Source organism: Gordionus sp. m RMFG-2023, chromosome 1, assembly GCF_954871325.1.
Source record: "Gordionus sp. m RMFG-2023 chromosome 1, tfGorSpeb1-WG-v2, whole genome shotgun sequence".
Lineage (NCBI taxonomy): Eukaryota > Metazoa > Nematomorpha > Gordioida > Chordodea > Parachordodidae > Gordionus > Gordionus sp. m RMFG-2023.
In genome coordinates this window covers 64,799,179-64,923,506 of record NC_088775.1, presented here as the reverse complement: position 1 = coordinate 64,923,506, position 124,328 = coordinate 64,799,179, and the positions used below count along the sequence as shown (strand labels likewise).

General features: G+C 27.0%; 2 protein-coding genes across 3 annotated transcripts; one reads left to right on the top strand and one right to left on the bottom strand.

The window, feature by feature from the left end:
* Positions 1-18,636: 18,636 nt before the first annotated feature.
* Positions 18,637-43,988, top strand: LOC135922645 (protein fem-1 homolog B-like). Its single transcript, XM_065457070.1, has 7 exons — positions 18,637-18,656; positions 18,698-18,895; positions 18,948-19,108; positions 38,402-38,664; positions 38,710-39,003; positions 39,470-39,931; positions 43,573-43,988. The coding sequence occupies exons 2-7, from the start codon at positions 18,707-18,709 to the stop codon at positions 43,611-43,613; spliced, it is 1,410 nt and encodes a 469-aa protein (XP_065313142.1). The 5' UTR covers positions 18,637-18,656; positions 18,698-18,706; the 3' UTR covers positions 43,614-43,988.
* Positions 43,989-65,024: 21,036 nt separating this feature from the next.
* LOC135922962 (minor histocompatibility antigen H13-like) lies at positions 65,025-94,609 on the bottom strand. 2 transcript variants are annotated; one of them, XM_065457518.1, is made up of 10 exons: positions 94,394-94,609; positions 94,255-94,353; positions 94,133-94,215; positions 93,895-94,085; positions 65,954-66,168; positions 65,852-65,909; positions 65,689-65,809; positions 65,536-65,644; positions 65,404-65,489; positions 65,025-65,191 (listed from the first exon to the last, which is right to left on the bottom strand). In XM_065457518.1, exons 1-10 carry the CDS (start codon positions 94,571-94,573, stop codon positions 65,083-65,085), a joined length of 1,251 nt encoding a protein of 416 aa, XP_065313590.1. In that variant the 5' UTR covers positions 94,574-94,609; the 3' UTR covers positions 65,025-65,082. The 2 variants fall into 2 exon arrangements, with proteins under 2 accessions (XP_065313590.1, XP_065313591.1); XM_065457519.1 differs by lacking the exon at positions 94,133-94,215 and having other exon boundaries at positions 93,895-94,021.
* Positions 94,610-124,328: the final 29,719 nt, after the last annotated feature.

Here is a 124,328-nt window from a genome sequence, read left to right as displayed (position 1 = left end):
AGCCAATTTAACTTGAAACTAATAGCAGCTATTACATTATCATCATCATACAGATCTGGAAATCTAATTTATATAAAGCGATTGTATTAATTATAAAATAAGAAAAATACCTATTTAATTTTCAAAATTTAAATTTATCTGAGATTTAGATTTATTTATAAAAAAATATTAAAATAGCATTAAATTATGAAATAAAGATTTAAAAAATATAATTATTATACACAAGGTAATTAATAATATATTAATTTTGTATTAATATTATAGATTGAGTTGTAAATTAAGCCAATTTAAATTATGGCTAATCAAGCAATAAATCATTCATTTTATATAACTGTATAATAGAAAATAAAAATAAAGTTTTGACCTTTTCTTAATGCCTTTTAGCATAGAGTCTACCAGTGGTTGGCAAAATTTTGCATCGAAACCGATATCCAGTAGTAATTTTTTCTTCAAGATTAAAGTATTTTTTGAATTTTAAGAAAGGATAATCTATATTTTTCTCATTTTCTAAAGAAATTTCACTATCTTCAACAATCTCACACATTTTTAATAACTAGATTTATAATGTATATTTTTAAATATCAATTTCAATTTCAAAATTAAATAAAATATAAAATAAAAGGATTATAATTTTTGATTTAATAAAAAATATATTTTAATAATTTTTAGATGTATTTATTATGAAAAATTGAAAATAGAGAAGTAGCGCGCTACTTCGCTACTTTCTAAATTAGTAGCGAGCTACCGCTATATTAAAAATACCGCTAGATATTAATATCTTGTTTGAGGACATTATTATGCACTCCCTATTTTTATGATTTTCGAGAATACTCCAAAATAAATGGTCTAAGTGCATTGGAAAGGTGGGTATAATTTTTTCTTAACAAAGATAAATCCCCAAGCTTGAAAAAAATATACGAGCATGCATTCTCTATTACTTATTTTGAAAAATAATACATAACTCTACTTGCTTTCTAAATAAAGTAATTATAAGAATTAATAAAGGTGGGGGGGGGGGGGGGGGTTGTAGAGCTATTTCACAAACTTCCGCAATTTTTTTATATATCTCCCCCAAAATAAATTTTTTTACCAAATTACTTTCGCAATTTGAAAACTGGTCAAGATTTGAGTCCTTGGGATGCGTCCAGCTTTCATAAAGGCGAAATAATTTTTTTGACAATTATTCGCTCTAACTAAACTATCTATGTTTTATCTCTTCCCTCGAATAATCTTCCATTCCTCCTTATGCTTTCTTTCTTTCCTTCTCCTTCCTTGTTTTTAATTTTCTTCTTTATACATCCTCTAATTAAATCCTTTATCCTAAATTCTTTTTTTATTTTCGCTTTATTAATTTTATCTTAGATAAAAATACTAATAATATATATAATATCAGCTACTATTCAAATAAATAAACGAATGGCAAGTTAAAAAAAATTATCTATTTCTGTCAAGTTAAAAAAAATTTAAAGTGAATTTCTCGAATTTTATAATAAAATTAATATAAGTTAAACTTCTCTAATTTGGGCTCTTAATAATTCAGGCAACTCCGATACCAAAACTTTAAGTCACAATCAAATTTATTAACCTTGATTGTATAACTGTCTAATTTAGACAAAAATATTGGCCCTAACCTGACTAAATTAGACAAGTATTACTGTATATATTTTAGTATATAAAATATCATAACTTATATCATAAAAAGAAATAATACATATATTTTATTTTTTCCTATTCGGCCTCTTTTTTCATTTTTTACTGATCGGCCACAAAAATCGACATTTTCTCGCTGATTCGTGGGTAAAATGCTTTTTCTTATGGCCGCCCATAATAAAAGTTAAAAATATTTCATATATTAAACTTACACTTCTAATAAATATGAATTTAAGAGAAGCAAAAAGTAGAGATTGGCTAATCTTTAAGGCTCAAGTTAATCTAAGTATAAAATTTTAACCCAGTTAATAAATACTACTAGTTTTATCGAATTACGGGTTCAGATTAAGCTTAACTAAGATCGTAAACTGCTTTAGGTTAGTTTAGGTTTAGGATTGAAAGATATGGGAGTAGGTTTATATATTTAAAAAAAGAATCAAATAAAATTTTAAACTTTTGTTGAGGTAAGCAGTAAGCCAACCTGAATAATGTAAAATAAATTTTAAAAAAATCCCCTTTTTAAAATTGAGGTACTTTTGCCCGGTGACTTTGTTCGATGGTCCTTTTATCCTAAGATATTTTTTCTAGTGTGTTTTTGACCAAGGACTTTTGTCCAGCGCATTTATATCAGGGATTTACAAGTGGGAATAAAATTTATGGAGAAAACACCCTAATAGTGGCTTTCTCCCAGCAAATCCTGGCATATGCCTATGATAGTATTCATTTATTTCATTTCTTATTAGCATAGGAACCGGAATTCTCAGAATCGTGTTAAATCTAAAAAATAGAATTATTTTTAAAAAATTTTATAAAGGAGAACCACTTTTTAAAAAATATCCAAAACACATTTTGCTACATATTTTAAACTTTGAATAAAACTTAAGTTAAATACATGGAATATCAATTCGATCCGCCGAATCATCAAATTGAATTATTTACTCCATTGAGTCAAGTAAGCATTGATAGGTTTTATTCCTCAATCAAATTTATACATGGGCCAACTATATAAATAAAAGATGATAGTACTATAATATATGTACATATTATTGAATATTATTATTATACTTAAAGTTAAATGTAATATAAAATTTAAAAAGAATTCAAGCATTATTTAGTCAGGGGATCATTTTAAACACTTCCTTCAAAATTGAAAGAGTGCAGTTTTAACCGGAAACACCCTTGTAAGATAAACAATAAAATTATTAGAGGTTTGGAAGGGGGTCTTGGTAACGTTTTAGTTTTAGGCTTTTTTATAAATTTATATAACTATATTATATATTATTTTTTATACGTTATTATGAAACATCAAAATTAAATTAATTATTATTTTATGGTTTGTGAGTTTCTCCCCATTATGTAGTGTTATTATTTATTCATTATTTAATTCCGAGCGAGACTGACCGATGCATTCCCCTTCTCTGAACTTTTAATAAATTATATTATGATATAATTTGAAATGGAAAAATAATTATTATAAGGATAAGTAAAAACACAATGAAATTTTTTAAAACTTAATAAATTATATTTTATGAATAATTTATAATTGTCACTTCTTATTATTATATTATCTAATAATATAATCTCCATAATCAAAACATGATAGTTTTCGTATCTTCCTAATGTATTTAAAATTTAAGGAGACTATATAGTGTAATGTTATTTTTTGCTCTCTATGAGAGTCGAACCACAAACCTCCCGTTTCAAAGTCGTATGTTTTAAGCATGCACCAACTTGAATAATTAAATTTAAAATATTATTATATATATATTAATTAATAGCTGATATTTTTAAAATTCTGCCGTTATTACCATTCTAGCTGACGGAGTTGAAGGGTAATTATTTAGTTCGTGTGTATGATAATAAATATTAAAATTTAGGAGAAAAAGAGGTAAAATTGTTGCAATGTATACCATGAGCACGTATTAGAAATATCAAAATTTAAATTTGTGATGGAAATCATATTGGATATAAAATAGAGATGCTTTAAGATTTTTGAATTTTAAATATGGGTTATACATTGGCCTGAAATTATTTTTTGCAGACATAGCCAGGCCTGATCAAAAAACCAAGTCCCATGCAACTTTCATCTGTAATTTAATAAAAATGTCTTAAATTTAATTTATATTTAGAATAAAATTTAGATTTGTGATAGAAATCATATTGTGTAAAATATAAAATAGAAATGCTTGAAAATTTTTTAATTTTATATATGGGCTAGACATTAGCCTAAAATTATTTTTTTGCAGAAATCGCCAGGCCTGATTAAAAAACCTAGCCCATGCAACTTTCATATTCTGATTTTATTTTTAAATGAATTATGACTTTTATATATTTTATTTCAGTTCTCAACTAACAAAATTATTATGGTCTTTGGCGGGCTTGAGAAAATTTTCCCAACAATATGGTTTTCAGAGATTTACTTATCTCCAGGCTAGGGAAAAAATTTCAAAATTATTATGGGTTGGCCAGGTTTGAGAAAAAAAATTTCAGGCCAATGTCTGGTCCATATTTAAAATTAAAACATTTTCAAGTATATCTATTTTAAATTTTACCCAATTTAAATTTTATTCTAAATATAAAATTAAATTTAAGACATTATTATTAAATTACAATAGAAATAAATGGCAAAATTTTGGGAAAGTTAGACGAGACGTGGTTTTGTGATCAGGCCTAGCTGTGTCTGCAAAACAAAATTTTGAGGCCAATATTTAAAATTCAAAAATTTTGAAGAATCTCTATTTTTAATTTTACCCAATATGATCCCTATCACAAATTTAAATTTTGTTATTTCTAATACCCTTAATTCTCACAGGTTACATTGCAAAAATTTTACCTCTTTTTCTCCTAAATTTTAATATAAAGCATATTTAGTACCATATACACAAACTAACTAATTACCCCTCAACCCCGTCATTCTTGACGGGTTATTAGCTAGTAATAATATAATCATAAATCATATCTATACATTAAAACCTCTATAAAGTGGCCGCTCAAGAACGGTTTAAGCAGTGGCGCCGTTGGGGAGATGTAAAAAACGTTGTCTTAAGCATGCGTACATATTTGACGTACCAAAATTATGGGAGCTAGTTAACTCCTTTAAGTCTGAGCCGGTTTTTAAAAACGGCTGTTTTTGGTCAATGAAAGCTAGTTGACTAATATAAGAATTACTATTAAACTATCTTAATTAAGTTTTTAGATTTGGAGGGATGCATAATAACAAAAATGGGAATCCCGGACAGAAAATCCTGGGAAAAATATACCCCAAAATTAGAGAAAAAAATTAAATGCTTAATGGCACAATTTTAAAGATATAACCTTTTTAAACGTTTATAAAAATTTTTTCTAAAAATGGGATATTTTTATTCAATTCAACAAAAATTGAGAATGGCAATGACATGAGATATTAGAGGTAGTAAGAAAATCATCTTAAATTACGGCTTTGGACTAGGTACTTATAAAGTGGCGAAGATAAATGTTGGTCAACATGAAAAATGGTCACCTATATGCAGGGGCATCAATAACCTTAGCCCAGTGTTGTTAAAATAGCGCGCTACTTTTTCAGTAGCGGTAGCTTTAGCTGGCTACTTTTTTTAGAAAATAACGATCTGTCAATAGAAGTTTTTGTTTCAAGGTCATAACATTTATACATTGTAAATAGAATTATTAAAATCAAATTTTGATTGCTAATACTCTAAAATGTTTTAGTAAAAATATCTGCTTCATTTAAAAATTAACTAGGGTTAGAACAACTAATAAATTGAAAATGACATTTAACAATGGAGTCGTAAAATTTAATATCAGTTTTTAGCTGTAAAGATTAACATATATGTAACATAATTTTGTGAATATGTATTAACAAGGATTTTTCAGATTGCAATTGCATTTTAACAGCATGAATTTCTAAATGTGAAACCATGCCTAAATATGCTACCACCAATTCATTTACTAAAAATTAATTCTTTCAAATTATTTGACAGCTTTTATAATTTCCATGATTTTTTATAGTGTTGTTAAACTAGATAACTTTAGTCTACTATAAAACAGAGTAGCCATGTTTTTAACCAAAATTATTACAATCAATCTTCAAGTTGATAACTTAGAAGCTTAATTCAATTTTTTAGGCTAAAAGCTTGACTAAGCCACAATTGAGTTTGAGATGGTTAAAGTAACAACACTAATTTTTTAAGTTAATAGCAAGAATTAGTTATAATCATCCGATAGGGACATGTCGTACAAACTCACACCATTCCATATCATACGTGGTGTCTGTGCTTGACATTTATTGAAATAAAAAATTAATGAATGTGTCTTTGTAATCTAAAATATTGAGGAATTATGCGATGCTATGTTTTAAATAATTGGTTATAATGATAATAAACTGCTCTTGCCCAAAGTGAACTATAATAAATGAAATAATTATCTTATTGAAATAAGTCCGATATAATTTATAATTATGCTATCTATTTAAATAATAAAATGATAATTTAATTAAGTTAAAAGAGACTCAACCTCAAGGAAATATCGTCCAGCCCTAATAAAATCCCTATCCTTCCTAAAATTAAATAGTACAAACACATGGTTATCATGATGTTTTGTTATTATTGGATAAAATATATTAGAAGGAAATTGACAAACTAGACGTTTTTTTGAAAGAAAATATAAAAATAATCAAATACTGTTTAACAAAATTATAATATGAGTTAAAAACGTCAAAATTCTAAAAGTGTTGCTGGAGAAATTTCAAAATTGCAGGTCTTCCGCTGATGGGGGAAACCTGGCAACCCTTGTCTCAGGGATATGGATTTTGGAGGGGATGCGTCTCAGGGGTGCAAATCTTGAATGGGATTACATTTCGTCCCAGGCAGACGTTTGATCATAAGCTTAAAAGACAAACTATTTTTGTGTAAGCCCAAAAAAGCAGGAATTATTCTTGACATACGCCTTCCCCTTTATAAAATATTAAAAAATCAAATTATTCTCAAAATTTAAAAAAATTATAATAATTTAGACAAAAACAGAGCTGACCAGAATTGGGAAGAGGTCTGAAGATATAGGCACTCAGACATTTTTGGACGAGTTCCGATTTTATGACGTTTTTTCTCTATACACATTCCTTCATGTAAAGCTGCAAAAAATATTTTTTTATTTACTAATATAATTAATTTTATATCTTAAATTTGTGTGTTGGGTTAGTGGAGCATCGTATTATGTGTATCTAGTAGAAAAAACTAACTTAAATAAAATCGTTATATGTATAGCAGAGATCTGCCCGGCATTTTAAACCTTGAATGCAAATCTATGATCCTAATAATTATGGGCCTTCAATACAGAAATATTTTACTAGCCCGGTCGAAAGCCTTCTTAAAATTCTTCATGGATCCGGTCCATTATATGCTGATCCCCAATATTATAGTGTACTGATTTCATTTATAATGGTTAAATAATAATATAAAAAGATTTTAAATGATATTCATTTAACTTTCATAGCTTTACAAATAATGTTGATATAATATTTTATACATCTTTATACTAATTAAATATAAATTATTTAAATTATTTTATGTCCAAGCTTTGAAGTGCAAAAATAAATAAATATTATATTTGTTGGGCAGCTATTAATTAATTAATAAAACAAACCACATAGTAAATATAACACCTGTTTATCAAATTAATTATCAATTATTACATGACTTTTTTAAGGTGAAATAATAAAATCATAATAATAATAATAATAATATAAAATTGCTACAAGCAAACGATGTATAAAATTTTATATTAGATATGTTGTTAAGTGTCATCTTGAGTATGAAGGATTGCCAAGTTAAAATTGTGATCCCAATACCCCTTTTCTCGATCTTTGGCTGGGATCTAAAGGGGTGCAATTGGAACTGCCAGACGTCCAGTTTTAAGCTAGCTTTCCTCGCCAAATGACTTCCTGCCCTGAAAAAAGAAGCGAAATGTCCAGCAAAATTGTTAAAGTCCTAGTATCCCATTAAAAACATCCTTCAAAATATGAATTGTCTTAAGTTTGCGAAAATAAAATTAGAAAAAGCCACTGTTAAATAAAATAGAATCGCCGGAATAAACGCTTAGAAATGTGTTTTTCTAATTATTTCTATCGCTTATTTCGCTTTTTAACAAATTAAATTTTGAAAATTTCTCAAACCAACTTTGAATATGAAAGTCAATTTACTTTCCAAGCATTTATAAAATATAGTAAAATTTCTATCCTTATTATTCATAATTTTTTCTTATTATAATTATTTTTTCATGTCTAGTTTGATATAAATTACCTAAAATGGCTGAGAAATTATATATATATACTTTTATATCTATTATTAAAAATAAATATGAATTGTTTAATTATATAATTAATTTTAAAATATATGACATAAACAATTTTTTATAATTACTCTTTTTTATTTCTTTTACAAATAATAATATATTAAAAGAATGATTACACGCAAGATAATCAAAAAAAATATTCATCACCAAATATAAATGAATGAATTTACAGTTTAACATAAAAAAACAACCCACATAACCCAAATATCGCACTTCAACCTCGCGACCGGCCTCTTCCTATAATTATTGTCTCTCATCTTACAAGGATTCGAACAGTAAAATTCTTATTTGTCCCCTCTTTGCTCGCCAGTTGTTAATTCCCTGTTGAGAACACGTCTTGGTTTGACTTGGCTCCATTTATCATTTGCACATCCCCCCATTAACCTCGATATTATTGATTCCCCTTTCCATTGTTATTCAATCCCCCTTTGTACCCTTATATTTTCCTCGCATATATTGAGCACTATATTAAGATAAATATATTTTTACCGCCTTTACCTTGAAAAAATTTTCGACACTATTTTCGACAATATCATTATATATTTATGTTTTATAAATTTTCAATCAATTACCCTCTCCTATTATTAGTCCCAATCGTTATCTCCCAGGTTCTACTCCACTGCTAAGTTGGTCTCAGTGTCGAACACCTACTCAACCATCTGAAAATTCTACCTTATCCAATTTGCGTTCCATATTTCCTACAATCATTTTGGACTCCCATTTTCTGTTACTTCTAAATATTCTCACCCATACTGTCTGTCCTACCATAAATTTAGGTTCACCCTTTGCCTCAGTCCGCCCCTCTCTGTACACTGTTGGTCTAAGCGAATACAATCAAATCCTAGTCCGCCTTCCTTAAAACTTATACGCCGGCGATTACTCCCCCCTTTTTACTGTTATTATAATACGCCAGTGCCACCCAAACCCTTCCACCTCCATCTTTTGATTTCCTCAACCAGTTCTTGACCAAGGCTACCATCCACTCCGCCTGAACATTTGAACTCGGGTGATACGGTGGCTCCAAAATGTGCTTTGCTTCCGTTTCCGCACAGAAGACCTTGAACTGTTTACTGATAAAGGCTAGACATCCGTTCGATATAATTGTTTGACTGGTTAAGTTTCTTACCTCTTCATAAAGTTGCTTTGGCCACACACTTTACTTGTCTCATCAGGGCATTGTAGCCCAGGAATTACATCTCGGCTGATATTTTCAAAATATTTAATCATTCCTAGCCACCATACATATTCCCGTCCCCATTGTTTGATTCTCTCCAATCCTCGATGTCCAGAATGAATCATTGCCATCACCGCTTCCCTTTACTTGAGAGGTATAACACTCAGACTTCCTCGTACTAGATATTCAACTGCCAACTCCTTTGTAGGTTTTATCTCCAGTTTTCCGTCCTTTTATTTAAATTTAAATTCGCCTCAATCCCGATCCTTTAAAGTTGCCTTTTTCATTTCTCCCCACGTCACCGGCCCACCTTGGATTATTTCATACTTGCTTGTAATCCTCGTCCCTTGTTTTTTCCCCCGAAATCTTCTCCAGCTCAAGATGAAAGGTCCGGTAAATAATTTTCTCTACCTGGCCGATATTTCACTTGTACATCAAAACTCCCCAATAGCAATAGTGATCTTTATCGTCGGGGCGATAGCATTAATTCATTGTTGTCCTTTTTGATAAGAAGTACGAGTGGTTTATGATCCGTATGAATAACAAACCACGCCCAATCAGATATTGTCGGCATTTTGTTTATCCAAAAATGGCGGCTGGCTTTTCTTGTTCAATCACGTAACATGGTCTCTGCTGCTCTAAATATCCTTGGGAAAATAAAACTAGTCTTTCTAATTCATCAGTACAATGCAACAAGGCTCCTCCTGCACCTTTATTGGACGCGCCCACAGCCAATAACACCTCCAAATCATTGTTAAAGCAACTAAAATAGGTTCTTTTATAATTCTGCATTTCAACTTTTTAAAAGTCGCCTCTTGTTCATCGGTTCATTCAAATTTCTTTATTTTCTTTAGCAATTGATCTAATGGCGCTGCTATTTGAGCAAATCCCTCCATGAAACGATTATAATAGTTGACCATTCCAAAAAAGGCTTCCACTTCTGCTTTATTATTAGGTCTCAACATGCTGGTAGTCTCTATCATATTTTCATTCAATGGCCTCACCTCTTTTCTCGTAATTTTGTGCCTAAGATATATCACTCACCCCCAGCATACTTTTCTCCGCACTCCCCCGCACTCCCCCGCACTCCCCCGCAATCCTTTTTCTTTGATCCTCAGAAATACTTCTTCCAATCTCTATTTATGCTATTCGGAGATTCTTTCCGTTACCAACACATCATCCATATAATAGAAAACCCCCTCCATTCCTTGAAAAACGGCCGCCATTGCTTGCTGAAAAATAGGAGCTGATAAATTAAGTTCAAATGGCAATTTAAAAAATGTAAATAATCCTTTAGGCATAGTAATTAATTTTACCTCCTGTTTTACATGTAGCTGCAGATATGCATTCGAGAAATCAACTATTTAAAAATTAATACCTTCCTTTAAATTGGCCAATATTTCTTCAATTTGCGGCAACGGATATTTGACCTCCACCACACACGGATTTAACCTGACCCGGAAATCGGTGCATAGACGGAGCTGGCAATTGACTATTCACAGGCACCAGTAGAGTCTTCACTATATTCCACGGGGCATACAATGCCCTTCTGTGCCCATTGATCCAATTCCATTTTTACTTCTTTTCTCCATTTAACCGATTGCAAGGCACCAAATTTTGGTATATCCATCCTTTAATTTAATATCCACTTCATAATCTTTGAGGCACCTCAAATCTTCGTTTAAAATTTCTTGATAATTTTGCAATAATCTCCGAACTATCTCTTGCACTTTGGTCATTACCAATTTCCCCCCATCTTCTTTATAAAGTGGCAACTCCCCATCACTGTTCTGCTTCTCAGCATTCATCACCTAGCGATTTACTTGATACTGTCTTACGTTCCCTTCCCCAGTCTTTCCTTTCTCCTCTCTTCTCTCAATATCACGATATTCTTTAACAAGGTTAACTTTCCCTTAGAAATTTTTGCATATTTTTCCCCTATAATTATTTCAGCTTATTACGCTCCCAAAATTTTCACTCCTATGATTTTCTTTCCTCCAAATTCGCTCTTAGAATTATTCCCTTTTATTTAGCTCCAAAAATTATGTTCCCTTATTTCGCTCCTATAATTCTTTCCTCCTATTTCGCTCTTAGAATAACTTTCTTTTATTTCGATCCTAGGATTATTCTCCCCTATTTCTCTCTTAGAAATTATTTTCTCCTATTCTCTTATAATTCTTTCCCCTATTTTGCTCTTAGAATTATTTTCCCATTTTTCATTCCTAGAATTATTTCTCCTTATTTCCCTCACAAAATTCGCCCCCTGGTGTCGCTCTGCTAATTATTTTTCCAATTTCGCTTTTAGAATTATTCCCCCGTTCTCCGCCATTTAGCATAGTCTTAATCCCCCGGCAAAATCTTCTCACCTTCGAACGCCATAACTGCATATTCTCAATAGTTATTGGTACAAATGCCCTACCATAAAAATTCCCAGAAAATATACCAAGGACCAATGATCCAGTCCCACCCCAACATAGCTTATATATTTCGATTGAGAATCGATAAATCTAATACCTCAACCTTCTCACCCAATTTTGCATCAATTTCTACCTTACCCATAGCAGCTAAATGGGTCCCCAAATTATTATATTCTTAATCCCTCATTTTCTATCATATCTCACGGCCAATTACTCTGATATCTATTGTATCCAATTACCGAAATAGCTGCTCCCGTATAAAACAACATGGGAACCATTCTCCCATTTAAATTTATTATTACTCTAGGACAAGAATCATGTGCCACCTCCCCCTGTAGCATATTTACACACCCCTCTCATTTATTTTCCTCTGAGAAAGAAACCCTTTTATCACTCTTAATCGTCCCGCCTCGACCCGTATTGCATATTCTTTGCCGCCATCATATACACATTCCACAGTTCCTTGTCACATGTCTTCCTTTTTGGTACCTAACCTTTTATGTTTTGTTCAACCGTTTCTTTTACATTAAGAATATTAACCTCGCCCATTTTCTCTCTTTCACAGCATTCTGATCCATCCCTTATTGTAGAAACTCCCCTTTGATGTTGTATTGCTCGTATAATATTCTACCTTGTTATGTCCAAATCTGCCACAACTCGCACATCTTAAATTCTATTGTTTCATTAAACAATAAGGGGCTATTTGTCCACATTTTCCACACAAAAACATTTTGTCTCACGCATATGACTTGGTTTATCGCAATTATAACAAATAATTCTCCCCCCCCCTTCCTATGGGACTCAAAATTATGCCTTATTTATATTCCTCTTCTCCACAAGTTCCCTCCTGGCTTTCTAAACGACCCTCACGTTCGATTATTCTCAAGGTTCTGCATATCAAAACATAGGGATATAGTTACATCACTATTCGTTCACCCCTTAATTAACTTCTGAACCGGCAACCATGTTAACTTACCCATCACATCTTCCTCCCAATTATGTCCATCAATGGTCAAAATCTGTCCTTTATTCTTAGGCCTCGACATCTCCTTATTCTCCTTCCCAAAATTAAATTACAAATCCATATTAATAATATTACTAGAGCTCAAAAAATATTATATCGTATTTTCAGTATTTATCAATTTTATGTATTCATTTTTACTTTTAAAAATTATATTTTTAAAATGAATATCTTAACTATCTGTAAGTTAATGATATGTTTTTATCAATATAGTAAATAATCCAACAATACACATATACATCCGTTCCACACGGTATTATAAATTTTAGTTTGGCAAGAAGTAGTTCCTTTTTTTTACTTACTAAATACAACGCTTAATTATTCTAAAACAAAATACCACCCTATAGCTTATTCATTTTCTAATAATTATCTGTCTCAATAATATTTAAATATAAATCTGCCCTTCGGCCTAAATAATATCCTAATATAATCCGCCTTTCGGTTTTATTATAAATCTACCTTTTAGCTTTAATATAAATCTATTCTTTGGTCTTAATATGAATCCATCCTTTAGCCATAATATAAATCCGCCTTTTGACTTTAAAATAAATCCGTCTTTTGAATATGAATCTGCTTCTTTGCCTTAATATGAATCCGCCTTTTAGTCTTAATACGAATCCGCTATTACAAAAAAAATCGTAGATCTGTCTTGGCCACCACTATTTTAAAAGTGTTCAATTTTTCCTCTTTGTTTTTTATATAATATTTCTCCATCAAATTAAAAATTTTTTCCTATTTTTATTTTCTTTTACAAAAATTTTTCTCGCAGAAAAAAAATATTATTTTTTGTAAGGAAAATAAAAGGAAAAAGAAGAAGAAGAAAAAGAAAAAGAAAAAGAAAAAGAAAAAGAAAAAGAAAAAGAAAAGAAAAAAAAAGAAAAAAGTTTAAAAAAAGTTATTTAATAAAGAAATTTTATATAAAAAACAAAGGATAAAAACTGAGCAAGTTTAAAATATATACAAATTTCTAAAATGTGGTAGAATTATGGTATTCAACTCTACCTCCAGATCAGGTGCATACACAGAAATTCGCAGTTGGGAGGGGGGATTTTTAAATTTATTGATAAAAATTATTCTAGGAATTACTTAAGAATAATAGTTTCCTAAATTTATTAAGACTTGTGACTAGTGTTGCCGAACTGCGCGATTTGAGCCGATTTTTAAAAACGGTGAACTCAATATTTTATTCAGAAAAATTTTATGCAATCCTGAAGAATTTGCTCATAAATGGTGCATAGGTTTGGAAATCTATCAGCTAAATTTCAAGACTTCGGAAAATTTTTATGTGGCTAAAATCTTGAGTTCGCCGTTTTTAAAATCGGCTCAAATCGGGCCATTTAACAACGCTGCTAATGACTATAAAATATTGGCAATTTCTAATATAAAAATTCAAATATAGACAATTATAAATATTAAATGTATATAATCAGGGTATGAGTCATTATAAAAATAAATTTCTCGAAAAAGAACTTTGTAAAAAAGGATAAATTTTCTAAGCGCATAAAATTTGATATATAAATTTAAATAATATATAAAAATAAATATTGGAAATATAGATTAATACACAAAAATTGGGAATCTAGCTTATGTCTTCTAGAAAATTTCAAAGTATTAGAAATTAATATTAATAGATTTTAGGGAAGTAAACACATATATTTAAGTTGAGTTTTATAAAAATTACTAAAAAATTAGAGTTTAACGTAAATCTTCAAATGAGCATTTTTGAGCAAAAAATCTTCACATTTTTGATCTTATAAAGAGCAACGATCTTTGAAGATTTTTGAATCTGTAGCAAATATTAATCCCTGCTAAAAATAGAGGAAATATACTTCCAATTTGTTTGGATGGATTTTTCCCTATTCTTTGCGACTTTAAAAAAAAAACTCTAAATACAAGTGTTTACTTCCCTAGCATCTATTAATATTAATTTCATATTTACAAAAGAGATATATGCGATATTCCCAATTTTTAGCGATTTTTGTTTTATCGATTTAGAATCTATACCCAAAAATATTCTTAAGAAATATTGCATATATAAATTTCAAAAATATAGATGATAAAATATGTGTGACTAGAAATAGTAAAAAAATATAATAAAGAAATTTATAAATTTATAATGCAAAATTTAATATTATTGAGATTGAGCTATTTTTTCAATGATTTCACCCGTGCTTCCTATGTAATAATACCTATTCAATCTATTTCATGAGGTAGTACTTCTTGATGTTGTTAAACGGCTCAATTTGAGCCAATTTTTAAAACGGCTAACTTAATTATATATTATTCAGATATAGTTGACAAAAAACTTTGATAGAGGTCTGTAATAAACGATGTTTTAACCCACTCGCCCATACTTCAGGAGGGAGTGGTCGGGTTTTCTAAAATATTTTAAACATAAGGTAAGTGGTAGGTGGGTTAAATTTTTTTAATGGGAGGGTGTGGGCGGGTAAAATTTTCATATTTTTAAGGCGAAATCAGCAGAATAGTCTTCAATTTATTAAAAAATAATAGTTTCATTTCAAAATATTGTATATTATACATGTGGAAATTAAAAATACATTAAAGTAAAGAAATAGAGTCGACCCAGCCTTTAAAATAATTTTTAAGCATTAGGGGCAAGTTAAACAAAATTAATAGATAAATGGGTAGTAGGGCAATAAATTTTTTAAAAAGAATTATAAATAAGCTGACGGGCTTGTTAAAAAATTTTAAACCACGAATGGGCGCGCTTTTTGGCTATAAAGACCTCTAGTTTGAACATGTATTAGCGATATCTCGAGACTTATACAATATTTTTCTGACTTTTAAAGATCAGCTTCAGCTCAAATCAAGACATTTAAAAACACAACTTTTCATGTATTTATTCTTTCTAAAAAGGGAAATTTTCTTTTATTGGTGTAAAAATATGTAATAATCTTTATACATTAGGAAAATTGTCTTTTCTCTAACAAGTTTTGAAATAGCTGCGATAATAATATTTGCAGATTTATAAGTGCTACCTGATTAATTAAGTACCTTTTATTCATTTTAGGTATAAAATTATCCAAGATGGGGATAAAGAGATTATTCTATGGCATTCCTCAAGTGATCCTAAATCCTATATTAATAATGGTAAATCTTGCATTGCTACAAGTCGAGGTAGATAAATATTAGATTCACAGAGCTCTGCTTTAACTCAAAAATGACATAATTTATGAAATTCGTCATCTACCATTGCCCTAATATACTTAAGTTCCAATATAATACTTTTAGCTATTCTCATAGTCTCAATCATATCGCATTTTTTGATAAACAATAACTATTATTATTATTATCAATATAAGGTATAATAATTTAAATTTTCATTATAATAAATTTTAATATGTTTAAAAATGTTTGAAAAATATATAATAATACTATTTAAAAAAAGAACGGAGATGGTGTGACGCAGGGAAAAAAAATGAAAAAGGGACGTAAGCGTTGTCTATGATAGCTCTTTGGCTAGAAGGCTACCATTGAAACTGATATAATTAGCTTTGTGAATCGCTATGGATAATCGTTGACGAAGAAAAAAACCCTCTCGTGGTTCTTCTGAGAGTTTGCTGATTTGTGATCCTAAGTTTTTGAAAAATGCTAAGGCGAGTTTGCCGAAGGTGCCAAGAGTGGTTGATATGATTGGGATGAAGCAATGATCGTTTATTATTTCTGTGTATTTAGAAATTTTAAGTTGTTCCTTCTGGTCAAGGATGTTGATGGCGTGGTTGGATGGGGCCAAGGGGTCAATACAGGAATAGTCCCATACCAAAAGTTGGCCTCTCCTCCATGGGATTTGAGAGATCCCATCAGGAAGTTTACCGTCAGATCTAAAAAGACCCTGTGGTTCTAACGTGGAAGGAATTTGGGCGGATTTCAGAGCATGTTGGATGATTGTATTACATTGCTTGTGTCTGATGAATCGTCCATTGCAGGAGCGACAATGTAAACTATGTCTACCCTTCGAGTCAACTGGCGAGTTGCACCCTGAGCAGATGTGGGGGTGAGTGATGGAACAATTTAGACGAATGCCGATGGCATGGGTAAATTCATTGTTGGATAGTTGAAGCTGAAGATTGGTAGATGGGATGGCCTCAAGAAAAACATGTCCCGTACCATTGAGCAAGGAAGAGAATAGGGTGCGGTCGGTAGATTGCATGCTAGATAAGAGAGTTTCAACGCAGCGAGCAACCACTGGTGCATCCCAGTCTTTCTGTTTATGGGTTGTGGGGGGATGAGAATCAGCATTGATCCTTGTTTTCCAAATATCCATAGCAACGATTAAGGAAAGGTCTTCTTTAGAATTATGGGCGGTGGTTATTGGCTTTGTCAAGAGACTACTCGATATGAAAGTAGTTGTTGCTAAGTCAAGTGGAGATCTGATGCCGAAACCACCAAATTTGGTTGGAAGAGTTGCTTGGGCCCAAGCGGTTTCGTTGAATCTGATATTTACTATTTTTTCGGTTAAGTCCTTTATTCCTTTTTCGTAAGTTTGGAGAGGAATAGGATATTTAAAAATTGGTGTTGACCGAAGTGCGTAAAGAATCCTTGGTATAAAAAAGAAATTTTTTAGCAAATATAAATATGGATTCATTCATATTTTCACTTGCCAGCTGATGGGATGACATATTACGCTCTCTATAGATATGCAAAAGAAGGAAAACTGGAAATGTTATATATGGGTATGAATAAACTTTCGGAAGAAGAACAACGAGAAGCCTTGGCATGGTATTTTAATGAGAATTTTGATTTGAATTCTTTGAAATCTGGCACTACTTATCAAAGTAGTCTTAGAGATATGTTGGATTTCAGCAATATTATGTCTGATTATCAAGAATTAGATATAGATGAAGCAGATTGGGATAACTATCAATTATGCCAATATTTTAAACTATATTTTAATAAAATATCAAATAATAAACATGCATACATTTATAAATAAATACTTACATTATAGTCAACCAATATATAAAATGAATATGTTATCCATAGCTGCAAAAAATGGCCATCTTAAAATAGTATCTTTTCTGCTTAGTATAGATAATAAATCTGAAAGATTTAAATCAAATTTGCAGAATGATAAAATAATTGATTATAATTTAAAAAATGATAAATGTTTATATTTTAGTCCATTATGGTGGGCTGTCTATTCAGGACATTTTGGCACAATGAAGTTACTATTAAAGTTTGGTGCTGATATTAATATGGTGATACAATCAGTATATATTGGAGTTGAGAATCAATTAATTAGCTTTAATCCTTATACCTCCCCATTTATGATTGCTTGTTCTATTGGAAATATTGATATGGTAAAATATTTATTATACAAAGGTGCAAATATTTTTCTTAAATCATCATGTGGTTCAACATCTTTACATTTTGCTGCAGAGCAAGGACATATAAATATAATAAAATTATTATTAATTTGTGACAAACCAATATTATGCAATAATGAAGATAATTTAGAAAAAAAAAAACAAAGTTTTTGTCTAAATGAAATTCAAAACTTAAATTTTACTGATGGCAATAAATCAGATATTTTACCAATAATTAGAAATCTAAAATTTAATAAAAATAATTACACCAAATGTTTAAATCCAACTCTTAAAAAATTTAGATGTAGAATAGAAAATAAGACTGAAGAAGTTAAAATTTTAACAACCTTAAATCATTATTCCTTTAGCCCATTGAGAACAGCTTTAGAAAGTGGTAAAATTAAATGTGCTCATTATATTCTCTCCACACTTACTGATATATTTGATAATGATTCTTTAACAGATTCTGTATTTGGTGGTTCAATTAAACACTTTAAATATCTGTATTCTTCAAATATTTTATCTGATAGTTGAATCATTGGAGCTGATGGGTGTCTACTTTATTCACAATCAACAGAATCAGGATATTCAAACATGTCTTTATTTTTTAAAATTAGCTCTTGGAGTACGATTTATTAAACATAAAAATATGCATAAGCATAACTATTTACCTATCACTGATCATCCATTATTTAAACATGAAAAACAGTATCTAAATTTAAGTAAATTAAATTTGGTTTCAAATGATATAGGGGACTTATAGTATACATTGATGATTTGTGAAAGAATTCAAAGTCCTTTCCATCCCACATATTCTCTAAAGTTAAAAAATCTTGGATATTTTTTTGCCAAAATGGCAGATTTTCATAAAAGTATATCTTTATGGATATATTCATTGGAAATATATTTTATAAGGGGGTGCTCAATTAATGAAACCTTGATTAAACTTATACGGGTAAAGGTTATGTTTAGTTTGAAATTAAACTTATATATTATTAATAATTATATGCAAGCTTTTTTCACAAATGATATTCCTGAACATCAAGGTGACTTTTCAAGATTTTATTACAAAATTGAACTATACTCAACGATCAATTCAGCGAGATTTAAAGGTCATTAATAAAACACACAACTTACCATATATTTTGTATGTTGAAAAGTTGGAATCTATCAGGTAATATTTTTAAAAATTCTTTTTTCTTATTATGTGAGTTGCTAATTTTCTATCTCTAAATTTATTAACAACATTGTCATAACATATAACTAATAATAATCATCATATTAAAATTATTAATTTTATGATTTTTGTTAACAATGCATATTATTTAACAATCTTCTGCCATCCCACGTGATTTTCATAGGCAGAAACTTTAAAAACTATTTTAACATTATTTAAACTAAACTACCTATCATTGCTCATGTCCTTCATAAAAATCCTTTCTTTATGCCATAACATTGCATATATTTAAAAATAGTGTTCTCCTAGCAAGGTGTATTTATCTAATTAAAAAAAAATTAAAAATATTGAATTTTTTAGATTTAAGTCAGAATTTTTTTAAGAGATTGGATTTTATAAACTAAAATTTTAGATATGGGGATATATTAATAAAGTTCTTATACCATCTTTTTATATGATATTTAAACTTCTATGTGTATCAATTTTAATCTTCCAATACATTAAAAGTGCCTTCAACACGTTTTAAGGCTGGCTAGCTACCTGTCAATACTGCAATAATTTTAGTGCAAAATACGATCTACTGATGATGCTGAATATTGTTTTATGTCTTGTTGTGATAAGCTTTGGCCTTGTGTTTTTAAGTAAGATAAGAGAACTTTATACAAATTTATTATCAAAAAATATTTATTAAGTCAATACTAAATCCCTAACTAATTGCCTGTTTTGTCAAAGAATTAAGATTTTCGAGGACTAATTATCTGTTTGGTTCAATGTTTTAAATAAGACTTTTCTTAGCGCCTTGCAAATTTAATTTATTTCAGCCAAAGCTCCATCCAAAATCTTTATCTAGGCCCAAGCCTAGACATTATTTTTAATTTTAGGCCTGAATCTGTCCTGTCTAGTGTTGTTAAACAGCTAAGCCAAATCTACTTAGCTGTGAATCGAGCCTAGTTTCTAGTCGATAAAACGACTTTGACTCGAGTCGACTAAATGATCCGCATTGGTCGGCTCGTGTAAGTCAACTCTTTGGGCCTGTTCAATTTTTTTGTTTTTTTATAAAATCAGGTAAATTGCTAAATTTTGGGTAACTGATTAATGTGAACAAAATTATAATAAGAATATACATGTCGTAACTAAAAATAGTTCAGGACCCAAATTCGACTTCAGCGATTATATATTTAATTTTTATAACACAAAAATGTAAAAATATAATTTATATTGTAAAGATGTTAAAATAAAACTTCAGTGAAGATGTACCCTCGATAAGTGACAATTGTCATAATCGTTGTTTTTAAAGTTTTTTGAATTTTTTTGACGCAAGAAGGTAAAAATATAGATTGTAAATATTTTATATTAAAATTTTAGTGTGTACCATAGATAAGTGACAATTGTCATAAATGTTGTTTTTAAAGTTTTTTTAATTTTTTTGACGTAATTGGGCTAAATTAAATATTGCTAACATGTTAAAATAAAACTTCAGTGAAGATGTACCCTTGATACAGAGTTTCCCATTCAAAAAAGGAAAATTCCTAAAAAGAAAGGAAAAGTGTCAAACAAAAAAGAAAAAAAGTTTAATTAAAAAAGGAAAAGTGTCAAACAAAAAAGGAGAAGGTCCAAACAAAGGAAAAGTGTCAATCGAAAAAAGAAAATTCCCAAAAGGAAAGGAAAAGTGTCAACCAAAAAAAGAAAATTCCCATTCAAAAAAGGAAAATCGTAATTTTTTAAAAATTTTTGTCAATTTTTCTTTATTTTTGTTATTCTTTCTCAATTTATCTCTAAATTTTCGCGATTTCTTTACGTTTTATTTCTTACTGTATCTTTTCTCAATTTATTTCTAACTTTTTGCGATTTTCTTTACTTTTATTTTTCTTACTATATCTTCTCTCAATTTATTTTTCTTCTTTTTTGATAATTCTTTTGTATTTTTGAAAATAATTTATAATTTTTAACAATATTTTACGTTTTTTTTCATCATACATGCAATATTCTTTTCATAATTTTTTCATTGTAATCTTTTACATACATTTCTAACCTTTTCAATCTCTTTAAGTCATTTTTTTCCCTATTTTTTTGAACATTTCTCAATTTTTTTTCTTCTCATTTTTGATAATTTTAAAAATAAGAATTTAAAAATGATTATATTTTATTAATTTACATATCGTTTGGTATTACAGTTCAAACTTATTTATTTTAAAAAGGTATACTATAACTAGTGTTGTTAATTTGCTTGGTCGTAAAATTTACGACCAAATTTCGTGCTCAGGCCGACCCGGGGTTCAGACCCGGGGTCCAGACCCGGGGTTCAGACCAGGGGTTCAGACCCGGGGTCCAGACCCGGGGTTCAGACCCGGGGTCCAGACCCGGGGTTCAGACCCGGGGTTCAGACCCGGGGTCCAGACCCGGGGTTCAGACCAGGGGTTCAGACCCGGGGTCCAGACCAGGGGTCCAGACTTACACCTTGGGGTTGGGCTCGGATAAATGAAAAGTAAAAAAAAAATATTTCATTTTCTAATCTTAAATTAAATCTTATTCTTCTTATCTTATTCATTCTAAATTAATAAATAAAGCTTTTTTTATTATTATTTTCTTACCATTTTCTTTCTTTTGATAAAAAATTTATATGGTAAAATAAAAATATATGTAATAAATATTCAAAAAGAGTAGCCCATGCATGACGGAATAAAAATAAAAAAGTAAAATTTTATTTTAACACATATTGATATTGTAATTTAATGTGGAGAGGACCAATATAAAAATTCAACGTCATTCATGCATGTATAAATAATAAAAAGAAATGTAAATTTATAATTTGTGATAAAATAATGGCCAATAAAAAGTTTTTCTTTATTATATTAAAGTTTATATTCCCAATAATATATATGTCATAATTTTTAAAGGGATGTCAACTATCCAGGATCACCACGGGTTTTAAAGGTATAACTAATAAATTTGGGTTTTAAGTAGGTGTATACCGATATCACTTTTTGGAGGCCTATCCGATCCGATATTAAATTGATATCGACCGATTACCGATCCGATATCATATCTAATTTTTATGTCATTTATTTAAATATATTATAATGATCAGTTATAGTTTTTATTCAATTCTATTGCAATTCTAAAAGTATATAAAATATTTTTATTGTTAAATAACTTTTATATAAATAAGTAACATTAATCTATATATAATAAATAATAAACATATATAATATGAAATTTGAATAAAATTTTAAACAATATTTAACATTAATAAATCGAAGATTTATTATTGGAAATACCAAAATTTACTTATTTATCAGAAATCAATTTACGTTTACGGCGATGTTAACTGTCAAGTTAATTAATATCACCAAATTCACTAAAAAAAGATTCTGAAGAGATTATCGCAAACTTTTATAAACAGAATGGTGCATAAAAATAACAATATGGCAGAATGATTAATTAATTATTATTATTAAAAAAATATGGATTTCGATTTTATTTATTAAAATAAATGACTATTAAAAACTTAAGAAATTGTTGAGAAAATTTTTGTTATTTTTTAAAAACTTCCTGTAATTTAACTTAAATAATTATTTTTCAAATGGTTCTTCAAACCAAATAACAAAACAAGATCCATATAATTGAGGTAATATTACTAGTTTTTTATTTAATATATTTCACACACAGCCTCTTTAACTCACATACGATATGATATATCAAAAAGGAAATTCGATCTATATCATAGTGTTGTTAATTTGCTTGGTCGTAAAATTTACGACCAAATTTTGTGCTCAGGCCGACCCGGGGTTCAGACCCGAGGTTCATATTATTTTTATATGTTAAATTTTTTATTCCGGAATCTAGACACGGGGTTCAGAACAGATATATGTAAAGTAAGATAAAATAAATCTCATATCTAATCTTAAATTAAATTAATATTATTATACCTTCTAAATTAATAATTCAAAGCTTTATTTTATTCTCTTTTTTCTTTTTTGTTTGTAAAATTAATTATAATAAATAACACATTTATTTAAAAAGTTATTTAACTTTAATTAAATAAAATAAACAATATAAATTGATTTAATTTTTTTTATAAATTGCAAATGTTTTATTTTATTTATTTTTCATTTCTTAGTTATAAATATAATATCGTCAATAGTTTTTCTTTTTTATTAATTTTAATGTCAGCTTATTAAGCTTGGTTTTAAAAAAATATTTTATTTTGATTTCGCGGCTTTGTCCACGTGAAAGAAACATGCATATATTTATATATATATATACTAAATGGGGGTGAAGTGCTAGTAGAAATAAATTTATTTTTAAAATTTGATTTAAATTAAAATATATACAATAGAATATAAAATACAATATTAATTATATTTATATAATTTTTTCATAAACACGAATCGAATGCATCTCATCTTGCTCGTGGATATAGACTCCAGCCTAAAAAATATTTAAAATATAAAAAATCCAGTCAGAAAGTTCGTATCTAATTCTGAACTAAGATCAGGATGGTATAGAAATAATCTATAAGCAAACCTACATAATAATTCATTTTTATTATTTCCAAGCCCTAAAAGTCCCCGATTAAAAATTTTTTAGTCATAAGCTGAGTTGCTTGCAGGATTTTCCTATTTAAGTTCGATATTATTGATAAATAATTTTAATTAAAATATTTGAAACAACATTATTTATGGGGTTCGACTCGAGTTAATGCTGGCTTATTTCTTATATAAATATTGCTAATTTAGATCGCAGTAATTTTATTAGACCCACCTCGGGTTTGGGATTTACACAACCAAGACCAACCAATTAAACAACACCCATATCGATATTTTGTGTTAATAAAAATATACCTGACCCCCCTCCCCCAGGACCTATACCCGCCCTGTATGAGTGATCATTATCATTATTATTATCATTACAAAAAAATATTTTTATTTCCATATAAACGAAATCAAAATAAAATATTTTTTTAAAACCAAGCTTAATAAGCTGACATTAAAATTAATAAAAAAGAAAAACTATTGACGATATTATATTTATAACTAAGAAATGAAAAATAAATAAAATAAAACATTTGCAATTTATAAAAAAAATTAAATCAATTTATATTGTTTATTTTATTTAATTAAAGTTAAATAACTTTTTAAATAAATGTGTTATTTATTATAATTAATTTTACAAACAAAAAAGAAAAAAGAGAATAAAATAAAGCTTTGAATTATTAATTTAGAAGGTATAATAATATTAATTTAATTTAAGATTAGATATGAGATTTATTTTATCTTACTTTACATATATCTGTTCTGAACCCCGTGTCTAGATTCCGGAATAAAAAATTTAACATATAAAAATAATATGAACCTCGGGTCTGAACCCCGGGTCGGCCTGAGCACAAAATTTGGTCGTAAATTTTACGACCAAGCAAATTAACAACACTATGATATAGATCGAATTTCCTTTTTGATATATCATATCGTATGTGAGTTAAAGAGGCTATGTGTGAAATATATTAAATAAAAAACTAGTAATATTACCTCAATTATATGGATCTTGTTTTGTTATTTGGTTTGAAGAACCATTTGAAAAATAATTATTTAAGTTAAATTACAGGAAGTTTTTAAAAAATAACAAAAATTTTCTCAACAATTTCTTAAGTTTTTAATAGTCATTTATTTTAATAAATAAAATCGAAATCCATATTTTTTTAATAATAATAATTAATTAATCATTCTGCCATATTGTTATTTTTATGCACCATTCTGTTTATAAAAGTTTGCGATAATCTCTTCAGAATCTTTTTTTAGTGAATTTGGTGATATTAATTAACTTGACAGTTAACATCGCCGTAAACGTAAATTGATTTCTGATAAATAAGTAAATTTTGGTATTTCCAATAATAAATCTTCGATTTATTAATGTTAAATATTGTTTAAAATTTTATTCAAATTTCATATTATATATGTTTATTATTTATTATATATAGATTAATGTTACTTATTTATATAAAAGTTATTTAACAATAAAAATATTTTATATACTTTTAGAATTGCAATAGAATTGAATAAAAACTATAACTGATCATTATAATATATTTAAATAAATGACATAAAAATTAGATATGATATCGGATCGGTAATCGGTCGATATCAATTTAATATCGGATCGGATAGGCCTCCAAAAAGTGATATCGGTATACACCTACTTAAAACCCAAATTTATTAGTTATACCTTTAAAACCCGTGGTGATCCTGGATAGTTGACATCCCTTTAAAAATTATGACATATATATTATTGGGAATATAAACTTTAATATAATAAAGAAAAACTTTTTATTGGCCATTATTTTATCACAAATTATAAATTTACATTTCTTTTTATTATTTATACATGCATGAATGACGTTGAATTTTTATATTGGTCCTCTCCACATTAAATTACAATATCAATATGTGTTAAAATAAAATTTTACTTTTTTATTTTTATTCCGTCATGCATGGGCTACTCTTTTTGAATATTTATTACATATATTTTTATTTTACCATATAAATTTTTTATCAAAAGAAAGAAAATGGTAAGAAAATAATAATAAAAAAAGCTTTATTTATTAATTTAGAATGAATAAGATAAGAAGAATAAGATTTAATTTAAGATTAGAAAATGAAATATTTTTTTTTTACTTTTCATTTATCCGAGCCCAACCCCAAGGTGTAAGTCTGGACCCCTGGTCTGGACCCCGGGTCTGGACTCCGGGTCTGAACCCCGGGTCTGGACTCCGGGTCTGAACCCCGGGTCTGTGCTCAGAGCTGGTTTGGTCGATTTTTTAGACCCAAACCCCGGGTCTGGTTTTATACAACCAACCAATTAACAACACTAACTATAACCAAACGATTAATTTATAATTTAGCAATTGTAATTATATTGTCTGCAAAAACATTAAATATAATTTTAAAAAATAATTATCAAAAATGAGAAGAAAAAAATTGAGAAATGCTCAAAAAAATAAAGATTAAAAATGACTTAAAGAGATTGAAAAGGTTAGAAATGTATGTAAAAGATTACAATGAAATAATCATGAAAAGAATATTGTATCTATGATGAAAAAAAAGTAAAGAATTGTTAAAAAAATGGACCTAAATTTATAAATTATTTTTAAAAATACAAAAGAATTATCAAAAATGAGAAGAAAAATAAATTGAGAGAAGATATAGTAAGAAAAATAAAAGTTAAGAAAATCGCAAAAATTTAGAAATAAATTAAGAAGGAATAACAAAAATAAATAAAAATTGATAAAAATTTTTAAAAAATTACGATTTTCCTTTTTTAATTGACACTTTTCCTTTCCTTTTGGGAATTTTCCTTTTTCGATTGACACTTTTCCCTTTCTGATTGGACCTTTTCCTTTTTTGTTTGACACTTTTCCTTTCTTTTTGGGAATTTTCCTTTTTTGAATGGGAAACCCTATATCTAGGGTACATCTTCACTGAAATTTTATTTTAATATTTTAGCAATATTTATTTTAGCCCATTTACGTCAAAAAACTTTAAAAACAACGATTATGACAATTGTCACTTATCTATTGTACATCTTCACTAAAATTATAATATAACATATTTACAATCTATATTTTTACCCACTTGCGTCAAAAAACTTTAAAAACAACGATTATAACAATTGTCACTTATCTATGGTACATCTTCACTAAAATTTTAATATAACATATTTACAATCTATATTTTTACCCACTTGCGTTAAAAAATTTCAAAAATCTTTAAAAACAAAGATTATGACAATTGTCACTTCTCTAGGGCACATCTTCACTGAAATTTTATTTAAACATGTTGGCAATATTTATTTTAGCCCCGTCAAAAAACTTTAAAAATAACGTTGATGACAATTGTTTATCTAGGGTTAGTGAAGGTCAACTGTCCGGTCCTATCGGTCTTAGACCGGGACCGGACCGATTGTTGGACCTATCTTTTTGTTGAGGACAGTGGTTCGGACCGGTCTTTTATTAATATTTAAGTTTACTTTACTATTCAATTAATATAATTTTTTTGTATATTTTATTTTATGATATTTTTCTAGAGGAGTTATTTTAGATTTTGTTAATAGTTTGTCCAAGAAACATTTTACTTATAGTCCTAATAAAAAACATAGAATATGTGTTTTACTGTAATACCAAATTTAACATATCGTCAGCAACAAGTAACAAAATAATTGTTTATAATTTTTCAAGCAATAAATTAATCAAAATAAGCATATTATTATTAAAATATTTTGGTTATTATTTATATATCTATTTTTTTTTAAGAAACTGTCTGAATAATTCATTGTCAAAATAATTTAACCTTATTCTTAATAAAATAATTAGGTACATTAAGCAGACATCTGATAAAACATAAAATATATACTTCTAATGATGAAAATGGAAATATCTCAAAAACACAATCTACTCTTTAATATGCCCTCCACAAGCACAAAATCACTTTCTTCAATACCATTGGATAAATTTCAAACTTAACATATGAACCAATTAATAATAAAATGGGTAATAATGGACTCTCTGCCAATGAAGACTTTTGAAAGTTCAGGTCTTCATAATTTAATCAAATATTTAAACTCAACTGCTACAATTTTGTCAAAAAACAAAGTTAAAAATTTTTATACAGCTAATTTTGAGAAACTAAGAAATTCTCTAAAAGATATTTTAAATAAAAATAATTCTTTAATAAGCTTTACCACAGATATGTGGAACAATATAAATAAAATTTCATTTATAGCCATTACTGCACACTATATTGATTCTTCATTTACATTAAAAAATATTTTACTTGATATAAATCATATCCCATTTTCTCATACTTCTGAAGAAATATCCTTAGCTATAAAAGAAGTAATTGATGTATATCAATTGGAGGAGAATATATTGTCCTGTACTACAGATAATGCCAATAACATCCTAAAAAGCATGGATATTTTGCATAATATTTATAAGGAACAAAAATTTAAAGGCTTTAGATGCTGTGCCCATATTCTAAACCTAATATCTCAGGAAGGTTTATCATATATTACAACTATCCTAGAAAAGTGTAGAGACAGCCTTTTCTATAAATAAATCAAGCATATGTACAAATATGTGAAAATAAGGGTATTACAAAATTTAAAATCCCTTCTGATATCCCTATTAGATGGAATAGCTCCTATTTAATGATGAATACAATTTATGAGGTATTTACATTTTTATCCAATTATTTTTAAAAAATATTTAATTTTTAGAACATGGATGCTATAGAAGAAGTACTTTTTTTGATTTACAAACAATTTAAAGGGTTTTTCTTTACTGAGTGTGAAAAAGAAGACCTTAAAGTGGCTGTAGATTTTCTAAGGCCCTCCTATAAAACCACACTTGATTTATCAGGATCCAAATATCCTACAGTTGGGATTTCCATGTTATATATGGAGAATATAAATAATGAAATTTTAAATAATATAAAAAAGGATAATAATAATACAAGAAAAGAAATTCTTACTAACATGCTGGTTAAAATGCAGAAATATCTCAAAGAATTATTTTGCTATGAATCATATGTCTCAACATTATTGGATCCGAGATTAAAACAAGTTTACATGCCTAATACTCTTAATAGAATTGAGTATATGACCAAAATTTCAAAATATTTAAGGAAAATAGAAAATAAAAAAAATAGAGGAATAACGGATTCTCAGGTATATTTTTAATATTTATTTATTAAATCCTAATTTTCAAACATTTGTGCCAGGAGGAAATCAATGAATTTAGTTTTTTAGAAAGAATTTTATCCCAAAAAAGAAATTCAGAAGGGGTTATATATCGGCAGAAATCATTGAAGAAAATATATCAGAACTTCACACCTATTTGAATGAACCTCTTGTTTCATTAAAGGATGACATATTAGTATGGTGGAAAGCCAATAGTGAAAGGTCTTTTATATTTTTTAAATAGTCAATATAGTTTATTATATAGATTTCCAGTCCTCTCATTAGCAGCTAGAAATTTTTTTAGCAATTCAAGCAACATCTGTCCCCTGTGAACAAATATTTTCGAAAGCAGGAGATCTTGTCACTAAAAAAAGGAATAGGCTTTCAAACAATACAAGCTTTGATGTGTATGGGCTCTTGGTTAAAGAATGGAATAGATCTACCGCCTCCATTAAGTCCCCCTTCTAATTCCTTCCAAGGAAGTTCTACAAACAAAGACATTAGCATTTATTTTAATTAAATATTTGTATTAATTATTATATTATTCATAATTAATTTTATATTGTTTATATAATACTCTTATATTTAATAAAATGATAAAACAAATTAAATTAGGTTAAAAAAATATGTTTTTTAAACAAATAAAAAGACCGGTCCTGGACAGGTCTTTTTATTTAGAACCACGGTCTGGATCGATCTTTTTTTAAGGACCGTGGTCCGGTCCCCTAGGGTATCAGTCCAGTTCGGGCCAAAGACCGGACCGTGACCTTCACTATCTAGGGTACATCTTACTGAAATTTTATTTAAACATGTTAGCAATATTTATTTTAGCCCATTTACGTCAAAAAAACTTTAAAAGCAACGATTATGACAATTGTCACTTACTAGGATACATCTTCACTAAAATTTTATTTAAACATGTTAGCAATACTTATTTTACCCCATTTACGTCAAAATTAAAAAAACTTTAAAAACAACGATTATGACAATTATTACTCATCTATACATCTTCACTAAAATTATAATATAACATATTTACAATATAAATTATATTTTTACAATGTTATAAAAATTAGGTATATAATCCCTGAAGCCGAATTCGGGTCCTGAGCCATTTTTAGTTACGACATGAATATTCTTATTATAATTTTGTTCACATTAATCAGTAACCCAGAATTTAGCAATTTACCAGATTTTATAAAAAAAACAAAAAAATTGAGCACACCTAGCGAGTCGACTTACACGAGCCGACTAAGTGAGTCGGCTCATGCGGCTCCTTGATCCGCTTGAGTCGGAGCCGTTTTTTACTACTCGAGTCGCAAGTCGTAAGAACTCGACTTTTTAACAACACTAGTTTTATCCCAAATTTAATTGAAAAATATAGCTAGATGCATATTTTAACAATCAATATAAAAATTTAATTCCTTTACCCTAATCCTAGAGAAATCTGTCTTATTGCTTAGAATTTTTTTTTAATTTTGAGTCAAAAAAATCAAAGCCTTAGCCCTATTTTCAAAAAAAAAATGTTTTTAGACCCAAACACGACTTTAACTTAATTTCCAGGTTCAACTAAGCCTGTCTAAAGGCCGTTAAATATACAATTGTAAATTTTACAAACTCCATCCCCTATATTGCAACTAATGTAATTTATTCAAGATAATACATTCGCGCTAATACTTTAGCTATAAGGCATTCGCGATTAGAGGTGGGCGCGGGCATAATTTTTCATTCACGACCCGCCCGCTCACGACCAGCAATATTTTGATTCACGCCCGAAAATTCACGGTGTTCTTAAATTTTTCAAAACTATTGCTATAATTTTACACTTTTTTTAATTCATTCTATTTATTTCTCTAATTTTATAATCCATATTAATAACAAAAAATAAATATAATCTATAAATCGAAATTTATTTAGAAAAAGAAGAATGTCTATTTTTTTATTTCAATTGTTACGCCTTTCCTCTAGTAAGAAATTGGCTACAGAAAATAACCTTTCACTAGAAGCCGAACTTGTCGGGGCTGACAAAATTACTCGCTAATTTTCTCAAAAAAGGAAATGAATATTCCTGCTTCCAAAACTTCAAAATATTGTCTTGTTATTTATCTTATATGAATCTTTTAAGTTCATCCTCACAGCTTCCATCGGTGATGTTGATGCTTCATCAGAATCATCAAAAAATTCTTTAAATTTTTTATTTAGAATATACGGTCTTTTTTGAGTGTAGGATGAATTAGGAAAGTGATAGTTGGTATTGATCATTTAGAATATACGGTTTTTTATGAGTTTAGGATAAGTTAGGAAAGTTATAAATGATAGTTGGCATTGACTTATGCATATCATCTAATTTTATATCATTTAGCATTTTTAAGATTGTTTTATATATATCGTTTTCTTCTTTTATTAAAAACTTAAGTCTTTTGAAATTCGGATCTAGAATTAAGCCTACCTTATGTAGTGGCTGCATAATAATCTTTTAAAAGAAATCTTGTTCTGTATTTTAAGGTTTTGATTATTATTGCATCACGTTCAGAAGGTTAACAAAATTTTATTAATTTTTGTTTCCATAGACAAATTTCATTTATTGTGGGACGGGAATCTGCTCTCAGATTATCCGAGCATTCTTATAAATATTGATAAAAATTTATCTAACTCGCGTATGATGCTGATATCTATTGTGGCTAATCTATTTAATTCTTGCTTGCTAAAAAGTACACCTGTATTTCAGAATATGATTTTAAGAAACTCTGTATCATAGTTATTCTCGCTATTACATCTTATCTTGTTTAAGGGTGTGGCTTAGTTTGCTATTAGCTGTAGATTGTTCGAAATATTGTACTATTTTTTTACATTATTTATATTTAAGGCTATTTCAGTTAAACAATTGTCAAAAATATAATGCATAATATAACTTAGTATATGGCATATACATGCTAGCGTTTCGTCATCACTGAATGCACTTATAAGATTTGCTCCGTTATCACTCACAACCATACATTTATTTAAGTAATTTTCTACTTCTGTATATTCTCCTAAAATTGAATTGACTACACTTATAATTTTGACGTTTTTTTCATCCATTGCCTTTGTGGGCAAAACAAATATTTTTAATTAAAATTCTTAATGATAAAATGTCCTATAATGGTTAAAAAACTTAGATTTTTATGGTCATCCATCCAAATATCTGTGATTATCGAAGTAATTATTGATCATGCTTTTAATCTTAAATTTTATTTCATGGTATATTTTTGGACCTATAGTATTCATGAGAGTTTTCCGGTTCACAACTTTTATATTTTGTTATCCATATGTAACACCAACATTTATCTTTTGGTCTAGCTTGTAGAATTCTTCAATTTCTGTTGCATTTAAAGATTGAAGATCTTTATAAATAAAATATAACTGACTTTTCTGTAAAAAGTTTAATCAAAATTTAGCATAAAGTCTCGCGATAAAAAACACCTAAACATAAAAAGAAAATAGAACTATTTAAAATAAGTTAAATAGCCAATATAAGGTTAACCATCTTATTGAAAAAAATAAAAACTGAATATCTAAAATCGTTCCTTTAAAATTGCCAAAAATGGAGATGGAATGATCTAATTCTCAGGTGGCGAATTTTAAAATAGGTCGATCGAATCATGCTCGATTTGACATGGAATGGTCCAAGTTATTTTTTAAATAATTCTACGAATGGTACATCTGTTAATTATTTCTTTTGTATAATACGCTAAATTGGTACGCAAGCTGAATTTTTATTAAAAAATAAGACACTATTTTATCTGATATATCTGCAAATTTAATAATATTGGTAACCGATATGTATAAAAAGATAATTAATCGGACTGATCCGATAAAAATATAGGTCCCATCCTCAAAAAATTATCCAGAATTGTTTTTATTTTTATTTCCATTGTTTTTATTAAGAAAGAACTTTAGTAAATAAAACTCATGCCATTTAAATTATTAGCTTTGGTATAACTTTAGATTGTAATAATATATTATTTTTAAAACTATCGTGATTATTTAAATAATTAAAAACGTCTGCATGTTGCTAAATTAAATCGTATGTTTTTACGACTCATTTGCATATAGATGAGTTAAATAATTTTTATTTAGTCTGATATTATTATTTTAGTGTACCGATGTTAAATATCGGATAGGATCGAAACTGTATTTCGCGTTTTCAAATATAGATGAGTTAAATAATTTTTATTTAGTCTGATATTATTATTTTAGTGTACCGATATTAAATATCGGATAGGATCGAAACTGTATTTCGCGTTTTCAAAAAATATCGAATCGGGCCAATATTTTTAAAAAAGCGATCCGAATCCGATGCGATATTTTTTTATTGTTTGGTTATTTTATGATTTGTATTTATTTATATAATTATATATTTTTTTTTTATTTTATAAATATAACAATAAATTAATAAAAGGAACTAAAATATTGGTTGTAATGTTTAAAAAAATAGTTTAAAATTTTACAATATTAAATATTATCTGCAATAAGAAAAGAATTTTAAAATATCTAACTAGTCACAAGTGTTGTTAAACGGCTCGATTTTGCCAATTTTTTAAAAATGGTTAACTCAAGATTTTGGCCGGAGTAAATTACTCTAGCTTATTGATTTTAGCCAGGGGCTTGGACTTCTATTAGCGAAATTGATAAGTTTAGGTAATAATATTTTAGCAAAATCTTTATTTAGTTCTCTTTAAAAATCGGCGAAACGGGGCTGTTTAACAAAACTACATTCGCCCATAATCACTGCAAATATTTAATGATATTATTAAATTTTGGAGTATAAAAAAAACTAAAATACACTTAAATCATTCGTGAAAGTTAGTTGGTTTTTTAAAAATAGTATATAATGACATTTTTATGAATTGTTTAAAAATGGATGGGAAATAAAATAAATATCGGGATCGGATCGGGTTTTAATTCGGAAAATATCGGATCAGATCGGTGAAAAATTTGTGGATCGTTATAGCCATAATAATTATAACGATAAATTAAATAATGTATATTTAGTACGATATAATATGTAAATTTTGGGTTATTAATATTCAAATTATGTTATGTTCATGTTTAGTATATAATTGTGAAATATATAGTTTTCAAAGCTATCCATTAGACAGAACCATGAAGCTTTCTAGAGAAATAAATTGGTCTAAATTTAATTTTGCATGTTTTGAGTTTTTTAAAATTTTATATACTTAACTAAGTTAATTTCTGAATCGAGCTACATCTGTAAATATTACCTACATAATATTTAAATTTTATTGTCAAATATCCTAATTATTTTCTTTTTTTATCAGTCAATTAATAAAAAATGGTTCATTAACAAAGGTTTAAAACTCTCGAAGAAACGAAGGGATATTTTCAGGGTTGTGCATTTGACCGGTCAAATATGATCAAATGCGGTCAAATTCAAATAAATGTTTTTTAAGACAAATTAACTTTATTTTATTTATAATAGTAAAAAATGAATCTATTAAATTATATTTTTTTAAATTCTATAATTAATGTTTTGCTCTCCATGGCAGAGTTTGTTCCGATTTATATTTAATATTATCATTTTCTTTAATATTTTTAATCAGTCTTAGATTATGATAGGATATACTAGTGATATGCATCGGGCCTAATTTTACCCGGCCCGGCCCTAATTCTAAATTTTTTAAAAAGTTTTGCCGTCCGACCCGAACCCGAAATATTTGAAAAAATTTACCGGCCCGAATTTATTTAAATATATATAAATTAATTTTTATAATTACTTAAAATTATATGTTATATGGGGTCTAGTTTCTATAAATAAAATCAAATATTTTTATTTTATATAAAAAATTCAACATAAAATTGATAAATTTAGATATAATATATTTAAAAAAAATATTAAGCCCGGCCAGCCCGAACGCGATTTTTTTAAAAAAATGGGCTAGAAGACTGTTCAAGCTGAGTACGGGCTGGGCCTACTTTAGCAGATCTCTAGGATATACTCTAACCAAATTTCTGGTTCATATGAATATTACCTCAAACCTGCCAATTTCATTCTGAAAAAGAAGTTTAACTAGGAATTGTTAGTAAGATACTAGACACTTCTCCTAATGTTCAAGGTGGGCAAAGTTTATTCCAACAACTTGAGGCCAAATCTGATTGTTTTTATGAAAATTACTTTCAACATATTTTAGCTATTAAAAATACCGTCCCTTTTACGTCTGAAATTTATGATATCACTTAAAATATTTTTATTATCATCATCTTGTAAAATGACTAATTCTTATATTATATCAGATGCCTTATCAAACTCATTACTAGCATGGCTTATATGGGGATCCAATAAATAATCAGCTGGAGCATATGTATTTGGAATGTTGTTCCTTTTTCAAACGTATACTTAATTTTTTTTTCTTCAAGTAGAGAAATTATAAAATCATGGCACGATTGAATTATGTTTTTTCTGAATTAAGCAGCTCGTTTGTTTTTTACTTGAGATAAAGTGCATAACCCTTTGCACTTGCAACAATAAGATAGCTAAATATTAAAGAAGTTTAAAATTTTAGATATTTCGTCCAAATTATTTCTTCATTTAATATATTATTGGTAATTCCTTTCGGACAAATATCCAACTTCTTCAACAGCTGTTCAAAGTTTTCTTGAATATTTTTATTTACTCTTACATTTTATTGACTATGCCTATCTTGTTTGGATAAATATATATAATGCAATATAAATTGGCATAGTAATTTTATAAAACCATGCTTTAGCAAAATTATTATGCCTATTTATATATTGAGATCCAATAAAATCTCTAATGAGAAAAGTTCTTTTATTTTTATATTTAAAATGAAATTCTAATATTTTAATATGAAAATCTTATATTTTAAATGTAAATCTTATATTTTAAATGAAAATCTTATATTTTAATATAAAATTATAACTAAATCGATGCCTTATTTATAAATAAATTGTAACCTGATAAGATTGATAAAATGCTCTAAATGCATATTAGTTAATTAAATCAATATTTTTATTCACTAATAATATTTTAGAGTATTTTACCGGGTCAAATACTCCTGTCAATTGACCGACTTCCCAACCCTGGATTTTTATTCTAAATTTAGGAGTATCGGCGCTGATGGCGATATCCTTTAAATAATTTACTATGATATTCTTTTTAAAATAAATTCAAATATAAAAAGTTTACTAATGATAAAGTCATTCTTATAATTTCTTTTTAATGTAATAAAATAATCAATCCACGATTTTAAAATTAATACATCCTGTTAAAATAAATCACTTTATCAAAAATATATATTAAAAAATATAAACTACAACAAAAGGGACACCTAAGAACTTGATAAAAATTATCAGAATATAGATTGATTTATATTAACTACACCTATTTGAAAATTTCAAATTCCTATTTAAACATTTAAAAGATCTTGTTAAAATTGGACTATTACTTTCCTATAATGTTCTTAAATCGGCTCAATCAAAACAGTCAACTTTAGCCTTGGCTCCACACTCTACTGGATATATTATAATTGATTCGTGTACTAACTAAATTTAGCTTTTTTAGTCTCATATATGTACTTTTTCAAACACGTATAATTTTACTTTTTTGAAATACAAATTAACCTTTTGATTTGAATATAGACATTATGCTTGAAAGAGGGTATGATTTTGTGACTAAAATAATAAAAAAAATCTATGTAAAATAATTCTTAAAATTAAAATAATTTTTATTATTCATGCTTACTTATAAAGCCATTAATTTTTTTTTAAAAATTCTATATTTTTTATTTATTATTTGAGGCAATAGTATATTTTTTTTCAAAACCTAGCTATCGCTTATTAGACCGAAGATGATAGTTTTCGCATGAAAATTCGGTATAGACTTTTTAGAGTCGGCTCAAATCATGTTAAAAATGGAGGGAACCACGACTTGCTGTTGGCGAACCTCATTCTATACTTTAAATAAAGTAGAAGCAGCGGCAATATTTTTTTATGTTGGCTATAATTTTTTTTGAAGGAAATTTGATGTTTAAAATATTATAGGGTCAATAAGATCTATTTTATAGAATATTTTTATAGATCCCGCCACTTGGTGGAGTCGGTGCCACTAAAAAATGAAAAAACCTGTCATCACTGTCGATTATTGTTGCATTTTATTCTCCAACCAGTACCCTCTTTATTAATCTTCGTTTTAATATTTAGTATGGCGAATTTCTTCAAAAAAAACATTTTTTTTATCTTTTATTATCCTGAATTTTTTTAAATATCTATAAATGTGTTAAAATGAGAGAAATCAAAACGTTTATTTTAATTAATTATAAAAAATATAAAATAAAAATGATGTGGAAAAAATATCGAAAAATAAAACTTTATTCTCTTTCTACTACGTGGCTATAAAAAAGATATAAAAAAATAAAATATTTCTATGACTATATAAAAATTTTAATTTTATAACAATAAAAAAGAGAAAAGGGATTCAAATTTATCACTTTTTAAAAAATATTAAAATTTTAGAATTAAGGAGGTTAAAAATCAAAAAAATTAGCGAGAATGGCAGCCCCCTCCCCCGCAAGCTGATTAGCCTCGGCTAATAGCTAATAGCAGTAAATATCAATAATAAGTTGAACCAGGCGACCCGCCCTGAGACTTTATTTTAATTTTAGGAGCAGGGATAAGTGAATATTCTGATGAAATTTAAAAAAAATTACATACATATTTTCATTGTTTATTTTATATTATATATAAAATAAAATAATGACAAAAAAATCATTAAAATATCAGTATCAGGGCCGCTTGGGATAATATTGGTAAATATAGGGTTAGATCGATGAAAATATTTTAGATCGATAAAGCCCTATTTATTATGTTTAGTTGAAAGATTTAAATAATTGATATTTGAAGATCAAGATTTATCACACATTGTTTCTTAATATCTCATCAATAACGGATTAAAAATCTTAAGGTGTCCATAAAACTCACTTTTCTTTGAATTTATCTAAATCTCGTGATTTACATCTATTTACCTCTATTTTTATCGTCCTATTAATCTTAGTATTCCTGACGCCAAACTTCTATAATTATTACTATATACTTGATTCTATTTAAATTATATTTATAACAAGGAATATTTAAAAATTAAAAGCATATTTTTTTATTATAATTGGCAATCAGTTATAACAACTGTCATTTTGAAAAATTATTAAATGTGAAAATTATACTATATCCTGAATTTTTGCTAGCTAAGTGCTTTAAAATTCTTATATTAACCATCTAATTTATTATTTCACAACAAAATTTTAATTAATAATTAATTCAATCATTTCGGACGACAATTTAAAAAAATAGATTGTGATAATATAAATTGTAAATTTTTTTAATCCTAATTTTATAGCTCTGATCAACAAACTACTAAAGCTACTTTTATCATTGGATTATATATCCTTATACTCCGTTAAATTAGATAAGCTCTTTTGCTCTAATAAGTAGTTTTTCAAAACATTTTAATTTCATAATTCTCATCTATATTAAAAAAATCTTCAGAAAAAACTTTGATTCAACTCTATTGATAGTGCTCTATTTGTGTCAACTGTTCTTGCACGTGGAAGTCGATTTACAGGATCATGAATCATTTATATTCAAGCAAAAAATGTACCATATAATAAAACTAGATCCCAGGGGCAAAAAAGGTTATTCATTTCTACACTACGCTGTAGATTATAAGACTAAAGTTGACGAATATCTATTCAAGGATGACTTGTGTAGTTTTCCTCATTTCAAAACAGTTGAGCTGTTAATCGAATGCGGTATTATTTATATCAATATGTCAAAATATATAGCTCACATTTTAGGTATTGACCCAGATTTGCTCGATAATTTCAATAATACACCATTACAAATAACAGCGTATGATAATAGTTTCCCCCTAGGAATCCTAGTCTTACTCATTATAAATGGCGCGCATCGTGATTATGTTAATAAAGATGGGAATAGTTTATTGAAAGATTCCAGTTTCCTTAAGCAAACTATTAAGAATAGGGTCATTCGGACTTCTGAAATTATTATTGAACATCACCTATCAAATGATAACTTAAATTACGAAGATCCATCCAACGATAACACTATTAATAATAGTGACGAAAGAAGTGCTTAAATAAATAGATATATTTTAAATTTACTAAAAATATTTACTGAATTTCTCATCAAAAAAAAAGAAAAGTTTCGATCAAAAAGGATCAGAAAAATAAATGATGTTTTAAATAGAAGGAATAAAATTTTTTTAAAGTGCTATAAAACCTTGACTAAAGTAATAGCTTTGCATTTTTTTGAATATAAGATTTTTAAATAGCTAAAGCTGGTATTTCTATTCAATTGTAGTTGTATTTTAATTTTATTCAGTTATCCTACTATGGCCTTAATAAAATATTTTGAAAGAAAAAGATTGTAATATTCCAAATTGTAAGTTTTAAATTTTTTTTGCGAATTCTAGTCCTGTCCTGGCTTTTAAACAAATTAACAAGTTGTTCTGCCCGAAAATTTTTTGGGCTTCCGGCTCGCGTCGATCTCTATATCATATATAGAAAAATTAGAAAGTAAATTATATATTTTTAGGCTCAGATTTAAATGAAAACAATGATATGGATATCCATTCTGCTGACGAATTACCATCCCAATCTTACACCAATTTCATTCATCACGAATCATATAGATATAACAGTGACGAATCGAATGAAGATTTCGAAGATTATAATATTTTTCGCGATCAATTGGGCATGACTACGGATTATGGCTTATCCCAAAATGACGAAGGTCTTCGTTTTAACGGTTATTACCAAAACAACGTGATATATTATAGTTTGACAATAAATGGCGACTACGAAATTAATGATAGCGAAGAGGAGGACAATCTTGGAGAGTTATCACGATTTTCGGCTCTAAATATTGATGTGGCTGATCTGTACAGTCTGAATAAAAAGTTGCCCACATGTGCCACCCTGTTTTCTCAGGTCTACGTGAATTTGAGTTGTTTGGCCGCGAGATGTATCAGAAGGCATTATGTACCTTATAAAAAATGTATTCCATTTAATTTAGAAATTTTTGTCGACCGGCATGGCCCGTGAGGTGCAAATCTTTTATAATTCTAAGCGGAGCATAATTTAAAACATTTTATAATATTGTTTTCTTACAATATTAAAACAAGTTATTTATTTATTTATTGTCGAATTTCTATAACAAACTCACAAATGTTATGAATAAAAAAAAACCATATATTTCCTAATTGTATATATACAATAATCTCATCATATTTTGTATATTTCTTAAGATAACAAATCTAACTTCGTCTGCTTTATATTAAAATTTAGGTTAGAGCCAAGATTAATGATCATTCTATCTAATTTTGGCTATTTGACACACCTAGTATTGTTAAACGGCTCGACTTGAGCAGTTTTAGAACGGCGAACTCAATATTTTAGCCAGAAGAATAAACCCTCGAGATTTTGCTAATAGATGTCCAACACTTTGTCCATCTATTTGCTTAATCTTCAAGCTCGTGCAATATTTTTCTGGATAAAATACTCAGTTAGCTGTTTTTAAAACGGCGCAAATCGAGCCATTTAACAACACTAGACACACCGGTATTACAAATATATTTTTTATTTATTCAAATCATTAAATGGTCTATACTGTATTTGTTTATAAAAGTTTGAATATGAATATTTGTCATTGGCAATAAAACAGCTAAAATCGGAGTTAATTGGTAAATTTTGTAACGTACGCACTTTAACAGAAATTTGAGATTTTTTAAAATACACAAAAAACCAGTTTTTAGGACCAAAGCAGACCTAAAACTTTTGATTTGAAAATTCAAATAAAATAAATGTTATTCATATTCGTAAAAATTGATTATTCATTATTTGTATTACAAACAAAAAAATTATTCAATTTGATGCGTCAATATTTCGAAAATATAATTTTTCCATTTCAAATTCGAAAAAGGCATTTGCTGTAATATTTTTATCATACAAGTAAATCAGTGTAAGTATATTATAGTTAATATTAATTTCTTATTGAATTGATTCATATCTTCCCTGAAAACTCATAATGAAAAATAATAATATATCATTTGTTTTAACTAAATCTATTCACATTAGTTAAAATATCGAATCGACATAAGGCATCATTTTCATATAATCGTAAATTTTATCCAAAATCTTCATTAAGGACAAATATTTTAATAAGAATCTGAAATATAGTTTAAACCTTGGAATATTAAAAAAGCCAAATATATTGATCTCGAAGATTGTACCTATGCATTTTTAATAAAGGAAACACAACTTTTATAATGGCTTAAAACTTTTAAGTAATTGCGTGCACCTAGAAAGATCCTTTTATCGATGTGTACCATTTATAGATAGTTAAGGACAACTATAACGAATGAAGGCCCTACTGGGCTTGGAATATTTAGTCTGTACAGAGGAAAAAATATCAAATAATACAAAATATTTAGATCTAATTTCAGATTTATTTGTTATACCTAAAGGAATTTAGTTTCTAGTATGTTTAACTATAATTTCTAATATTAGATGAATATAAAGAAGAAGAAAAATATGACATGGGCGTTGTCGGACAAGAATGATAATTTTAGTAATACTGTATCCCCCCCCCCTAATTTTTATGTTACATGGCCTGCCCTATGAAATAGAAAATATTAGTGTTGTTAAAACGGCTCATTCTAGGATAACATAGAAAAGTGACAAATTCATAATCGTTTTTTTAAACTTTTTGAATTTATTTTTAACAAATGGGTAAAATAATAAATTGTAAACATGTTAAATTGAGATTTTAGAGAAGATGAACGATAGAAAAGTGAAAATTTTCATATTCGCTATATTGTAACTTTTATACCACGCAGATGTTATATCAATATTAAAAACTACCACTCTAGACTACAATATATCATTATCGACACTATATTTAATTGGCAATTTTTAGCTATTTATCCTATCTCCTTTTGTTTTTGGAAATTGTGTTATAATTTAAAAAACCATTGAAAATGATCAAAGTCGATTATTTGTCAATTACAACAAAAAAAAATCAGGATTATAAGTTATAATTAAAGTATGATCTTTATCTAATGATATTAATAAACGAATGCTAAAAAAATAGAAGAGAAACCGGCACTATTTTGAACTTTTTGATTCAAAGTACCAAAAAATTGTGAAAAATAACTGTTCACAAAAATAATTATATGAGTGGGATCCCCATCATTAAGCTATTATTCCATTATGCTAAATAATTGTTGGCTCAAGCATATTTTTCATTTCTCATCCGGAATATCCCATAACCTCCAAGTTAAACAATATTTTAAAAATATCAAATTAATGAAATTTGGTAGTGTTAAATATAAAATTAAAGATTATTTAAATATAAATTTTGTAAATAACCATAAAAACAAGATTTTATTAAATCTTCTTTTTTTTTATGTAAAAACTTTAAAATAAATTCTTTTTCTTTAACCTTAAAATAAATTCTTCTTGAATTTTGTAAAATTATTTTCTTAAATTTTGTATATGTAAATAATTATAAAAAAATAATATATATAGAATAGAAAATTGTAAAATAGAGATATAATTTTGATAATAAAAAATTTAATTTCTTGTTATCTGCCTTCCCTGTATATATCATGGTGGCAGCAAAGCTACTTCAGAGAGCTTTTTAGATATTTTTCAGAGACAAATTTTAGAAATGACTTTAGCTACTGGAGTATGGTCAAACTAGATGAAAGAGGATTCTGGAATGTTATATTTATTTAATTCTAAAACACGTAAGAGGTGATTAAAATGAAAAGATGAAAAATAATTAAAATTTTTAATAATAAAATCTCTAACATATGAATAAACCAATATGGGACCATAATAATAAAACAAAGTCCATAGACAAATTAGAAGATTATTTGATATATTACGATAATAAAAATACTTTAAGTTTAACACATAATTTATCAGATGATTTTTTTTTGGTTATGAAAGCAATGGTACCGAGAAATGAAAGTTTAACTTATGAGGAAGCTGTTTATATTAAAATGTTTATGTAATTATAAATCGGTAACGGAGATAAAAGTAACATCTAGATCAAATAATCTATCTAATTATCCTAATAAAAATTTTAAATGTAAAAATTATAAAAATAATCATAATATAAATTAATATAGTGACAGACAATTATTATAACAGAAATCAATATAATAAATTTAATAATAATTATTATTATGAAAATAGAAAATTAGATAATAAATATTATGGAAAAACATACAACAATCATTATAATTATTAATCTCATAATAATAAAAACTTGAATAAAATTGAATCATGCAAATTAGTACCAAATGTTAAAAACGAAGTAATTCTTTAAAATTAAAAGATAAATTATATGATAAAATTTAAAGTGATATAAACATGAAAGAAAATAATAAAATAAAAACTTTTATAAAGTTTAAAGATAATAATGAAATCACACATAAAAGATAGAAGTATGATAAAGGAAGCTATGGAAAAACTAAACGTCTTAAAGACAAATTTTTAGAGGGGGAAAAATTGAAGATAAAGTTCAAAAAGTCAAGTTCAAGATCGAAATTATAACTTACGACCTAGAAAAAATTTTAGTTAAAAATAAATGAATAAAATTTTTATATAAAATATAAAAAATTTGAAAAGCAAACTATCAACAAACGATGATTCAACAAACTCAAGCCTAGCAAATGAATATCAGAGCAATCTTAAAATTGATAATGATAACGACTGAGAACGACCACAAGCCAACATAAACAAACCTAAGCACAACTATAAAACGATGTTCACAAACCAACGTGATAGAATCAAGCCAAAGGCATAATGGTGCTATTACGAAAACAGCCAAAATTACAGAGCATTTGAACAAAAAGCTCTCACATCTCATAAGAGGGATGATTGTTAAATAATGGAAATTGCCTGTAACCTTATTTTTATTTAAATTATTTTTGTAATATAATATATCTGCACCTTAATAATTTTTTAGTTTGTTAATCCTTTTTTAGAAAAATATAATATAATCTTTAAATTCTTTTATGGTGCCCCGGTATGGTTATTCACGTACAATGATATATAAAAAAATCTCATATATATTGTGCCATGACGATAATTATAAAAATAAAAATATGGAATTATATAATAAATTATAAAAACTATTCGATATAAAAGGACACACACAAAGTTAAAAAAAAATTGAATATAATATCAATGTTTATCTTTATGCTAAATTAAATAAAATATGGACGAAAAAATTAGTGTATTATCTACAGGGAGGTTAGGTTCCCAAAACTGGAGGGGTGTTTGACTGACTTGGAGAGACTTGATGATTATTTTTCTCAAACAATTTTGTCCGATTTAGTAAAAATTGAAACATTGATGAGCAATTTATCTGACGAACTATACGATAACAAGTCATTATGTACTAAGGTAGATATTAAATATTATAGAGTTGTCGTTAAAAAATTAAAATACCTTATACCTAGTCAAGATATTTGGATATTAACTAACAAATTTAACCTTGCATCACAAGGCGTTAAGGAATCTTTCATAGATTGGTTTTTGGACTTTCTAAGTTGAGTTGACAATGTAATTTTATTAATGATGATCGCATAATAGAAAAATTGAGAAAATCTAGTTTAAACGACAATTTAAAAAATAAATTAAATAAAAATATTAACTATACAAGACGAAATGATTGAAATAGGAGAAAAATTAGATAGTATTAACATTAAATCAGAAAGTGACAATGTTAATTAAGTTTTTAGTATAAAAAATTTAATAAAAATATTGATAATAATAGAAATAATGATAAGAATTTAGATAACCAATACTTCTAATAGGAATGAGAATATTACTAAATAATTATAATAGACCTATGCGAGACAAAATTTTGACATTAGTAGGAATTATAGTAATAACAATTTTAGTAATGTTAATGACAACAGGAATAGGAATTTTAGTAATGTTAGAAACAATAATAATTATAATAGCAATAACTATAGAAATAATCAGTATAATGATGGCATCTATCAAAATTATAATTATCAGTATAACAATAGCAATTTTAGGAACTTTCATAATAATAATTATCAATCTTATAACAACAACTACGGTAGGAACAACGCCTAGTGTAATTATAATCAGTGGAGACAGATTCAATGTGATGATCAAAAACATTATAATAACCGATCTTATAATAACAATTCAAATAATTATGAAGAAAACAAAAGGTGGCATATTAATGATAACCAAAGAAAACAAATCGAATATGACGATCGTAATCGGTGGAAGGATTTTAATCAAAGAAAACAAATCCAGTATGATAATCAAAATTGCTATGATAACAATAATTATAATATGAACATTGAAGAAGTGGGAAAATAAAGTCGACACTGCCAATGACGATAAATGATTTCAATGTCATCAACCTGGCTGAAAATATAGACAAAGGTTATGACAGTGCTTTTATGACTACTTTGAAATTAAATGATGTTACTACAACTATGCAAGTCGACACTGGATCAAAGTATACCATTATACCTCATGATCAGGGTTGCCATGTCTCCTCCCATCAGCGGGAGACTCCCGCAATTTTTTAGTTTACACGCAATCTCTCTCCCGCAAAACTACCGCAATTGGAAATCTACCGCAATTTTTTAATTTCTCCCGCAATTTTTTTTTAAAAGTATTTTAACGTTTTTAATATATAAATAATGATTTTGAGAGCCATTAATTGATTATTCTTATATATTTAAAATAAATTTTAAATATTTATTCGAAAAACATGTCTAGTTTGTAAATTTCTTTCTATCCTGTTTTATTTTTATTCAATAATAAATCAACATCATTTCATTCATATAAGTCAGTACAGGGGAGTATATCATCAACGATTGCAATACAAAAATATTCTCAAAAATAATAAATAATACAGATGCAACTACGTTTGCGGAAATCGTATACATCTATCATGTAATTTAACATTCACAGAGTTATATCATCACAATGTTGGTCGAATCTTTCTCTCATGAGATTTAAAGACTTCAATATAAATGCAAACCTTACTTGTGGCAGAACAAAAATGAGCAAGGCTGTCACAAGTGTTTTAGTACCTGAACCCTAGAGGTCAATTCTAGATGATTTGAAAGATGGGCATCCATATGCAATTCTAACAGATACATCTAATATGGGAAATATTAAAACATTTCCCTCGATCCTTCGCTATTTCAACAAGAATATGAACATTTCAATAAAACTGTTAAAAAATTTTCCTCGGATAGTGAATAATCCAACGATGTAGCTAGCCACATAATGGTAAATATAGTTGATTCAGGGTTATCAATGATTTGCATGTCAGCTTTCTGCGCTGATAATGCCTCTGTAAATTTTGGCAAAAACCAAATTACTGAATTGAGGAAGCACAATAATGAATTAATACTAATTGGCTGTATATGCCATATACTACATATTTCTTGGAAGAAGGCAATGAATGTACTACCTGTAAATGTCGAAATAATTGTGATGAAATGTTTTAACGAATTTAGTTCATCAACTAAAATAGTTAATGAATTAAAAGAGTTTGTGAAGTGGTCTGACTTGGAATGGTGTGAGTTGTTGCGATATATACCTATCAGGTGGTTGTCATTAATACCTGCCATCATAGAATTTTAAAATTTTACAAACCCTTAAATACTTTTTAAATAAAGATTTTAAAAGCTGTTATAAAATTTTGAAAAATTTTTTCGAGTATGAAATAGCAGAAGCATATTTGGGATCATTTCACATGTAGGAAATCTTCATGCATTTAATATTCAGTTGCAATCAGAATATTCTTTATTAAAAAAGATTCACAAAATCATGCTACAGCTCTGTTCATCTCTACAGTTAAAAATTGATAATAAATTTTATGGCGCTATTGCTAAAAATATTATATTAAATGTTCAAATAATACTTTAAATATTACATTTTTAAATGAAGCAGATATTTTTATTAAGACAATTTTAGAATATTTACAATCAAAATTTGATTTTAATAATTCTATTTACTTATGTATAAATATTATTGACGTATATTTCACATATATTTAAAATAGTAGTTTTAAATAATTATTGATAAATGTCAATCAATTAAATAATTTGTATTTTAGAAAAAATATAGATATTAATTTTAAAAAAAACATATATTATATTATTTTTATTTTATGATTTTTCTTTTTGTTGATTGAATCGAAAAAATAGAATATATTGTAAAGAGAAAAAATTGGAAGAGATTTATATATATATATTATTGTACTCAAAAATTCGTATTTGATATTTTTGTTGGATTATTACAAAATTGATAAAAAAATATTGTCAAGAAACATATATTGTGATATATTATATGAAGAATGTATTTTAAATAAAGATATTGAAATTAAATTAATTTAGTAAAATGAGAAATATTTTAATGGTGCCGACCGACCAGGATCCGAACACTTATTAGGGGAATAAGAAAATTTAAAAAAAAAATAGTGAATATTTTGTGAAGAGAATTTTAGATATTATAAAGGAAGAACAATTTCTAGGACCGGGTTCCTCAAAATAATAGGAATTCCGGATATATATATAAAGGTAAGAAATTTTGTTTTTATTGAATTATAAATTAAACACAACGCAATTTAAAAAGTTTTTTTTTTTAAATTTAATTTTTTAGGATTTTAAAAAATTTATTTTTGATATAAATTTATGAAATCATGGTTTATCCTTTTATAACTGTGCATAGGAAGCCTGATTTTAATAAAATTTCGATTTATAAGAATAATTTTAATAAAATTTTTAATACAAAATTTAATGAATTGGATGTGACCAATAGTGTGGTTACAGCTTTCATTTTTTTTATATTGCATATATTATTAATTGGTTTCAGACAATTAATTAATAGAATTAAGTGAAGATCAGAGACAAATAAAATAATGAAATTAGGTGATCTAAATAGCAATAAATCTTTAGATATTTCTGAAGATATCAAAAATAGTTTACATTTAATTTTATTAAAATTAAAAAATTTAAATGGTAAAAAGATTGTTATACCAGAAAAACAATCAGAGAGAATATTATATACGGGTGAAGTATTTAATTTTCCTCAAAATATTGGCATATCGGAGGATATAAATAAAAAATTAAATTCAATTGTGATAGAATTTAAAAAGCAAATATCTGAGGTTTTAATCGAGAAACCAGTAGAAATTTTGAAAAATAATAATAAAAATAATACTTTGAGACAAAAGTACCGAGGAATCTCTAATTTTAAGTGAAATTAGAGAAATGAGAGAAAGTATGAAAAAATTGTCTAGTGAAGTTTCTAACTTAAAAATTAAAAATAATAATATGATTGAAAGTTGTGAACTTTGTGGAAGAAAAGGACATGTTGGTAAAAATTGCTATTGATCGAAAAACCAATGTGAATGTTACTGCAAAATCAAGTGAAAAAAATGACATAGTGCGTCATAGATGTGGTTTTGTGGGACATATAAAGCGAAATTGCATGGTGAAAGAAGCCAATTTCAAAAGTGGATTTCCTCAAGAAGCCAATTTTAAAAGTGGATTTCCTCAACGAACATCGGTAGTGATAGATCCAGTGGTTCGAAATATACAAAATCCTAATATTATAAATGTGGATAAAAAAGAAATATATAATACAGATAATGATCGAATGTGTTTCAGATGTGAGGAATTGGGACACATTGCAATACATTGTATTCAAAGTGTGAGTGGGCAGTGACTATATGATTTGAAAGAGAATCATATAAAAATAAATAAATTATATTTAAAGAATATTAAATTTTGTGATATATATAGTTTTATTAAAAATTTTGTGGATATATAGTAAAATAGATAATCATTATGGGAATGTTTATTATACATTGAAATTTAACTCGAATAAAAAGAGTTGTAATGTAGGAAATTTTTATTGTCATTTTGATGAAATAAAAAATTTTAAATTAACCAATAATTGAATAAAAAGGATTATTGTAATCAAACAAGTGAGAAATATACATGGGAGATTTTTAATAAAAACATAAATGAAATTCAGAGACTTTTAAATTCTGAGGTGAATTTAGATATGAATATTAATTATAGCGAAAATGAGATTAAAATTAATAATATTCAGCCGATTATAATGCATAAAAATTAAAAACTGAGGGAGTAAAGGAACAAAGTTCATGTCCTCATATTAATTTAAAAATTGGTGGACAAATGGTTGATATGTTATTTGATACCGGGGCAAGTATTTCAATCATGTCTTGTGAAAATTTTTATAAATATTGGCCTAAATATAGTATTAAAAAAATAAATATGTGTATAAAACAATTTGATGGATCTGAAATTAAAGTTTTGGGTAGAACGCAATGGGATGTTCTTTTCCAAGATATTCCTATAATTTTAGATTTATGGATAGTGAAAAAAAATGTTGAAACCAGTGGCGTAGCTACAGGGGTTGTTTTTGGGTTTGGACCCTTCCCAGAGCAAAAATTTTTTTTAGATTATACGTTCAAAAGACTTAAAAGTGATTTTATATGAATTATATTTTTCTGGTTTTGATGTTTGTGGAAGGATATTATATTACTTTTGAAATTATTCTGGATAGTATTATTATAAAGTCATTGAGAATAATCATTTAAAAAATATATTTATTATATATTATCGAAGATATGGTTATGATTTGTAAAAGGAGGTCTGGGGGCGAAGCTCCCCAGCTTTTATATGTATGGACCCCCTCTAAGGAAAATTCCTAGCTACGCCACTGGTTGAAACAATTATGGGTTGGGCTTGGATTAGCAAACTTGGACCTAGAAATAATATTGGGATATAATTGATAGCGAATTGGCTAGAGATAATGCCGAAAGAAAAATAATGGCTAATGAAGTCAGGGAAAAGCTTAAAGAAAGGGAAATGAATAAATTAATGAGTGAAGTGAAAGAATCTATAGTTAATAATATTTGTGAATATCCCGCAAAATTAATAATAGATTCAAATCAATATAAGATCAATAGTGAAGTTGATAATGATAAAAAAATTAATAATGAAATTAATGAATTAAATAGAGTTGAAAATGCTATACCTATTTTAGTTGAAAAATATGATATAATTTTTGAAGACACTTTGGATGTCTAAATGATTATCAAGTGGATTTAAAATTAAAAGAGGGATTTTCACCTATTTTCTTAGCATGTCGTAGAGTTCCTTTTGAGTGGAAAAAGAAATCAACGAAGAATTAGATAAATGGGTTAATGATGGTATTATTATTCCTGTGGAATATAGTGAATGGGCTACACCATTAGTACATGTTAAAAAATCTAATGGAAAACTTAGATTATGTGCAGATTTTCGAGTAACACTTAACAAATGGTCTGTGGAAGTGAAATATCCATTACCTCGAATTGAAGAAATTTTGGCAAATTTAAAGGGAGCCAAATATTTTTCAAAAGTTGATTTTTCATCAGCATATTTACAATTGCCTTTGAAAGAAGAAATTCGTAAATTGTTGAAAATAACAACGCCTAAAGGATTATTTGCGTTTTGTAGATTACCTTTTGGGTTAAGTGTATCTGCACCTATTTTTCAGAGAACAATGGCATCAATTTTTCAGGGTTTGAAAGGTGTATTTTATTATATGGACGATGTGTTGATAACTGGAGGGACGTCAGAGCAACATAGTCAACGTCTTGAAGAGGTTTCCAAGAGAATTCAAGATAAAGGGTTAAAAGCTTGTAAAGAGAAATGCATTCTTGGTGTCACCGAAATAGTATATTTGGGTCATCAAATTAATGGAGCTGAAGTGAAACCACTTGATAAAAATTTAAATAATATTTTAAACATAAATCAGCCTAGTAATAAAGCCGAAGTACAATCTTTTATGGGCATGATAAATTATTATCATAGATTTGTGGATAATTTTGCAAAAATAGCAGCTCCACTATATGACTTATTAAAAAAAGGTGTTAATTTTGAGTGGAAAATTGAACAAAGAAATGCTTTTGAAAATTTAAAGAGAAAAATTGGTGAGGAACCAATTTTAGTGTGTTTTAACCATGACTTGGAGATAATTCTTGTTGTTGATGCATCAAATAAAGGTGTCGGAGGCGTATTATTACATGTCATTGATGGTTTAGAGAGACCAATTATTATTTTTTTCATGAATATTTCATGAAGTGGAAACTAGATATTCTGTTATAGAACAGGAGGCTTTAGCGATTATTTTTGGGTTGACCAAATGTCGCGAATATTCAATCGGGAAAAGATTTGTGATTTATACAGATCACAAGCAATTAATTCATTTGTTCAAGAAAGATAACAAAGAATTAATGATGTCCCCGAGGTTACAACGGTGGTTGTTACTTGTGGGAAGTTTTAATGTGGAAATAAAATATAGGCGAGGAAGAGAAAATCATTTGCCAGATATATTGTCGAGATTAGGAGCAGGTTGGGCTACTCCTGAAATAACTGATAACATGATTATAAATAGAGAAAGATGCATTGGTGCGAACTCTATCATATATGTTAAAAGGAGGTCCTACAACTTGGGAAGATCTCAAATCATATACTTTAAAAGATAAAGTATTGAGACAAATAAAATTATTTTTAATGGGAAAGAAACCATGGAAAAATAATTATAAAATTTATCAAAAATTTGAAAAAGAATTATCTGTAGTGGATGATTGTTTAATGAGGGGAAATAGGGCAGTAATTCCGTTGAAATTACGTGCTAAAATAATTAATTTATTACATGCAGGACACCAAAGTCAAGTTAAAATGAAATCTTGGGCTCGTGAATATGTATGGTGGCCTGGGATGGGTAATGATATAGAAAAAATTACAAGGGAATGTGTTCCATGTAATATCTGTGCCGTTATGCCCTGTAAAGAGATGGGACAAGTATGGACAAAATCAAATAAATCATGGGAACGTTTCCACATTGATTTTTTGGAATTGGATAAAAAATCATATTTTTTGGTTGTGGATTCATATTCCAAGTGGATTGAATTTGAAGAAGTTCAAGGGTTAACAACTTAAGTTGTTATTAAATTATTACAAAAATTGTGGGCTAAATTTGGAATTCCTAAAATAATTGTATCGGATGGAGGTCCTTTATAAGTGAAAATTTTAAACAATTTTGTAATTCAATTAAGATTGAACATATTTTGACTCCACCCTATCATCCTAGCTCTAATGGCCAGGCTGAAAGAATGGTAGCCATAGTGAAAAATTGGTTAAAAAAATCTAAACAAGAAAAAAATGAAGTCTGGTTATCCCAGTTATATTATAATAATTCAAGGAATAAGGAGGGAATTACTCCTGTTGAATTATTTTTGGGTAGAAGAACCAGATTACCCTTGGATTTTCTTAAGTCAAAGGAGATTGATAATATATTATCTTATGAAAAAACTAATGTAAAATTTCCTGTGGGAAAAATTATTTGGGGAAGACTTTTTGATCATAAAAAGAAATGGGAGAAGGGTTGTGTCATAGATGATATTGGGAGTAAATAATGTAACATACGATTTGATGATGGTACTGTGGGAGTACGTCATAATGATTTTTTGAGGGTGTATAATAAAGAAGTGAATTAAGTTAGTCCATAAAAAACCGGAATTTTTGGTTCCTAGAATTTTTTTTAAGACGTAACTCTTTATGTACTTCAATAATTTTTGTAATATCAGATTATCTATAATTTGATTTTATGAGGGAATATTTTTAAATAACATGTTTTGTGTGTTTTTGTTTCAGAGAAAGAAAAATAAAAATAAAATAAAATCGAAATATTGTAAAAACACAAGTGATAAATATATATCTTTAATACACTTTTAGGGAAAGATAAGTGAAAATTAAAATATGTCAAAAACACAAGTGTATTTTAGTGAAAGTTTATTTATGCATATAAATGGCTTATATTTAATGCACTTTTAGGGAAAGAAAAATAAGGAGTAAAATATTTTTTTTAAAAGAAAATAACACGAGTGTTGTTTTAGAGAAAATTGTTTTTCTTTTATTTGAATTGCATAGAGGGTAATATGTAAATAATTTATGTGATAAAAAGAGAAAAATTATTAAAGAATGATAAGTAATAATTAGTAATTTTGTTTTAAAAAAAAACTTATTAATTAATTATATTTTTTATGTACGATAATTTAAAAGTTTAAATAATTTTTTTTTTTTAAATAAATTTGTGTATTTATTAAAATAAAAAAAAATAATAAAATATATATTTTGTGATGAGCTACAAAATTGAAACACAAGAACAAATCATCTATGTGAGGATAATTTTAAAAAAAATGGAAATTAAAAAACAAAAATTCGAGTAATTCAAGAGATGTTTCCGTTGCAGATCATACGGCCATCAAATCTAAGATTGCAATATTCCAACTCACGTTCTACAGAATCAAGAACCAGACGAACATCTTAGTGACATAGATAAAGTGCCAGGAACAAATTATTATTGTGGGAAAAATAATAGGGTACAGCCGGGGGTTGCATACCAGAATTATAATAAAATCAATGAGTTAGAATCTCGAAGTAAACAGGAGGCCGCATAATACATATAATAGAACAGTAAAAAGATCACATGGAATACAAGCTAAGTGAGGAGAGCCCAGAAAGGAAAGATATTGGTTAATTATTTTTTATCATATCAGATAATGCTTACTTAATAGACAAGAGGTAACAAAAGATTCATAAAACATTTCGTGTTTATGATTTAAGGAACTTTTGTGAGTAAATTAATATTCAATATGTTTTCCTATAAATAAATGCATTCACAATATATTTATTGTTTCGCGGTAAGGCGCTCGCTATAATAACTTGAAAACACATTCGCGGTAAAAAATCTGCTGTAAAGGGTTCGCGATAAAAGTTTCGTTAAAATGTATTCGCTCTAATGAATTCACGTTTAAAGCATTGCGGAAATAAATTCGCGATATGTTTTGCGTATTAAAATTTACGGAATTGGTTTCGGTATATTACCCTCGCTATAAAATTCCTTTGCAATAAGTTTCGCTGTATAGACCTGATGTCTGAATTACATTATTGAATTACTAAAAACTATTTAAAATATTCATTATTACCATTTTCATTAATAAAAACTGGCTATATTTTATATAGTATTTAATTTCCACTGAAACAGATTTAAAATATATACTTAATTTCATTAAAATACAATGAAGTTTTAAAAATGATGAATATGTATGACAATTGTTTCTGAATTACTTTATTATTAAATTTACACTAAAACAGAGCGTTAGCCAGTCAAAATCAACTTAACACAACCTTAGCCAATCAAAATAGGTTTTAACTTACCTTAGCCAATCAAAATAGGCTTAAGCTTAGCCTTAGCTATTCAAAAGCTTAGCCAATCAAAATAGGCTTAAGATTAGCCTAGCTTTGCCCAAAATAAATCGGCTGAGACTTAGCCTTAGACAAAATAAATCGACTAGGCTAAGCCTTAGTTGAAAAAATTCGTATCAGGTCAATTCAGCGAAACTTTTATCGCGAAACCAATTCTGCGAATTTATCTCCGCGAAACATATTTAGCGAAGACAATTTCGCGAAGTCATTGTCGCGAATTTATTTCCGCGAAACCTGAACCGCGAATTTATTAGAGCAATTACATTTTAGCGAAACATTTTACGTGAACACTTTACAGCGAATTTTTTATAGCGAATATGTTTGCGCGAAGTCATTATCGCGAGCGCATTAACCGAAACAATAAATATATTGAATGCATTTATTTAAAAGAAAACAACATATTATTTATTATTTGATGTTTTTTAATAAAAAATGATATGCTACTATTGTAATATTATTTTTGTTACAATTTATTAGTGATTTTCACGCCCAAGATTTTAAGTAAAAAATATTTCTTGAAGTTCAAAAGGTTTTTGAACATATTATATGATAAAAATTTTAAATCTTCTTTGTAAATATATCTTTTTTGAGGAATTCTTTTGTGAACTTTATTATAAATAAATATACAATTTTTAGGTGAAATCTTTTATAGTTTTTTTTATCATTTTTGTGAAATTATCTATTTCTTAAGTATATTAAAAGAGGTGGGTTTTCTAAATAATTTTTCTTAAAATATTTATATTTAACTTATTTATGTTATTTTATGATCTTTTTAAGGATAATATTTTAATGTGACAATTGTCATATTCGTTATTTTTAAGATTTTTCAAATTTTTTGACTCAATAGGGTAAAAATATCATTTGTATTGTAAAGATGTTAAATTATAAATTCAACGAAGATGTTCCTTGGAAATATGGCAATTATCATAATCGGTATTTTTAAACATATTAGATTTTTTTAACGCTAATGGGCAAAAATATGTATTTTTAACATGTTAAATTATAATTTCAATTAGGATGTACCATATAAAAGCGACAATAGTCATAATCATTATTTTTAAAGTTTTTTTACAATTTTTTGACGTAAATGGGCAAAAATATAAGTTGTTACATGTTAAAATAAAATTTCAGTGAAGATGTACCATAGATATAAGTTAAAATTGTCATAATCGTTGTTTAAAGTTTTTTTGAATTTTTTTGTTGTAAATGGGTAAAAATATAGATTGTAAACATGCTTAATTAAAATTTCATAAAGATCTACCATTGAAAAGTGACAACTGTCATAATCGTTGTTTATAAAGTTTTTTGAATTTTTTTGTTGCAAATGGGTAAAAATATAGATTGCAAACATGCTAAATTAAAATCTCATGAAGATCTACCATTGAAAAGTGACAATTGTCATAATCGTTATTTTTAAAGTTTTTTGACCAAAATGCGTTAAAATAAGTATTGCTCTAGTATGTTTAAATAAAACTTCAGTGAAGATGTACCCTAGATAAGTGACAATTATCATAATCATTATTTTTAAACTTTTTTAAGGTAAATGGGTAAAAATATAGATTGTAAACATGTATATTTAAAATTTCATGAAGATGTACCATAGAAAAGTGACAATTGTCATAATCGTTATTTTATAACTTTTTAAAATTTTTTTGACGTAAATGTGCTAAAATAAGTATTGCTAACATGTTAAAATAAAATTTCAGTGAAAATGTACCTTATATATGACAATTGTCATAATCGTTATTTTTAAAGTTTTATGAATGATTTTGACGCAAATGGGTAAAAATATAGATTGTAAACATGTTAAATTAAAATTTCATGAAGATGTACCATAGAAAAGTGACAATTGTCATAATCGCTATTTTTAAACTTTTTGAATTTTTTTGACGTAAATGGGATAAAATAAGTATTACAAACATGTTAAAATAAAATTTCAGTTAAGATGTACCCTAGATAAGTGACAATTGTCATAATCGTTATTTTAAACTTTTTTGACACAAATGGGTAAAAATATAGATTGAAAACATGTTAAATTAAAATTTCATGAGGATGCACCATAGAAAGGTGACAATTGTCATAATCGTTATTTTTAAAATTATTTGAATTTTTTAGACGCAAATCCATTCCTACCCCTCCTTTAACTGTCATAGAAGTTACTAAGGCAATAGCCTCTTTCAGAAAAGACTCCTCAGGAGGACTTGACGGTTTTAGAGCTATATACCTTCAGGACCTTACCAAATCAACAACCAGCATTGAACTTATAAACAACATAACAACTCTACTTAATCATATTTTAAACGACAACATACCTTCTACAGTACAACCTCTTATTCACGGTGCACGCTTAATAGCCTTAAACAAAAAAAATGGCGGCATTCGCCCAATCGCTGTTGGCTCTATTTTCCGCCGAATTATATCTAAAATTATTTGTAGCCGCATTAAAAGCAAGCTCACCGAGCGATTAATTCCCCATCAGCTTGGCTTCAACATACCTTCCGGTTGTGAGGCAGCCTCCCACGCCACACGTATCCAACTTCACTCCACTAAAAACTGCATACTAAAAGTGGATTTTAAAAACGCCTTTAACTCTTTAAAACGAGAACACTTTCTCCCTATTTTCCGTGACGCTTTTCCAGAATTTTCTCCATTTCATTTTGCCTCTTATAACAATTCATCCCACCTTAAATTCAACAATACTATAATTAAATCAAGACAAGGCATTTAACAGGGTGATCCCCTTCGCCCCGCCCTTTTTTGCTTAGGTATCCAGCCGATCATTGAATCGATAAATCGTGAGACAAATTTGACCCTCAATGTTTGGTATTTGGATGATGGAACCCTTGCTGGTCCATATGATGAACTCCTAAAAATAGCGCCTATAATAAATAATCTAACCAATATTACAGGGTTGTCTCTCAATAACAACAAATGTGAATTTTATTCACCAGATGAAACCTTCATCGTTCCTCACAACTTCACACCCATTAATTTATCCGGGTTCACACATCTTGGATCTCCAATAGGCGGCAATAAAGCAATCGAACATTTAAAAACAAAATTTCTCCGTAATTTCTACCTTTTACATAAAATCCTTCAAGTCCTTCCCTCCCATCAAGCTTTGTTCCTTCTCAAAAACTTTTTCTTTATCCCAAAAATCCAACACGCCTTCCGCTCTGTCCCACTTTTCTTATACCCGGAAATTCTCACCCAAATTGAATCAACAATCAAAGACTCTTTAGAAGGCATCCTTAATATAAAATTCAGCCCTAATTCTTGGATGCAGGCCTCCTTACCCTCGAAATTTGGGGGTCTTGGCTTAAGATCACCCGTGTCACTCAGTCTTGCTGCTTTTTTAGCCTCAGAATCAAGCTCCCGCTTAATTATGCTATCACTTAACAATAATCGCACAGACCCCCACTTTCTCCACGCCCTAGCAATATGGAAAGAGAATTCCTTCTCCGCTCCAATCCCCACATCACGAAAGCAACATGACTGGGATCTTCCCTTAATACGTTACTCCGTTGAATATCTAATATCGAGTGCTGCTTCTAAGGGATCCCCATCAATCCTTTCACATTTTATTATCTCCCATTACAGTTGATGAAACCTTAACAGTTGATCATCTCTCTCTCTCACAACTGCAAGTTCCACAACTTTTGCCTTCCCTAACGGGCTATGAATAGTTAGAAGCTTTGCCCAGCTCAAACTTAGGACTTCTCTTAACAAACGAATAATTACGCATAGCAATAGGTCTCCGTCTTGGTGGTAAAATACTGGCCAACTCCACATGTACATTATGTTCCCAACCCGTTGATTGTTTTGGACATCATCCTCTTCATTGTCGATTCTCTAAAGGTAGACATTCTCGACACAGTGCAGTTAATGGCACCATTCTCCGTGCTCTACGCTCAGCTCAAATTCCAGCAACCTTCGAACCCTGTGGCCTCTCAACCGAGAATAATATACGTCCAGATGGGCTGACATTAATACCATGGAGTAATGGAATTCCATTAGCATGGGACTATACCTGCATCGACCGATTTGCTCCGTCCTTTAATAAGAACTCATTCATGCGAGCTGAAAACTCGAAAATTAATAAATACACTTCCCTAACAAATTGCAATCTCATACCAATCGTATCCGACACAACCGGGTCTTTTGGCAATCATGCCCTAACCTTCTTCAAAACCCTCGGTAAAAAAATCCGCGCCATCACTGGTGATCCTCAGGAAGGCTTCTATCTCAGACAGCGCATATCTATTGATATATGCAGATCTAACTGCATTGCCATCCATGGCTCTCTTTCTTAACCTCCTCCCACCCAACATACAATTCACTATTCTAATTATTTTATTTTTTTTATTATACAGTTTTTTATATAGATTTTATAGTTTACATGACATTTTTAATATATATATTTTTTTAAATTACGTATATATGTTTTACTTTTAACGTTCAATGTATTAAATATTTTTATTAATAAAGTATAATTCGATAAAAAAAATAAATAAATATATATAAATTGCTTACATGTTAAAATAAAATTTCAGCGAAGATGTACCATAGATAAGTTACAATTGTCATAATCGTTGTTAATAAGGTTTTTTTGAATATTTTTGTTGCAAATGGGTTAAAATATAGATTGTAAACATGCTAAATTAAAATTTCATGAAAATATACCATTGAAAAGTGACAATTTTTAAAATCGTTATTTTTAAAGTTCTTTGATGTAAATGGGTTAAAATATAGATTGTAATCTATTTTGACCATAATAAAATCTTAACATTAAATTTATAGGATGTTGATTGTATCATATTACTAAATAATATTCATATGTTTTTAAGTTCTATCTATAAAAATCCTACCCTGAATTCAGACTCAGCACTATTTTGCCACGAGTATACAAAAATATTTGCTAACTGTGAATGCAAGGTTATACATTTTTATAATGTAGAATTAAAATTTATTAATTAAAGGAATAAGATTGTGAATCCATATCTTAAAAGTTTAAAATTTAACATAGGTTACAACTATCTTTAATAATCCCTTTGCATATTTTTATCAAATTTTAAGCAGGATAAAAGGAACAACGATTATGAGAATGAAAATTTCGATTTGTTTTTTTTGTTTGGACTGAAATTTTATTTTAACATGTTAACAATTTATATTTTTATTCAATTGCGTCAAACAATTCAAAAACTTTAAAAATAACGATTATGACTATTGTCACTTATCTAGGGTACATCTTCACTGAAATATTATTTTAACATGTTAGCAATTTATATTTTAGCCCATTTGCTTCAAAAAAATTTAAAAACTTTTATAAATAACGATTATGACAAATATCACTTTTTTATGGTACATCTTCATGAAATTTTAATTTGACATTTTTACAATCTATATTTTTACCCTTTTGTAACAAAAAATTTCAAAAAAACTTTAAAAACAACGATTATGACAATTGTCACTTTTCTATGGTACATCTTCACTAAATTTTTATTTAAACATGTTTTTACTACTTATTTTAACATATTTTCTTCAAAAAAATTCAAAAAACTTTAAAAATAACATGACAATTGTCACTTATCTAGGGTACATCTTCACTGAAGTTTTATTTAAACATATTAGCAATTTATTTTTTGCCCATTTGCATCAAAAAAATTTAAAAAACTTTAAAAATGATTATGACAATTGTCACTTATCTTGGGTACATCTTCACTGAAGTTTTTATTAAACATGTTATCAATACTTATTTTGGCCCATATACGTCAAAAAAAGTTTAAAAAACTTTAAAAATAACGATTATGATAATTGTCACTTTTATATGGTGCATCTTAATTAAAATTTTAATTTAACATGTTAAAAATACATATTTTACCGTAAAAAAATCTAATATGTTTAAAAATACCGATTATGATAATTGTCATTTTTCCAAGGAACATCTTCAATAAAGAATATAAAAATTGTCAGATTAAATTATTATCCTTAAAAAGATCAGATACATAAATAAGTTAAATAAAAATATTTTAAATATTATTTAGAAAACCCACCTCTTTTAATATACTTAAAAAATAGATAATTTTACAAAAATGATAAAAAAAACTATAAAAGATTTCACCTAAAAGATTGATTATTTATGATAAAATTCACAAAAGAATTCCTTAAAAAAGATTTAAAATTTTTATCAAAATATGTTTAAAAATCTATTTGAACTTCAAAAAATATTTTTTGCTTATAATTTTGGGCGTGTGAAAATCCTAATAAATTGTAACAAAAATAATATTACAATAGTAGCATATCATTTTTTTAATTAAAAAAATATCAAATAAAAGAAATTCATTTTTCATTTCATATAATATAAATAAAAAATATATATCATATAATATGTTTATTTGTTGATAAATAAAATATTAACATTAAATATAAATAAAAAGAATTACTTTAATAAAAATATAATAATAGGCCGTGTTATATTTCGCAAAATAGTTTCGCTATATTGTCTTCGCGATTTATGTTTCGCGATATTGACTTCGCTATAAAATTTTCGCGATAAAAATTTCGCTCTAATGTATTCGCTTTAAAGGTTTCGCGATAAGAGTTTGGCTATAAAAAATTCGCGATATTTGTTTCGCTATATTGTTTTCGCTGAAAAATATTCGCTAATGTGGATTCGCGATAAAAGTTTCGCTGCATGGAACCGAAAAAATTCGACTCAGGCTTAGCCAAAAAACTGCTTAGGCTTAGCTTTGACCAAAATTATTAGGCTATTACCTATATATATTCAGATAAGATTCATTTTAAAAAATATTTGTCCAATAAAAATCGTCATAGTTTATTCGATCTAATGATAATATCATACCAAATTCAAACATTCGTGCACTTAAGTTACCATTTCCTTCACTTCACATATCAAACATCTTCTTATATATCATAAAGAAATATACTAGAATTCTTACACAATCTTCTATTAATATTACACTTCATAATTAATATAAATATATTAAATAAGTTTTTTTAGGATACCTCATATGCAACAGAATTATAGGAAAAGAAAAAAAAAGGAATGATATCCAACAACCAAACCTTTTTAGAAATGAGAATAGTTGGAGGCAAATAAATAATAAAATTATTTTGTTTGGATATAATTATAGATGTAAATTTAATATTTTTTAATTTGATTTCTCTGTGAGATTTAATTGAAATTGACTTATCCTAAAATAAATGTATATTAAAAAAGAATATAGAAAATAATGTTATATCTTTTTTGAAAAGATTTCTAGGTGTATGAGAATTTATTCTTCATTGTCTTATCTATAAGTTAACTTAAAAAATATATAAATAACATAGTAAATTATTATGTCACACAAAATTAAGGTATAAATTTACTTATAAAATCTAAAGTCAGATAAAATGAAAATATATACTTGAGACTCATGAAAATAATTGTATTGGTTAAGGGTCAATGATAGGTTTGATAGTGCTTAATAGAACAAATTAATTATTACAGATCCTTTATTGGTGGGATATAATTGAAATAGACTTATACTAAAATAAATGAATATTAAATTAAAAAGAATATAGGAAATAAGGTTACCTCTTTTATTGAAAGGATAGGACATAGATTAATTTATTCTAAATGTTAATAAATTTCATTTTGCCACATATTTCTCTTTATTTGTTGATAGAAAATTTATAAATTTCCCCTTTATTTTTCTAATTTAGGTTGATTTATCCATCATCAAATATAGGATAAAATTTCTATTCAGTCATTTTTGACGAGAGCTTTGATTCAGATATTTATCTTTATTTTCTGATTTTTCTATCAACAAATAAAGTGGAAATTTCTAAACATATTTAAAAAGTTCTAATAGATAAAGGGAGGAGAGGGATGCTTGATTTTTTGGATATGCTAAACAATTGCCACTAATAATCTACATCATTTTTAACTAACTGATAGCCCGTCAAGAATAACGAGCTTTCAGAATATTACCTTATTCGATGATGGAATAATATATTTCATGATTATTTGATGATGGGAATCAGAAATTGCCTAGCACGAATATTTTTAAAAAAATTATTATATGCCTGGCATATGTTTATAACAGAATCTAGCCTGCAGCTCACTGATTTGTTTTAATTACAAAAATATTAAATTGTATGTATTATTTTTAGCAGGCCTCAGATTTATTTTATTTACAAAAGTACTAAATTGTAATTACAATTTATATCATTTATTTTAGATAGATATTCCTGTACAACAATCATTGGTACAAGATCATTATTGAGGTTTGCTCAACACTAAGTGCGAATATTATGGTTCTCTAAAAAATTTTTTGGAAAACCCCTCAGGTGGCAGATTAAAAAATTACTGTCATAAAGGTAAGGTTAAGATACCATCAATCAGATATATTCCTTTTTTTTACAAGACTTTATCTAATCCTAACAATGAATTTCATTCAAACTTTATGAAACATATCCGTTCTTGTAATAATTCTCTCGCTTTTGCATCGATTGGTGTCAGATTTCTAAATAGTTTGAACCCGGGCCCATATTGTTTTATAGTTCATTGGCAGATTTATAACAAGACATCTCATTTATATCCTTCCAAGTTTGCACAACTATATGTCCTTGAAACTACACAGGCTGTTAGTGGCAGGTTACAAATGAAAGAAAATTCAGGATACAATGAGGATCTCTTAAAAATATTAAATATTTTAACAAGACAGAGTAACCCATTTTCTATTAGCTTTAAAACTTTGGGAGAAATTGAGAAAGAAAAAAATAGCCATTCAAGAAAATCGTCCAATTCAAAAAATCAATATGATCTTTCGTGCAGATTGCAGAAGTGACAAGCGAAGATACAACATCCCTAATATAAGTGAAGGTGCTATGAATTTTACAAATGATAATGGTGAACCCCCGTTTAAACGGGATATCAATCTATCCTCTAGTTGAGGTAGTGATCTCATAAACATATTAAGTCCTAATCTTGATCCAATGGTATATCCTCTATTATTTTCTCTTGGTGACCCTGGTTGGAAACTAGATTTAAAGGATGAAGGTACAGGGCGTACATTCGTGAAAATGAATTCAGCCCAATCCTCTTTGATGGGAAATTATCACAATATATTGTTGATTCCTATTTACAGGTCGAGGCAAATAATTTAAATTTTATTAGATAAAATCAGCCAAAATTACGAGTAGATGAATATTCTGAACTAATTGACTACTTGGAAACAAGGTAACAATATAATTCCTGGTAAGCAGTAATACTACCATAATCTTTTGAAGGTTCTCAAAGAAATATGCGAGAACGCTATCGTGATACAATGGTCATTGTGCTCAAATTTGGTAAACCTGGTTTGTTTATTTACATGCAATGGCGTGAAATTAAGGAATCTATTTCCCGGGCAAAGTCCTTCAGATAGACCTGATTTAATAGCCCGTGTTTTTAAAAGTTCGATATAAATAAAAAAAATTTATTTGGTAAATCTATTGCTTTTATATATAGAATCGAGTTCCAAAAAAGAGGTTTGCCTCATGCCCATATACTTATTATTTTAAACGATGATAGTAAAATTGAAACACTCAAGCTATAGATTGTTTGTGCCGAAATGCTAGATAAAATTCTCAACCCTAAGCTTTTTCAGATTGTTACCCATTTTATGATACATGGTCCTTGCGGGATATTTAACTCCAAATCGCCTTGCATGGAAAATGGCATATGTACCAGAAAATTTCCTAAGGATTTTTAATTGGAAACAAAACCAAATATTGATAGGTATAGAAGATACTATAAAAGGCGAGATAATGGTATTTCAATTCTATGCGGTAAATCTATGGAATGAAATCGATATCTAATGTTAAAATTTAATGCTTATATTAATGTAGAAATTTGTACATCTATTAAATCGGTAAATATATCTTTAAGTATATTTATAAGGGCTATGACTGTACTAATGTTAATGTTGCTTCAAATATATGACGAAATTAAATCACATTTAAATGCGCGATATGTGAGTGCAAGTAAATCGATGTGGAGATTATTAGAAAACTAGCTGATAGCCCGTCAACTTATGAGATGTGATTCAGAAATTTATATTTATTTAGATGAAGGGTTATTCTAAAATTTTCCATTATTTTTTTATAAAATATGTTTAATATGAAGTATATATTTAGTAATTTTAATTTATGATCACAATAAAAAATCTTTTAAACTAAATTTTTATTCATTTGTATTTTTAGTTTATGATCTAAAAAATACATTCTTGCTAGATGAGTTTTGCATAACTTATATTCGATTTAATTTCAAATACAAATGAATAAAAATTTATATTAAAAGATTTTTTATTGTGACATAAATTAAAATTACTAAATATATACCATCAGGTAAAATTCATTATTCAACCATCATTGAATAAAGGAGAAAATTCTGATTCCCCGATTCTTGACGGGCTATCAGCTAGTAGGAATATATTTCTTGTAATGAGTTTTACATTCCAAAAAATACAGTAAAAAGTGGTTTCAATAAATGATTGCACATAATATTTTTGCTTTGTCATATTTCTTTATTTTATCTTACTAACTATTATTATACTTATTATTTAGAATTTCAGTCTCAAGAATTAAAAAATTATGCATAAAATGTGATATATTTTCCTAATTTATTATACACTTTAATTTTTATATAAATATCTTTCAGTCAATATTATGTGCTGGTACAAGGCATATTCATAAATTATTTTTTTTTTGTAAAATATATTAATCAAATTCAATATTAATTAAATTTTTTATCATCAGATGAATCGATTATTAGATCCTGGTTAATCTGATGACCTTGATTATCATTTAATTGTTTGTCTTCTGTAGCAGGATTATCTTCATATCTAATATATAAAATCGAAGTAAAAAATATATAACAAATATGGTAGAAAAATTTTTTTTTAATAATGTTATTTAAAAAAAGATCAGATATAAAGTATATAATATTTTTTAATTCAAATGCTCTTATAAAATTGAAACTAAGTAAATAAAATTTATATAACTTTAATCGTTCTTTTCAATTATATGAAACAATATTTAATCTAGTAAAATAAACTTCATAAGATGAGACCATTCTCCTCTTGCCAAACTTATTATAAAGGGTGTGCCGACACACGCTGGAACAAGGTATAATAAGGCTGGCTATATTATAAGATTGATAAGAAAATGTAATAACATATAATTTTACTTGTGCGTGCTTATAAAAGTGTAGAATTAGCGTGGTAAATACTAATCCTAGTATGTATGCTAACATAGTCGAATAAAAATATAATTTCTTTTTAGGATTATGAAGAGAGCTAATAAAAGACATGTTATATTAAAATTTATATATAAAACTAACTTCATTTCAAAACGCAATATAAGGGCAATAAAAATACCAGGTATAACTATATCACCTAACCCAAGCATAGCAAAATTTGAAGCTGATAAACCTTTTTCAACGAAATCCAAGGGAAACATAACTTTTTTTTAAATTTAAATAATTGTTTATATTTTATAATTACGCTTAATTGGTGCTTCAAAAGATTTTGCCACGGTTACCATAACATTTGTGCCAAATACCTTGATATTTTTAAAAAAATATACTTAATCTGTAATTTTATTACCCAAAATATATCATATATGAAAAGTCCTCCTAAGAGTATAAGGCCTGTACTAATTCTATTCAATTGTAATAATTCTATAGCATTTGTGGCAAATGCCAAACCAAATATGTTATTAGCTATCCAATGTTTTTTCATTAAATACCATATGCCAATGATCAAGCTAGTTGATAATGTTAATAAATCAACCCTATCGAATTCAACCTTTATCAAATCATCTGTTATATATATAATACAAATATTTTAAAACTATTTCATTTTCCACAATAATAAGAGTTTTCTCATTAAATATTAACATCAAAATATGCCAGAAAATATACCTGTCGTCTCTAACTTCTTAATTATTTGAAAATTTGAATCATAAGATATATAAAGAAAGAAATTTTTAGGAAGGGAGTGTCTATTCTACTTTCACTCCATCTTAACCTTACCATCTAATTTAATATTTTAAATAATATAGAGACGCGCTTCGTAAAATAATTAAATGTCAGTCAGAAAAAAAGAGGGAGGCATGAGAGGCAACTTTTTCAAATTATTTTATTAAAAATAGATTAACAAATTATATAAATTATAAAATCATTTCATATAATTTGCAAGAAAATATAATTATAAAATTGCATTGAAATGTTATTCAGTGGAATGGCAAAAATAAAATATATAGTAGTATCCTACAAAAAAATTATAATTTTTTCAACATTGCTGGTAACATTGATAATTCAGGGGCCAGTTCCACATAATATTGAAAAATTAATTTTTATTTTAAAATTTTACTAATTTCAAATATTCATTTTATTTTAATATATATTAAGCGCATTATTGTATGGATAATTTAAAAAAAAATTGTTAAATTTAAATAAAATATGTTTAGGTTGTGTCCAGATATTTCTTAATCTAATGCCGATACTTAGTTTTCGGTATGTATAGGTCGATACTTTTAATTTTAACCGATACCCCCCCCCACGTTTCGTCAAAATAAGTAATCTCATAAATTTAAAAAGGGAGATAATTTTTTTCTAATTGGGACATTCCATAATAAATCGATCAAAAAACATGGACCCCTTGGGATTTGAGTAAAATTTTTATACAAACTAAATAACATATAACTAAAACATGGTCTATATTTTTACATACTAGTTCTTATATTTTGGGTTATAAAAATCAGTTTTTAGGTTAATCTATGATTAGTGTTGTTAAAAAGCTCGATTAAGGTAATTAAATTTTCAAAAAAAAGGAAAATATATATCAAAGTTCACCATATACATTAAATTTTTATAACCCAGATTTTCCTATTGGGATAGCCGCCGAAGCTTCAAAGAATTTAGAAGCCGTGTTATTTCACATTGGTGATGGAAAAGAAAAACCTAATACTTTTGCGTCAAGAACATTACTCAAATCAGAAATATACTACAAAAATATTGAACGTAAGGCTATTACAATTATCTTCGCGACTAAAAGATTTCAAGAATATTTGATAGGAACAAAAATCACAAAGGAATAAAAATGCAAATCCATGAAATGAAATTTATCTATTCTATGGGAGCATATGATTTTGCGATGATTCACAGATTGGTGAAACGTAATATACTTAATTGTTTATCAAGATTACCACAGACAAATACAGAAGAAAGAATACAAAATTTAGAAATCAAAACTAATACTAATGAATTATGGGATATACCAATAACTTTTGAAATCATAGTGAGAGAAACTGCCACGATAAAGAAATGATGGAAATGATAGATAACATTATAAGAAACAAAACTTACAAAAATATGAAGACAGAATTAAACTTGATAAAAGTTATTCTTTTAAAGAAAATAAAATTATAATTCTATTAAAAATGAGAAAGACGGTGTTATAAGACTTACATAAGGGGCATTTAGGCGTTGGAAAAACTAAACTGTTGATCTGAAAATACACAAGGTGGCCAGGTATTAATATAAACATTGTTCAATAATTCGGAAATGTTACATGTAACAAGTGGGCAGATAATTCATATAATGTACAAAATCCATGAGTAGCTTCAACAAGACCTTTTGAAAGAATTCATATATATTATGCATATTTACAAACGGCTGATATTAGTAGATTTTTATAGCATTCCTGTTATTAAACATGATAAAACGATAACTTTGAAAAGAACAATTGAAGAGTTAATGAAGCCCATAGGCTTATATGGCGTACCAGGATAATAGTAACTGACAATAAAACAAATTTTACTAGCAATTTGAGAAATTTTGCAAATGTAATGGTATAAAACATGAGAATGGTAAGAACTTTAAAAATGAATACGAAAAGAAATATGGAAAATAATAACTTAGATTTTAATTTAGCTGTAGAATTTTTATTATTCAACTATCGTAACATACTAAATGCTACCAGGTATTGCTCCAAGTAAATTGACGGTTTCGAAAAGAAATAAAACAAAATGGGATTTAATTAAACCATTGGAGAACAAAGATAATAAATTAAAACCAAAAATATCACTAAATATAAAAATCGAAGGTGATAAAATATGATATAAAACTTTCAAAGAAAACATGTGTGACAAAGGTATTATTATAAAAAAAGAGCAATTTATTATATCAAATAAATACTAGAAATAACGTAATAAGAAGACATCTCGGCCTAGAATAATAAACAAATTGTGACAAGCTGAAACTAACATGAAGACATTTGGCAATCAAGTTTACAAACCGACTACAAATTTTTTTCCGAAGGAAGAGATGATCAAATAAATCATAATTCAAACCCAAGAACGTTAAGACCTATTAGAAATAAATTGTTACCCAAACATTTTAGAAATTTTATAATAAATATAAATGATTTACTAAATAATCGTAAAAACTTAGAAAATCAAGAGATAAATTATATAAAACGCAATAATTAACGAAAATATAAAACGAATATCACTGTATATTATGTATTATATCGTACAATTTTTAATTTAAAAAAATGATGAGAACGAAGACAACGATATAAATTGCAGACTAGACCAAGAAGATCATGATCGACGATGACATATGAGATTGACGATGAAAACAAACGAAAAAACAAATAAATTTGCAAATAACGTAATCGATTTCGAGAAAATGAAATTTTGAAATTATTCTAAAAATATATTTATATATTTAATATGGTATTTAATGCATAAAATAAATGAATTATTAATCAATATTTCTTCTAAAATATTATTTTGGCGTAACTATTTAACAATTTTATTTAATTTTTTAAGTTCTCTTACCAATTTCCTATTTTTCATTTTTTATTAATCATAGTAGTTTATATAGGGGAAATGTGCCATAAATGGCCATGTTTGAAGACTGGCAACCAATGATATGTACCTTACCTAAATTCTTTTATCTTTTATTGAATAGAACAATCCAATAAAATTTAGTATCTCTTTCAGGAAAAATCACGTTACACATTTTTTTGTTTGGTGAAAAAATTACTAATTTAGATTACTGATATTTTATATAAATATTATCCCAAGGCATTTAGCATTATTCACACAAAAAATTAGACTTTAAAAGTTTTATTTAATTGACATATAAAGGCGCTTAATAAAAATAGACAGGTGAGTATTGTCTGGCCATGCATTGACTGGCCAAAATTCATACATTCATTTGAAATGAAAAGCTTGCGCAAAACAATATTTGGTGCAAAATCAAGTGATGATAATTAAACTGGCAATTGATGATATAATCATGAATAAAAGACTAGCAATCAATAGGTACTAAATTTAATATTCCTAGAACAACCTTAAGAGCAATGAATAAATACAAAGAGACTTTGCAATATCCTCATATGGGATGGAGTTCAAGTAGTTTAATATTCAAAAGCTCAAGAGGACATTTTAAAAGATTATATAGTTCAAGTTAGCAAATCACTCATGGGTTTTGGCATAAGACAGGTAAAATTTATATTTTGAAGAATTTAATTATATATTAAATATTAGAAAAAAATATTATGAATTAGCACAAAAATATTAAAGTTTCCTAAAAGTTGAACTTGTGATGGAATGGCTGGCATGGATTGGTTCAAAGGGTATGACCATAGAAATCCTACATTATCCCTAAGAACTCCTGAAGCAACAAGTTTGGCTAGAGCTCGAGGCTTCAATCCTAAGTGTCAATTTTTTTTTGATAATTTAAAATCTCTAATGGATGAATAAATTTAAACCGCAGGACATATGGAACATGGATGAGACTAGAGTAACCACTGTCCAAGATCCTGGTAAAGTTATTGCAGATTTTAACCTCAGATAAAGCTATATATGCAATTGGGAATAGCATTCCTTCTATGTTACTATTTCCAAGAATCCGATATAAAGATAGGTTTATCAGAAATGTAGGTTTTTATAATAATGCTCACCCTACCAAAACACTGTTCCCACAAGCACAACTACTAGATAAATCAGTCTTTGGGCCATTTAAATTTTTTTATAATAACAGCATTGACAATTGGATGAGAAACAATGTAGGCAAATAATTTACCATATAAGACATACCATCAATTATAAAAATGGAGCGTCCTAAAACTTCAACCCCAAAAAATATTCAGAATAGATTTATAGCCTGTGGGGTATATCCCTACAACCCTGATATATTCTCTGAAGATATTTATTTAATATATACCTACAAAAATACGAATCGAATCGAATAATTCATTATTCGTATTCATTATTCGATTCGATTCTTAGAATATTTGATTCAATTCGAAAATTTTATTTAACCATAAATTAAAAAAGATAGAATTTTAAATTTATTTTGTAAAACGATGGATAAAAGACAAATAAATTTTATTAGTAAGATAATATAGAAGCATATATATATATATATATTATTTTTATATATAATGTAGTAAAATTAATATAATATTCATATCATGTAGAAGACAAATATACCAACAACAAAGTTTTTGCAAAAAATAAAATTCATGATTTCTCCATCATCAAACGACGGAGAAATATCTGGTTCGTCCGTCATTCTTGACGGGATGACTACTAGTTTATTATAATGGTATATGTGTTATAAATTGCATATATAAAAATAAATACTTTCTTCGTCCATCATAAAACAATTTTCTGATTAATTTTGTATTATGAAGTTATTCGAATAAAAACAGCCGAGAAATATAGAATGTTTCTTCATTATTCCACTAGGAAATTTTATTAAATAGGAATAATTGCAAATAATTCCTACTAATAATATATGATTATTTTTCAATATTATTATTTTAATCGAATAATCTCGAATAATTCGATCGAATAATAGATAAAAAATTATTCGACGAATAATATATTTTCCTTATGAATAATTGTGATATTCGTATTCGTAAAATACGAATCGAATATCGAATAACAAATAATTCGTTTTAGGTATATTTAATATCTAATGATAATAATATGTCAGAATTATCCATTATTCTTCTGGCAGTCGAAAAATTAGTTTATTGTGATCCTGAAAATGATTCAATAATTCCACTCCTAGCCTTATGCCTACCACTTCTAATAATGAGTAATAAAACTTAACATCATGTAACCAGTCCAATAATGATTTTAATTCACAATCTATTCTACCACATCCAATTTTATATAGTAATAATATTATCAAAATAGAAAACAGGAAAAATAAATCAGAAATTTTGACCTCATCAAGCATATAAAAAACATAAATTAAGAAATACTAAGAAAAACAATAAAAAGAAAAATCTAAAGAAAACTAATGATGAGTAGGCAAAAAGGCATTTAAAAAGCAAGATAAATGAAGAGTGGATTAAATGTCTGTCGTTGTGCATTAATAATTGTCTACTTAAGTTTATTAAATATCATGAATGACTAAATTATTGAAAAATAATTTTAACATGTGATGTTTAAGATAATAATTTATAAAATCATTTAATAGATAGTGATTAATTTTATATTAAAATAAGAATTTTTAACAAATTAAGATATTAATTTATAAAATATTATCAATAAATAGATGATGATAAATTTAAATGTTATACTAGTGCTGTAAAGTTGTTACTAAACTTTTTTGAAGAAAAGGAACACCATTCGTTACCTTCTTCTAGAAATAACGAGTAACGGTAACGCGGTTCTTTTATTTGAGTAAAGGTAACACAAAAAGTTACTTTAAATTTTTTCTTAAAAAATATTTAAAAAAGAAAAATATATTTTATTGTACTATAAAATTACTTTTATTTATTTTAATAAAAATAATTTAAGCCGAGTTTTATTCATATCAACCACCATTCCTTCATTTTTAATTTAATTTTCAGTCGAATGTTAATCTTATTAATATTCAATCAAAATTGAAAGTAAATATTAATAATAATATTATTATTCTATGTTATAATTTAGTTTAAGAAGATTATGTCGTACTTACTTCTTTAGATGAAGATGATTTAACCCTTCCCTGGCCCCAGAAACATATTTTACACCTATAAAGGAAATTAAGCGTACAAAGTGTGTACCTAAATTATGTCCTAACACAAATATTTCAACCGCAGTGTCCAGCATTTCAAACTTAAATAAACATGTGAAGGTAAAAAAATGAATTAATATATTATTATTTTAAACATTACTTTAATAATAGAATATTAAATTATGAGTGTTATAAAATAACCATTAAAAGAAATATCCTTTCATAATATTTTGAAAAACTTAATCATGAAATTAAAATAGAAGCAATTAAATTATACTATAGTATAGGGCTGGGAACCAACATTAAAAGCCAAAGATTAACAAAATATTGTATTGGTTCAAAAATTATATTGGGTTTAACCAATATCTTCTACTTCTTGTTATAGTATTACTATTGGTTTAACTTCAAATTGTTAATAAATTTAAAGAATAAAATAGTGATTTTAAAAAACTTTGTTTAAATAAATTATATATGGGATAAAACTATGAAGCAATATGGTTTAGGAGAATTGAACCTAGATATTTTTCTTAAATGATAATTCTGAAAAAGATAAGAAATTGAAAAATCATCTTTGGAAATCATAATTTCAATTTTTAATGTTTTCTTTGACAATAAGTTTAATGAGGGATTAAAAAATGCAATTAAATTTTAAAAAGATTTATCTTCAATTATTTAAAAAATTAAGTTATTTTTAATAAAAAATTCAGGGATTAAAAAATGCAATTAAATTTTAAAAAAATTTATCTTCAATTATTGAAAAAATTAAGTTATTTTTAATAAAAAATCAGGAATTAATAAGATTTTAATTAAAAAATTATAGACTGTACATTCCTCAAAAATGAAAGAGATTAATGAACATTTGAATAGTAATATAAAAAAAATTGAAGCCAATCAACTCACACTCATTGAGATGCAGAATCCATCTACATTAAAGATAAAAATAGCACAATCAGCTGTTTGTGAATTAGTTTTTAATTTTGTAATTGAAGAATTACAACCATTTTCAATTGTAGAAAGCATTGCATCTATTAATATTATCAAAAAATTGCAGCCACTAAATGATGTCTAGGCCTACCCTCGTATTAAAAATTAACAAAACATATGACACCATGGCAAAGAAATTAGTGGATTTAATGTGGATTTCAAAAATTGCAGGTACAACTGTGGATTCTTGGTCAGCTTATCATTGGTATTAAAATATTTTATGGATTGATAATATTGTCTTTTAAAATGGTTCTTTTTTAGGAGTGCCGGCACACTGGCTGTACCCAGACACTCTTGAGAGGGTTGCAATGCATTACCGCCATGCTAGAAATTATAATAAAAGCTTTCAAGTAGAAAAATCATAATATTTTATTAAAATTTTATTAGAGTATATGAACAAGGAGAGGAATCGGTTGATGAAATAGTTCCTCTGGCATTATTTGATTTATTTAAAAATCAAAATACTAATAATAGTATTGTATGCATCATTCTTGTTCACAGCACACACTTTAAATCTAATTACAAGTGTTGACATTGAAAAGGCCATTATAAAACCATTTCAAAAATTAAACTGTGCAGCCATTTTTAAGGAAAACATGGTAGGATACTCATTAAACCAGTTATAACAAGATGGAACTCTTATAACACTGTGAAATTAATAGAGAGTCTTATTAAGGAGAATTGCCTAAAATACAACAAATCTTGTGATAAATCAGAATTACAGTGATTTTCAGATAACAACAAGTCGTTCATGGATGAATATTGTATGGTTAGTGTTAATTAAGAAATATGATATATATATATGATTTTATAGATTATGGAACCGATAGCTATGGCTCTTTCAATTTTAGAGAGCTAAGAAAAAATGCATTTGGGATATCTCACTCCCACAATACTATTATAATATTAATACTTATAAAAATGGCTTTAAATAATTCCAGTTTTGTAAGCCACTTTAAATCCTGGAAGGCATAAATAAATGTAATAGTTCAAATATTACTTACAATTTATATTTTGATTATCTTTTATTTTCAATAGATTCAAACACATCTATAAGATGAATACTATCCGCAAAAATTCACCTGCTATTTAAATGGGATTGGCCCTGGATAATATTATAGGTCAACAAAGGATGAATGCTAGAATTTATTTGCAGTTTAAGAAAATATCTTGATAAAAAAAGGAGCAGACTTAATTCCTTTACCCAACACACATATCAGAATATTTTCTGATAAAGATAAATTTTTTGATGAGGAAGTGAATGAAGATCCTCGTAAAGATGATCGATTAAGCTTTTTTCAAAATAAAGATAATTCTTTAAATATTTTTAATAAATTCCTCGAATTAAAATTTTTATTTATTAAATATAATACAACTCTCCCATCCACTGCACCAAATGAACGTGTGATTAGCATAGCGAAAGCTCTGTTAAGCACTAAGCGCTCTTGTTTGTTTGATCAAAATTTTGAAAATATATTGTTGCTAAAAATAAATAAAAAATTGTTATAAAAAGATGTTATCTTATCAATATTTTTATTATATCCGTCAATCAATAATATTGCTTATTGTTGAGTGGTAGAAGAAAAAATATTTTAAAAAATCTTGGGAAAATATTTGTTTTAAATGATTGTATACAATTTAATTGTAAAAAAAATATATTTTGATGATGGTGATAAATAATAAAAGGATTTGAAAATTAAAAATCGTGTGACATGACATTTATTTTAAGATTACAAGATTTGTTAGAATTTAGAATGAAAAAAAATATTTTAGAATTGAGAGAAAGTGAGGTTTAAGAAATATATAATATATTATTTTTGTGTAGTTTTATTTATATTATATTGAAGGAAAAAAATAAATATTTTTTTGTATATATTTAATTTTTTAAGTAATGAGTAGCCCATATTACTTTTTTTAATAGTCAATAACGTGCGTTCCTTTTCTGTCGCGTTCCTTTTTTAAGACGTAACAACGCGCTTCTTTTTTGTAGCAACGTTTACAGCACTAGTTTATACTAGTGCTGTAAACATTTTTAAAAAAATCGAACGCGTTCGCGTTCAACGTTCATTGACAAAAATCGAACGCGTTCACGTTCAAATTCAAAAAAAGGAACGCGTTCAAAATTTTATGATAAATTTTTTTTAAAATTTAATTTAATATAAATAAATGCCTTATATTTTTCAACACAATATATAAGCCATGATAAAAAATAATAGTTTTATTTTGATAATATAATTATAAATACAATATTATAGAGCGATAAAAAAATAAATTTATAAAAAAATTTTCTTATTAATTTTTAATAATAATTGCTTTTCAAAATTTTCATCTGATAGGCATGAACGCTTGGCAGTTAATACAGCGTTAGCTATACTAAAAACTATTGAATTACCTTTTATTTTAAAACAGTGAAATATTTATGATATTTGGGCCATGGTAATTCTAATTCTACTAATATTGAATTTTGATTTTCAGAATCGATGATGAAATATTTATATCCATGCAATTAATAAACTTTAATCTTATCTTCTCTAGCAGTAGCACGTTATGGTACGTTAATTGCAATATGAAAGAGGAAAAAGTAAAAACAGCTGATTAAAAAATATAAGACTTTTTTGTTAAAAAATTGGATTAAATATTAATTTTTCAAATAAATAAAAATATAAGACTTTTTTGTTAAAAAATGCGGATTAATATTAATTTTTCAAATAAATAAAAATAAAAAGTGTTTTTAAAATTGAACGAACGTAAAATTGAACGCGTTCATCAAAGAAAAGGAACGCGTTCACGTTCAAAGTTCGTCAAAAAAAAGGAACGCCGTTCATCACCTTTTTTCAAAAAAACGAACTTCGTTTACGAACGCGTTCAACACTAGTTTATACTAATTAAATTAGTGTATAATTAAATTTTTATTACCTAAAAACGAAGAAATATTAACATAGGTCTTTTACAAGTATTTCTAATTGTAATATTTCATATTTATTATCGCCGGGGTGGCCCAGTGGTGTGTGATGTATGCTTGTAAACCGAAGGTCCCAGGTTCAATCCTGGTAAGAAACTAAAAATTTTCGGATTTTACTTCGATGAAGGATGGCTTTAGACATATAATATAATATATTTCTGAGCCGAGAAATGCCACCCCGTTCACCGACAGGCTTGGATAGCCGGGTGCTAGGATATTGGTCCAATAAACCCAAAAAAACGGCCAGCTGAATTCGTGGGTCAGATGATAACGATTTCTTGGCCAGCGCTAGGATGATGGGGATGGTGACCTCGGGGGCCGCTCAAGCACAATGTCTACCAATACAATAGACTTGATAACGATACTCCGGTGGGAGATCCATCGGGATTGATACTCCAGTGGGAGATCAGGATTGGGATATCTGTTGATTTGATAATTCGGTGTAAGGAATACTCCGGTGGGATTGGCCAGAGCTAGGATGATGGTGAACTCGGGGGTCGCTCAAGCTCAACTATCAATACAATGGACTTGATAACGATACTCCGGTGGGAGATCCATCGGGATTGATACTCCAGTGGGAGATCAGGATTGGAATAGATCGATATTGATTGGCCTCGATAGCGATACACCAGTGAACGATACAAATGAAATCGATCAGAAATACAAATATAAATTAGATTAAATAGTGAAAGAGCTTACCACCCTGAGTCGGAGTCGGGTGAACTCGACTTTTTAACAACACTATATAATACTTTATGAGCGATGAGGCTATGTGTTTTACTATTGACTGGCCATATACTATGTGTTAACTGGCCGTAATATATTATTTAAGAATTTTATTTTAAATATGAAATATTACAATATGAAATACTTGCAAAAGACCTATCTTATATATTTCTTCATTTTTTAGGTGTATAAAAATTTAATTATACACTAATTTAATTAGTATTAACATCTAAATTTATCATCATCCATTAAGTGTATTTATAAATTAATATCTTAATTATCTTTTTGTTAAACATTCTTATTTCAATATAAATTAACCACTATATATTCAATTTATAAATTATTATCTTAATTACATGTTAAAATGATTATATATATTAATAATTTCATCATTCATCAATTTATAAATTTATGATGTTAATAAACTTAATTAGACAATATATTATTTAAGAATTTTATTATAAATATGAAATATTTTTTTTTCCTTTTAGCTTTCATCTTTTCGAGAACATGAGTTTTCAACTTGAGTCGTGAATTTAAGTCAACTAGAGGACGAGTATTTAGAATTAGTATTGTATTGTATTATTGTGTTTGTGTATATTTTTGTTTGTTACAATTACAATTAATTAATGATTTTCAAGCCCAAATTTTAAGCAAAATTTGCTATAAGAATTTTAAATCTTCTTTTTTGTAAAATAAAAGCTAATTTAATTTAAATATCTTTTGACTCAAAGCATTCATTCTTGATCTTGATGATGATGGTATGACTTGGTCTGGGGGGTGGGTGAAGGGGGGGGGGGTAAAAAATAAGTTTTTTTGATATGGGTATCAAATAAAAGCTAATTTAAATATCTTTTGACTCTAAGCATTCATTCTTGGTCTTGATGGGTATGAGTTGGTCTGGGGGGTGGATGAAGAGGGGGGGGGTAAAAAATAAGTTTTTTTGATATGGGTATCAAATAAAAGGTAATTAAAATATTTTTTTATTGTATTAATGATAATCACTTTAAGCGGGTGGGTCTATGTCTTGGGGGGTCAGGAATATTTTTATAAACATAAAAATCGATATGGGTATCAAATAAAAGCTAATTTAAATTTCTTTTGACTGAAAACATTCATTCTTGGTCTTGATGGGTATGACTTGGTCTGGGGGTGGATGAAGAGGGGGGGAGGTGTAAAAAATAAGTTTTTTTGATATGGGCATCAAATAAAAGGTAATTAGAATATCTTTTTATTATAATAATAATAATCACTTAAAGGGGGCGGGTATAGGTTTTGAGGGGTCAGGAATATTTTTATCAACATAAAATATCGATATGGGTATCAAATAAAAGCTAATTTAAATTTCTTTTGGCTGAAAGCATTTATTCTTGGTCTTGATGGGTATGACTTGGTCTGGAAAATGGATGGAAAGGGGGAGGGGGGGGGGTGTTAAAAAAAATAATTTATTTGATATGGTTATCAAATAAAAGGTAATTAAAATATTTTTTTATTGTAATATAATAATAATCACTTTAAGCGGGCTGGTCTAGGTCTTGGGGGATCAGGAATATTTTTATCAACATAAAAATGGGACTATTAAATAGAAGCTAATTAAAATATTTTTCTACTAAAATATTAGTATTCACTCTTGGTCTCTTAATGGGTTGGATTAGGTCCGGAGTAGTGTTGTTAAAAAACTGAGTCAAGCCGGCTTAGCCCTAAACTCAGCCAGTTTTTGAGCCGAAAATTAGACTCAGACTCAAGCCGGCTCAGGAGTTGGCTCAAGCCTTTAGCTCAAGCCGAAATTTATTTATTTGTGATTAGTGTTGCTAAACGGCTGATCCAAACCCGCTTCTTGGCTTACTAGTGTTGTTAAACGGCTGAGCCAAGCCGGATTCTTGGCTGCCATGCCAGCTTATCCTTAAACTCAGTCAAATTTTGAATCGAAAATTTGACTCAGACTCAAGAGTTGACTCAAGCCTACTTTTAAGCCAATAATAAATTTATTTGTGATTAGTGTTGTTAAACGGTTGACCCAAGCTGGTTTCTTGACTTATTAGTGTTGTTAAACGGTTTAGCCGTAATTTGAAGCCTTTCATTGATTTTAAATCAGTGATGTAATAATATAACTGTAAGGTATTGAATGTTTTTCCTAGGACCCTTGCAATTTATTTTACTATCTCTCAGCCAATATTATCTTTAGAAATAAAATATCATGTAAAAAAAAAAAATAATAGCATAATTTAGGATTTGATATAGAAAACTGTTTTAATAAATAAATTTTCTTTTATATATAAAATATCAAACTGAATAAATTTTATTTTGATATTTTACACTCATCTTACATGATTAAAATAAAAAATTGTATTTATAAATCTTGGTATATTAAGCTTTTTAGACCATGTATCTAGATAAATATGAAAAGTATCATAACAACTCTGGTGTATAAGGATATATAGGTTGTAATTTACTTTAATATCAGCAATAATTTTTTTTAAAGTTATTAAATGTATATTATGAAGATAAAATTGCATGAAGGTTAATTTATATAATAAAATATTATATTTTTAATAGTATCATAAGATTTTAATAAAAACCTAATTAATGATTAAACATATATTCAATTAATTCCCATTAATTGGCCCTACTTTGTTTGAGAATGTTGATAAATTCCTCAACATCTATAAAAAAATTTAACAATTGTTTGATTAATAACCTTTCATTTCATTACAATAAAAAATACCCAATTATTCTCTTATATAAGGTAATTATAATATGTAACATTAATACAAATAGTGTATTTTTTTCCCCTATGTATGCGCAGGCGCACCCTACCTAAGTAATAATTACACAAATTTATAAAAAAAAATTAACATTTTTTATAAAATAATCATTCCAAAATTCTTTAAAAAAAATTCTCTATAAAATCATTCTCTGTAAAATAAATCTCTATAAACGACATTCTCTATAATTATTTTCTCTGTAAAAGTTTCTCTATAATTGTTTTTTCTGTAATGCTTTCTCTGTAATTACGCGATACCAAAAATATATTTATTAGTTAAATTTTATATAACAGCATATAAAATTTTCACCAGATTACTCCATTCTCCTACCAATTTTTGTTTTTTTGCAAAGTCTGCACTGATTCTTTTTATTTTTTATTTAATATAATTTGTTTTTTATAGCATTTTTATCTTATATTTTCAATTATTATTTTATAAATGAAAAAAATAAATTAAACATACAATTACAAATAAAAAGAAATTATTATTATTTTAAAAAATAAATTTTATAATAAAAAGGCAAAGTTACATACATCCTGTTTTTTTAATATTTTTTTGTACATATTTTATTTTTTAGGTATAGAATAGAGGTCCGTGAAGTTGGCCGAACAATTGGAAGCACTACGATGAATTATATATCATTTTTTAGTGCTTCGTTAGTGCTTCAATCCGTTTAGTAGCCGAATGTAAGGAAAAAAAGTTATAAGCAAAAATAAAAATTTGTGCCAACTTCACGCTTAAAAGTCGATTGGAAGCACTAACGATGAAATATATATCATTCTTTAGTGCTTCGTAAGTAGAGGTTAGTGCTTCAATCCGGATAGTAGCCGAATTTAAGGGGAAAATGTTATTCGCGAAAAAAATAAAAATAAACAAATATTGGCGACTTGCCAAAACAAAAACTATAATAGTACAAAACATCCGGTTTTCACCATTATTTAGTGCTTAATTAGTAAATTTTAATTCCGTAATTTTTATGGTTAACCGCCTTATAAAAAAAAAGATATTAGGTATATAAAAATTATGACGTCACGATTTAAGCGTGAAGTTGGCCGAACTTTTGGAAGCACTAACGATGAAACTTATATTATTCTTTAGTGCTTCGTTTGTAGAGGTTAGTGCTTCAATCCGGATAGTAGCCGAATTTAAGGAAAAAAAGTTATTCGCGAAAAAACAAAAATAAACAAATATTGGCGAATTGCCAAAACAAAAACTATAATAGCACTAAACATCCGGTTTTCGCCATTATTTAGTGTTTAATTAGTATATTTAAATTCCGCAATTTATTTTGTTAACCGTCATATGAAAAAATTGTAACACGCTAAAGAAATTTTTAGAGGTCAAATTTCGGCTGGAAAATTATGAAAGCACTAACGATGAAACTTATATCATTCTTTAGTGCTTCGTTAGTAGAGGTTAGTGCTTCAATCAGTTTTGTAGCCGAATTTAAAAATCAAAAGTTATTTGCGAAAAAAAGAAATAATGGCGACGTGCCAAAACAAAAACTATAGGAGTACTAAACATCCGGTTTTCGCCATTATTTAGTGCTTAATTAGTGTATTTAAATTCCGCAATTTATTTTGATAACCGTCATATGAAAAAATTGTAACACGCTAAACAAATTTTTAGAGGTCAAATTTCGGCTGGAAAATTATGAAAGCACTAATGATGAAACTTTACATTTAGATCTCATTATTATCAATATAATTATGCAGAAATTCTGATAGTTACCCTGATTCATTATAGCATATCAATAATTCAAATTTTCTGACACCTCTTTAGAATCTTAAGAAATCAAATTGATTATGTTTCTATAGATAGATATGAATAATTGTATTCAAACTCTTCTCTAGAAATTATCAAAACAACTAAAGAAGTTATTAATAAAAATGCAAGTCCAACTCCACTTAGTGGTCGAAAATATAATCCTCAAGCGTTATATCTTTTTATTGGAAAACTGTTACTCGATAATATAAATAGATTGTAGAATAAGAGAGTTATATTTTTATTCGAATATTATAACTAAAATATTGATGGAAGAATAAAGAAGGAAAAAATTATAAAAAATGTATGATATAATTTTCAACGAATAAAGCAGCAATTAGCGAAAATAAGCTTATAATCAATAAAACATTCTATATAACAAATATAAACAAATACGAATATAATAGGAATATAGTTTAAAAAATCTTTATGGCATAGCTATAAATAATATTTAATTTTTTAATACATATAATGCAATATAATTTTATTTGAATTGTATAGGATAATTTTCAATTCACAATTTCTGTTGTCACAAATGCCATAATTTATTTAGGGGTCGTGTAAAATCATTTGATTTGATAAGCTCCTCCCAAGATAAAAACATTCTTCAATCCTAAAAACATATATATTATTTATTTGATATTTTAAATGAATTGAAAATTATCATATACAATTCAAATAAAATTATATTGCATTATATGTATTAAAAAATTAAATATTATTTATAACTGTGCCATAAAGGTTTTTTCTTTAGCGTTTTACAATTTTTTCATATAACGGTTAACAAAATTAAACGGATATTAAATACACTAATTAAGCACTAAATAATGGCGAAAACCGGATGTTTAGTACTCCTATAGTTTTTGTTTTGGCACGTCGCCATTATTTGTTTATTTTTGTTTTTTTCGTGAATAACTTTTTATTCTTAAATTCGGCTACGGAACTGATTGAAGCACTAACCTCTACTAACGAAGCACTAAAGAATGATATGTTTCATCGTTAGTGCTTTCATAATTTTCTAGCCGAAATTTGACCTCTAAAAATTTCTTTTGCGTGTTACAATATTTTCATATGACGGTTAACAAAATAAATTACAGAATTTAAAAATACTAATTAAACACTAAATAATGGTGAAAACCGGATGTTTAGTACTATTATAGTTTTTGTTTTGGCACGTCGCCATTATTTCTTTTTTTCGCAAAAAACTTTTTATTCTTAAATTGGGCTACGGAAAAGATTGAAGCACTAACCTCTACTAACGAAGCACTAAAGAATGACATAAGTTTCATCGTTAGTGCTTTCATAATTTTCCAGCCGAAATTTGACCTCTAAAAATTTCTTTAGCGTGTTACAATTTTTTCATATGACGGTTAACAAAATAAATTACGGAATTTAAATACACTAATTAAGCACTAAATAATGGCGAAAACCGGATGTTTAGTACTCCTATAGTTTTTGTTTTGGCACGTCGCCATTATTTGTTTATTTTTGTTTTTTTCGTGAATAACTTTTTATTCTTAAATTCGGCTACGGAACTGATAGAAGCACTAACCTCTACTAACGAAGCACTAAAGAATGATATAAGTTTCATCGTTAGTGCTTCCAAAAGTTCGGCCAACTTCACGCCTAAATCGTGACGTCATAGTTTTTATTTTGCTAATAACTTTTTATTCTTAAATTCGGCTACGAAACTGATTGAAGCACTAACCTCTACTAACGAAGCGCTAAAGAATGATATAAGTTTCATCGTTAGTGCTTTCATAATTTTCCAGCCGAAATTTGACCTCTAAAAATTTCTTTAGCGTGTTACAATTTTTTCATATGACGGTTAACAAAATAAATTACGGAATTTAAATATACTAATTAAGCACTAAATAATGGCGAAAAGCGGATGTTTAGTACTCCTATAGTTTTTGTTTTGGCACGTCGCCATTATTTGTTTATTTTTGTTTTTTTCGTGAATAACTTTTTATTCTTAAATTCGGCTACGGAACTGATTGAAGCACTAACCTCTACTGCCGAAATTTGACCTCTAAAAATTTCTTTAGCGTGTTATAATTTTTTCATATGACGGTTAAAAAAATAAATTACGGAATTTAAATACACTAATTAAGCACTAAATAATGGCGAAAACCGGATGTTTTGTACTATTATAGTTTTTGTTTTGGCAATTCGCCAATATTTGTTTTTTTCACGAATAACTTTTTTCCCTTAAATTCGGCTACTATCCGGATTGAAGCACTAACCTCTACAAACGAAGCACTAAAGAATGATATACATTTCATCAGTGCTTCCAAAAGTTCGGCCAACTTCACGCTTAAATCGTGACGTCATAATTTTTATATACCTAATATCTTTTTTTTTATAAGGCGGTTAACCATAAAAATTACGGAATTAAAATTTACTAATTAAGCACTAAATAATGGCGAAAACCGGATGTTTTGTACTATTATAGTTTTTGTTTTGGCAAGTCGCCAATATTTGTTTATTTTTATTTTTTTCGCGAATAACTTTTTTCCCTTAAATTCGGCTACTATCCGGATTGAAGCACTAACCTCTACTTACGAAGCACTAAAGAATGATATATATTTCATCGTTAGTGCTTCCAATCGACTTTTAAGCGTGAAGTTGGCACAAATTTTTATTTTTGCTTATAACTTTTTTTCCTTAAATTCGGCTACTAAACGGATTGAAGCACTAACAAGCACTAACGAAGCACTAAAAAATGATATATAATTCATCGTTAGTGCTTCCAATTGTTCGGCCAACTTCACGGACCTATAGAATAGAAATTAAAATAGAAATAATATTTTTCTTTTAAATATCCTTTATTGACTCAACATTTTATTTCTTTATTTTTTCATAGAATTTGATGTAAATATTTATTAAACATTAAGGTGGTTTTTATTAATATTATTAAGTATTGTTTATAAATTTTTAAATGTGGTTTATTTTAATATTAATTATTATATCCGATAGCTGCAGAGCCATTTGTTGGCCAGTATTTCTTAAAAAATATTTAGATATACCTTATCCGGAATGAGTTTTTTAATTTGTTTCAAAAAGTCCGACCCAATATATAAATAATTTTTCCGCCCAGCCCGATTTTATATAAATTTAAAAATTTTTTATTGGAAAAAAATATTTTTTAAATTGAAAAATATTAGTGCTTTGTTTCTTGAAATATTTTTAGAATATAGATCTTAATTTGACACAACTTAATGATAATAAGCCAAGCTCGGCTTATTTTTTTTTAAAATATATCCTATCCGGAATGAGTTTTTTAATTTGTTTCCAAAAGTCCGACCCTATATATAAATAATTTTTCCGCCCAGATAGATTTTATATAAATTTAAAATTTTTTTCTTGGAAAAAAATATTTTTTAAATTGAATATTAGTGCTTTGTTTCTTGAAATATTTTTACAATATAGATCTCAATTTGACACAACTTAATGATAATAAACCAAGCTCGGCGCATTTTTTTTTAAAAATATATCCTATCCGGAATGAGTTTTTTAATTTGTTTCGAAAAGTCCGACCCAATATATAAATAATTTTTCCGCCCAGCCCGATTTTATATAAATTTAAAATATTTTTTAAATTCAAAAATATTAGTGCTTTGTTTCTTGAAATATTTTTAGAATATAGATCTTAATTTGACACAACTTAATGATAATAAGCCAAGCTCGGCTTATTTTTTTTTAAAATATATCCTATCCGGAATGAGTTTTTTAATTTGTTTCCAAAAGTCCGACCCTATATATAAATAATTTTTCCGCCCAGATAGATTTTATATAAATTTAAAATTTTTTTCTTGGAAAAAAATATTTTTTAAATTGAATATTAGTGCTTTGTTTCTTGAAATATTTTTACAATATAGATCTCAATTTGACACAACTTAATGATAATAAACCAAGCTCGGCGCATTTTTTTTTAAAAATATATCCTATCCGGAATGAGTTTTTTAATTTGTTTCGAAAAGTCCGACCCAATATATAAATAATTTTTCCGCCCAGCCCGATTTTATATAAATTTAAAATATTTTTTAAATTCAAAAATATTAGTGCTTTGTTTCTTGAAATATTTTTAGAATATAGATCTTAATTTGACACAACTTAATGATAATAAGCCAAGCTCGGCTTATTTTTTTTTAAAATATATCCTATCCGGAATGAGTTTTTTAATTTGTTTCCAAAAGTCCGACCCTATATATAAATAATTTTTCCGCCCAGATAGATTTTATATAAATTTAAAATTTTTTTCTTGGAAAAAAATATTTTTTAAATTGAATATTAGTGCTTTGTTTCTTGAAATATTTTTACAATATAGATCTCAATTTGACACAACTTAATGATAATAAACCAAGCTCGGCGCATTTTTTTTTAAAAATATATCCTATCCGGAATGAGTTTTTTAATTTGTTTCGAAAAGTCCGACCCAATATATAAATAATTTTTCCGCCCAGCCCGATTTTATATAAATTTAAAATATTTTTTAAATTCAAAAATATTAGTGCTTTGTTTCTTGAAATATTTTTACAATATAGATCTCAATTTGATACAACTTAATGATAATAAGCCAAGCTCGGCCCATTTTTTTAAAAATATATCCTATCCGGAATGAGTTTTTTAATGTTTCGAAAAGTCCGACCCGAAATATAAATAATCATTCCGCCCAGCCCGATTTTATATAAATTTAAAATTTTTGAGCAAAATTTTCCGGATTGCGTAATATTTTACTGGATAAATTGAGTTAGCCGTTTTTAAAAATCACCTGAAAATGAGCGTTTACGACACTAGGTTATAACTGCAGTTTATAAATATATGCATTCTTTATTTAATTCAATTATATAACAAATAGACGTAGCGGCATTAAAGAAAAATTAATCCCAGATGTATTGTATTTTTAATATTTTTTAAAATGTATAAGTTATTTTAAAAACTAAAATATTAAAAATATCCATTAAAAATTACAAGACTGGAGTGGAAGAATTTTTAAATATACTTATATTTATAGTTAAAAATAAGCATGTGAGTTACCTAAGAGTTCTGGAGGCCATTCATGTGGCTCAACGAGAGGATTTTCCAAAAGGAGCAAAATGTATATATATTATTATAAGTTAAAATATTTGTTGATATTGAAGATAGAAATATCAATAATCAACTCAAACGATTGAAAGATGGACGAGCCAGCCCTGAATATATAGTTATAGTATGTAATCCTGGACAGGCCTAAAATAACATAAGAAAGTTTAATATAAATATTTTTAAAAATTATTTAGAAAAAACCACCTATTTAAATATACAAAAAAATAAATAATTTTACAAAGATATTAAAAAAACATAAAAGATTTCACCTCAAAGATTGTTTATAAGAAAATTCTCCAAAAAATTTATCAAATGAAAATTTAAAATTCATATTTAAAAATTTTAGCGCATGAAAATCACTAATAAATTGTAACAAAAAAAAATAATATTACAATACAACAATAGCAGCATATTATTTTTTTTATTAAAAAAACATCAAATCAATAAACTATTTTTATAATATATAAATTATTATGTTTAAAAAAAATAAATATATATTATATTGTTTTAACATATTTAAATAAATAAATTTTGGCTTAAAATAAGACTCGAGCCAACTCTTGAGCCGGCTTTAGCCAACTCCTGAGCCGGCTTGAGCCTGAGCAAATTTTTTGGCTATGACCTCGAGGTCGGAGCCGATAAAACTCGGCTTTTTAACAACACTAGTCCGGAGTAGGGAGGGTTAAAAAATCAAATATAATATAAATGAAACCTCTTAAGACTATAATATTAAATAAAAGTAAATGGTCGGGTCTAGGGCTTAGGACGTCAGAATTTTTCTAAAATTTCTATAATATATAAATTTAATGTTAGACGAAGTCATACAAATCAAGACCAAGAATGAATGTTTTCAGTCAAAAGATATTTAAATTCGCTTATTTGATATCCATATCGATTTTTATGTTTTTAAAAATATTCCTGACCCCCCAAGACTTAGACCCACACGCTTAAAGTGATTATTATTATTATTATTATTATAAAAACATATTTTAATTACCTTTTATTTGATACCCATATCAAAAAAACTTATTTTTTAACCCCCCCTTCTTCATCTACCCCCCAGACCAAGTCATACCCATCAAGACCAAGAATGAATGCTTAGAGTCAAAAGATATTTAAATTAGCTTTTATTTGATACCCATATCAAAAAAACTTATTTTATACCCCCCCCCTTCACCCACCCCCCAGACCAAGTCATACCCATCAAGACCAATAATGAATGCTTAGAGTCAAAAGATATTAAAATTAACTTTTATTTAATACCCATATCAAAAAAACTTATTTTTTTACCCCCCCCCCCTCTTCACCCACCCCCCAGACCAAGTCATACTCATCAAGACCAAGAATGAATGCTTAGAGTCAAAAGATATTTAAATTAGCTTTTATTTGATACCCATATAGATAATTTGTTTATAAAAATATTCCTGATCCCCCAGACCTAGACTCGCCCATTACGGGGGAGAGATTGACCTCCAGTTGAATAGATCTTTTGATTAGCTATCGATTGATACCTTGTTAAACATAACCTATTTCATAAGGTCAATAACAACATTGAAAATTAATAAATAACAATAAAATTAAAAAGAAATAAAACGAAACGCGCGTAGAACGCTTTTTAAAATAAGATTCCTCTTTATATCACGGTTCAAACTTTAGTAATTTTATTAAGGAGAGGTAAAGGTTATAGAAGGCCTAGACTTATCTGTGGAATATTTTTTTTTATCTATTTATTATTCGATCGAATTATTCTTATTATTTGAAATAATTTATAAATATTAGAAATTATTCGTAATTAAATATTCCAAATTATTCAGAAATATTCAAACCAAAAATATTTGACATGATTCTTAAGTATTTAAAAGTTCCTTGAAAAGTTTTTAATTTTTTTTTAACATCTATAAATCACTTATTAAATTTTAATATCCTTTTTGAATATATTTTTGAAGAATTTAATTTTTGGCATCGAATATTCGATGAATCAAATCAAATAATGTTTTCATTATTCGAACGGATACGAATAAGGAATTATTTAATTCGTACTAATACGAATAATATAATTATTCGATTCTATGTAAATATTTGATTTGATTCGTATTTTTGTAGGAGATTAAAGAATTTTTTATTTTTTTATGTAAAAAATTTTTAATAAGAATATTAAATTTAAAAACTTTTTTTATTGAGGAAATATTAATTAAGCAGAAGAAATAATTTGTGTCCTAAATAAGAGTCTTCTTGAAAATTAAAAAATATTAGATAACTTTTTAGCTAAGTTCTATATCTCTTTTAAATTATTGAGGAATAATTTTAATCAAATAAATTTATGCTCGAATTTAAGCTCTTCACGAAAATTAGAAAGTATTAATAATAAATTTTTAGCTGTTTTATATTAGCATTGTTGAACGGCCCAATTAAGATTATAACCAAAATTTTATTTTGTAAGCCTGTAGATTTTAAACATACATGGCAGAAAGGTTTTTACCTCTATTTGCCAAATCTCCAATCTTGCATAATATTAATTTGGCTAAAATCTTAATCAGGCCGTCCAAAACATCACTATATCTCTTATATTATTCAAGAATTTGTTGATCAGACCATAATTACTTCTCAGATTTATTAATGTTTGAATCTTTGAATTATAGAAAAGTTTTTTTTCTAAATAAAAAATATTATAAAAAAATAATACAATAGCAAAAACCAAAAATGATTTATATTTTAATTTCTATACCTAAAAAAATAAATTCTCATCATGTACATAAAAAAATTTATAAACAAAAAATAAAATATTATTTGAAAAAAAAACATGATCTAACTTTGTCTGTTTATAAAATAAATAAAAAATATAAAAAATGTATCAGACATGAGTTTGCAAAAAGTAAAAATAATTATATAAAATAGTTAAAATTAAGTTTTATCCACGCCTTAATTTCATTTTTTTCTGGAATTATTTATAAGGGTAAATAAATGAGAAAGCCGTTTATTTTAGCTCGCTATAACACCTGGTTCTTGAGATATAGGGGCTCAAATCTGTAAAATTTTTAAAATGCTTATATCTCAAAAACTAATTATAGATCATATTGTAAGTGTAAAAATATTCTCTAAAGGGGTATCAAAAAATAATAAAAATTGGCGCCAAATTGAGTCTTTAACATTCGGTTTACCTATAATGCTTTACCTGTATTTTTAAGCAAAAAAGGGAGTTCGTTTTCAATGATATAATAAAATATATATTTATTAAATAATGTGAACAGGATTTCCATTAGTGTTGTTAAACGGCTCTTTTTGAGCCGATTTTTAAAAACGGCTAAATCAATATTTTAACCAGAAAACAATTGTCTAAGCATCGAGTTTTCGATAATAGATGTCTAAACCTTTGTGCCATCTATCCGGATCTGGACCTTGGGTCTGAAAGCCGGGTCTGTGCTGGGGTTCGTGCTCAGAGCTGGTTTTGTCGATATTTTAGACCCAAACCCCGGGTCTGGGCTCTACACAACCAACCAATTAACAACACTACTTATGCAGGCAAAAATAATTTTATATGTAAATAGGAAAATATCAAGTGCAGAAAAGGCCAATTTTATGTAATATTAAAGAACTTTTCATTCACTTTAGAGAGACTCATAACGATATACAGTTAGGTCTGAGTAGGTTTGCTTTCTTACCTAAAAACTGTGTTTTAGCAGGTGGTCCAGGTACATATACCATGTGTATCTACACATTACATTAAAATTTTAAGCTTATTATAATAGGTGAAAAATTAAAACAGCTATCAAACAATATTGGTCATTATAATTATCCTTTATAAAAACAGAACAAATAAATTAATTAATTAATAATAACTAATATGAAATATTCGTCCTCTGGTCGACTCAATTATATATTTCGTATTCATGGTCAAGTTGAAAGTCTAAAGTATATAAATGTAAAAAATAGATCACAAATATCTTAATTAATAAAATTTGAAATATTCGTCCTCTAGTCGACTCACGTTCATATAAGTATAACTATTCGTCCTCTAGTCGACTCAAGTATATATTTTGTATTCATAACTCAAGTTGGAAGTCTAAAGTAAATAAATGTAAAAAACAGAACAAATATCTTAATATATAAAAACTAATTTGAAATATTCGTCCTCTAGTCGAATCAAGTTCATAGAACTATTCGTCCTCTGACTAAGTATATAATTCCTATTTAAATCTCAAGTTGGAAGTCTAAAATAAAAAAATGTAAAAAACAGAACAAATCTTAATTATTAATAATTAATTTGAAATATTCGTCCTCTAGTCGACAACTCAAGTTTATGAAAATATTCGTCCTCTACTCGACTCAAGTATATAGACTTGAGTTCACGACTTGAGTCGATTTGTGTTCACGACTTGAGTCGACTTGAGTTCACGACTTGAGTTCACGACTCAAGTTCATAACTCAAGTCAGTTTGGGTCGATTTTTTCGACCCAAAACTTAGACTCAGTTTTCGACTAAGTCGACTCGACTCAGTCGATTAACAACACTAGTATTATAGATAGAGCTTTGATTCAAATTTTTTAAAGATTAATAATTAGACTCTACATTGATATAAAATTTGTTTGGTTAAACCTAAATTTAATAGCTTTTTTTCAAAAAAACAAAAACATGGCCATTCATGGCACATTTCCCCTACTCAATTTTTTTTTGAATAAAATTATAAGAGAAATTGATACTGATAAATGAATAGTAAACAGTTAACATAGACTATTTATGGTATATTGATTCTAAACTAAAATTTTATCTATTCATGATTTTATTAAAAAATTTTAATTGGTATATTTAGATAGGCTATATCTTTATAAAAGTATTAATAAAGACCAAAAAAAATTATGTCTACCATACCCCCTCCCAATTTGGAATAAAAAAGCATAAAATATTGACACATTTTATAATTAATATTATACTCAGCATGTCTGCTAGGATAATTGGGATAAAAGATTTTTAAATATATAATGGTTAACCAATTATATATTTTTTTAGATAAAATTATGAAATTTGTTAATGGAAAAGAGATTAATTATTTTTTCTTTAAAAAATTAATTGAATATGCATATATGGATTGTTCTTCCAATTACATTGTCTTCAATGAAGTACTATCAGTAAAGAATACAGAGAAGAATTCCGTAGATAATTTTAACATAGTGGGTATCTTGTTCCATAGAAGGGAATCTATGATTAAAGATTCAAAACAGAAAAGATGCAGAAGTTGCTACACATAAATCAGATTTATCTTGTAAACCTGTCAAATTTTTTTTCTTTTATCTGCTTTAAAAATTTCATAAATTCTTAAAGTAATTCATATTCTTTTAAAGATTATTAATAAAAAAATCATGTTTAAAAAATTTCGTAGACCAAATAAAATTATTTTCTTGATCATTTTGATATACATGTAATGGTTAAAGTACCAAATATAGTAAAGATTATGGCTTGAAAGTCTGTTAAGATATTGAATTGATATTGCCAGGATATCATAATAGGGTAATCGTGGGTAATAAATATTTAGAAAATCGAAAAAATTATATATAGGAAATAAGAGCCACCATTAATGGAATATAGAAAAGTGTAAGATAACTATTAGCAAAAAATGCAACCTGGCCATTAAGGCATGCAATAAGCTGACCAAAAATTTTTTTAAATAGAAATATAATATTATTTTCCTGGTCTCCAAACCCTGAACCTGATAAGATATTTTTCCTAAAACCCAAACCCATTTTTTTAGAAAGAGGGTTCACAGACATGGATACAACTATTTTTGCCAATAACAATACCCCACTTAACCATTTATTTTATTTATCAAATTTATTTTTTAGAATATTATAAATGTATCAAACAATAAAATAATATTCATTTTTCTTCTTAAATTATCAATGTTGCCACACTGAATATTTGTACAAGTCCACCAATGCTGAAATAAAATCAAATGTAAAACATAACATTTGTAATGTTATCCAAATCTAAATTATAAAATTAACAATTTATATAATAAATTATAAAAATATTTAATAAGTTTACAAAATAATTATTTTTTTTAATGCAATGCATAGGTTGATCAATGGTTGAATAATTTGGTATGGTAAAAAAAAATAAAAAGTATTGGCCTGAAATATTCAATATTCATGCATATCTGTAATAAATAAATGATTCCATTATATAAGTCAGATTAGTCTTGGACATGCTAACTATATTATTTTATCATTAATATATGATTTAATCAAATTTAGGCAGTTTAAATAGTTTAAAAAGTGGAATCAGTTTTAAATTAGTAGACTTAGTACAAATTGGCCCAAAGTCTGGTCTGAAGTATTTTTTTTTAAACAGAGGCTTGGGATAAATCCTTTTTTTAAATTGCCTTTAAAAAAATGTAGAAAATAATTTGAAAAAAATAATGTTTTCTCTTCTTTTATTCATTTGAAATGATCATTTCTCTGGAATCAAGATATATTTGTTAAATGTAATTTTATAGAAATGTGTTAATTATACCCATCCCCTTATGAAATTTTGCTGTTCAGATAAATATCACTATAAGTTAATATAAATTTCCCACTACACCCACCCCCTATCCCCTAAATTTATATACAATATATCACTATAAACAATTTTTAAATAAAAATAAGTAAAAATTGATAATTTTTTTAAATAGTGACTATAATTCAAAAATTTTATAAAAAAACCTAAAATTATTCTTGAAAAAATGTGCCATAATAGTGAAATGTGTGAACTTAAATACCTTTAATAAAATTTATATAAAAAACCAAAATAGTGCTTCCCCATTAAGTTTCTAACACCAATGTCAATTAAAATTTTTTGGCATGGCCTGGTTTAGAAATTAATTAAAATATGTTTTGTAGTCTAAGGCTCTACTCATAAAATGGAATAATTTTAATAATTCAAGATGAACAAAAAAAAATTGAAAAACAGGGAAGGGCTAATTTTAATAATTTGATATTATATAAATAATCTATCATTTAACATTCAATTATCCTATTTTCAATTTTCCTCAAAAATATTATAAAAAGGAACTAAATTATTAAAATATTAAAAATCAAACCCAGGCTATAAAATGACTAAAATTTAAAAATGGGTTCTGGCTAGGCTTAAAAATTGGTCTAGTTTTTAAAACATATAAAATAAAACAGGCCTTTTATTCTAAAAATATGTGGAACAGGGGAGCTTTGGCATTAATTATATTAATTTATATAAAACTTGTCTCTTTTTTTGGTTTTTCTGTATTATTTTTGGGGTTATTGTATGTATTATCTATTGAAGTGGTTTGTGTATCATCCTTTTCAGTTGAGTGATTAACTTCATTTTCAAAAGGTTTAGGTGAGCCCTTTAATAGTATTTGATAATGAAAATTTGGAAATGATGGTTTCAAAAATAATGAAAGTAAACCACTGAGTAAAAATTAAAACTATATAAATATATTTATAAATATATATACCTTTTAACATGTGATAAGGCTATAACTCCTAGTAAAAAAAAATAACCAGTAACTAAAAGATTAATATAGTTTTTAGAAAAAACCTATGATCATATATTTATAAAATTTAACAAATTAGTCACTTTAAAAAATATATATAATCCCAATAATGTTGCACTAGCTGTTAATGGAAATATCGCTGCATCCTTGTGTGATAAATACTCAGCGGGTTCGCCAGATTCCTTAAAATTTGTAGTATATTTTAAAAAAAATAAAGTATACTCTTTGCTTTTTGTGATATGACACTGATTTTAAAGCACCCCAGAAAATGGGCAGGATTGCCATGAACAATAAACTAAGATCAGCTATCAATATTCCCATTGGTTTTGCTTCAAACTTTATGGTGTTATTCCCGATTGCATTGGTAACATTTGAATATGAAAAACTATTATTTTCTGTCATTTTAGTAACTTGATCGTAAATTTAGAAACGTCAATATACCCACGTGGTTTATAAACAACCATGATTAATATCGAAACGAGTTAAAGTTATGATTGGTCATTTTTTTTGTTTGATTTTACTTGAGTTAATTTTATTCTTAAAATGATCAGTCAAGAAAATATGATGTTACAAAAATATTACATGCCCCACATAGGCAAATTTGAAACTGTTCGCTAAGATTAGTGAAAAGTTTGGGAAAAAAAATATTCAGGCAAAAGAGCGTTTTTTTTCTTATATCTAGTTTTAAAGATGATGTCGATTCGATGCATCTTTTCATTTATTTAAACTTGAACTCCATCCAATTTTCATCACTAAGCACCAACCAATGATATTGTCATCAACACAAATGTTTTCCATCAATAGGCATAGAAAAATAATAGCACAAACAAGGGGTAAATTTTTATAATCTATCTTATCATTTAATGTTATACCATTTATTTTGGATCTTTAAATATTATCTTTTCATTCTTAACCAAATAATTTTGATGGTGGATGTTTCATCTTTATTACATTTATATTATTATTTACCGATGTCCTCACTACGTCATCGTGACGTCATGTCATCGGTACTTATTTATTTATATTTTATTTTTTTTCTATACAAACAGATGATCCTATAACTTAAGTTTTCTATGCAACTGTAGGATGCCATATTAAAACCTTAAATATTCTTATAATTTATCATCACAAAATTTTACACCCTTTGCAAGTATTGGATATCAAAACATTACATTAAATATATCTATTTACAAAATATTACAACTTATTATTTATTATATTTTTCTTCTAAACAAACAGATGATCCTATAACTTAAATTTTCTATGCAACTGTAGGATGACATATTAAAACCTTAAATACTCATAATTTTTCATTACAAAATTTTACATTGGATGTCAAAGTAATACATTAAATATATCTATTTACAAAATATTACAAATTATTAATATTTTATATAGAAATTCAATTTAACTTGTACATCAGAGATTTTTTCTCCATAACTTAATTTTTGGAGTTATCTCCAATAATACGAGGTAATATTTGTTATTTCTTATAATAATATTAGGGCAGACCTAATTTTGTCATGATTCTTTGTGTATTTTCCATTTTAGTCTTTTTTTATAATATTATGTTTTCATGTACGTTTGTAATATTGTCGCAGAATAGTAATAACTCATAGATTAACTGGTAAATCAGAGATTTACCATTCATTAATTATAAATTTAATATCTCCAGGCTTGGGAAAATTTTTTCAAAATTATTATGGGTTGGACTAGGCTTAAAAAATTTCTCAAAATTAATATTAGCTTGATTTTCAAAATTATTAGGGATTGAGGTGGGCTTGAGAATATTTTTTTAAATTATTAAGATCTTGGATGCCTGGAATTTTTTCCAATAGTACAAAAAATGTATAAAAATCATTAAGCATTATTACTCAAGTAGCTGTCATTAGTGAAAATAATTATAAATGTACATAATATTTTCATTATAACATTATATTACTACAATATTCATGAGTATTGGATATCAAAGTAATACATTAAATATATATTTTTTACAAAATATTACAAATTTTTCATATCATCATTAATATTTTATACATTTACTCAATAAAATACCAACAGTCTTAATTAATTTTTAAATGGAATTTATTTTTAAAAGCATTTTATAAATTTTTAAAATCAAAATATAATTATAACCTTGATCATAGTACAAAAAAAGTATAAAAATCAATAAGCATTATAAAAAATAAATTGTTAGAATTTACTTAGTATGATATTATTTTATAATTTAAACAAACTAGTAGATAGTCCGTCAAAAATGACGGAGTATGAGAATTTTATTCGTTTTTTTAGAAAGATGTTACCTTTTATTTAAAAATCATATCCAATTTATATAATTTTTAAACCCCCCCCTCCCCATTTAGGTCAAGTCCAAGCATCTATTTAAATGAGCTTGTACCCAATACCAAAATTCTTTGTAAATATATTACTGGTTACATAAGACTAACATTTAACATTTAAAAATTTCAAGCCAGGTCCAAGCTCATAATATTTGGAAAAAATTTCCACCCGTTCAAGACCTTATTATTTATAAAAAAAATTCTCAAGCCTAGCTCAACCCATAATAATTTTGAAAATTTTTTCCTAGCTCGGCCCATAATAATTTGTATAAGATATTCCCAAGTCAGGTGCAAGCAAATATTAATCTTGAGGAATATTTTTCAAGCCCAATCCATCCCATATTAAGTTTCAAAACTATTTCCCAAACCCGGAGATAGTTAAATTTTTAAAAATTTATCAACACATAAAGGGGAAATCTCGGATTTACCAATTAGTGGGTTAACTCCTTTTATCAAAAAATTTGATAAGGGCTATCTATATCTTTTAAGTACGAAAAAATGCTATTTATTTAAATTACAAAAATGCCATTCAATACTAATGAAACTTATATGCAATTTATTTATATATTTTTTAAGAAATTTGTTTTTCTTGCCATATAAATTTAGGTAATTTTTTTAAAAAATGATGAGGAATAATTATTACTCTGTGTGTCTGGTAAAATTAAGAACAAATCCTTTCAGTCGTCTGCAGAAGAAAAAATTAATGTATAATATCATCCCATTTAGGGTTGTAGGTGAAAGTAATGAATAATGACGGATTACCTAAGCAGTGTACAACACCCATTGCGTCCTGATAAAGCTGAGGCCTTGGGCTACTGATAAAAGAAGAACGCAAAATGATATTTCTGCCAAAGTGTCAGTTTTGGCATCCCCCTCTAAAATAGAATCATGAACGACATTGTCAACTCAACCATAAAACGGTCGTTAGTATTGTTATAAAGGCAATGACAAAACTACCGCATATTTTCCCATTAATAATGTTAATAAAATTGGCCGCACTACACATTCACGTTTGAACATCTCTCTAAATATTCATGAAAGTTCCTCAGAGAATCGGATAAAGTATTATTTATAATAACTCCTAATGAGGTAAATGATAGTGGAATTAAATGCTTTTATTTGTTAAAAATTAGGCAGAGGTGGCATAGGGATTGTGGTAGTGGTGGTAGAAATATCATTTGGAGGCAACTGGGTGTATAAAATAAACATATAGATATAAAACATTAGATAAAAAACAAAATAAACCTCCAGAGTAGTTCACAGTGCCTTATTATCTTGGCCACCAGTAACTCTAGAACGGGTAAGGCGGTTGTTGAATCGCCATATTTTTCTTTGCTTATTTTTAATAAAAGATTCATCATGTTTGGTAGCAATGTGAGGGATTAGGGTTAGCCTAGACAAATAAAGAAATCAGGCAAAAATATAAATATACTATTGTTGAAATTAAACAAACATTAAAATAATGTAAAACCGGTAGAAGGGTCAATATTAGATGCATATTTCTAATAAGTTGGAGGGCTATCATCAAATAAAATTTTTTGGGGACTAATCAAGTCTATTATGATATTCTAAAAGTTAAAAAGTAACATGATAAATGTAATGATTCAAGCATCCAAGATCTTAATATTTAAATAGATTTTCTCAAGCCCACCTTCCCTAGTAATTTTGAAATCAAGCCCAGAGATATTAAATTTATAACATAAGACTAACATTTAACATTAAAAAATCCTAATATAGGTTCTACCCTACAATATCTAGAAAAAATATCCAAGCATCCAAGACGAACATTTAATAATAAAAATCCCAATATAGGTTAAACTGGATAAAATATCCAAGCATCCAAGATCTTAATATTTAAAAAGATTTTCTCAGCCCACCTTCCCTAATAATTTTGAAATCAAGCCCAGAGATATTAAATTTATAATTAATGAAGAGGAAATATCTGATTTACCAATTAGTCAACAGGCAAAATATATTACTTTATAAAAAGAATAACATAAGACTAACATTTAACATGGGAAAAATATCCAAGCATCCAAGACTAACATTTAACATTAAAAAATCCCAATATAGGTTCAAGAAAAAAGCTTCCAAGATCTTAATATTTAAAAAGAATTTATCTAACCCACCTTCCCTAATAATTTTGAAACCAAGCCCAGAGATATTAAATAAGACTAACATTTAACATTAAAAAATCCCAATATAGGTTCAAGCCTACAATATGTGGAAAAAATATCCAAGCATCCAAGACTAACCTTTAACATTAAAAAATCCCAATATAGGTTCAAGCCTACAATATCTGGATAAAATATCCAAGCATCCAAGATCTTAGTATTTAAAAAGATTTTCTCAAGCCCACCTTCCCTAATAATTTTGAAATCAAGCCCAGAGATATTAAATTTATAACATAAGACTAACATTTAACATTAAAAAATCCTAATATAGGTTCTACCCTACAATATCTGGAAAAAATATCCAAGCATCCAAGACGAACATATAATAATAAAAATCCCAATATAGGTTAAACTGGATAAAATATCCAAGCATCCAAGATATATTTAAAAAGATTTTCTCAAGCCCACCTTTTCTAATAGTTTTAAAATCAAGCCCAGAGATATTAAATTTACAATTAATGAAGAGGAAATATCTGATTTACCAATTAGTCAACAGGTAAAATATATTACTTTATAAAAAGAATAACATAAGACTAAATTTAACATGGAAAAAATATCCAAGCATCCAAGACTAACATTTAACATTAAAAAATCCCAATATAGGTTCAAGAAAAAAGCATCCAAGATCTTAATATTTAAAAAGAATTTCTCTAACCCACCTTCCCTAATTTTGAAACCAAGCCCAAAATTTATAATTAATGAAGAGGAAATCTCTAATTTAATAATTATTCTACAGGTAAAATATATTACTTTATAAAAATAATAACATAAGACTAACATTTAACATTAAAAAATCCCAATATAATTTTGAGAAAAATTATACTTGATAAATAAGAGAATGTTCTATTTTGTAGGTCCTCGCTATCCCTAGTGCGTTTTTTTTGATTGATCTGCCATCTTTTTCTTTTATTAATGATGGATAAATCACCACCTGTACAATCATTAACTGAGGTTAGGACATGGCTTGTTAACTAAAAATAAAAACAAAATAATTAAAAAAAATAAATGCATTGAACCTGATGAGGAGTCAATATACCACCTGTACAATCATTAAGTGAGGTTGGGACATACCTTGTTATCTAAAATACAAAAGAATAAATAAAAAATATATTAATGTATTAAACCTGAAGAGGAGTCAATATTAGGTTAACCTCTCTAGGAATAGTGGGAATATCATCCATCATAAGCTAAGTATTCTAAAATGAAAAGTATAAACCTTTTTAGTATATATAGATGAATAACTTTATTTTGCATTATGTCTAAAAATATTTTCTATAAAAAAAATAAAATAACATCAATAAAAAAATAAAAATAAAAATAAGTACGTACCGATGACATGACGTAGCGATGACATGACGTAGCGATGACATGACGTAGCGATAACATGACGTCACGTTGACGTAGTGAGGACATCGGAAAATTATAATATAGATTTATATTATTTAAGCATCCTATGTATTTTTAAAGCTATCCATTTTGTCGGGCCGCACAATATGCACTTTTATCTCTGATGAATATTTTGTCTAACTAACTGAAAAATGTACAAAGTACATTAATTTTAATATTTAACTAAATTAATATAACAATTATTAAGGATCCTACTTTTTTAAAAGCTTACCATTTTGTCAGATCCACCATTGCTCTATTATCTCTTCTGATTAATTTGTATAACGCACAAAAAAATATACATAGTATATTATTTTTATTATAAATAATTTTATATATGATTTTATATCTATTCCAAAAAATCGATTATTTTTTTATTAAATAAATTTATATTATTTTAAGCATCCTACGTATTTTTAAGGCTATCCATTTTGTCGGGAGCACAATATGCCCATTTATCTCTGATGAATATTTTATCTAACTAACTGAAAAATATACAAATTTTAATATTTAACTAAATTAATATAACAATTTTTAAGGATCCTACTTTTTAAAAAGCTTAACATTTTGTCGGATCCACCATTGCTCTATTATCCCTGCTGAATCGTTTGTATAATGCTCAAAAAATATACATAGTACATTATTTTTATTATAAATAATTATATATATGATTTTATATCTATTCCAAAAAATCAATATATATTACAATATTTATTTTTATTAAATTAAATTAAATTATATATTTATTCTTAAGGATCCTACCTTTTTAAACAATACTCCTTTTTATTCCTTCAATAAAAAATACTAAACGGAGTTTTCTATTTTTAGGATTTTATATTTATTACAAAAAAAATACATATTACGGTATATATATTATTTAAATTACTCTTTACCTATTCTCAAGGATCCTATTTTTTTTTAAGTTTGCCAATTGGTCTCTCCGAATGGTATTTTCTTTTAGTCCTACCTTATAAAATTAACTTGAGAATTATTTTTTTACTTTAGAAAACTATCCCCATCTTATTTCCTCTTTATAATTGTTCAAATATTGATATATCAGCCATTAATAATGAACAAATCCAAAATAAACCTTTAGAATATCATAATAGGCTTGATAAGTACCCCCAAGAAATATTTTGATGATAGCCCTTCAACTACTAGAAATATGCATCTAATATTGACCCATCTACTGGTTTACATTATTTTAATTTTTGTTTAATTTCATCAATAGTTTATTTATATTTATGCCTGATTTCTTTATTTGTCTAAGCTAACCCTAATCCCTCACAATGCTACAAAACATGATGAATCTATTATTAAAGATAAGCAAAGAAAATAATGACGATTAAACAATCGCCTTACCGGTTCTAGAGTTACTGGTAGACAAAATAATAAGGAACTACGCTTGAAATGAACTCATCTGGAGGTTTATTTTTTTTTATCTTATGTTTTATATCTATGTTTATTTTATTTTCACCCAGTTCTCCAAATGATATTTCTATCACCACTACCACAATCCCTATGCCATCTCCGCCTATTTTTTAACAAATATAAACATTTAATTCTGTACTATCATTCACTTCACTAGGAGTTAATATAAATATTACTTTATCCGATTCTCTGAGAAACTTTCATGAATATTTAGAGGAATGTTCAAACTTGAATGTACAGTACGGCCAATTTCATCAACTTTATTAATGGAAAAATATGGAGTATTTCTGTCGTGGCCTTTATAACAATACTTACGACCGTTTTATAGTTGAGTTAACATTGTCGTTCATGATTCTATTTTTGAGGAGGATACCAATGCTGACATTGACAGAAATATCGTTTTGCGTTCTTCTTTTATCAGTATCCCAAGGCATTGGCATATCATCTTTATCAGGACGTAATGTGTTTTGTACACTGCTTTGTTAATCCGTCATTACTTTCATCTACAACCCTAAATGATATGAAATTATATGATAAATGACAAAATATGAAATTCAGAATAATTGTCCCAAGTTAGCAAATCTTAAAAATGTATTATATATTAATATAAAACAAGGCCGAAGGCCGGGCAAAAGCAGGACGATACCCCGCAAATTTAGAGGTATGGGGGGGGGGGCCAAAGTTCCTCTAAAAAATTTTCTAGTTAGCTCTGGTGATTGTAAAGGCTAGCAACGCCCCTGATAACTGTCATATATGTCTGTAAATGTGACAATTTACCTAATATTTTAACCATAATAGAGGATTATCAAATATGTCTACTTACTTTTTATAAAGAAATTTCTTAAATTTGTTTGGACCTTCTAAATATTTTTAGGAAGAGGCATGGTAATTAAATTTAAAAAATAATATAGATTAGTGATTTTGAACTCGGCTAACTACAATATGAAATTTGTTAATTTTCAATTAATAAATAATTATATTTATTTAATTGAATTTAAAATAATTTAATTAATAAAAATCAATTAAGCTTCAATTGTTAATGCTAAATTGATATTTAGACATTATGAGGAATATTGATATTCCATTTTTAACATAGAATTTGATTGCAAGCTAACATAGTGAAAATATAATTTATATGTATTAATCAATCTTAATTAAAATAGCACTCATTTAATAAAAATTTAGATAGTCTTATTAATTTTTAAATAATAAAATCAAATCTTTATATAATAATACTTAATAGAATTATAAAAGAAATCGTTCAGTGGGCTATTAAGGAAATTTATTTTTAGAGGGAGCCATTAGGCTATTCAAATTTTTCATGGGGTTTGAGGCCCTGCGCGCTCTACCTTTTCCTACGCTACTGGCCCATACACTATGAACTATTGGTTTATACCTTTTTTCAGCCATTTGTCTAATTCTTTATCAATAGGTAATCTTCTCATTCCACAAAATTTAGGCAGGTAAATTTCCTCTAATTTTATATCTACCTCAAAATCCTTTATGTGTCTAATTCCTCTTTAAAAACATCTATGTACTGATTTAAAATTATTTATTTCATGACAGAAATTACTTCATCAATCTCATCCGATTCTACTTTATTATTAATTATTTGTTTGTTGATTTCGACTGGATTACCCTTTATTAAATTTATTTCTCTTGATAAATTATTCTTTTATATCTTGCTTCTATATCTAATTAAAAACTCTGATGTTCGATTTCTCAGTTTATAGATAACGGAGTCTTGTTTAATTTCTATACTAGGTAACTTAATCTTATCGATATCATTCTTTATTATTTCTCTATTTACCTTGTTAATCTTGAAGACAGTTTCAAAAAAATTCCAGTCAGCTCCTATCTAATAAAAACCGTATATCTGCTACTATTTTTTTTTCTCGGGCATTTATATTTCTTTAAAAAAAATTATAATCCACCTTTGACACATCTTCGCAACTTAAATTATTTGTCCTATATATTTCTAAATTCAAACTTTCCATATTTATATTTCTTGTTTTATCTGTACTTTTATTATTATTACTTAATATTTGAAAAATTATTATTATCAAACATATTATCAATATAAATAAATTTCTTTTCTACAATTCCATTTTTACATCTGTCTTGCGTATGTCCACCTTGATCGCATTTGTTTCACCTCAATAAAAAAATGGTCCCTCTACATTTTATAGCTAAATGGCTATTCTTATCACATCTCGCGCATTTTAACTCTTTAGTTAATTTACATTTTCGCGACATATGACCAGGCTGACTACAACTAAAACAATTAAAATGTCTCATGTTTAATACTAATATGTATAATACATATATCATATATCAATTGCCGTTTTTAATTTACTTTTTATTCCTTCATTAATAATAGAATTGATGCTTTTATTAGACTATATTTTCAAAGTATAGTTCAATTAATTCGGCACCAGTATTTTAAATCAGCTGGTTACCGCACTAATGTATAACTATTATTATCAAATAATTAATTATCAAAAATATTAACACTAATTTATTTAAATTAAAATTATCAATCACAAAAAAAACTTTCTTAACAACAAAAAAAAATAATGATAAAATATAAATTTTTTCTTTTCTTTTATATCACTTTACATTTGCATACTAAAATAAAACTTTATTTAACAACAAGAAAATAATAATCACTTTATATTTGCATATTAAAATAATCTTTTTTTTCAATTTAAGACATTTAAATAATATTCAAATTTTTGTTTATTCACCACTTCCAACATTAAAGGTCCGTAACCAAAATAAAATGTCTTGTACCAATAATAGCGAAAATAATCGCCAAGGCCTCCTGGACAATAGTGGCGTAATTCATTTCAGTTATTGAAAGTGTCCTCGATAGCAATCGGTTTCTCCTGGCCAGTTAGTAATCGATTTCCAATAACAGTTCCTAGACCACCTTCAAAAGCGTCACAAGAAATCATGATAGTATATCAGCTGAATAAATAATTATTGCATCCTCTTTTGATAATATATTTTTAACTTGCTTAAATATTTCATCTTCTTGAACTGGCCAAAACCAGATTTTCACTCGTTAGTCGGTGTAAAGGCGCACAAATAAAATGTAAATTTTGTATATGCAACTCCAAACGTAATTTTTTCACATTTGATGGTGTTTTACAATTTTTTTATGGCAATTATCTTATCTTTTGTAGGGTGATTTCCAAATTCGTCAATAACATGACCCAAATAAGTAAGTAACTTATTTTTATCCAATTTAAATTATATCGGTCGTCGTTGTCAGTCTAACCTTAAACGAATTATTTGTTATTCGATTTGATTCGATTTGAATTTTCGAATAGAATTCGAATAAGGAAAATATATTATTTGTCGAATAATTTTTTATCTATTATTCGATCGAATTATTTGAGATTATTCGATTAAAATAATTTATATTATTAAATATTGAAAAATAATCATATATTTTAGTATAAATTATTTGCAATTATTCCTATTTAATAAAATTTCCTTGTGGAATAATGAAGAAACATTTTATATTTCCAAAATTGTTGTTAACGGCTGTTTTTATTCGTATAACTTCATAATACAATTAACCATCGAAAATTATTTTATGATTGACGAAGAAACTATAAATTTTTATGTGCAATTTATAATACATACAATTATAATAAACTAGTATATCCCGTCAAGAATGACGGGCGAACCAGATATTTCTCTTTCGTTTGATGATGGAGAAATCATAAATTTGACTTTTTGCAAAAACTTTGTGTTTATTAAATTTGTTGTTAGTATATTTGTATTCTACATGATATGAATATTATATTGATTTTTCTACATTATATATAAATATATTATATATGTATGCTTCTATATTATCTTACTGATAGAATTTGTTTGTCTTTTATCCATAGTTAAATTTTACAAAATAAATTTAATATTCTATCTTTTTAATTTATGGTTAAATAAAATTTTTAAATTGAATCTAATAATCATTTTATTTTTCGTACGAATACGAATAATAAATTAGTCGATTTAAACGAATACGAATAATGCAATTATTCGAATCGATTCTTATTTTTGTAGGTATACTTAGTGTTGTTAATTTGCTTGGTTGTAAAATTTACGAACCAATTTTGTGCTCAGGCCTGCTCGGAGCACAGACCCTTGGTTCAGACCCGTGGTCGGACCCGTGGTTCAGACCCGTGGTCGCACCCGTGGTTCAGACCCTTGGTTCAGACTCGGGGTCGGACCCTTGGTTCAGACCCTTGGTTCAGACCCGTGGTTCAGTTCAGACCCTTGGTTCAGACCCTTGGTTTAGACCCGTGGTCGGACCCATGGTTCAGACCCTTCGTTCAGACCCGTGGTCGGACCCTTGGTTAAGATCCGGGGTTGTTTTTATTGTTAGATAATATAGCCCTGCAAGCAAGTCAGTTTCGGGATAAAAAAATTTATATCTGGTCGAGTTATGGTTTAATTTAAAAAATACAAAATTATAGTTTACTGAGAATAAACGAAAGAAGACAAATACTATAAAATTTAATATAAAAATTAAAATGCTTTTTATTTAAATAAATTTAAATATTTTCAGACTCAGGGCTAAAGAAAGGAGGAAGGTGCTAGTAGTGCCTAAAAATCAATTGGTATATATCAATAACTGAGATAGGGTTTTAGAATAAGTTACAATGGGCTCAGGCTAAATAAAAATTTAATTTGCATAGCTCTACTTGGGTAGAGTAAACATGTTTTTTTAATCACAGTTAGTGTGATTTTGTAGCGAAATATACAAAAATGAAATTTTTATAAGGAAAACTAAGAAAAATTATAAACCTTATTTATTAATCTTATTCTAATTATAAATAAAAAAGCTTTATTATTTTATTCTACATTAATCACAATAGTGTTGTTAAAAAGCCTGATTTGGGTCGATATTTCAAAACGGCCCGATTAATATTTTAGCTAAAATAATTTTATGTAAGTGTTCATATTTGGCAAATTGAGAGCTTTGAGCAAAAGCTTTATATAATTACTGGTTTACGGTTACTTACGCATCTTCAACAATTTGTAATATTTTTAAATGTCAAAATTTCAGTTATATTTGAAACTATGTATCGATTCACAAATTTTAAAATGATATTATAAATTTTTCTTATATTTTTTTCAAGCCATATAATCAACAACATATTTTATTGATTTTGATAATTAATTTAAAATATAATTTTGAACAATTATTTATTATTTACAAATATTTAAGTGACATTTTGTGGAACAATTAATGCCATTTTTAAAACATTGGCATCTCTTATTGTTGCAACTTTTTTGGCAATTGCAAATTGATTTACAAATACCATAAGAAGAGGCACTTCTTGATGCTGTTATTATGGAGATTTTCTTATTAGGAATGGTAAAATTTGTAAATTTTATTGATTTATGAACGCTCGTTTTTAAAAATGGCGAATTACTTTTTCCCAAACTAGTTTCAACCCATAATTTCTCGCCCTCTATTTGGATAATACCAAACTTATTTTCGTCTACATTAAAAAATTTTTTTTTTTTTGAAAAATACATTAGCAATGCACATTTTTACATGTAAATTTAAAGTAAAAAGATGATTTTAAAATTAATTATAAAAATTTTTGCTATTTATAAGGGTATTGAGGAGAAATCTGAGTTTAAATTATTCATAAGAGACGTAAGGAACCTTGAGATAGACTCTCGGGCAGATATAGGGATGCTAAAAAGAACTGGGGGCTAATGCGAATTAAGAAATAAATCAACAGGGCTTGAGGTACAACAAATCAGACTGGAGTCATACTAGTAAGGAGCTCTAATAAAAGGATCTGGGGGGGGGGGGGAGTGGGAAAATTTTCCAGAATTGGGGCAAGCGGGTGAACTATGTTTAACCCCATTAGAATTAAGCGAAATTATTTTTAAGCATACTTCGCAACAAGAGTTTACCATGGAGATGGCTTTGAAAGGGAGAAAACAAAAAAAATATATTAACAGATATTATAACTTTGAATGGGTGAAAAGGAAACCCAAAAATATTATGGGGAAAAAAATCAAAATTGAAAAAAAATACATTGGCTATTATAAAAGTATATGAACAATCTAAATTGGGGTAACAAGTAAGATGAAATATTTAAAAAAATAAATAAAATAAGATTAGATTTGATGGAATTATTAAAAACAAAACAAAAAGAAAAATGGGGGGGGGGGGGAAGGGAGATCAAAATTTAAAAAAAAAAGAACAAAGTATGAATAATCGAAATTGGGGGGGAGGGTGTGTTGGTAAATTTAAAAAAAAATAATATAATAAAATTAGTTACATAAAGTATAAAGTATGAGGGGACGAGGAGGGGTATTTAAGAACAAGAAAACAAGAGAAATTTTTTTTTTGGGGGGGGGGGGGATTGAAAATTTAAGTCAAATAATAATAAAAGAAAGATTAAGTTAATGGAAAATGGAGTAAAAAAACTTTTACTTTAATCTTTACCAAAAAAATTTTTATTATTTTTTATTTCATTATATTTATAATAATACTATAATTATATTTATAAGTTTATTTGTTTAAATATAAATTATAATAAAAATATCATCATATTTTGCTATTTTTAAGATGTTTATGTTAACCACGAAAAAAATTTCTTATAAAAAATATATCAAATTTGACAATTGTCACCTAGATACTTGGCGGCTTCTTTGGCAAAATGTATATATTTTATTTAGACTAATGGCCAGTATATCAATAAAAATAAATAAATAAGCCGATATCCATATTTTGGATCGGATCGAATAAAACGACCACAACTTTGGGTTGAAGTTGTAAAAAATCACCCGTTTGAGTCTGAGTAGAAAAAACGACACATTAATTCGTCTTTTAGTCAACTTAAAATTCGTATAACGACTCAAGTTGGAAGTCTAAAGATAAAGAAAAAAACAGAACAAATGTTTTATTTATTAATAACAACTAATCAAGTTCACAGAATTATTCGTCCTCTAGCGAATTTAAACAGAAATGCTCAAAAAATTCCTCAAACGTCGAGAATAAATATCAAACGTTCAGAAAATACTGTAGAAATACTCATATTGTTGCAATTCCATAATGCGATATGCAAGGGCCCCTACAACGGGGGGGGGGGGTTTCCGAAGCAACTGCTTCAGTAAATTTGAGTGGGGGTACTTATTTTTTTTTACATTCATCATGATCATGTGATGTCTGGTTTATAAATGTAATAATAAGACCCCCCCCCCCCCCATTTAATATTTAATATAATATATTGACGGAAATTTTGGTCGATGTTTAGTAAATTTGTTATCCGAAATTTCTTGTCATAAATTATTTTTCCAATTTTAATATATGCCTAAAAATATTAACCAAAAAAAATAAGCTTTGAAATAGTAGCTTTTAAGAATGTTACTCAAAATTGGACAAATAGCTTTATGAAGGAGAGAAATCTACCTTTTGATTTTGAAAGTTCTAGACTTCAAACATTATAATCCAAAAAGGAGAGGTTTATATACTTTCATCATTAAATATAGGAATTTTTTTTAGCTTTAAAATAGGTGTGTTTTATGCTGCACTCGATTTAATTATTATGCAGTTAAACGAAAGATTTAATGATGATTCCATGAAATCTTTACATCAAATATCATTTTTTACGCCAAAGGGAATGGCAGAAAAACAATTATTAAAGAAGATATCGAGGATATCTGTGAATTTTACAATTTAAATTCAAGTCAAATTTTCGAAGAAATGTTGAAGTTTAGAAATATTTATAAGATGGCCAAAATGGAGAATGTAATTATTACTCATGACCTAGAGGTTCATGAATCTAAAAATTTGTCAGATTCTGAGAATTGTAAATTTATTTAATTAAAATATTTTTACCAATACATTATTTAGCTTCTTCTGATGATGATGATAATTCAGGGACTTACGATTCAGATTGGAAAATAAATTTTTCTGCTTTCCCTAATTTAAGAATTTTATATAAATATTTATTAACCATTCCCACAACTTCATGTACTGTCGAAAGAGTCATGAGTAAAATTAAATTAATTAAAACAAGACTTCGCAGTACCATGAAAGATTCTTTTGTCAATAATTTAACCATATTATCATGAAAAAAATAAACAATTAAATACTGATGAAATTATAAATTCTTTCGCTTTCTCTTCCCCTAATTTACCTAAATTATTAATTTAAAAATAATATTTATAAAGTATAAATTTTTTGCATTTTATTTATATTATATATTAAAAATTGATGCAATAAAAATTATTTTTGAAATTTATGGGTATAATAATTACCATTTTTACGAGGGAGGGGGGGGGGATACTTTTCATGGGCGTATTCTGCTTCATTCGCTCAAAAAGTGTAGGGGCCACTGGCGATATGGAAAAAACAAAAAGAGTTTAGGAAATTTATTAATATAATTTGGATTAAATGAATGAAATTGCGTTATTTAATACTACATTTTGATTTAATGAAATAAAACTGCTTTTCATTTATATAATTACCCCCCCCCCCACCCCCTAAAGTTAACTTCCATCCCCTTAAAAATTTGTAAGCAATCGCATATATAATAAAAAATTATTTAATATTTCAAAAAATCTTAAATAAAATAAGATATATTAATTTAAAAATAAAATAAAAAATTAACCAATCATTAAAAAATAACAAAAAAAATAATATAAATAAAACAGAGTTGTACATTTGCTCAAAATAGATGTTTGAAGATCGTAAAATTTGAAGATCTTTTATTTTTTTAAAATTTTGTGTAACGATCTTCAAAGATCTTCATGATATTTATTTTTTTACCCCTTTATCCAGATGTTTTTCAATTTTATTAATATAATATTTCTTTTATGTTTTATACCTCTCCTCCTGCCTTGATGAAAGAAAAAAATATTGACACAGCATGTTTCTAAAATTTTTGATGGCTTTATTATTAGATTGCAAAATATTAAAAAAAAGAGTGCCTACAAGAATATTTTTTTTGATTGATATAAGAGTTTTTAATATTATCATTGAAAAGTGAAATAATTTTTATTTATTTGAATTGTAAAAAAAATATTTAAAAATTTATTGAAAAGCTTCCTTTTCTTCCGAAATTTTTATAAAAAAATAAAATTATAACTGTTTCCAATGAGAGTGTAGGTAGTGTTGCATATTATATAATAGTAAAGATGTGCTAAACCCATATTTTAAAAAAATTGGGTTTGGGCTTTGTCGGTTCTAAAAAAAATTTTATAAAATTCCGGCCAGGTCGGGTAGTGCCTTGGAAATTTTTTAAAATAAATATAAATATATGAATAATTATAAAAAATTAATTTTTGCTGTCTGTGCTGGTAAAATTTTTTTAATCGGGTTCGAGCCGGAAAACATTTTTTAAAAATTTTGGGTTGGGCTTGAAAAATTAGGCCCTATGCAGATCACTATAATACATTATTATAATATATTTTCCTCTCGCTAATTAATAAGTAATTACTATGTTAAGATAACACATTTGCATTTTATATATCCAGTAATAAATTTTTATTTCATTTTTTTTTAAATTTTAAATCAAAATATAAATCTTTTTTTTTGTGAGTTTTAAAAATAATTTCCGGTATTGAAAAAAGGAATCAAAAAAACAGACCGGTCTATGGGTCTTGGAAACTTTCTTAGAAAGTGTGTCAGCATACCCTGGCTTAATAAATTCGTATCGCTATGCCAATTCCCCTTACTACTAGTTCAGAATGAGGTGCTAACTTTCTTTTAATTTCATCGCTATTTTTTAATATTGATTTTTTAAATAATTTTAGAAATGTATCTATTGGACATATATATTTGATAACATTAGTTCCTAAATTTGATTGAGATAATTAGAATACTTATGGATATTCGTATTATTTAAGGGAGGGGGGGGGTGTGCCTATTCTAAAGTCAAAATATATTATAATTTATAATATCAATTTATACTTTTTATCTTTTATCAATTAATAAAGTTTAATAATTATTAATAAGGATAATTTATCTTAATGAGGGTCTGAACCCCGGGTCTGTGCTCAGAGCTGGTATGGTCGATTTTTTAGACCCAAACCCCGGGTCTGGTTTTATACAACCAACCAATTAACAACACTTTAATATTAAGTAAAAGTCATGCTTTTACTATTTACAACGATATAAAATAGCAAGTTGCGATTTTAAAAATAAAAGTAAAACAAAATTAACACTTTCCCAAGATGTCTAGAAAATGTCATAAAAACCACCAGGGGCCCCTACAACGGGAGGGGGGGGTCCGAAGCAACTGCTTCAGTAAATTTGAGTGGGGGTACTTTTTTTTTTTAATTTTTTTTTTAAAAAATTTTTTTTTACATCCATCATGATCATGTGATTTCTGGTTTATAAATGTAATAATAAGACCCCCCCCCCACCACTTAATATTTAATTTAAAATATTGACGAAAATTTTGGTCGATGTTTAGTAAATTTTATTTAATATCTCAGAACTAAGCCTTCTGAGGGAACAGGCAACAAGAAGGCAATATGATGGCCCTTATTAAGCTTATTGCAGATTCTGAACCTATACTAAAAATGTATATACAGCAAAATGAAGAAAGAAAAAAGGATAAAAAAAATAAGGAATTAAAAACGAAATTATATTCAAACCTATTATCATGTAATAAAATAACATAAACATTCTCATTGAAACCATGAAAAATATGGTTATAAAAAAAATTCAAAATGAGATTACATTTAACAAGTGCTTTTCAATCATAGTTGATGCTACATACGATATTTCGAAATCAGAAGCAATAGCTTTGATAGTAAGATATGTTGAAAATAGTGAGACGCCGAAGCCTGTTGAAAGACTGATTGACATATATTGTACGGGAAATACCACAGGTCTCGATATAAAGCATAATATAATATCCAAACTTGGCTCGATGAATTTACCCCTTGAATATCTAGTTGGGCAAAGTGATGATGGCGTCTCAAACATGAGTGGAAGAATCAATGGTGTGCAAGCCTTGATTAGAGCAGAGGCGCCAAAGGCAGCTTTTATTTGGTGTTATTGTCATCGATTAAATTTAATCGTTGTTCAATTATGCCAATCAATTAAAAAACTTCGAAATGTTCTAGGAATACTAGATGAGATTTATGTCTATTTTAATGGTGTAAAAAGATATGAGGTACTCAAAAAATTTCAGTGTAATGATCTGAAAAAATCGCAACGATTTCTACGCGTCAAGAATACCACTCGGTAATAGTTCCTTATTTATTTAAATTTTAAATATTTTTTTTATTTAGAAGCTGGCTATCGTCATATAAAGCTATTGTAAATTTTTTTCAACTTTATGATGCCTTGAGGGCAGCTTTAACAAATTTAAAGGATTCTGAAGATCCTGCCACTTCCACTACGGCTAGTGCTATAGTCTTAAGAATAGAAAAATTTGATTTTATCTTATCACTTTGTGTTTTGGATATATTGTTGAAAACAAGTTTGGCTTGTACAAAATTGCAAACCATTTCGAAGGATATAGGGCATGCAATAAATCAAAATCAATTGGCAAAAGATTGCTTGATTAATTTGAGAAGTATAATATAAATTATTGTCTTAATTATTTTTTAATCTAATAGATAATAACACTGAATTTTTGGATGTTTTTTCAAAGGCGCAAGATTTCATGAAGGAGAGAAATCTACCTTTTGATTTTGAAAGTTCTAGACTTCAAACATTACAATCCAAAAAGGAGAGATAATACTTTTATCATTAAATATAGAAATTTTTTTTAGCTTTAAAATAGGTGTGTTTTATGCTGCACTCGATTTAATTATTATGCAGTTTAACGAAAGATTTAATGATGATTCAATGAAATTTTTACATCAAACATCATTTTTCACGCCAAAGGGAATGGCAGAAAAATCAATTATTAAAGAAGATATCGAGGATATCTGTGAATTTTACAATTTAAATTCAAGTCAAATTTTCGAAGAAATGTTGAAGTTTAGAAATATTTATAAGATGGCCAAAATGGGGAATGTAATTATTACTCATGACCTAGAGGTTCAAGAATCTAAAAATTTGTCAGATTCTGAGAATTGTAAATTTATTTAATTAAAATATTTTACCAATACATTATTTAGCTTCTTCTGATGATGATGATAATTCAGGGACTTACGATTCAGATTGGAAAAACTATTCATTTATTTTACCTTATCGTTTACTTTTAAATTTTTCTGCTTTCCCTAATTTAAGAATTTTATATAAATATTTATTAACCATTCCCACAACCTCATGTACTGCTGAAAGAGTCATGAGTAAAATTAAATTAATTAAAACAAGACTGCGCAGTGAAAGATTCTTTTCTCAATAATTTGACCATATTATCAATGGAAAATTTTTTATTTAAACAATTAAATACTGATGAAATTATCAATTCTCTCGCTTTCTCTTCCCCTAATTTATCTAAATTATTAATTTAAAAATAATATTTATAAAGTTATATTTTTTGCATTTTATTTATATTATATATTAAAAATTGATGCAATAAAAATTATTTTTGATATTTATGGGTGTCATAATTATCATTTTTTTGAAGGAAGGGGGGGATACTTTTCATGGGGGTATTCTGCTTCATTCGCTCAAAAAGTGTAGGGGCCACTGGTAATAAAGCTTATATTAGATAAATATATGCCTAGCCTCAGAAATTGGCTTAAATATATAACTAGTAGAAAGCCCGTCAAAAATGACGGTGAATGAGATTTTTATTTAATTTTTACGATAGATGTCATGCCAGGTTCAAGCTCACAATATTAGGAAGAATCCAAGATCTTATAATTTAAAAAAAGTTTATCAAGCCCAGCTCAACCCTTAATAATTTGTAAAAGATATTCCCAAGTCAAATGCAAGCTAATATTAATTTTGAGGTTCCAAGCCCAGTCCTACCCATTATAATTTTGAAAATCTTTTACCACCTCGGAGATAGTTAAATTTTTAATTGATTCATCATCACATGAAGGGGATATATCTGATTTACCAATTAGCTAATATGCAAAAAAAACATGTAAATTCCTATTAAGAAAAACTGGGAAGGCCTGGGCAAACCACTTATTCGAGAATCATGACAAATAAAATAAAATAAAAATAACCGACTTTTATACTTTTTTGTAATATGATCAATTAAAATTATATCTAAAAAATAAATTGTTGTTTATTATATAGAGTTATTGTTGTTTTTCAGATAAATTTAATGTATGTCTTGCATTTCTGAAATAATTTGTTAAAGAATTTGATAAGGGATATATATATTTTAATGTTAAGTAAAAAAAATGCTATCTATTTAAATTACAAAAATTCCATTAAACACTAATGAAACTTATATGCAAATTATTTATATATTTTTTAAGATATTTATTTTTATTGACGTATAAATTTAGGTTAATTTTTTTTTAAATTAATGAGGATTAATTATTATGTATTTGATAAAATTAAGAGCAAATACTTGTTGACATTTTAATTTTTGATGGAAAAAGCGACAAAATAAATCTGGGCGGTCGTCTGGAGAGGAAATAATTAATGTATAATTTCATATCATTTAAGGTTGTAGATGAAAGTAATGACGGATTAACAAAGCAGTGTACAAAACACACTACGTCCTGATAAAGATGATATGCCTATCCCTTGGGATACTGATAAAAGAAGAAAGCAAACGATATTTCTGTCAATGTCAGCATTGGTATCCCCCCTCAAAAATAGAATCATGAACGACAATGTTAACTCAACCATAAAACGGTCGTAAGTATTGTTATAAAGACCACAACAGAAATATTGCATATTTTTCCATTAATAAAGTTGATGAAATTGGCCGTACTGTGCATTCAAGTTTGATTTCTCTAAATATTCATGAAAGTTTCTCAGAGAATCGGGTAAAGTAATATTTATATTAACTCCTAGTGAAGTGAATGAGTACGGAATTAAATGCTTATATTTGTTGATTATGGTAGTGGTGAAAGAAATATCATTTGGAGAACTGGGTGAAAATAAAATAAACATCTATATTATAATTTTCCGATGTCCTCACTACGTCATCGTGACGTCATGTCATCGCTACGTCATGTCATCGGTACGTATTTATTTTTATTTTTTTTATTTGTTGATTTTAATTATTTATTTTATACAAACAGATGAATGGAATTTCGAGAATTGATGGTGTACACCAGCGTCTACATGAGCGGGAGGGGTAGGAACAATTTGCATTCTATTTTTTGAGGGGGTAGACTGCGTTAATGTTGGTAGGATAAATTTTTTGGGGGGTTTTCTATTTTTTGAGATGAAATAGGACACAATTTATTTCTGTAAAAATTAATATTTTTATTATAGAATTATTATAATACAATTATTGACCAAATCTAAATATTGCAAACAATCATACACATTGTTTTCCAAATCAGCAAGCTCATAATGCCATAATAATTAATTCATTGTAAATAATGGAGGTTTTAATTGAATTTATTATTTAAAAAATAAATTATTTATATTCACAAAATATCGATAGTTGGTAGTAGAGATAGATTAATTTAAGTTATCCTTATAAATTCTCTGAAAAGAGTATCAATATAATTATAAAGGTGAAAATAATAATAAAAAGACACTGCCGCCGAAGGCGGCGTGATTTTTTAGAAGGGTAGGCAAAGGTTTTTAAGGGGGTTTGCATCCAGTGAAAATCCTGTCATGTTTGTAAATATGAATGAAACTTTTTATTTCACTTAATCCTTTCTTTATTTTTTAGATTACCTTATCTATTTTCATCTCATACTATCAATTACACATTAATGAAATCTCTACAAGATGCTCAACTTGTATATTTATTTTGAACATACTCTCAATTTTTGTCAGTACTTACATTACAATTTTTTATACTCATATTTTTCTTTCATAACCAATAATTAAGAAGATAACCAAGTATATTCAAATATTTAAATATTCTTATCCTAACCTATTTATAATCTCCAATCCTTATAAATAACTCTTTCTTTATTTTTTCCCCTCCCTTAATGAATTTATTTATCACTAAATTTTATTATCGCATTCTTTTCTTTCTATCTCTATTATCTATTAACCACTATTTCTCAAAACCTTATCAATTCCTTTAATTTAATTATTATTATTATTATTTTTATAATATAATAATTTATACCTTCTTTTTCCCCCCTTTTTTAATCTTATTTTTTAATTACCTTACAATTAATAAACCTTAATCTTAATAACATTACATTCATCATGTTATTTTTTAACTTTTAGAATAACATAATAGGCTTGATAAGTCCTCCAAAAATTTTGATGATAGCCCTCCAACTACTAGAAATATGCATTTAATATTGACCCATCTATCGGTTTTACATTATTTTAATGTTTGTTTAATTTCAACAATAGTTTATTTATATTTTTGCCTGATTTCTTTATTTGTCTAGGCTAACCTTAATCCCTCACAATGCTACAAAACATTATGAATCTATTATTAAAGATAAGCAAAGAAAATAATGACGATTAAACAAACGCCTTACCGGTTCTAGAGTTACTGGTAGACAAAATAATAAGGAACTACGCTTGAAATGAACTCATCTGGAGGTTTATTTTATTTTTTTTATCTTATGTTTTATATCTATGTTTATTTTATTTTCACCCAGTTCTCCAAATGATATTTCTATCACCACTACCACAATCCCTATGCCATCTCCGCCTATTTTTTTAACAAATATAAACATTTAATTCTGTACTATCATTCACTTCACTAGGAGTTAATATAAATATTACTTTATCCGATTTTCTGAAAAAACTTTCATGAATATTTTAAGGAATGTTCAAACTTGAATGTACAGTACAGCCAATTTCATCAACTTTATTAATGGAAAAATATGCAGTAGTTCTGTCGTGGCCTTTATAACAATATTTACGATCGTTTTATGGTTGAGTTAACATTGTCGTTCATGATTCTATTTTAGAAGGGAATACCAATGCTGACATTGACAGAAATATCGTTTTGCGTGTTCAAACTTGAATGTACAGTACAGCCAATTTCATCAACTTTATTAATGGAAAAATATGCAGTTCTGTCGTGGTCTTTATAACAATACTTACGACCGTTTTATGGTTAAGTTAACATTGTCGTTCATGATTCTATTTTAGAGGGGGATACCAATGCTGACATTGACAGAAATATCGTTTTGCGTTCTTCTTTTACCAGTATCCCAAGGCATAGGCATATCATCTTTATCAGGATGCAATGTGTTTTGTACACTGCTTTGTTAATCCGTCATTACTTTCATCTACAACCCTAAATGATATAAAATTATACATTAATTATTTCCTCTCCAGACGACCGCCCAGATTTATTTTGTCACTTTTTCCATCAAAAATTAAAATGTCAACAAGGATTTACTCTTAATTTTATCAAATACATAATAAATAATCCTCATTATTTTTTAAAAAAATTATCCTAAATTTATATGTCAATAAAAAAAAATATCTTAAAAAATATATAAATAATTTGCGTATAAGTTTCATTAGTGTTTAATGGCATTTTTGTAATTTAAATAGACAGCATTTTTTTTTTTACTTAACATAAAAAAATATATATCCCTTATCAAATTCTTTGACAAATAATTTGAGAAATGCAAGACATACATTAAGTTTAGCTGAAAAACAACAACAACCCTATATAATAAACAACATATTTTTTAGATATAATTTTAATTGATCATATTACAAAAAAGTATAAGAATCGGTTATTTTTATTTTATTTGTAATGATTCTCTAATAAGTGGTTGCCCAGGCTTTCCCAGTTTCCCTTAATCCGGAATTTACATGTTTTTTTTCTATATTATACTAATTGATAAATCAGATATTTCCCGTTCATGTGATGATATTAAAAATTTAACTATCTCCGAGGCGGGAAAAAATTTTCAAAATTATAATGGGTAGGACTGGGCTTGGAACCTCAAAATTAATATTAGCTAGCACTTGACTTGGGAATATCTTTTACAAATTATTAAGGGTTGAGCTAGGCTTGATAAACTTTTTTAAAATTATAAGATCTTGGATGCTTCCTAATATTGTGAGCTTAACCTGGCATGACATCTATCGTAAAAAATGAATAAAAATCTCATTCCGCGTCATTTTTGACGGGCTTTCTACTAGTATATATTAAACATAAGATTAAAAAAAACAAAATAAACCTCCAGAGGAGTTAATTTCAAGCCTAGTTCTTTATTATTTTGGCTACCAGTCACTCTAGAACGGGTAAGGCGTTTGCTTAATCGTCATTATTTTTTTTGCTTATCTTTAATAATAGATTCAACATGTGTTGTGCAATGTGATAGATTATTGGGTTAGCCTAGACAAATAAAGAAATCACGCTAAATTACAAATAAACTATTGTGAAATTAAACAAATATTATAATAATGTAAACCAGTAGATGGGTCAATATTAGATGCATATTTATAGTAGTTGAAGGGCTATCATCAAAATATTTCTTTGGGGTACTTATCAAGCCTATTATGATATTCTAAAGGTTTATTTTGCATTTGTTCATTATTAATGGCTGATATATCAATATTTGAACAATTATAAAGAGGAAATAAGATGGGGATAGTTTTCTAAAGTAAAAAAATAATTCTCAAGTTAATTTTATAAGGTAGGACTAAAAGAAAATACCATTCGGAGAGACCAATTGGCAAACTTAAAAAAAAATAGGATCCTTGAGAATAGGTAAAGAGTAATTTAAATAATATATATACCGTAATATGTATTTTTTTTGTAATAAATATAAAATCCTAAAAATAGAAAACTCCGTTTAGTATTTTTAATTGAAAGAATAAAAAGGAGTATTGTTTAAAAAGGTAGGATCCTTAAGAATAAATATATAATTTAATTTAATTGAATAAAAATAAATATTGTAATATATATTGATTTTTTGGAATAAATATAAAATCATATATATAATTATTTATAATAAAAATAATGTACTATGTATATTTTTTTGTGCGTTATACAAAATAATCAGCAGGGATAATAGAGCAATGGTGGATCCAATAAATGGTAAGCTTTTAAAAAAGTAGGATCCTTAAAAATTGTTATATTAATTTAGTTAAATATTAAAATTAATGTACTTTGTATATTTTTCAATTAGTTAGACAAAATATTCATCAGAGATAAAAGGGCATATTGTGCGGCCCGACAAATTGGATATCTTTAAAAATACATAGGATGCTTAAATAATATAAATTTTTTTAAATTATAAATTAATATCATACTAAGTAAATTCTAACAATTTATTTTTTATAATGCTTAAAGATTTTTATACTTTTTTTGTACTATGATCAAGGTTATAATTATATTTTGATTTTATAAATTTATAAAATGCTTTTATAAATAAATACCATTTAGAAATAAATTAAGACTGTTGGTATTTTATTGAGTAAATGTATAAAATATTAATGATGATATAAAAAATTTGTAATATTTTGTAAAAAAGATATATTTAATGTATAACTTTGATATCCAATACTTATGAATATTGTAGTAATATAATGTTATAATGAAAATATTATGTACATTTATAATTATTTTCACTAATGGCAGCTTCTTGAGTAATAATGCTTAATGATTTTTATACATTTTTTGTACTATTGAAAAAAATTCCAAGCATCCAAGATCTTAATAATTTTAAAAAATTTTCTCAAGCCCACCTCAATCCCTAATAATTTTGTAAACCAAGCCAATATTAATTTTGAGAAATTTTTTAAGCCTAGTCCAACCAATAATTTTGAAAAAATTTTCCCAAGCCTGGAGATATTAAATTTATAATTAAGCCCAGTCCAACCCTTAATGATTTTGAAAAAATTTTCCCAAGCTTGGAGATATTAGATTTATAATTAATGAATGGGAAATCTCTGATTTACCATTTAATCTATGGGTTATTACTGTTTTGAGACAATATTACAAACGTACATGAAAATATAATATTATAAAAAAAAGACTGTTAAAATATAAAATAGAAAATTCACAAAGAATCAAGACAAAATCAGGTCTGCCCTAATATTATTATAAGAAATAACAAATATTACCTCGTATTATTGGAGATAACTCCAAAAATTAAGTTATGGAAAAAAAATCTCAGATGTACAAGTTAAATTGAATTTCTATATAAAATATTAATAATTTGTAATATTTAGTAAATAGATACATTTAATGTATTACTTTGACATCCAATGTAAAATTTTGTAATGATAAATTATAAGAATATTTAAGGTTTTAATATGGCATCCTACAGTTGCACAGAAACATAAGCGTAGCCAAGGGCGGCAAAGGGAAATCCCCCCCCCCTATTCAGAAATTTATCACTTTTTGTAAATATCATTTTTAGCTAATAAAAAAATATCCCCCTTAGTCCTCCCCCCACTCCCTGACCCTCAAATATGTATGCATATATATTAAATAGTAATTTAAAAGAAAGAATGTAAAAGTTGATATTTTTTTATAAAACTATTCATCATAATTTATAGATTTTTAGGAAAATAAATTTATAAATATGTAAAATGAACCAAAAATGTTTTTTAGTAAATGGAATATAAGCCAAAAATAAGTCTTAAGACAGAAGTGAAATGTATTATAATTATTAATAATAGATCCATAAAATTACTAAATAATATAATATATCAAATATAATTTTTTATAAAGTGAGTAATTTTAATTTATTTATCTTAATAAAAGTAAAATATAATTATAAAACTATTGATAAAACTAAGTCATAAATTAAAAAAATATTAAAGCACAATACAAATAGTGGAATATTATATGTCGTAGATTTACAGTTTATCTAATTATCAAATGACAATCAGGTAATTTTTACCAATATAGCGAATTATATATTTTACAGAAAACTATAAAATATTAGTAAGGAATCAGAAAATAAGAAAATATCTTTTAAAGACATTGTGGGATGAATAATATGAAGATTAAATATTAATATCATTTTTACTTATAATAAATAGATGGCGTTAAATAATTAAATGCAAGTTGTTGCTATATTTAATATCAAGAGCATTGATTAGTAAAATTTGTTAAATTATTAACTGTAATATATTCTCTAACTGTCAAAGTCTGTAAAAGTGGAATTTTACCTAGTATTTTATAACTAATTCTATATAATAGAGTAAAATCAACTATATGTCTACTTACTTTTTATAAATAAATTTCTTATAATTGTTTGGAATAAATTATTGCCATGCTTTTATATCAAGGTATATACAATACAAGTAATTTATTATATTTCATAGGTTGTAAAATTTTGTGATGATAAATTATAAGAATTTATAAGGTTTTAATATGGCATCCTACAGTTGCATAGAAAACTTAAGTTATAGGATCATCTTTTTGTATAGAAAAAAAAATATATAATCAACAAATAAAAAAAATATAAATAAATACGTACCGATGACATGACGTATCGATGACATGACGTATCGATGACATAATGTAGAGATGACATGACGTAACGATGACATGACGTAGCGATGACGTAATGAGGACATCGGAAAATTAAATATAGATTATATTTTATATATTATATTATTTAGTAATTTATGGATCTAATCTATTATTATAATTATAATACATTTCACTTTTGTCTTAAGACTTATCTTTGGCTTATATTACATTTCCTTAAAAACATTTTTGGTTTACTTTTTTTTTATATATAAATGCTTTTTTCCATGCATAAATTATGATGAATAGTTTTAGTTTAAAAAAATATCAACTTTTACATTCTTTCTTTTAAATTATTTTTTAAAATATATGCATACATTTTTGAGAGTCAGGGAGTAGGGATTTTTTATTAGCTTAATAAAATGATATTCACAAAAAGTGATAAATTTCTGAAGGGAGGAAATTTCCCCTTGCCCTCCCCCTGGCTACGCCTATTACGTGAATTCAATAAAAGAAACAGGGGAAGAGCAAACCACCTAATAGAAAATCACGAGAAAATCAGGTCTGTCCTAATATTTTTACTAAAAATTATAAATCTTACCTCGTTTAATTGGAGATAACCCTCAAAATTAAATTATGGAGAATGGATTCAAATTGGCATTCTAACAAAATTGATTATTTATAATACTAAATGATTAATGTTTGCATCATTATTTGTTATCAATGAAATAAAAATAAATTTAATTATATACTTAATGATCAATTAAAATTATATCTAGAAAATAGATTGTTATTTATTATATAGGGTTATTGTTGATATTCAGATAGTGTATGTCTTGCCTTTCCTAAATAATTGTTAAAGAATTTGATAAGGGCTATATCTTTATATTAAGTAAAAAAAAGCCATCTATTTAAATTACAAATATGCCATTCAAAATTAATGAAACTTAAATGCAATTTATTTATATATTTTTTAAGAAATTTGTTTTCTTGTCAATCCACATAAACAAGTTGAGTATCTTGGAGAGATTTCATTGATGTGTAATTGATAATATGAGATGAAAATTGATAAGCTAATCTAAAAAATAAAGAAAGGATTAAGTGAAATAAAAAGTTTCATTCATATTAACAAAGTTGAGGGAATATTGTTTTTATCAATTCAAAGACGATTTTTAAAATCTCTCAATCTATGTTAGATATGTGTACACCATCAATTCTCGAAATTTCATTCATCTGTTTGTATAAAATAAATAAATAAAATCAACAAATAAAAATAAATATGTACCGATGACATGACGTACATGACGTCACGATGACGTACATGACGTCACGATGACGTAGGGAGGACATCAGAAAATTATAATATAGGTTTAGGCTAATTTTTTAAAAAAATGATGAGGATTAATTATTATTTTGTGACTTGTTAAAATTTAGAGCAAATACTTTTGGACATTTTAAATTTTGATGAAAAAAGTTATAAAATGAATCTGGGCAGTCGTCTGAAGTCATATGAGGAAATAATTCTTCCATAATTGCATCCCATTTAGGATTGCAAGTGTAAGTAATAAATAATGTGACGTCTTACCAAAGCAACGTAAAATAGCCATTGCTCCGATGAAGCTGATGCACATGCCTTGGGACACTAGTAAAAGAAGAACGCAAAATGATTCTTCTGGCAAAAGTGTCATAGGTGTCTTAATCTAAAATAGCATCATGAACGACATTGTTAGCTCAACCTTAAAACGGTCGTATTTATGGTCGTATATATTACCATTAAGATTTATTTTATATTAGCAATCGCAAAATATTGTATTAAATGGATAATTATTTTGTATTATTTTACTTTTATTATTTGTATGCATAATAAATAACAAAGGATGAAATTCAGAATAATTGTTCAGAGTTTGGAAATTTCAATTTAAAAAGGCAAATAGGAGGTATGGGAGTGAAGCCCCCAATAAATTTTTTTTAGTTGAACCCCCTGAGATTGTAAGAACTAGTGACGCCCCTGCCTGTGAATATCCTATCTTATAAAAAAAACTTGGATTGATTCCCCAAACAATATTCGTCGTCATTCACAATATACTTACTATTTTGAATAATATTTGTAAATATTTCTATAATTTTTTTTTATCATTGTTACTGCTCAATGAATATGCTATTAATAATACACTCATTTATATCTGGCGATACATTAATATTTTTTTAAATGTACCTACTTTACCGAATAGCTAAATATTATTTAAATTTTTTATAAAACTATGATATCTCATATTTTGTCATTCATGGCTATCTCTGATTCTGTGCCATTTGTTATTTCCATGCAGTAATCTCCTTGGCTGAAGGTCGGGCTTTG

What these genes read in the sequence shown, in the direction of transcription:
- LOC135922645 (XM_065457070.1), top strand. Translation starts at nt 18,707, where the DNA reads ATGATTTGTGAAAGAATTCAAAGTCCTTTCCATCCCACATATTCTCTA. An exon ending in GAAAAGTTGGAATCTATCAG is followed by an intron (nt 19,109 to 38,401) that starts GTAATATTTTTA and finishes AAAAATCTTCAG; the next exon opens with AAAAAACTTTGATTCAACTC. An exon ending in TTATGTACCTTATAAAAAAT is followed by an intron (nt 39,932 to 43,572) that starts GTATTCCATTTA and finishes AAATTTGAAAAG; the next exon opens with CAAACTATCAACAAACGATG.
- LOC135922962 (XM_065457518.1), bottom strand. Translation starts at nt 94,573, where the DNA reads ATGACAGAAAATAATAGTTTTTCATATTCAAATGTTACCAATGCAATC. An exon ending in TTTTGAAGCACCAATTAAGC is followed by an intron (nt 65,810 to 65,851) that starts GTAATTATAAAA and finishes TTTAAAAAAAAG; the next exon opens with TTATGTTTCCCTTGGATTTC. An exon ending in GAATGGTCTCATCTTATGAA is followed by an intron (nt 65,192 to 65,403) that starts GTTTATTTTACT and finishes TTTATATATTAG; the next exon opens with ATATGAAGATAATCCTGCTA.